The sequence below is a fragment of the Sparus aurata genome, chromosome 10, assembly GCF_900880675.1.
Source record: "Sparus aurata chromosome 10, fSpaAur1.1, whole genome shotgun sequence".
Taxonomy (NCBI): Eukaryota; Metazoa; Chordata; class Actinopteri; order Spariformes; family Sparidae; genus Sparus; species Sparus aurata.
The window spans coordinates 328,951-470,916 of record NC_044196.1 but is presented as its reverse complement, the minus strand read 5'-3'; the positions used below and the strand labels follow the sequence as shown (position 1 = coordinate 470,916).

At 44.1% G+C, this 141,966-nt stretch overlaps 9 protein-coding genes and 2 pseudogenes across 19 annotated transcripts in view; 4 read left to right on the top strand and 7 right to left on the bottom strand.

Annotated features, from left to right (window-relative positions):
• cyb5d1 (cytochrome b5 domain containing 1) overlaps positions 1–1,373 on the top strand; it is a 2,541-nt gene extending 1,168 nt beyond the window's left edge. Inside the window, exons 2-4 of the mRNA XM_030431319.1 lie at positions 102–178; positions 269–487; positions 1,015–1,373. Coding sequence (XP_030287179.1) covers positions 102–178; positions 269–487; positions 1,015–1,245 — 527 coding nt within the window. The 3' untranslated portion in view covers positions 1,246–1,373. The remainder of the gene's footprint in view (positions 1–101; positions 179–268; positions 488–1,014) is intronic.
• Positions 1–32,426, bottom strand: part of LOC115590052 (zinc finger protein 239-like) — a 285,383-nt gene extending 252,957 nt beyond the window's left edge. Inside the window, exons 1-5 of one of the 3 annotated variants that reach the window (XM_030431308.1) lie at positions 32,020–32,426; positions 31,791–31,924; positions 31,576–31,707; positions 31,184–31,398; positions 26,123–26,356 (exon numbers count right to left, since the gene is read on the bottom strand). In XM_030431308.1, the coding sequence (XP_030287168.1) occupies positions 31,295–31,398; positions 31,576–31,707; positions 31,791–31,924; positions 32,020–32,069 (420 nt within the window). In that variant the 5' untranslated portion in view covers positions 32,070–32,426 and the 3' untranslated portion in view covers positions 26,123–26,356; positions 31,184–31,294. Of the gene's footprint in view, positions 1–22,878; positions 23,911–26,100; positions 26,357–31,183; positions 31,399–31,575; positions 31,925–32,019 lie in introns of those variants that run through there. The other 2 variants (XM_030431310.1, XM_030431307.1) reach the window with 2 other exon arrangements.
• On the top strand, positions 1,633–4,661 carry LOC115590040 (asialoglycoprotein receptor 1-like). Its single transcript, XM_030431294.1, has 10 exons — positions 1,633–1,704; positions 2,167–2,274; positions 2,407–2,514; positions 2,937–3,035; positions 3,117–3,182; positions 3,345–3,437; positions 3,530–3,684; positions 3,847–3,956; positions 4,037–4,211; positions 4,311–4,661. The coding sequence occupies exons 2-9, from the start codon at positions 2,220–2,222 to the stop codon at positions 4,191–4,193; spliced, it is 843 nt and encodes a 280-aa protein (XP_030287154.1). The 5' UTR covers positions 1,633–1,704; positions 2,167–2,219; the 3' UTR covers positions 4,194–4,211; positions 4,311–4,661.
• On the top strand, positions 6,291–10,074 carry LOC115590045 (C-type lectin domain family 10 member A). Of its 2 annotated transcripts, XM_030431299.1 has the most exons (8): positions 6,291–6,437; positions 6,693–6,800; positions 8,295–8,384; positions 8,470–8,535; positions 8,639–8,731; positions 8,926–9,080; positions 9,278–9,387; positions 9,726–10,074. In XM_030431299.1, exons 1-8 carry the CDS (start codon positions 6,380–6,382, stop codon positions 9,880–9,882), a joined length of 837 nt encoding a protein of 278 aa, XP_030287159.1. In that variant the 5' UTR covers positions 6,291–6,379; the 3' UTR covers positions 9,883–10,074. The 2 variants fall into 2 exon arrangements, with proteins under 2 accessions (XP_030287159.1, XP_030287160.1); XM_030431300.1 differs by lacking the exon at positions 6,693–6,800 and having other exon boundaries at positions 6,338–6,437.
• On the bottom strand, positions 10,592–18,527 carry LOC115589957 (RPA-related protein RADX-like; annotated as a pseudogene).
• Positions 19,154–22,164, bottom strand: ift46 (intraflagellar transport 46 homolog (Chlamydomonas)). The gene is made up of 5 exons (XM_030431262.1): positions 21,672–22,164; positions 20,489–20,793; positions 20,221–20,314; positions 19,976–20,107; positions 19,154–19,727 (listed from the first exon to the last, which is right to left on the bottom strand). The coding sequence occupies exons 1-5, from the start codon at positions 21,798–21,800 to the stop codon at positions 19,374–19,376; spliced, it is 1,014 nt and encodes a 337-aa protein (XP_030287122.1). The 5' UTR covers positions 21,801–22,164; the 3' UTR covers positions 19,154–19,373.
• A 27,712-nt stretch (positions 32,427–60,138) lies between the features above and the next one.
• LOC115590002 (zinc finger protein 724-like) lies at positions 60,139–66,054 on the bottom strand. Its single transcript, XM_030431230.1, has 3 exons — positions 65,890–66,054; positions 64,680–64,775; positions 60,139–62,397 (listed from the first exon to the last, which is right to left on the bottom strand). Exons 2-3 carry the CDS (start codon positions 64,692–64,694, stop codon positions 61,195–61,197), a joined length of 1,218 nt encoding a protein of 405 aa, XP_030287090.1. The 5' UTR covers positions 64,695–64,775; positions 65,890–66,054; the 3' UTR covers positions 60,139–61,194.
• Positions 66,055–70,443: 4,389 nt separating this feature from the next.
• Positions 70,444–101,398, bottom strand: LOC115589951 (zinc finger protein 239-like). 5 transcript variants are annotated; one of them, XR_003985645.1, is made up of 4 exons: positions 101,236–101,398; positions 100,026–100,121; positions 95,375–97,743; positions 94,077–94,510 (listed from the first exon to the last, which is right to left on the bottom strand). XR_003985645.1 is itself a non-coding variant. In XM_030431142.1 (3 exons), the coding sequence occupies exons 2-3, from the start codon at positions 77,339–77,341 to the stop codon at positions 71,475–71,477; spliced, it is 882 nt and encodes a 293-aa protein (XP_030287002.1). In that variant the 5' UTR covers positions 77,342–77,422; positions 78,561–78,732; the 3' UTR covers positions 70,444–71,474. The 5 variants fall into 5 exon arrangements, 2 of the variants coding, with proteins under 2 accessions (XP_030287002.1, XP_030287001.1); XR_003985646.1 differs by having other exon boundaries at positions 95,389–97,743; XR_003985647.1 differs by lacking the exon at positions 94,077–94,510 and having other exon boundaries at positions 95,240–95,479; positions 95,587–97,743.
• A 7,005-nt stretch (positions 101,399–108,403) lies between these two features.
• LOC115590020 (zinc finger protein 239-like) lies at positions 108,404–114,627 on the bottom strand (annotated as a pseudogene).
• A 10,893-nt stretch (positions 114,628–125,520) lies between these two features.
• On the bottom strand, positions 125,521–134,834 carry LOC115590003 (zinc finger protein 239-like). Of its 2 annotated transcripts, XM_030431232.1 has the most exons (4): positions 134,540–134,834; positions 129,899–129,994; positions 126,721–127,792; positions 125,521–126,310 (listed from the first exon to the last, which is right to left on the bottom strand). In XM_030431232.1, the coding sequence occupies exons 2-4, from the start codon at positions 129,911–129,913 to the stop codon at positions 126,294–126,296; spliced, it is 1,104 nt and encodes a 367-aa protein (XP_030287092.1). In that variant the 5' UTR covers positions 129,914–129,994; positions 134,540–134,834; the 3' UTR covers positions 125,521–126,293. The 2 variants fall into 2 exon arrangements, with proteins under 2 accessions (XP_030287092.1, XP_030287091.1); XM_030431231.1 differs by having other exon boundaries at positions 125,521–127,792; positions 134,540–134,823.
• On the top strand, positions 134,237–138,606 carry trappc1 (trafficking protein particle complex subunit 1). Of its 3 annotated transcripts, none has more exons than XM_030431313.1 (5): positions 134,237–134,260; positions 135,480–135,578; positions 135,666–135,736; positions 137,861–137,999; positions 138,324–138,606. In XM_030431313.1, exons 2-5 carry the CDS (start codon positions 135,480–135,482, stop codon positions 138,450–138,452), a joined length of 438 nt encoding a protein of 145 aa, XP_030287173.1. In that variant the 5' UTR covers positions 134,237–134,260; the 3' UTR covers positions 138,453–138,606. The 3 variants fall into 3 exon arrangements, with proteins under 3 accessions (XP_030287173.1, XP_030287174.1, XP_030287175.1); XM_030431314.1 differs by lacking the exon at positions 134,237–134,260 and adding an exon at positions 134,897–134,966 and having other exon boundaries at positions 138,324–138,503; XM_030431315.1 differs by lacking the exon at positions 134,237–134,260 and adding an exon at positions 134,972–135,298 and having other exon boundaries at positions 138,324–138,503.
• The last annotated feature ends 3,360 nt before the right edge of the window (positions 138,607–141,966 follow it).

The following is a 141,966-nucleotide window of genomic DNA, read 5'->3' as shown; positions in this document are numbered from 1 at the left end:
CGCATGTTGTGGTTTAAACTCCTGTGGGCGGGGCTACAGGTGTGTTAAAGCAGCTGCAGGTAAATGAACGCAGTGCTTGACATGAACATGTCTGCGTGCAGGTGACGCTCTGCTGTTACCCATCATGGAGTGTGCAGGGCGGGACATCAGCTCCTGGTTCGACCCGGAAACCAAAGACGTGAGTACTCATCAATCAAACTGACCAATCGGTGAGCAGATCTCTGCTCGGCTCCTGGTTCAGCTGCATGTACCTGTCCTCTGTCCTCAGGTGTTGAAGTATGTGGATCCGCTGACCAACTGTGTGAGGTACTACACCCCCAGGGGGCGCTTCGTGCATGTCCCGCCCACCGGCCCTCGCTCTGACTGGGTCAGCGACATCGGCCATCCCTGGTGGAGGGACAAGCGCTACGAGGTGGGGCTGCTGACCGCCAAAACCAGGTGGATACGAGTCATCAACACGCTGACGTCACAGGAGCAGCGACTGCAGGTGACTGCCCACACACACCTGAACACTGTGCAGCAGCAGGTAGGATGTTCTCCTGGATCAACCAATCACAGCCCTCGGACAGCTCCCAAAACAATAACGCCACAGAGCTGTAGCTACATGAGCTACAGCCAGTTAGCCAGTTAGCTTGCAGAGTGGTGATGACCCTGCATCAACAGCGTCGTATCTACTGAAGTTAGCATGCTAACAAGTTAGCCTGACCCTCCCTGCACCCAAGCAGTTAGCATTTAGCCATTACCGCAATGATATCTGCTCCCTGATTATTTAAGTATGAGATCAACACAAGGCCATTTCTTACATATTGCACACATTTGAGCCAATCAGGAACTGTTTCATTGAGAATCAATAAAGTGTAAGCTAAAGCTAGCCAGCAGCTAAGCTCGCAGTGTTTAGCAGCAACAGAGACAAATTAAAGAACTGTAAACATACTGAGTTGACCTCGCCCTCAAAATAAAAGTCTGGATCACTGATGACTGGAAACTGATCCCCGACCTGCTGCTGCTCCTCAGGTGTGCTCTGAGGAGACTCTGGCTGAGATCCTGCAGCGTTACCTGCCCTACAACTCTCACGCCCGCAGCTACACCTGGAAATACAGCGGGGTGAGTCTGGACATGAGCAGGACGCTCGGCGAGAACGACGTCCTCGACGACGACCACGAGCTCCAACAGCTACGACTGGATCAGAACCTGTTCAGCCCCGCCCTCCTCCTGCACTTCAACGACGACCTCACCGAGGGCTGACCTCTGACCTCTGACCTCATCAACACCTGTACAGACTCACGGCAGCGTTACACCCACTGCAGTTAGTGTGAATAAAGGTGCACATGTTTTCTCTGCTGATCATTGTAATAAAATCTTCTCCTCCAGCAGCTCCAATGTTTCCTTCAGTTCTTTATAGATTATTTGTTGTAGATTTCTTCAGAACAAACTGAACAAGACAATAAAGTTCAGTCGGATCCAAACTAACATGGACGGACAGTCGGGAATCATTTGAGGAAGTTTCTGCAGAAATCTGTTAGAATAAAGGGAAGTGTTGGGCTGACTCACATATAAAATCTGCCTGTGCGGATGTGAACATCTGAGAAATGTTATGAAATCACACATGAATATCAGAGAAGTGATGAGTGGACAGTTCTCACTCAGCTCGGCTGGAGGAACCGGAGCGTTTAGAGAAAGCAGCTCTGCAGGGACGATAACGAGGTGGGTGATGATCCTGGTTCTGCTCAGCTGTGGCTGTGTGAGATGGTTGTCTTGTTGGGTTCTGGTGTTGGTCTGAGGCCCTGCAGGTGACAGACGAGCTGCTGCTGCACTCGTTGTCCTGATGTGACTTCAGAGAGTTGACGAGCAGCAGCACGTCTGTCCACAGTGACTCGGACCTGCTGAGCACTGTTCTCTCTTTTATCTTTGGATGAGTTTAAAATATGTAATAAATGTACAGTGATGGCCTCAGGGTCCATTTATCAGCTGTTCTGGAGCTCTGGATCAGAACCAGGATCTTCCAGAAGGTCATGCCATGTGACTGAAAGCTCCAGAACAGAGACTCTATGGACTTTGTGCTGAGATTGTCCATCGACCTGATGATGTCTCTGAAACCCAAGGCTGGTTTCCTGGCAGACTCATGCTAACATGCTAACATGCTGAATGTAGTCTGGTGTCTGTCAGGTGGACGCAGCGAGGACGCTCGTCTTAAAGGACAACAGAGGGACATCGCCGTCATGACAGACTATCGCTACGAGAACGATATGGACACCAGTGCACTGTGGACCAAAGGTGCTGTCTGCCTGCCTGTCTGTGGTTCTGATGCAGTTAATATAGTTCTGTCTGCTGCAGATGACATGTCCTGACTGTGATGACATAAAGTGATGACCTGTCTGTCTCTCCACCTGCCTGTCTGTCTGTCAGATCCTGTGCCTGCCTTCCTCTCAGGTGTCTCCAGGTTCAGGCGCTGGTTGTTTCCTGCTCTGACAGCTTTAGTCGTCCTGATCCTGATCATCGCACTGGGAGCCACCAGTGAGCACACACACACACACACACACACACACACACACACACACACACACACACACACACAAACACACACACACACACACACACACACACCTAACTTACTGAGTCTTTAGGTTCAGTTCAGCTGTGATGCTTCTGAACTCAGAGTGACGGGTCAGAACACTTTCACTTGGTACTCTGTGAACTGATGATTGATTTGGACCGAACCAGAGGCGACTGGAGACAAACCAGAACTGTTCTGGTGACTGTGACTCAGTTTGTGTCCAGCGTGCTGTTCAGGATGTTAGCTCTGTTTTAAACTCCATCTGTAGTCATATCATACAAACTGCTCCTTTATATTAATGATTAAAACATTCTGAGGGGGTCATCATTCGTGTGTGTGTGTGTGTGTGTGTGTGTGTGTGTGTGTGTGTGTGTGTGATCAGGCACCAAGACATCCAATCGTCTGTGGTCAATGGAACAACGTGTCTCCAACCTGAGCGACGTCATCCAATCACTGAACAGCTCCCTGCAGCTGGCTGAAGGTAACACAGCGTTCAGGACGTGACCACAGCCACATGCTAACATGCTAACATGCTAACTGAGTGTCCTGTGCTCTCTGGCAGAACGAGCTAAAGAAGCTCAGAAGCTGCAGTTTGCTGTGGAGAAGAACAAGGAGCAGCTGAACTCAGGTCAGTCTCACTGCTGCTTCGACTCTGGTTAATGAACCATATCACATGTGAATCTGTGTTTTAGTCAATTTTTAAAATGTATATTCACATGTTCAAACAGCTGATCACTGGTGTGTGTGTGTGTGTGTGTGTGTGTGTGTGTGTGTGTGTGTGTGTGCTCAGTGTCCGAGGCGTTGAAGCAGCTGTCGGTGGTTGATTCTCTCAGCAGGAGCGTCGCTGCGCTCAAATGTTCCCTCCAACGCATCATCAACAACAGTACGTCAACACTGTACCTGTCTGTCTGTCGGTCTGTCTGTCTGTGTGTCTCTTACTGTCTGCGTGTCTCTGACTGTCTGTCTGTCTCTCAGGCTCTGCAGGAGACGGGTGTTGTCCTATCGGCTGGGATCAGTTGGACTTCAACTGTTTCTTCTTCAGCCAGACGGTTCTGTCCTGGAACGAGTCCAGAGTGTGGTGTGAGAAAGAGGGAGCTCACCTGCTCATCCTCCACACCGACAAGGAGTGGGTGAGACAGCCTGTCTCTCTGTCTGTCTGTCTGTCTGTCTGTCCGTCCTCAGATGTCTCAGCTGGTTCTGGTCTCATGATTCAGTGTTTTGTTCCAGATGTTTGTACAGAACCAGTCCTGTGGTGACGGCTGGTGTGTTCTGTGTGTGTTCTGTGTGTTCAGGACTTTGTGACCCGTCATACAGTTCCTCAGTTATTCTGGGTCGGTCTGTCCGACTGGAGGACCGGGCGCTGGGAGTGGATCAACCGGACTCCGTACATGATGGAGCGCAGGTAGGTCACTGATGACGTCAGAAGTCCGTTTTAGGAAGCGGTCCAAGATGTTATAACTTTGTGGCCGGTGTTGTTTCCAGGCGCTGGGCGCCAGGGCAGCCCGACAGCTGGACCGGGCACGGCCTCGGTGGCGGGGACGAAGACTGTGCTCACCTGCACCACAACGGACGTCTGAACGACCTGCACTGCTCCACCAAATTGCGCTACATCTGCCAGAAACACAGCACGCGTGGCTGAGCGGACACGTCCTCACAGGCAAGCAGCCATGTTGGAAGTCCTAACGGGCCGGTAACGGGCTCCACGCGGGTCAAACATTGACCCAAAAGAAGGTTTATAACACTCTTTTCCCCACAGGTTCGACTTGTATGTCACATGTGCACAGTCTCACAACAGCACCTTCACATACGCCTCTGTCAGCTCCTCCCACCACAGCAGCAGAACAAGTTCTACATATTCATGTCTCCAGCTTCTTCAGAGTCCTCACACAGCTCATCCCTCTGCAGCCTGAACCAGAACACCACAGAATGACCCGGAACTCATCAGGGATACAGAACATCTGTGATGAGCTGCTGTCAGAACCTCACAGAACCTCAAAGGACAGTAACAACATCCTGAGAACTTGTTGTGTGTGTTGTGTACAAAGCTTCACTCAGTCTTTAAAATACATCTTCTGTCAGATTTTTGCATTAAAATGTGTAAAAACAACGTTGGTTCTTCGTGTTGTTGAGTCGGGTCTTTAGGTTCTGCTGCACGAACATGAATTCAACGGTTAACAGACACTTTATTGCCAACACTACTTTGTGTTGAGTTGAAGTTCTGTATGAAGTCAGCACTCAGCAGAGACTGTGGTTCTGGTTCTGGTTCTGGTTCTCTCTCTCCTCTCTGTAACATTATGTTCATGAAGTAAAGTCCAGTTACCCTCCAGCTCCAGTCAGCAGTCAGCAGAACAGAACCTGGAGTTTAGCTCCGGATCACTGCTGCAGTCAGGCTGATCAACAGAGTGAAGAGAAATCCCCTTTATCTCTGAGTGCTGCTCCCGTCAGTGAACGGCTCCAGATCAGAAGGTCTGGTTCTGTATTGACTCGGTCTAATATTTCATGTTGACTGAAACTTCCACTCCATCTCATTTCATGTCATTCACTCAACCTTCAGCTGACATTAGAAACGCCTCTCATCCTTTCAGACGTTATTCTAACACTTTACCTTCTCTGAGACGTTATTCTAACACTTCACCTCCTCTCGGACATTATTCTAACGCTTCACCTCCTCTGAGACGTTATTCTAACACTTCACCTCCTCTCGGACATTATTCTAACGCTTCACCTCCTCTGAGACGTTATTCTAACGCTTCACCGCCTCTCGGACGTTATTCTAACACTTCACCACCTCTGAGACGTTATACTAACGCTTCACCTCCTCTCGGACGTTATGCTAACACTTCACCTCCTCTGAGACCTTACTCTAACACTTCACTTCCTCTCGGACGTTATTTAACACTTCACCTCCTCTCAGAATTTATTCTAACACTTCAACTCCTCTGAGACGTTATTCTAACGCTTCACCTCCTCTCGGACGTTATTCTAACACTTCACCTCCTCTGAGACGTTATTCTAACACTTCACCTCCTCTGAGACGTTATTCTAACACTTCACCTCCTCTGAGACGTCATTCTAACACTTCACCTCCTCTGAGACCTTACTCTAACACTTCACCTCACTTCACCTCCTCCGAGACTTCATTCTAACACCTAACCTCCTCTCGGACGTTATTCTAACACTTCACCTCCTCTGAGACGTTATTCTAACACTTCACCTCCTCTCGGACGTTATTCTAACACTTCACCTCCTCTGAGACGTCATTCTAACACTTCACCTCCTCTGAGACCTTACTCTAACACTTCACCTCACTTCACCTCCTCCGAGACTTCATTCTAACACCTAACCTCCTCTCGGACGTTATTCTAACACTTCACCTCCTCTGAGACGTTATTCTAACACTTCACCTCCTCTGAGACGTCATTCTAACACTTCACCTCCTTTCGGACGTCATTCTAACACTTCACCTCCTCTCATGACGGGCTGAAGGTCGTTCACGAGTCTAGCTGATGACACACGTCTCTGGTGTAGTGTGTGTGTTGCGTTACATAGCGTTTTAAAGATGACTTGTCGCTCAGTTAGCTGTGCAGTTAGCGGTGCTGTTCATCAAGTAAAGGCTCATTCTGTAATGTTGACTGTTGAATGTTTGTTGCTTCGGCTTCACGTGTGTGTGTGTGTGTGTGTGTGTGTACTCTTGTTTGTGGAACACACACACACAGCTCAAAGTGCAGTGTGTGGGCATTGACCTCAGCTCAGTGTTTGGACAGTCGGTCAGTTTGTCAGTCGCCAGCGTGAAGAAGAGGACGGAGACGGACAGGGGACATCGCCATGACAACTGAGTACCATGACGAGACTGAAGACGACAGCAGCTCCTTCTGGAACAAAGGTACCTGTCTGTCTCTCCACCTGTCTCTCTCTCCACCCGTCTGTCTGTTCCTGTGGTGTGCTTTCTGAATGACGCTGGTATTTTTGTCACTCGCTGTCAAATGAAGAGGTCACCTTCTCTCTCTCTCCACCTGTTTGCTCGTCTGTCTCTCGACCGCTCTGTCTCTGCCTGTCTGTCTCTTCACCTGTCTGTCTCTGCCTGTCTCGGCCTGTCTGTCTCTTCACCTGTCTGTCTCGCTGCTTGTCTGTCTGTCAGAGCCTGCACCTGTCTACCTCTCAGGTGTCTCCAGGTTCAGACGCTGGTTGTTTCCTGCTCTGACAGCTGCAGTCATCCTGATCCTGATCATCTCACTGGGAGCAAGCAGTGAGCACACACACACACACACACACACACACACACACACACACACACACAGGGTTAAACACCTGGAACACTTCCCCTCTGCGTTAGTGTGTGTATATATATATATATAATTTCATTTCATTATTCACATCAGTTAAAATCATGTACAACATACTCTTTTAAATCTGTAATAATCTTATGTGAATTGGGACACCCTAGGAAGCTTAAAAAGCTTATTAACAGGGGCCCCGGCACAAAGTAGATACAAGTAATAAACAAAAATAAAAATAACATGGAATACATTTTCACATATATACACTTACATGTACATATAACACTCTCAACCATACACACCCAAACAAGAGATACCCTAACCTAAAGCTAACCCTAACATGGTCCAAGTGGTCACGTCACCAACAGTCCAAGAAGAATTATACTACAGTGTAGGAAAGAGAATTTACCATAACAGGATCATGACAGAGAATGAGAGAATGTATATGGGGACATTTGCATGTCTCTATCTAGATTGTTCCATACCTGCGGACCTTTGCAGACAATACTGAGGCTGCTACATTTGAGTTTCCGAGTTTTACCCTTAATAAGATGCTTCTTCCTAGTCTGATATGAATGCAGAGATAAGGAAATTTGAATCAGGTCACAAAATCTTTCATTGAGCTTATTAACAACACATGTAACATAGTACAAGCATTATGAAAAGTATTAAGTTCAGTAATTTTCAGGAGGCCATAGCCATGAAAAAGCGAGTCGGAAGGAGCGTCAAATTTAGCCCAAGACATAGCTCGAATGATCTTCTTTTGCAGAATTATCAAATTCCCCAAGTGGCTGGGGAATGTATTGCTCCAAATAATATTGCAGTTATTAAGATGTGGTTCAAATAATGACCGATATAATGTTACAAGTGCTTCACCAGGTAAAAAATGCCTTTACTTAAAAAATAGTCCGACATATTTTGATAATGTTTTGGTTAATTCATCAATATGCCCCCTGAAATTTACGAACTCGTCCATTTGACCTCCCAGGAATCTAGTGGTCTTCACTCTCTCAATGGGGCTGTCATTTATTTTAATATCAATAAGTTCAAGGTTGCTTCGATTTCTCTTTGAACGAAAAATAATAAAGTTTGTCTTATTTAAATTTAGTGACAATTTATTGCATTTTAACCATGTATCAACCTTGATCAATTCAACATTTAGATTCTTTTGCAGGTCGTGTATGTTCTTGTGCGATAAGAATAAATTAGTATCATCTGCGAACCGACTTTGTGTAGAATGTTAGAACAGTGTATAAAGTCATGTATATATAAAATAAAGAGGAGCGGTCCGAGGATAGATCCCTGGTGGACACCGTACTCTATGTTCTACATTCAGATTTGTGATTGAATATAGAGACGTATTGTTTCCTCCCAAACATGTAGTTACGGAACCAACTGAGAGCACATATTTGTGTGTGTGTGTGTGTGTGTGTGTGTGTGTGTGTGTGTGTGTGTGTGTGTAGACAGCAGCACGTGGAGCAGACTGTGGTCGGTGGAGAATAATGTCTCCAACCTGACGGAGACTCAGAGCGCCGGACAGCAGCTCACACAAGGTAATAACATGGTGAGTTCAGGTCAGGACGGACTTCCCTCTGATTGGTCCTTAACCTCCTGTCCTCCTGTCCTTCTGTCCTCCAGGTGCAGCCAAAGACATTCATCGTCTCAAGTTTGCCGTGGAGAGCAACAAGGACCAGCTGACCTCAGGTGAGTCCGACTTGCTCAGAAACACAGAACATTCTGGTTCTGACCTCAGCAGCCATCGACAGGCTGCGGTCAGTACTGACGACCAATCACGTCTTGTGTTCAGTGTCGGAGGCGCTGAAGCAGCTGTCGACTCTGGACTCCCTCAGCAGGACGGTCGCCACGCTCAAGTGTTCCCTCGAACGCATCATCAACAACGGTACACACACACACACACATTGTACTCTTTACATCCATGTCCTCACTGTGAGGTGGATAGTCTGATTTTAACTGCCTCATACACCCTCTGTCTGTCTGCCTGTCTGTCTCTCTGTCTGTCTCTCTCTCTCTCTGTCTCTCTCTCTGTCTGTCTGTCTGTCTGTCTCTCTCTCTCTCTGCCTGTCTGTCTCTCAGGTTCTGTTGGGGACGGCTGCTGTCCTCTTGATTGGACTCCTTTTGGCTCCAGCTGTTATTACTTCAGTAAGACGGCTCTGGGCTGGGACGATGCCAGAAACTGGTGCAACGGACACGAATCCCACCTGGTCATCATGAACACTGACGAGGAGTGGGTGAGACAGCCTGCCTGCCTGTCTGTCTGTCTGTCTGTCTGCCTGCCTGCCTGCCTGCCTGCCTGCCTGTCTGTCTGTCTGTCTGTCTGTCTGTCTGAGAAACATAAATAATCTCTTCATAAACAGCAGAGGACCCAGAGTTGATCTCTGTTGGACGCCTTCAGAAAGTTAAATCTGTCTCTGTCTGTCTGGTCCAGACCTTTGTGATCCATCACACCATGGGCACCTTCTACTGGGTGGGTCTGACCGACGAGAGGACGGGACACTGGGAGTGGGTCAACCAGACGCCGTACGTCATGAACCGCAGGTGGGATGTTCTTTCTTCCTTCTTACATTCAGACTCACAGCGGTCCGCTGTAGAAACACTGTGATGGGCTGTGTGTGTCTGACGCTGCTGGTGGTGCTGAGAGGATGAACTGTGGACACTGGTACTGGTACTAGTACTGGTCTAGGCTGGTCGGGTGTGTAGTGGGATTAGACAAACAAGCTAAAGCTAAAAAGCTTTCAGAAAGAGAATCTCCTCGTGTTTATTTGCCCGGAACAGTCAGACACAGTTCAGTGAGTCTGACTGCAGTCCGCACTCAGCACACACTGTCACTGTCAACTCACTGTCACTCTGTGTTTATCTGTGTCCGTGGCATCCAGACGGTGGCGACCCGGTCAGCCCGACAGCTGGACCGGTCACGGTTTCGGCCCCGGAGACGAGGACTGCGCTCACCTTCACAGCGACGGACGCCTCAACGACCTGCACTGCTCCACCAGGCTGCGCTACATCTGCCAGCGACACAGCCAGCGCAGCTGAGCAGCAGGCTCCGCCCACACACTGCTCACCTCACACAGGTGTTCATCTACTGCAGACTGTAAACACAAACACCATCAAGTCGTTGTCTTAGTTTTACTTCCTGTTCAGACTCAAACAGCCAACGAATCTCCAAATATGCATCGTGTGAGTCAGTCTGATATTTCTCCAATAAACACACATCGATGAGTCTCACTGTTGTTGTTTCATCGACACACACACACACACACACACACAGTGTGTAAACATCCTGATCATTCTATCGAGCTAACAAACACTGACAAGCTAATATTTAGCAGACAATAATTTGCAGGTTAATGACTTTGTTAGCATGCTAAGTGACTACTGAGGGGCTAAAAACACGCTATAAATTTTAATTAGTGTGCTAACATTGCAAAATGTGTCGCACTAACTAACAGAGGAGTCAGGTGATGATCTGATTTTGTTATTGTCACATGTTCTGAACTAAACAGCGACTAACAAGTGCCACAGATACTGACGGAGCACCAAACGTGGATTCATCCGCCGCTGAGAATAGTTCTATTAGTAGTATTAGTATTTTAAAGTTACTCAGTAGGAACCAATGAGCCACAGACAGGAAGTCAGACAGCATTCAGAGACGGACCAGCACGTTGTTAACAGCAAGACAAATCTAAAATCTGATGAGCTGGTGTTTGTTCAGCTGCCTGAAGCACCGATAGAAATGAAAACATGAGAGTGAGAGCAGGATTTATTAGAAACAGAAACACGTTGACGGACAGAAGGTCAAAGACAGCAAATACAAAAGCCTCACAGTCACAACATGTCGGGAAACGCTGGATGTTTGTCAGAACGCTGAGGGAACTCTGTGGCACCAGAACAATATTTTCCTTTCAGCTGTCAGAACAAACAGGGCCGAGGCTACGGTGGCCTTAGAGGTCAAAACACAACAACATACCGTACAAAGCTCACAGCTCTGTGAACAGAAGTCATTGGATTCTTATTTTATCCATAGTTTCCTCCTGATCATCTGTACATTGTATTATTGTGATTCTCCACACGCTCGGGGCTGTAAACCCTCACGTTCTCAGACTCGTGGACGAGTTAACTAATAACAAACATGAATAAATCTAATTAATCTGTTGGATCACATTTCATCAGCTCTTCTTTCCTTCAGACATCACAGTCAGCCATGTTTCATTTCATGTAGTCCAATTACACAGTTAAAAACTACAAGTCCCAATATCAGTAAAGTGCAAAAACATGTTTCGTGGAAAATGTAAAATACTTTCATAAATTATTTCAGTGGTCGAGTATAAAAATCTAAAACACAATAAATTACAAACTTTAAAACGTCAGGCAACAGTGTGTGTGTGTGTGTGTGTGTGTGTGTGTGTGTGTGTGTCAGTCGGTCAGGTGAAAGGCTCGGCTCAGGATGAGCTCAGTTCTGGCTCCGCCCAGGTGACATGCCTCCAGGACGCACACCAGCCTCTGATTGGCCAGCTGGGCTGCCATGGCGATGAGGTCAGCTGAGAGAGACAGAGTTGAATTAGTTAGTTTGATGTCAATAAACTAAACCAGGTGTGTGTGTGTGTGTGTGTGTGTGTGTGTGTGTGTGCATGTGTGTGTGTGTGTGTGTGTGCATGTGTGTGTGTGTGTGCGTGTGCATGTGTGTGTGTGTGTGGACTGACCTGGGGAAGGTGCAGGTGTGTGTGAGGAGAAGGCTCCGTGTGATAGGATGGAGGTCCAGGTGTTGGAGTGATGGAGGAGAGAGGTGGAGGAAGAGGAGGAGTGAGGGAGGAAGACGACGTCCACCATCACACCGTCTGACAGCGCTGCGGAGATCCAGCTGATTATTATTATTGTTAATAATGAGAAATACGTTCCTGAATAATAAATGAAACAGTTCATTGATCATAAATCACCTCTCAGTCTCAGAGTGTAGTAATCTTCAGGGACGAGGTCAAACTTCCCGGCGACAGATGCCTTTCCTCCCATCACCACGGCGGCCGCCTGCTCCTCCCTGTGGGCATGGTCGTAACGCATCGGCAGCGTCTCCACGGCAACAGTCGGAAAGGCAGGTAGGAGGGGGGCGGTGACGAAGGAGGAGGCGTCCTCATCGTCGTCATCTTCATCAGCGTTTGCATTTTCTAGAAACTCCATGGAGGCTTCAAACAGAATGACTGCAGACACACAGATTTATTATATGTTTCCTGTTGGGGACGCGTACACAGCAGCAACTAGTAATCATTTACATAATTCATCCACTAAATGCTTTTGTCTGTGAAATGCTCATCATAATGTCCCAGAGTCCAAAGAGACGTCTTCGAATGTCTTCATTTGTCCAACCAACAGTCCAAAACCCAAAGACTTCCCACACGACAGTAAAGAGAAACATTTACCCGTCTTATTGTTCTGCTCGGGCTGGAGTGTGACCGACGGACGTCTGCGGAGACAACAACAGGCAGGATGGATTACACAGGTGCTGTTGTGTTTCTGAACCAGTGACAGCAGCACCAGACTCCCTTAACAAATGTGTCAGTTTAGTGAGTTGTTGAGTTGGAGACACTTTATAAACTCTGTGAAACTCTGTCTCTGACTCATTCTGCATTATTTGGACCTTCTTGTTCATTCAGCAAATGTTCTACATGAACTTGTTTCTGTCTTTGAGTAGAAACATGGAGTCTGTGTGCCTCAGTGATGGACGAGCAGGAAGTGACATCACAGCTGGTCACTGACACATGTGGCTTTTTTATCATGTAACAAACTGGTTATATTGTTAATAATCACACATCATATACTTCATGACATCATGTGATTATATTTACAGTGCAGGTGATCTGGATGGATCAGCTGACTGGGTCAGAACAGGAACATGAGGTCAGTCTGCGCTCTGTGACGACGCTTAATAAAGTTTTGATAGAAAACAAGGCTGACCTCTTCTTGGGCGTTTCGGCCGGCAGCAGCTGCTTCCTCTTCCACGACTTCCTGCTGAAACACAGTTTGTCTGGTGACTCACTGAAAACAACAGAGCCAAGACGATTCAGATGAAATGGAGTCTCACCCGGCCGAGTGGTCCAGGGGGCGGGGCGTCAGCTGACTGACAGCTGAGGACGTCGGGGAGAAAGAGGAAGAGGAGGAGAGAGGAGGTCTGAAGGAGCGAGGGGTGGAGGGCAGAGGGAGGAGAGACGAGGAGGAGGAGGAGAGGGAGGGGGAGGGAGGCGGGCGAGGGGAGGACTTAGAGAGGAGAGAGGAGGGTGAGGAGGGTGAGGAGGGGGAGAGAGGTGAAGCTCGGTCCGTCCAGAACAAACAGCGGTCCTCCTGAGAGACGTGAGAGAGACGGCACATCACAGAGTGGACCGGGTCCACGTTGAGGGTCTGACCAATCACACGGCTCTGAAGAGTCTAAACTGTAAACAAACAAACAAACAAACAAACAAACAAGAGTCACCTCTCCTCTGTGGCTGTACGTCACCATGGTAACAGTACCCTGGATACAGAAGGTGCATCGCTCCCGGTAACAGAGCCGCTCCATCTCCCTCTGAAGCTCCGCCCCCCTCAGGAAGCCTGGCTCACCTGTGGGCACACACACACACACACACACACACACACACACACACACACACACACACACCACACACACCATTTAAGTGTCATAGTTCCAGTTAATTAATAATTATAATTAAATGAGAGATACAGATGGATGACCTCGCCTGTCCTTCATGTATGTTTCCAAGGAGACGGGGGGAGGCGGATGGATGAAGAATCCTCCAATCAGAGCCCTGCTCAGCACCTGTCCGTCCTCCTGGCTCCTCAGCCACTGGAGGAACTGTCGCACAGGGCGGAGCTTACGGTAACTCATCTCTGAGTGGTGGCCAAGTCCTGTCAGTCGACCAATCGGGAGAGAGGACAGAATTCAGCTGACCAATGAACAAGAAGACAAACTAATGATGTCATGACAGAGAAGATGACGTTAACAATCAGAGAATCCAGACGTGTCACAGTGAGGAGACTGTCCGGCCAAGTTACCTGTGCAGTACACCTGTGTGTATGTGGTGTTTGTCAGGTAGAAGCCGGCGTCGGTCCGATCTGCAGTTCTGATCAACTTCAGTCTGCTGCAGACCACCACCGACACTGAAGACAGACACAGAGACACTGTCAGCTTCGTGTGTGTGTGTGAGTGTGTGTGTGTGTGCGTGTGTGTGTGTGCGTGTGTGTGTGTGTGTGTGTGTGTCTCACGTGGGAGGAGCTTCTGGTGGGACTCAGGTTGAGACGTGGAGAAGAGCTTCACCATGATTGGCTGGTCGGTAGTCCCGTCCTCCAATCGCAGCCAACGATACTCCAGAAGCTCCGCCCCTCTGCCATCTGCCAATGAAAACACACAATGAACACACAATGTTCACACAAACACTGTGTGTTAGGGTGAACGGTACCAGAGCGGTCCTGCACCCTCACCCTTGCTCCTGATTCGCTCTGATCGTCCCGAGAACGTCAGCAGGCCGATGACATCACACACGACGCCATGAGGACGGTCCAGGAGCTCCTTACTGAGAGAGAGAGAGTCAGGGTGTGTGTGTGTGTGTGTGAGTGTGTGTGTGTGTGTGTGTGTGTGTGTACCTGGTGTGGAAGCTGTATGTGGGTTCAGCTGGAAGGCATTCAGGTGAAACAGAGGATTCTGGGAGAATGGCGATACGAGCAGCAGGATTTCTGCTGTTCACGCTGATCTCTGGACAGAACCACAGGAACAGAGTGACGAGTCCGTCCTCGTAGAACCATCTGTGTGTGTGTGTGTGTGTGCGTGTGTGTGTGTGTGTGTACGTGTGTGTGTGTGTACCTATGTCATCTGGCTCAGCCTGGTAGTGCTGTTTAACTCGATAACGTCGCAGGCTGATGATGTCACCAGGCTTCAAACGGCAATACCAGCTGACACACACGCTGTTCCACAGCACCACACACACACTTCCTGTGCGGTCACACACCTCCAGCACCACCTGCAAACACACACACACACACACACACACACACATACACACACACACACACACATACACACACACACACACAGAGTTAACACTCAGCTTGGCGCTGCTCGTCTGTTCACACGTTCCTCAGACGTCCTCTGACCTTATATGGACATTCACAGTTCCGGTCTGTTCTCCCATAATACATCAGGTGTGACTTGTTGATGATGCGTACGATCAGCTGATGCTGGACGGCGCCCCTGGTAACGCCCCGGCGACCAGACAGGAAGGAGTCCCGCAGCTCTGACACCGTCACCGCAGGACGGCGTGCTGTCAACACACACACTCATAATGTTTGTTTGTTGTTTAATGACTTTTTAAGAATCACAACACAAAGAAACGAAAAGCCGATCGTTTCTTCGTCTTAATGAGTTCATTTAGAAAGATTAATGTTCATGATATAAATCAGACGATGTGGTTCTTTAGTACCGTTACCTTCCTCCTCCTCCTCCTCCTCGTTATCCTCCTCCTCCTCAGGGGGCGGAGCCTCCCTCCACGCCGCCCCGCTGTAGTCCACATTGTTCCACAGCGGGAGGAACACGCTCCGATTGGCTCTCAGAGGAACCAGGGGACCTGTGGGATCAATCAGTCAACCGATCACAGTCATGATGGTCTGGATCACAGAGCAGTGAGGGGGGCCAGTGATCTCCTCTCACCTGCAGGTTCTGATCCGAACCAGGGCAGCGAGTCCCAGTCCACATCCACCCTCCGGACTCCACCCTCCTCCTCCTCCTCCTCCTCCTCCTCAGCTGGAGCTCCGTCTGTGACCTCCACACTCAGCAGTCTGTAACTGCAGGAGCAGGAACATTCATTCTGACTGGTGACATCACAGAGTGACATCACAGAGTGACATCACAGCGTGACAGTCCACCTGTCCTCACCTACCTGTCTCTGCCCTCAGAGGCCCCGGGGCATTCTGGGAGCTGAGCTGCCATGGAGGGGGTGAAGGTGGTGTTACGTAGCACGGATCCAGGCTGCAGGATGTTTCTCTCCACCAGCCGGTTCAGACCCGGATCCAGAGTGACACGAAGTCTGCAGTCCCCGTCTGTCAGGGTGATGTCATACAGGTCTTCACCTGGAGACACCAGACCAGAGGACCCCACACAAACCAGTCAGACCAGTCAGACCAGAGGACCCCACACAGACCAGTCAGACCAGAAGACCCCACACAGACCAGTCAGACCAGAGGACCCCACACAAACCAGTCAGACCAGTCAGACCAGAGGACCCCACACAGACCAGTCAGACCAGTCAGACCAGAGGACCCCACACAGACCAGTCAGACCAGTCAGACCAGAGGACCCCACACAAACCAGTCAGACCAGTCAGACCAGAGGACCCCACACAGACCAGTCAGACCAGTCAGACCAGAGGACCCCACACAGACCAGTCAGACCAGAGGACCCCACACAAACCAGTCAGACCAGAGGACCCCACACAGACCAGTCAGACCAGAGGACCCCACACAAACCAGTCAGACCAGAGGACCCCACACAAACCAGTCAGACCAGAGGACCCCACACAAACCAGTCAGACCAGAGGACCCCACACAAACCAGTCAGACCAGTCGGACCAGAGGACCCCACACAGACCAGTCAGACCAGAGGACCCCACACAAACCAGTCAGACCAGAGGACCCCACACAGACCAGTCAGACCAGAGGACCCCACACAAACCAGTCAGACCAGAGGACCCCACACAAACCAGTCAGACCAGAGGACCCCACACAGACCAGTCAGACCAGTCAGACCAGAGGACCCCACACAGACCAGTCAGACCAGTCAGACCAGAGGACCCCACACAGACCAGTCAGACCAGAGGACCCCACACAGACCAGTCAAACCAGTCAGACCAGAGGACCCCACACAGACCAGTCAGACCAGAGGACCCCACACAGACCAGTCAGACCAGAAGACCCCACACAGACCAGTCAAACCAGTCAGACCAGAGGACCCCACACAGACCAGTCAGACCAGGTTTTTAGAAACAGGTTTTGTTGACAGGTGAGTCAACAGATGATCCTGATATTAATATGAACTACTTGAATCATGCTGTTGTTTCTGTGCCCTCACCGCTGAGGACCGCCTGGGGGAAGTAGACGGAGGATCCCTGGTCTCTGCTGTAACGCTGCAGGTCCACCACAGACAGGAACTCCCTGCAGAGGACAGGCGAGGACGAGGACGCCTGAAAGACCACACACGGGACAAACCAGTTAGAACTAAAATACCTGGTGACTGTAGTTCTGTCCTGTGCAACAAGTCATCACAGACTGATGGACCAAAGTCCAGACCACAGGGAGTTTCACTGTCCCACAGAAAACACTGCAGCTCCTCCTGAAACACCTCGTCTGGGGTCAGGCCTTACCTCTCTTACTTATGTGTGTAGCAGACCTTGTGTAAATATATATAAATATTATAAAATATATTCACTCCAGTCCGTCTGCAGACACACAGCTGCTACTGCTCCGTTATTTTAGATCACACTACCTTGCTCAGTATGACCCGCCCTACTCTGCCTCTGATTGGCTACATCCTGCTCGTTAAATAATGTGCATGTGCAGCTCTCATGAATGATTGAACAGAGGTCAGATGTCTCACTCTGTAGCTAAAACTAAGCATTAAAGACACAGTGTGAAAATGAACCACACCAGACAAATAATGTGCATTTTGAAAATTAAAGTGTTTAAAGCTGTTCTATTATAACGCCCAAATAAAAGTATGACCCTGAACATCAGCCTGATAAGACCCCTTTAAAGACAGCCAGTCAATAATGTAATAAATGTAATGTAACTAAGGTATAAGTGAGCCAAAGGTGTGAATGTTTGGTGTACACGTTAACATGTTTCTAATGATTAGCAACACACAAGACGGAGAGCAACCACTGACACTGTCCTCCACACTGTCCAGTCTGCTGTTATAACAGTTTAATACAACAGATTAAAGATCAGTATTAAACAGGCTGAGATATCGGGAAGATTAGCTCTGACAGTGAGCTTACCGCCAAACTCCGTTTAAATATCAGGTGATTTAACTAAACTGGAGTTACCAGGTAAAAAGAAACGCATGTTCAGGACAGCTGAGCAGATTTATAATCTTGAAGGCAGAATAAATCATCCGTCAGATCCAGAGCACAATAAGCATAATTACGCACCAGATCCTTCACATAAAACCTCGTTTTTAAAGTGATTCACATCGCAGTAGATGGAGGAGAAAAACGATCCTTTCTTCAGAACCTGGAGTGTTATTGGCACACGGACCGCGCGCGTGCACGCCTCGTCTCATTGTTCAGAACACACGTTGAGTTCTGTTCGGTGGGATGGGCGGTTCGGGTCATGAGCAAAGCGACGTTAAATCGGTGGATATTTGAATGGAGTCTGGTTGACAGTGTCGAGCGCAAAGAGCGGGATGAGACGGACCGCGCGTTACTGTTTATCTGCCTCCACACGCACGCGCGCCAGCTAGATTACCGATCAATCGATAAGTATGAATGATAAGGAGGAGGGTGACGGTGAGGCGGGTCACACCTTGTTGGGACCGGGTCTGGACGGTCTGGACCGGGTCAGGATTCTGTGGAAGACGCAGCCAGTCGCCGCCATGATGGACGGTCAGCTCGAACAATAACAGTGCGGTGCATTGTGGGAGAAAGATGTTTTGTTCAATGAATATAATTAAATATTTATCGTAAAGTCGGTGCATTTATTCTTTATTCTTCATGTGACACCAAACAAATACAACTTTGGAAACCGGAAGTGAATAAATATCATAAAATGTCTTTCATCTGACACCAGACTCCCTTAACAAATGTGTCAGTTTAGTGAGTTGTTGAGTTGGAGACACTTTATAAACTCTGTGAAACTCTGTCTCTGACTCATTCTGCATTATTTGGACCTTCTTGTTAATTCAGCAAATGTTCTACATGAACTTCTTTCTGTCTTTGAGTAGAAACATGGAGTCTGTTTGTCCAGTGTGACTGGGAAATAAATCATACACAGTAAGAAATAACTGAGTGCTGAGATGTTATTAATGAGGTGTATTATTTAGTTCTTTACTCAACGACAGAAAAAAGTTCATGTAGAACATTTGCTGAATTAACAAGAAGATCCAAATAATGCAGAATGAGTCAGAGACAGAGTTTCACAGAGTTTATAAAGTGTCTCCAACTCAACAACTCACTAAACTGACACATTTGTTAAGGGAGTCTGGTGATGATTTGCTGCAGACAGAAATCACTGTGGAATGCATCAGAAACAGAAATGTGTTCAGTGCCAGGCGTGACACGGCTGCGTGGAGAAGGTCTGTCAGATGTTTCTGATCCGCCCTTAATTTTATTTGAGAGGATAAAGAAACAGAATCGAACCATTGAGACATTTTCCTGTGACAAATACAAACATGTTTATAACAGTCAAACTACACTTTAAATCTTCTCAGGTCCCGTTCTAATACCGGACGTCCTGTTGACTGAACCCAGGTGAGTGTGTGAGTGTGTGAGGTGTCTCTAGGCTCTGCGTGTGAAGTGCTGTGAGTCTCTGAACTCCAGGTAGAGGCTGAACAGCAGGTGCAGTGACTGGATCCGGCTGCCGTGGACGGGGATGTCCAGCAGGCTGCAGATGATGTCGGCGTACTGGGCGGGGCTGCAGTTCAGGCGGGCCGGAGGCAGCTGCAGGCGGCCCAGCTGCTCCTCCAGCTCGGCCGGCCACTCCTGCATCAGGCTGTCGATGTCGGGCATCGCTCGGCTGTACTGGACGCTGGCCGGAGGTTTGGACCGGTGCAGGGCGCTGATGCTGTCCACCCAGCTGTCCACCGCCCGAGGGTTGGACTGAGGGCTCGCCACGCTCGTCACCTTCTTCAGCTGGAGGACAGAGAAGGACAGCCAAGTGTCAGAGGAAGAGGTGCATTGAGGGATGACGGACAGCAGCCAGGAAGCGTAACATTAGCATCGAGCTAACAGATCAGTGGGCTGTCAGCGGCCCCTGATTGGCTCCTCAGAATGTAAACATGTCAGTTTGGACCAGGACCACATTAACTTCTGGGTCGGTCCAGATCTGATTTGAAAATGTGAAAGGACAGTGTGATGATGAAGTCGGTGATGAAGAGTACCTCGGCAGCTCCGTGCTGTTTGGTCTCCTCTGACAGCCACAGGGACAGCACCGTGGGGTCCGACTGCTTCACACTGGGCTCGTCCAGAACCAGCAGACCCAGACTATCCACTTTCCCGTCCGGCCTCGGCACCTGGACGCCACACAGGAAACACACCACGACTCAGAACCACCACTGTCTTCTATTTAAGAACAACTCTTGGACCAGAACCATGGATCAGATAATAACCACAGGTGTGTTTGTACCTTGAGGAAGGCGTCGATGTCTCCAACAGCCGGGATGAAGTCCGGGATGAACGGCTTCAGGCTGTGCTCCAGCTCCACGGACTGAGGGGTGTACCTGAGAGGAGACCCCAGAACCTCTGTTAGCGTCAGACGGACCAGGAGAACCAATGAAGAACCAGACCTGGTTCCTCCAACAGTAACCTCATCATGTCTACATGCTGAAACAAACATGGCGGCTCTGTGTGAGCGGACTGTTTATGAGCAGTAATGGAGGATGAAGGCTGGTCACCGTGTGATGTACTGGAACAGCTCTTTGATCTCGGTGCTGACAGGCAGGTTGGCGTAGTCGGCGGGGTCGTACGCCCCCTCCGGAGCCTTACTGGGCTCGTCGTCATCGTCGGAGTCGTCTTCATCGGAGTCCTCCTCCTCTTCGTCCTCCTCTTCTTCCTCCTCGTCCTCCTCGTGTGGACCGACCCCGGGCTGCCCGCCACTCACCTCGTTGGCCCTCAGAGGCGCGTGGTCGTCATCGAACTCGTCGCTGCCGCTGTTGGCCGACATCAGGCCACGCCCCCTCCTGCTCCTCCTGGACTCTGACTGGAAGAAAAACATCAGTGATGTCACAGCAGATGACACACACACACACACACAAACACACACACACCTGGAGTCATGTCTGGTTGTGGGTGTGTTCATGTTCATACCTTCAGTTCTTTGATCGAAAACGTTAAATAACTTAAGTACAGTCTCATTTAAATGCTCAATAATATACATTCAAAGTACATTTACTCACAGTACTGCAGTACTTAAACTACTGATACTTTACTGTAAATACTTTTACTGCATGAAGCTGATGATAAGTTTGTACTTTTACTGCTGGCTCTTAAACAATTTGAAGTACGTGTTGCACGTATTTCTGAGGAGTTTATCTGTCAGCCGTGGTTGTCAGTACACACGGGGCGGAGGGCTGAAGCTGGCCGGGTTCAGCGCCCCACGGCCAGGCAGAGGGCTGAAGCTGGCCGGGTTCAGCGCCCCACGGCCAGGCAGAGGGCTGAAGCTGGCCGGGTTCAGCGCTCCACGGCCGGGCGGAGGGCTGAAGCTGGCCGGGTTCAGCGCCCCACGGCCGGGCGGAGGGCTGAAGCTGGCCGGGTTCAGCGCCCCACGGCCGGGCGGAGGGCTGAAGCTGGCCGGGTTCAGCGCCCCACGGCCGGGCGGAGGGCTGAAGCTGGCCGGGTTCAGCGCCCCACGGCCGGGCGGAGGGCTGAAGCTGGCCGGGTTCAGCGCCCCACGGCCGGGCGGAGGGCTGAAGCTGGCCGGGTTCAGCGCCCCACGGCCGGGCGGAGGGCTGAAGCTGGCCGGGTTCAGCGCCCCACGGCCGGGCGGAGGGCTGAAGCTGGCCGGGTTCAGCGCTCCACGGCCGGGCGGACGGCTGACTCCGGCCGGGCAGTGCAGCGGTGGTGGCCGGAGGATGTTACCTGTCGCCGGCTGCGGGGTGTCGGGCTGTAGACGCTCGTCACCTCCTCGGAGTCGATCACCTCCAAGCTCTCGTCGTACGGCTGGTTCTTCAGCAGTCGGGTGTCTTTGCCCCGGTCAGGCCGCTCCATGGGACGCTCACGGGTCACCGGGGGAAACCAGCCGCGGGCGCTCACACTGATGTCCCGGGGAGAAGAGCTCCGGAGCCGCTCCGCCGTTTATCTGCCCCGCTACAGCCGTTAGCTCCTCAGGCTAACATTAGCCCAATGCTAACGACAAACCGAACTCCGGCAGGTTTAAACCGTCCGGACCAACCAACACACGATGTGTCTTTATAAAGACGACTATTAATCTATAAATTGATCAAATATATACCACATAAATGTGTTATGTTCAAAGTGTTCAAATGTGTCGCTTCAGTTCATCTGCGCAGACTCTTGTTAGCTTCCAGCTAGCAGCTACTAATTGAAGTTACTGTATCCTGGCAACGGGCAGCGCAGTGCATCATGGGATGTAGCAGTGTCATTCAGAGACAACAGTGCCTCCAGGCGGCGACACTGAGAACTGCAGCACGGAGGAGCGCAGACACTCAGGTTTAATGACTTTAATGATATCTATTTATTTATTTATTTATTTAAACGACGTCTCATTTAACAAGCTGAACCAGACAATGGGACATTTGATCAGGAATGACCGAAACAATAAATCAATCAAAAGATTTTCTTTTACTGTGGTGGATGAAAACAAACAATCATTTATATTTTTCTTTTGCCAATTTTTCTAGAAATGCTAAAAGCGGATCTGCTTCACATCTGGACAGAACCGCAGTCGACGTCTTCAAAACGATTCTGTTGTCCAAACAGATCCTCACATGTAAGAATGTGAACCAGACGATTATTCAATTATCAAAACAGTTGGAAATTATGATCTGCTTGACTTCTTAAGGAATGAAAATGGAGCTTTTTGGTCTTCAGGCTAGACGAAATGTTAGTGGGACACCAAACACACAGTGAAGCGTGGTGGTGGCAGCATCAGGCTGCAGGGATTTTTCTCAGCAGCAGGTCCCGAAGGCTCATAAAGGCAGAGGGGGAAATGAATGCAGCTAAATATAGTGAACTCCTGGAGGACATCCTGATTCAGTCAGTCAGTAGCCTGTAGCATACAGAGACGCTCCACAGTCTGATCCAAACAGCTGATGAGAACACGAAACACACATGACGGACACATTTGTTAACATAGCTGAAAATCCCACAATTTTATTGACAGAAACACTTCAAAGCTCAAACGTGTTTAAAGTGATAAAACGTTAATAACGGCACATTTGTGAAGTCGAGCAACTCAAGCTTAAGAAACCAAAACATCTCAAATCACATCGTTTGTCTTATGATTAACGAGTCGTTGGTCCAGATCCAACCAAACGTCTTCATCACATTCAGTTTTTGCAGCTGTCTTTGTGTCCAGGTTTGCCCAGAGTCTCTCTGCGGTGTGAAGGCCTCGTTGCTGATCCAGGGAAACTTCACCACATTAGTCAGAGCTCTTTGGTTTCTCCTTCGTGTGAATCAGGTTGTGACATTTGAGCAGTTTTAAAGATCTAAATGATTTCCCACACTGCTCACACCAGAATGGTGTTTCTCCTGTGTGAACACGCCGATGGATATTTAAGTCGCTCGCCCGATAAAAGGTTTTCTCACAGCAGTCACACTTGTACCTTTTCTCTCTGGTGTGAATGCGTTGATGACTGCTCAGTCCAGTTGGGTGACTGAAAGTTTTCCCACATTCTTCACACCAGTACGGTCTCTCCCCAGTGTGAATACGCCGGTGCTTCGTCAGGTAACATGAAGTAGAATAACTTTTCCCACATAGGTCGCAGGTATACGGTTTCTCTCCAGAGTGAATACGTTGGTGAACATTGAGATGATCTCGCTTAAAGAAACGTTTCCCACATTGGTCACAGCTGTACGGTTTCTCTCCAGTGTGACCACGCTGATGAGTCTTGAGGTGACCTGAATACATGAAGGTTTTCCCGCACTCGTCACAGCTGTATGGTTTCTCTCCAGTGTGAACACGTCTGTGTAATTTAAGGTTACCTGACGTGCTAAAAGTTGCGCCGCACTCATCACAGCTGTACGGTTTCTCTCCAGTGTGAAGTCTCTGATGCACCATTAACGATCCGGCCGTGGTGAAGGATTTGTCACAGAGCTGACAGGTGTGATGTTTACGCTCCTTTCTTCCTCTTGGTTTCTATAGCAACAGAGAGACAGAGAGATACAGAAAGACAGAGAGAGAGTGAGTGTGATGTCATCTGTCCGGGAGGAGCTGGATCAGCTCTCCATCTTAAAGGTCAGGTCACTAAACCCACACGATGTTGCTTTAATATGAATTTAACGAGGGACTGCCTAAGATAATAACGTCTCATCCAGCGTCTCACTGCCAACAGCTGGATGTCTACCTGCGTCCTCAAGTAGCACCTGAGTCAGATACAGTCATCAGCCGTGACCCGTAACAGCAGCTCTGCTCTCAATCAGTGGTGGTTCTAGGGGGGCAAACAGGGGCCAGTGCCCCCGTAACTGAGTCCACCCCCCTGAACAGAGAGTCTGCATCAGTGATAACATGGTAGATTTCTTGTGATGATTTTGTGCTGAAGGGAAAGACGGAAATAAAGGTTTCACAAGGTGCATTGCCTTGAGAGAGCCGATCGGACTACAGCGAGGATCCGCGGAGGAACAAATATCTGAAATGGAGCTGAGTGAAAGTATTTTATTTATTTAATTGAACAGAAGACAGGATTTTCATCAGGTCTGAAAATGTTGTCGCTGACTTTGTCTGATGTTGTAATTCACGTGTTTCCAATCTAAAAATGATTTCCCTCTCATACTGAGCTGTACGGACTGAAGGTTTACATGTTGCAAGAGTGAAAGGATTTTATTTTCTTCTTCTCCTAAAGTTTCCCAAAATGCACATAAATTAAAACATTTTAAAATGTTTTGTATAGATGCTACACATGTTTTTCCATTGAGGCTTTTCCAGTTTAAATTTGACTGATATTTATTAACATGTGTTTTAGTCAAATTAATAGTTTTAATAAGATGAAGACTGATGGCTCTGATGGTTTTACAATAAACCCCACAGTCCCATAAAGTTCTTGTCATTTTCACTTTAAATAGAATACATTTGAATAATTATTGCTGTGTCGTTATTTGTTTATATTCTTAAGTTTAGAGAGTTGTATTTTTAATTTAATCAACTGTTTTTATTTTCAGTTTTTCACAAGTTACAACTTATCATGTTGATGTTTGTTTGCCTTTATTAGTTTACTACACAATTAGAAATTATAAACCCTGTTCTTAGTCTTGTTTATCCCTCGTCTGCCCCTCAAATAAAAACCTGCCGCCCATTAGAACTGGTCCAGAACCGCTGCTGCTCTCATTGATCCGAGCACCTGGTTTGGTTCCAGGATGAGTTTAAGCGTCTTTTTGTGAACGCTGACAGTTTGTTTGATTTAGTTTAGACAAGATATTTTGCACACTTACAACCAAACTTAACAAAGATTTAAAATAACAAAGATTTAACGAGAACAAAGCAAACAGCTCAAATTCATCTCAGTTACTGTCAATCGTCAAGAACACCTGCTGATAAAACTCACAGTTCAGTAAATAATAAAGATTAATCTACAGGAGCTGAGGCCGGTTAAAATACTTATATGTAGCAGAGATTAAGTCTCTGTTGGAACTGACGACTCGTCTGAGGTCCTCAAGTTCCATCAAAGTTCAGACTTCATGTCAGCAGAGTGAACTGAAGAAATTGACTAATCTTAAAATGTTTAATCCTCCGTGTCGGTCCTGCGATGTATATCTGAGAAATAACATCGTCTCTTCTGTTTCTATGTAACACAATCACCTGTGTGTTCCTTCAGTCACATGGTCCATATAACTGCATCAGATATTTCTTCCTTATAAGGGCGCGCAGCTGCTTCCTGTAGCATCATGGCTCACTGATCAGCTGGTGTTCCTCTTCCTCTTCCTCTTCCTCTTCCTCTACTCTTGCTACATGTCAGCTTCTACCACACTCAGCTTCTTATTCTCATCCAGCGTCATTATAACTTCATTGTAATCATGTAAACAATCATTAATCAAAGATTTCTTTAAATATATAATATAATATAATCACTGTCAGGACTGAGGATAAAGTCCTTTCACCTGCAGAAGGCGGATCAGATGGTCTACAACTAAAAACTAAAACATGATCCTCGTCATATGACGGCTCAAAAAATAGTTTATTCTCTAAAGACAACATAAAAGAATTCAGAGTTATATTCTACCATAATTTATATTTGATTAACTCTGTTAACTCTGTGTTCTGTTCTCAAAGTTCCTCTCAGAGCAGAACAAAAGTTTATTTTTTCATTCAGAGAGAACATGGTCAAACACTCACCTGCTGAGAACTCATCCTCCTCTTCCTCACTCAGCCTTCGTCGTGGACACACTGACACAGAGCTGTGTCCCAGTTCAGGGTCTGCACACTTCAAGGACCCGCCCTTTCGGTCTCATCGAATGAGTGTACTTCTGTGGCCCTGCAGGCAGCGTCAGCCTGTTGTTAAATGGGATAGTCTACCCTTCACAGCATTTCCTGGTTGCATCACCAGATGTGTCCGCCTCTACCCGTATGTCACTGTTTCTGCAGCCCAGGTCTGTGAAAGTGACAAGAAGAGTAAAGTTTGACTGTCAGATCTGTTTGAGCTTCAGGAATTCCTGATTTCCTTTTTAATCCTCCTGCTTGTGGAGGAAGAGGAGAAGCGGCTCTGGTTTAGCCAATAAATCAGGTCATGCACTGACACACACAGACACACACCAAGACACAGAAGATGAGGAGGAAGAAGAAGTATGTTTTCTAGAAAGCACTAAAGTATTTTTAAGTAAGCACCAGAAACTACCACCAAAAGATAAATCATGTCTTTCTTAGGCATGACTAATTTTTGCAGAGTGGATTGCTAAATATGCTGAAAAAGCACAACAGCTCCAAACTGCTATATATGATCAACCTATAGCGGCTCAAGATAAAATAACATGGACTCAAGAAGCAGATGATGCCTTTGTTAGACTTAAACGTTCTAGTGAGCTCTTCAGTATTAGATTTCCCTGATTATACAAAGTCGTTTGTTCAGACCTGTGATGCAAGAAATGGTTTTATGACTAGCGTCCTAACACAACCATTTGGTGGAAAACAGAGACCTACTGCATATTATTCATCTAAACTAGATAACATCACAAAAGCTATGCCACCTTGTTAGCGGGCAGTACAGGCAGCTGCACTCAGTGTGCAGAGTTCTGCTTCTAGTGTTATTTCACTCATTGACACTTATGTTTTCACATGCGGTCTCAGCGCTTCTAATGCAGAACAAGATAGCTTTTATGTCACCAGCACGACATCTTAGTTGCACGACTATTTTATTGTCACAGCCACATCTCACTATAGAGAGATGCACAACAGTAAACCCATCAACCCTGCTGCCAAATGAAACAGATGGAATAGCACATGATTGTGTAGGAGAAACTACTGCTACTGTACTACCAGATAGACCAGATCTCACCGATGTACCACTTAATACTGCTGATATTATGATGTTTGTAGATGGCTCATGTAAAAGAATCAAGACAGAACAAATGTTTAATTGTAGTAACATCACAAGGTTTTAAAGTCAAGTTCTTTACCTTCGCATTTCTCTGCACAAGCAGCAGAACTTGTTACACTTATGGAGGTGTGCAAAATAGGAAAGAATAAAGATATTACTGTGTACACAGATAGCCAGTATGCATTCTCGACACTTCATGTGTTTGCACAACAGTGGAAAAAATAGAGGTATGGTAACGTCCACAGGAAAACCTATAGTACCAAAACATTTATTTAGATTTGCTGCAATATTGAGTCATGGGAATATCCATGTCTCAACAGGAAGGATGATATCAACAATAGAGAACATATTAACTACATATGGATTTCAAAACTACTAAAAAAAATGTTGTGCCACATGATTGATATGTTCTACGCATAATGCTCAAGGTAGACCACGTCCAAAGAAAGGTAAATTCCCAGAAGCAGCTTACCCATTTGAAATATTATATGGAAGGCCATTCAGGGTACCGCTAATAAATACGAAGGGAGATGATACTAAATTGACTGAAACAATTGTAAACTATTTGTCAAAAATGATTAAGAACAAGCGTGTTATGTCTACAGTATCTAATAGGTCCAGCACCAACAGGAGGGCCCTATCAATTACTGCTGTCAACACCTACAGCAGTCTGCATAGCTGAAAGACAGACGTAGATCCATCTCACACATTGCAAAAGAGCACAAATACCACTGTCAGATAAGTAGAAGCATTCACCATGCCAGAATTAAAACTATGTGTAATAACTGTTTTATGTGTGACCACAATTGCATTCCTTATCTTTGATATAGTGACACAAGGCCAGGTAAATGATAAAATGAGGGAAGGAGCTATAGGAACACAATCCAGATGGGACACTAGGAGAGGTGCAGTGATAATACAATGTACTGAAGGGATAAACTGCATTGCTCAGATCGACGCATGTCAGATTTTCCCTTGTTCAGGACAACACTCTGGCTGGCTGGGGTCAGAAAAATATATCTGTGTCACCACAGTTGCATGCACCACATATAGAAGTGTGTGGGGTAAAACTGTTAACAGGTATGGGCGTGGATGTGAGAAGTGGAATTGGGTAATAGCTAATATAGGAACACAGGATTGGGGATACAATCTGAGACCTGAATTAAAAAACCGATTGACAATTATCAAGATGATGCCTGACACTTGTAAAACAAACCACTGCAATCCTGTAATAATAACATTCAAGACTCCCAAGCACACTGATAACAAAACATATGTGTTGGGAGCATGGGTAAGTAGAAAACACCCAGTTGGGATATTTCATATAACAGTGTCCCCAAACCTGAGTAATCTGAGGTTACAACAGATTGTTCACACAGCCCGAAACAGCAAGTTTTCCCCCTCAAGCTGTCTAGCCTGTGCAGCAGCCAGGCCGGGGTTAGGCACAGTGCCTTTTCCCCTTAATCCAGATAATGATCCGAAAGGCTTTCGCTGCATGCTAGATTTATACAAATCAGATAGTTATACAAACTGCACCACTTTGAACCTTTTGTTCCCACCAGTGTCACCACAGATTAAACCACCTTGGTTTACTCCATACACTGGAAATTATACCTGCTTGACACGAAGCAAAGGTACCGTGTCAGTAGGGGTGTTGACAACCTGTAAAACCATCATTGATGTAAGTAAGGGCGAGAACAATGTCACTGATGGTGTAGTGAATGATCAAATCATGGCTAGAGCTGATGTATGGTGGTTCTGCGGAGGTAAGACACTCAGAGCAGAATTACCAACTGACTGGAAGGGAACTTGAGCCATGGTACAGTTATTGAATTTTACCATATGACACGAAGACTTTAGAGAAAGTGACGACACATAATACACCTATTACAAAGAGTAATGTACCAGCAGGATCGTTAGATAATAAAGTTGATATAGATGCTATTGGTGTTCCTCGAGGTGTTCCAGACGAATTTAAAGCCAGAAATCAGGTCGCTGCAGGGTTTTGAATCATTCCTGGCTTGGTGGGTAACTATTAATAAAAATGTGGATTGGATCAATTATGTGTATTATAATCAACAAAGATTTCTGAATTACACTAGGGAAGCAACTGGGGGCATACATCAACAGTTAGATAAGACTAGTTTAATGGCATGGCAGAATAGGATGGCGTTAGACATGTTGTTGGCTGAAAAGGAGGAGTATGTAGAATGTTTGGAGATATGTGTTGTACATTTATTCCTCATAATACAGCACCGGATGGCAGCACCCCTAAGGCACTGGATGGATTAACCTCCCTATCTGCAGAGTAAGTTTACAATTCTGGTTTCAATGATCCTCTGACAGGATGGCTTCAGGAGATTTTGGGAAAATGGTTTGAGAGAATTGTTACAGAGACTCATTGACACTGCTGTGACCAAAACAACGATGCTGTATGAAAAGGTCCCCGCCACCGATGACCACCGAGAGGACTATGAGAATGCAGCACAAGAAGATGTTACATTTGATATGACAGATGATTTATATGGTAACCTGTTTGATGAAGATAAGGACATCACAGTTTAAGGGATGATTGCTGTTTATGTGTTTATTCTACTACTGATTGAGATGATACTTCAGACAATCTAACGGTAGGTTGTAGTTGTCTGAATTGGCCGACTAGAGCCACTGAAGAGAAAATACTCACAGCATTTGTACATATTGAAAGTGACCCCTTTTCTTTTGTTCTTTTTATGTGTAAGGGATAGTTTAGTTAGGTAGGGATAGGTCTGTAGCCAGGCCCGATGGGTTGACTAGCTTGGTGAGGACGTTTATGTTTTGTTTTGGGGTAACAATGTATTCAAAATGCTTTTGAACTTATACTTTTTTCTATATAACTTCTGTGCCTTATTAAATGGAGTACGTGCGTGTGGTTGCTGGGGCAGCGGGACCGTGAGAGAGTTTCCCTATCTAGAAGGATAATGGATAATTAGAATGTTTTGAACTGCCTGATATGGTTTTCGCTCTCACCCTCTACAAAATTTGTTATAATTATGCTTGAAATCAGCATAAACAAGGAGGGATATGTGATGGAAATGTTGTACTTCAAAGAGAGATGTGAACTGAAGTCTTACACAGGAATGTTCAATGTAACTGTTTAACATGACCTGTAACCTGTGACCTTGTTTTAGGCCGTTTTATTACCTATGTCTGGTATTGAGTGACTACTGAAGCTTATCACTTCCTTCTCTGAGGAGTATTCCTTTAAGTGCAGGTCATAAATTGGAACTAATTGAGTGAAAACACACCCACAGAGAGGGATATATACCATGCCTTTCTCCTCAGACATTGAGTCTTCACTTTGTAACAGACCTGCGTGTTGCTCTGTGAATGCTCCTCTTGTACAAGATTAAAACCTTGTTTGAACCTTGAGCTGACTCCGATCTCCTTCCTCCAGTTCTAAATTATCGCAGAATTATTTTAACGTCTAACGTTTGAAAGTGAAGCTTTTAAGGTTTTACTTCCAAAGGCATCAAGCTGAGCATTACCAACGTATTTTACCTTGAAGTTTAACATATCTGGTGTTGGATGTTCAAAGGAGTAAAAACCGAGTATATACCCAATACTTACATTTAAATACGAGATCTGCAACACTTGAGGTTATTTATCTATTTCTTCTCTTCTGGCATGCAATGAATCTTGGGATATGTGAGACCACGAAGTGTAGTAGTGGTGCAGCCTCCAAAAACAGGTAAAAGGAGTGCGCATTTGTGGGGTGCATTATGAGAACACTTTGAATTGGGACACCCTTCGCTGCGGCATAGTGATGTAATCGCACTTTAAATTCGCACTCGAAGTGTGCAGACCCTGAATTGGGACACAGCCTATGTGTTAGGGTGAACGTACCAGAGCGGTCCTGCACCCTCTCCCTTGCTCCTGATTCGCTCTGATCATCCCGAGAACGTCAGCAGGCTGATGACATCACACACGACGCCATGAGGACGGTCCAGGAGCTCCTTACTGAGAGCGTACAATCAGCTGATGCCGGACGGCGCCCCTGGTAACGCCCCGGCGACCAGACAGGAAGGAGTCCCGCAGCTCTGACAATGCAGGACGGCGTGCTGTCAACACACACACATTTTGTTTGTTTGTTTGTTTGTTTAATGACTTTTTAAGAATCACAACACAAAGAAACAAAAAGCCGATCGTTTCTTCGTCTTAATGAGTTCATTTAGAAAGATTAATGTTCATGATATAAATCAGTTCTTCACAACGATGTGGTTCTTTAGTACCGTTACCTTCCTCCTCCTCCTCGTTATCCTCCTCCTCCTCAGGGGGCGGAGCCTCCCTCCACGCCGCCCCGCTGTAGTCCACATTGTTCCACAGCGCGAGGAACACGCTCCGATTGGCTCTCAGAGGAACCAGGGGACCTGTGGGATCAATCAGTCAACCAATCGCAGTCATGATGGTCTGGATCACAGAGCAGTGAGGGGGGCCAGTGATCTCCTCTCACCTGCAGGTTCTGATCCGAACCGGGGCAGCGAGTCCCAGTCCACATCCACCCTCCGGACTCCACCCTCCTCCTCCTCCTCCTCCTCCTCCTCAGCTGGAGCTCCGTCTGTGACCTCCACACTCAGCAGTCTGTAACTGCAGGAGCAGGAACATTCATTCTGACTGGTGACATCACAGAGTGACATCACAGCGTGACATCACAGCGTGACAGTCCACCTGTCCTCACCTACCTGTCTCTGCCCTCAGAGGCCCCGGGGCATTCTGGGAGCTGAGCTGCCATGGAGGGGGTGAAGGTGGTGTTACGTAGCACGGATCCAGGCTGCAGGATGTTTCTCTCCACCAGCCGGTTCAGACCCGGATCCAGAGTGACACGAAGTCTGCAGTCCCCGTCTGTCAGGGTGATGTCATACAGGTCTTCACCTGGAGACACCAGACCAGAGGACCCCACACAAACCAGTCAGACCAGTCAGACCAGAGGACCCCACACAGACCAGTCAGACCAGAGGACCCCACACAAACCAGTCAGACCAGAGACCCCACACAGACCAGTCAGACCAGAGGACCCCACACAGACCAGTCAGACCAGAGGACCCCACACAAACCAGTCAGACCAGAGGACCCCACACAGACCAGTCAGACCAGAGACCCCACACAGACCAGTCAGACCAGAGGACCCCACACAGACCAGTCAGACCAGAGGACCCCACACAGACCAGTCAGACCAGAGGACCCCACACAGACCAGTCAGACCAGAGACCCCACACAAACGGGATGGATCCGAGACTGGATCCGGCTGCCATGGACGGGGATGTCCAGCAGGCTGCAGATGGTGTCGGCATACTGGGCGGGGCTGCAGTTCAGGCGGGCCGGAGGCAGCTGCAGGCGGCCCAGCTGCTCCTCCAGCTCGGCCGGCCACTCCTGCATCAGGCTGTCGATGTCGGGCATCGCTCGGCCGTACTGGACGCTGGCTGGAGGTTTGGACCGGTGCAGGGCGCTGATGCTGTCCACCCAGCTGTCCACCGCCCGGGGGTTGGACTGAGGACTCGCCACGCTCGTCACCTTCTTCAGCTGGAGGACAGAGAAGGACAGCCAAGTGTCAGAGGAGGAGGTGCATTGTGGGATGACGGAGGGCAGCCAGGAAGCGTAACATTAGCATCGAGCTAACAGATCAGTGGGCTGTCAGTGCCCCCTGATTGGCTGCTCAGAATGTAAACATGTCAGTTTGGACCAGGACCACATTAACTTCAGGGTCGGTCCAGATCTGATTTGAAACGGCCAGGCGGAGGGATGAAGCTGCCCGCGTTCAGCGCCCCACGGCTGGGCGGAGGGCTGAAGCTGGCCGGGTTCAGCGCCCCGCCGTTTATCCGCCCCACTACAGCCGTTTGCTCCTCAGGCTAACATTAGCCCAATGCTAGCAACAAACCGAACCCTGGCAGGTTTAAACCGTCCGGAACAACCAACACACGATGTGACTTTATAAAGACGACTATTAATCTATTAATTAATAAAATATGTATAATACAACTATGTTTTATGTTTATAGTGTTCAAATGTGTCGCTTCAGTTCATCTGTGCAGACTCTATTTTTCAATTAATTTTTTATTTTTTATCTATTTATTTATTTTTAAATTCTTTATTGAAACCGTACGAAATAAACAATTCTGGCACGTTTTTCATAGAACATACATTGCGCAAGTATGTAGAAAATGCCAGGTGAATATCATCCAACATCAGTACAAGTTAACTCACAATAAGATCATACACATTAGTGCTTCAATATAATAGATAGATAGATAGATAGATAGATAGATAGATAGATAGATAGATAGATAGAATTACTTTAATGATCCCAGACTGGGAAATTATTTTTTTACAGCAGTAGTGGGTCCGCAAATAAAACACTTCGTACATAACATAAATAGAATCCAATATATACATAGTGTATATATACAGTGCACAGTGTGCTATAAACAATAAACAATAATAATATATACAACAAAACAAAATATGCAAAATATACTATAACAATAATAATATATACAACAGAACAGTAGAGAGACCAGAGTTCTCTGTCAAGCAGAGGTGAGAGAGTTGTTGTATAAAGTGATGGATTGTGGCAGGAAAAATTCCTGTATCTGTTGCTACGACAGCGAAGCTGAAGCAGCCTTCCGGAGAAGGTGCTCCGCTGTCTGACCAGTGTGAGTTGGCGAGGGTGGAGAGGATTATCCATGATGGATAACAGTTTTTTCAGTGTCCTCCTCTCCACCACAGCCTGCAGAGTGTCCTGTTTGCAGCCAATCACAGGGCCAGCCTTCCTGATCAGTTTGTTGAGTCTGTTGGTGTCGCTGGCTCCGATGCTGCTTCCCCAACAAACCACAGCAAAGAAAAGTACACTGGCCACCACAGACTGATAAAAGATCTCCAACATCTTGCTGCACACGTTGAAGGACCTCAGCTTCCTCAGGAAGTAAAGTCCGCTCATCCCCTTCTTGTAAATAGCTTCAGTGTTAGATCTCCAGTCCAGTCTGTGGTTGATGGTAACACCAAGGTACTTGTAATCCTCCACCGCCTCCACATCCTTCCCAGAATGCACAGAGGTTGGAAAGCCGTCTTCCTCTTCTTCCTGAAATCTATCACCATCTCTCTGGTCTTGCTGATGTTCAGCCGCAGGTGATTCTGTCCAGTCCACTCCACAAAGTTGTCTACCAGTGCCCTGTACTCCTCCTCCTGTCCCTCACTTATACACCCAACAACAGCTGAGTCGTCAGAAAACTTTTGCAAGTGACACGACCCGGTGTTGTACTGAAAGTCAGTGGTGTATAAGGTGAACAGGAAAGGAGACAGCACAGTCCCCTGTGGAGCTCCTGTATCACTAACCACCGCATCAGACAGAACACTGCCCATACGGACAAACTGTGGCCTGCCTGTCAGGTAGTCAGTAATCCAGGAGATCATTGTGTCGTCTACACCCATCACCCGCAGCTTCTCCCCCAGTAGCAGTGGCTGAATGGTGTTAAAAACACTAGAGAAATCAAAGAATGTGATTCTCACAGTGCCTCCTCCACCATCCAGGTGCGAATGGGCTCGTTGCAGCAGGTAGATGACAGCGTCATCAACTCCCAAGTGGGGCTGGTAAGCAAATTGCAGAGGGTCTAGCGGGGCTCTCACCTGCGGCCTCAGGTTGGCCAGAACCAGTCTCTCCAGCACCTTCATGACGTAAGATGTGAGGCCCACTGGTCGATAGTCATTGAGGTCTGATGGTGTCGACTTCTTTGGAACAGGAACCAGGCAGGAAGTCTTCCAAAGCACCAGTATTCTCTCCTGACCCAGGCTCAGGTTGTAGAGGTGTTGTAGGACAGGAGACAGCTGGCTGGCACATGTCTTCAGGATCCTGGGGCTGATACCATCAGGGCCTGCAGCCTTCTGCTGGTGGAGTCTCTCCAGCTGTCTCCTAACCTGGCCTGCAGTCACAGTCATGCGGGGGAGGCTGCTGGTGGAGGAGGACGAGGAGGTGGAGGAGGAAGAGGAGGAGGAGGAGGAGAGGTGCTGCACAGGAGAGCTCACAGCAGGGGAGTGAGGGGGGAGGGGAGGAAGCATTTGGGGCAGTGAGGGTGTGTGGGGGTCTGGAGGTGTCAGGGAGACGACAGAAGGCTGTGAGCTGAACCTATTGAAAAACCTGTTCAGCTCGTTTGCCCTCTCCAGGCTGCCCGATGACTGTCTGCCGCTCACCTTACACCCAGTGATCTGCTTCATACCAGTCCACACATCCCTCACATTGTTCTGCTGGAGTTTGGCCTCCAGCTTCCTCCTGTAGGCATCTTTACAGGCCCTCAGCATATCCCTGAGTTCATGCTGCACTCTCCTCAGTTCTTCCCTGTCTCCAGACCTGAACGCCCTCTTCTTCTTGTTAAGAAGAGCTTTCAGGTCATTGATGATCCATGGCTTATTATTAGGGAAGCAGCGTACAGTCCGGTTTGGCATGGTGGTGTGTTCACAGAACCTGATGTATTCTGTGATGCAGTCGGTCATGCTGTCAAGATCCTCTCCATGTGGCTCAACAAGTGCATCCCAGTCTGTCGACTCAAAGCAGTCCTGTAGTGCGTTAGCAGCCTCCTGAGTCCACCTCCTCACGCTCCTAGTGTGGACAGGCTGCCGCTGAACAAGAGGGACATACTTAGGGGTCAGCAGAACCAGGTTGTGGTCAGATCTTCCAAGAGGGGGGAGGGCTGTGGGACGGTATGCATCCTTAGAATTTGCATACAACAGATCCAGTGTGTTACAGTCTCTGGTGGGGCAGTCAACATACTGGTGAAATGTTGGGAGGGTTTTGTCGAGTGAGACGTGATTAAAATCCCCAGTGATGACAATACATGCGTTAGGATGCTGCGTCTGTATCTGGGCAACAGCGGAGTGGATGACGTCACAGGCCAGTGTAGGAACATGTCCTTTGTCTCATCTTTATATCACAGAGATCCGATCTTCATGTCCACACAGATTTCCCTCTGATCCACTTTCTCTGACACCCTAATGGCCTGACTCTCTCCCTCCCCCTCTCTCCATTCACACTCTGATGCTGAAAGACAACATGGGCTGGGCAATAAACATTGCCAGCGAGAAGAAACTGTCTCCTGAGTTCACAGGGGGGGTCCACCAGACACCAAGGGTTATCACGGAATGGGGAAGATGACCATTTGTCACCTTAAGTTCTCCACTTCACTGACTTATATAGACTCTGTGTTAACAAAACTCTGGACATCCAAGACTCAGAAAGGTCTCCTCTAACATTTGGTCTTTGTTCATTTGGACGGACTGTTTATAATTCAGTGCGCAGTGGTCACTGGGAAAAACAAGGTCCCAATCTATTACACCAGGCCTGTCATCAACAGATAGCCCCACATCTGGCATGAGCCATCAAAGTGCCACACGTGTGAATTACGACACTCAATCCAGCCACAGTGTCTCCGCACTCCCAGTAGGAGAAAGGAAGAGCCTTCATTCCTGTCTTAATGCTAAAATGTACTAAAATGTAATCTCATCCTTTGCAGGACAAAATATTCTTAATCAGCTTTTTAAGAACCCTAACATACTTTTTCCCTCTGTTTTCTGAGTTCAAGGAAACTATAGTTAGTAATTTCAGATTTAATCTTTGAAAGTGTGATGGAGCCACAGCTCCACCTAGTGGTAAGTCCGTGTATAGTTAAGAGGAGAGTTTCTGGAACAGTCGGACTTTATATTTGTGCTTATAAATATGATAACCTGCCTCCAACATATATTCTTCTACCAAAAATTAAGCTAACCCTTTTTCGAAATGTTTTTAAGCCGTCAATGCTACTAAAAACGTATGTACTTTTGTGTGTGACTTGTTATACAGGAACCAATGACTTCCCTTTTACTTTATTAGGCAATTCCTGTCATGTCCTTTTCATGTTTTCATATAACAAAGGTTGATGTAAAGACCATAGTGGATTTAGGTGAATAAGTCGATCGTGATCTTAAAACGTTAAATCGTTGTTATATTTCATCAAGTAATAAGTTCGTAATGTGAGCTGTAATATGAGCTGTGACGTCACCGGAGGAAGTGACGTGCCAGTCTGCCTCAATTCTGCCTTCAGCGTAAGTGTTAAAAGAGCAGACTTCACGTTGCTCGCTCTTCTCTTCTTTTCTTTTTCGTAACCCTACCTGTTTTTCTACAACGCGTGTATACTTATATTTTTCAAACTTAATCTCCGTACTTTGTTTTGTTTGCGCCTCCAGACTTTTTCTCCGGAGATTTGAATTGCTCCCAGAACTCTCACCAAGAAGCGCGCCGTTATTTTGAAAATAACTTCTTTTCGAAACCAAAGCGAGAACGAGATTAATCCTTTTTGTATTCTTTTATATCGTTCAGTATTGCATTCAGAAAAGCTATTTTTGTTTTTGTATTAAGTAATTAAGACGGACTCGCCAGGCCAGCGTTTCTCTTCCTGTTATTTTTATACAAAGACCTAATCGATATATGTCCGGAGCTCCGCAATATCAGCTCAAGAAAGAGACTCTGACCAGAACTCTTGATTATTACAAGTCGGTGCAGTTAACTGCTCAAGAAGCCGTGAAGAAATCCACAGCCTAGAGAAGAAGAAGCATCCGATCGTTCAGGTTGCCTCCCATGCACTCAAGCAAGAACACTGCTGGGCCAGGAGTTGTCCTCAGCTGAACCGAGACGACATCGCTCTACAGCGGCTCCGAAACCGCCGCCGCCTTCCTGCACGGAGACGAAGCTGCCCAGGCCGTCCAGAGTCCGGGACCCCGCTCTTCAACTAAAGTAGGCTAAAACATCCCACACGACAAGAGTCACACTCGAATGAGATCAGAGTTGGTGTTTGTGGAAGCTTCGAATATATATAGATATATCTCACAAATTCCAAGCCCTCGCCATATCGCCTCAATAGAATAAACATTAATTCGTAGTGATAAATTACCGGTTACTTACACTAAAACCCACCATCGTTTAGCATTCATCTTGTCCTCATTTTATTTCACAATTTCTGTTAACATTGTCACATATTTGAATTATTTTTTCACATCCTTTATTCTGCATTTATTTAGTAAATAAACATATTTAACCGTATGTCGTTGTCTGTGCTCTTTTAATTTGAGGTGGGAAACCGATGGTATAGTGGAAAGAATTCATGACTTCAGAATAGGAGAAAATTGAGATTCAACCGATCAATTTGAGACTGATCTTTTGTGATCAAGCCAAACTTGGACAGTTAATATTCTGACTAGTTCCCTCCGAGCTAGTCGCACAGAGAATCATCGGAGGTGGTGCCCCATCTAAAGTATAATTGATTACCAGTAATTAATTACCCCTTTTAATCAAAGTAGTGTCTCCTACACCAGCGCTGCATCAGCTGAAGGAGGAACATACACACCGATAATGATGGCGGACGTGAATTCCCGGGGCAAATAATAAGGCCTCATCCCCACAGTCAACAGTTCAATGTCCGGGGTACAGAGATGTTTCTTCACATGAACATGTCCTGGATTACACCACCTCTCACTCACGTACAGTGCAATCCCTCCTCCTTTCTTCTTTTCGCTGCTTGTCACGTCCCTGTCCGCCGAACAGTGCTGAAGCCGGGAATCGCCACGCTGTGGTCCGGGATGTTTGAGTGAAGCCATGTCTCCGTGAAACACAACACACTGCACTCACGATATTCACTCTGAGCCTTTATCAGCGCGGCGAGCTCGTCCGTCTTGTTCCCCAGAGACCTCACGTTTCCCATGACGATCACCGGTACAGCCGGTCTGTGTCTCCTCCTCTTCACCCTCCATTTCACTCCGGCTCTGCAGCCACGGCGTCTCTTCTGCAGCTCCTTCAGGACCTCAGGCCTGGCTCCGTGTAGCAGTGCAGGTTGACACAGCGCAATCAGCTGGTCGCGTGTGTAAACAATGCGCTCAATGATGCGATCCTGACCCTCCGTTGCTAGGGTTAGCAAAAACATTGCAAAAAAGTGCCGCAAAAGTGCCACAAAAGTTCAAAAAATGAAAGTGTCCATTCTCTCACGCTCACCGGAGAAGAGTTGTCATAACTCACAACAAAAATCTAAACAGAAATACAAAAAAACTATGAAAAGCTTGGAAACCCACAGGAGCTGCTGCAACAGGCTGCCACCTAGTACGGCGCCATGGCAACATAATACATTCAGAGCAATTGAAATAAAATTACAACAAACATCTCAAAATGAATAGTGAAAAATAAAATATATAAAATGGAATAAACATTGATTCTTTTTCCAAGGGGGATTCAAATCATTCTTAACTTTCTATTTCAGTGGGAAACATTTTTAAGTTATCATATAATTTTTGTGCCTTCATTTCTGTTTTAGAGATTTCATGTACAATTTAAATTCATTCATGAAGACAATACATTTGGGGGATGACTTCATAACTCTATTCTTTTGGATGAAAAATTTGGCTAGACAAAGTATTAAATTGCAAAAGAGTTCATAATTTTTGTTTTGCAAGATCAAACCGAAAGTGATATCATCTCTAGAGATAGCAGCTGGAAACAATACGATTTTTTGTTTGATCCAATTGTGAACGTTAAACCAGAATGTTTGTATTATATCCCATGAGAAGAAGATGTGGTCCGTGGTTTCAATGTCATTTTCACAGAATGTGCATAAATTGTCATCGATATTAAAAATTACTCTATGGAGCCAGAACAATGACTTTAAAATTTGACATCCAAAACAAAAATTGGCATTGAAAACAGAACCAGTACTGTAAAAGGAAACATTGTCATTGAAACATTTGTATTGAAAACAGTTGTATTGGCATTGAAGCAAGTATTGGCACCAAAAATTTTATCATTTTATTTTATTGGGATTTTTTTGTATTTTTCAATGACAATCTTCAGATTTTTCTACATGTCACTTTTTTTCAGTGACAGTTTTTTTTTTACAATGTCACTTTTTTTTCAGTGTCACTGATTTTCAGTTTCATCTTTCTGTCACTGTTTTGGCGTCGAGAGGGCGGGGCCTGAGGGGAGGGGCAAGTAGAGCGTGGTTTGCATATCATTTGAGAAGGTGATGGCAGCAGCCTGCGGGAAGGCGGGGCTGGACGGTCCAGCCATAACACCGTTGTAGCCAGCCGTCTTTGGGCAACACAGAGTCCAACTACCTCGCGGACTTTTCTTCAAGCTGTGCCCAAGTCTTTGTCTATCTGGTTCTGTCCCAGAGCTCCTGAGCTCCGGTCTCTATATGTGTGTGTAGTGTGGTAGTAGTACCGGGGCGCCGAGCACGGAGCATTAGCCACAGTTAGCACAACAATAGAACACCCTGTTGCTCCGAGCCGGGGCCGCAGCGCAGACAGCAGCGCTCTAGTCTGCTCTCTGAACTCTGTGCCACCATACCGCTACCGGAGACTGGAGCTCCCCTAAAATGTTGTAGCCCAAGCTCGGAGCAACACAACAAGCGAGAACAGCCTGCTGTTGTACTGTTGTGCAACCAAGTTACTCACATATAGCATTTTCCAATATAATAGAATTTGTTTATGAAACAGTGACACCTCGAATCTTATTGAATAGGGAATTTGGAACAGAGTACCAAAATGAATTGCTATGTCTGATCCAAGATTTCAGCCAATTAATTTTTAAAGTTCCACTGAGGCAATCAAAAGCAATAACTTGTAAACCACCATCTTTAATTTCTTTAACCATATTGCTTTTTTTCATATAGTGTGGCTTGTTTCTCCAAATAAAATTTGGATTAAATTGGTTAATAGATTTGATTAGTTTACTTGAAATGGCATTAGAGTAGGCCGGGTAAATGCACCTTGATTAACATTCCATCTTGGTTAGGTAAATTCGACCGAGTATTGAGAGGTCTCTTTGGAGCCATGAGTTAAATTTAGTTTTACTCTCTTTTATTTTTTTTTTACATTCAAGTATTGACTTTGTTTTTGGTCTTTTGTAAGGTGTATTCCGAGCAATTTAATTTCTGACTTGATAGGGATGTTACAGATGTCTTTTAGAGTTGTATCATGAATTGCAAATAAGACTCCTGTTAGCTTCCAGCTAGCAGCTAGTTACTGAAGTTACTGTATCCTGGCAACGGGCAGCGCAGTCCATCATGGGATGTAGCAGTGTCATTCAGAGACAACAGTGCCTCCAGGCGGCAACACTGAGAACATGGAGGAGGGCAGACATCCAGGTTTAATGACTTTAATGATATCTATTTGTTTATTTATTTAAATGAAGTCTCATTTTACAAGCTGAACCAGACAATGTGACATTTGATCAGGAATGACTGAAACAATAAATCAATCAAAAGCTTTTCTTTTACATTTACTTGATATTTTTCTTTTGCCAATTTTTTTAGAAATCCTGTTCAGATCCGCTCCACATCTGGACTGAACCGCAGCCAAAGTCTTCAAAACGATTCTGTTGTCCAAACAGATCCTCACATGTAAGAATGTGAACGAGACGATGATTAAGTTATCAAAACAGTTGGAAATTATGAATTCGCTTGACTTCTTAAAGAATGAAAATGGAGCTTTTTGGTCTTCAGGCTAGACGTTATGTTAGTGGGACACCAAACACACAATGAAGCGTGGTGGTGGCAGCATCAGGCTGCAGGGATTTTTCTCAGCAGCAGGTCCCGAAGGCTCGTAAAGGCAGAGGGGGAAATGAATGCAACTAAATATAGTGAACTCCTGGAGGACAACCTGATTCAGTCAGTTAATAGCCTGTAGCAAACAGAGACGCTCCACAGTCTGATCCAAACAGCTGATGAGAACACGAGACACACATGACGGAGACATTTGTAAAGGTAGCCGAAAATCCTATAATTTTATTGACAGAAACACTTGAAAGCTCAAACGCGTTTAAAGTGATAAAACGTTAAAAACGAGACACTTGTGAAGTTGAGCAACTTAAACTTAAGAAACCAAAACATCTCAAATCACATCGTTTGTCTTCACATGAAGGAGTCATTGGTCCAGATCAATCCAAACGTCTTCACATTCAGTTTTTGCAGCTGTCTTTGTGTCCAGGTTTGCCCAGAGTGGTCTCTCTGCAGTGTGAAGGCCTAAGTTCTGATCCAGAGAAACTTCACCACATTAGCCAGAGCTCTTTGGTTTCTCCTTCGTGTGAATGAGGTTGTGACGTTGTAACACTTTTAAAGATCTAAATGATGTCCTACACTGTTCACACCAGAATGGTGTCTTTCTGGTGTGAACACGCCGATGGATATTTATTTCGCTCACCCGATGGAACGATTTCTCACAGCAGTCACACTTGTACCTTTTCTCTGTGGTGTGAATGCGTTGATGATTGCTCAGTCCACTCGGGTTACTGAAAGTTTTCCCACATTCTTCACACCAGTACGGTCTCTCCCCAGTGTGAATACGCCGGTGCTTCGTCAGGTTACATGAAGTAGAGTAACTTTTCCCACATAGGGTGCAGGTATACGGTTTCTCTCCGGAGTGACTACGTTGGTGAACAGTGAGATGATTTCGCCCAACGAAACGTTTCCCACATTGGTCACAGCTGTACGGTTTTTCTCCAGTGTGACCACGCTGATGAGTTTTGAGGTGACTTGAATACATGAAGGTTTTCCCGCACTCGTCACAGCTGTATGGTTTCTCTCCAGTGTGAACACGTCCGTGTAAATTAAGGCTACTCAGCGAGCTAAAAGCTGCGCCGCACTGGTCACAGCTGTACGGTTTCTCTCCAGTGTGACTATGCTGATGAGTCTTGAGGTGACCTGAATACATGAAGGTTTTCCCGCACTCATCACAGCTGTATGGTTTCTCTCCAGTGTGAACACGTCTGTGTAATTTAAGGTTACTTGACATGCTAAAAGCTGCACCGCACTCTTCACAGTTGTATGGTTTCTCTCCAGTGTGCACACGTCTGTGTATTTTAAGGTAACTTGACGTGCTAAAAGCTGCACCGCACTCGTCACAGCTGTATGGTTTCTCTCCAGTGTGAACACGTCTGTGTACTTTAAGGTAACCTGACCTGCTAAAAGCTGCATCGCACTCGTCACAGCTGTATGGTTTCTCTCCAGTGTGAACACGTCCGTGTAATTTAAGGTAACTTGACGTGCTAAAAGCTGCACCGCACTCATCACAGCTGTATGGTTTCTCTCCAGTGTGAACACGTCCGTGCAATTTAAGGCTACTCAGCTTGCTAAAAGCTGCACCGCACTCGTCACAGCTGTACGGTTTCTCTCCAGTGTGAACACGTCCGTGTAATTTAAGGCTACTCAGCGCGCTGAAAGCTGCGCCACACTCGTCACAGCTGTATGGTTTCTCTCCAGTGTGACTACGCTGATGAGTCTTGAGGTGACCTGAATGCATGAAGGTTTTTCCGCACTCGTCACAGCTGTACGGTTTCTCTCCAGTGTGAACACGTCCGTGTACTTTAAGGTTACTTGACGTACTAAAAGCTGCACCACACTCGTCACAGCTGTATGGTTTCTCTCCAGTGTGAACACGTCTGTGTAATTTAAGGTTGCTTGACGTGCTAAAAGCTGCACCACACTCGTCACAGCTGTACGGTTTCTCACCAGTGTGACTACGCTGATGAGTCTTGAGGTGACCTAAATACATGAAGGTTTTCCCGCACTCATCACAGCTGAGCGGTTTCTCTCCAGTGTGACGTCTCTGATACGCCACTAAAGATCCAGCCCTGGTGAAGGATTTGTCAAGGAGCTGACAGGTGTGATGTTCACGCTCCTTTCTTCCTCTTGGTTTCTATAGCAACAGAAAGACAGAGAGAGAGAGTGTGATGTCATGCTGGAGCGAAATATCTGGACACATGAACAACATGTAGAGCACGTCACTGGGAAATAAACCACAATGTTCAGGTCAGACTAAACCCGGGAGGTCCACTGGTTTCAATTTGGAACTGCTCCGAAGTGGTTCTGCTCCGTTGTCCGTCAACCCACCTGCTGAGTTTGCAGTGCAGCACGGCCTGGCAGCTGGAGTTGGAGACCGAGGACTTCAATTACAGAATCACATACAACTGCAGTTAAAGGTATGTGTGATAAACACAACGACACAAAGTGTTCCCAAATAAAGGATTAGAAGAGCCTGTATTTATCTCTTCTTTAAGGTTTCTGTGCTGCGTGAACACAGAGTGCTTTATTCTGAAAATTAACTGGCAGTGGAGCCAGTGGAGGATCGGAGCGTCACACACCTGGAGGCAGGTAGTGCTGCGTCTGACACTTGTTAGATCCTGAGTTTATATCTGTCCGGGAGGAGCTGGATCAGCTCTCCATCTTAAAGGTCAGGTCACTAAACCTATACGATGTTGCTTTAACATGAATTTAACGAGGGACTGCCTAAGATAATAACGTCTCATCCAGCGTCTCACTGCCAACAGCAGCTCTGCTCTGAATCAGTGGTGGTTCTAGGGGGGCCAACAGGGGCCAGTGCCCCGTAACTGAGTCCACCCCCCTGAACAGAAAGGCTGCATCAATGGTAAAATGGCAGATTTCTTGTGATGATTTTGTGCTGAAGGGAAAGACGGAAATAAAGGTTTCAAAGATGTATTGCCTTGAGAGAGCCGATCGGACTACAGCGAGGATCCGCGGAGGAACAAATATCTGAAATGGAGCTGAGTGAAACTGTTTTATTTATGTAATTGAACAGAAGACAGGATTTTCATCAGGTCTGAAAATATTGTTGCTGACTTTGTCTGATGTTGTAATTCACGTGTTTCCAATCTAAAAATGATTTCCCTCTCATACTGAGCTGTACGGACTGAAGGTTTACATGTTGCAAGAGTGAAAGGATTGTATTTTCTTCTTCTCCTAAAGTCTCCCAAAATGCACATAAATTAAAACATTTTAAAATGTTTTGTATAGATGCTACACATCTTTTTCCATTGAGGCTTTTCCAATTTAAATTTGACTGATATTAACATGTGTTTTAGTCAAATTTATAGTTAAAAGTTTTAATAAGATGAAGACTGATGGCTATTGATGGTTTTACAATAAACCCCACAGTCCCATAAAGTTCTTGTCATTTTCACTTTAAATAGAATAAATTTGAATAATTATTGCTGTGCCGTTATTTGTTTATATTCTTTAGTTTAGAGACTTGTTTTTTTAATTTAATCAACTGTTTTTATTTTCAGTTTTTCACAAGTTACAACTTATCATGTTGATGTTTGTTTGTCTTGTGTTAGTTTACTACACAATTAAAAATGTTGAAATTATAAACCCTGTTCTTCGTCTCGTTTATCCCTCGTCTGCCCCTCGAACAAAAATCTGCCGCCCCTGATTAGATATCAGGGATATGCAACTGCCATTTCATTTGTGTCAACAAATTATTGTCAACATGAGTTGACACATCATCATAATACTGAGGTTAGGAAGACATGCAATTCAGCTGCAATTCTTAAAAAGCAATAAAACACTGGTCTATTATTAGGCTATTTATTGGAGGGCAAGTGCAAACTAGAAATACAGGCTACACATCTAAACATGTGACAAAACCAAGATATGACTACTGTGACTGTTATTAGGAACAGCAATGTTTAAAACAGTGTTCTGTTCTCCAAGTTCCTCTCAGAGCAGAACAACGGTTTATATCATCATCTCATTAATATTGTGAGTTTGAATTTCCCCTATAAAACTACAGACTGCTCCTTAAAGAGGCTTAAGTTGAATCATTCTTCATTTCAAACTCTGCAGAATTTAGAAGAAGGCTCCAGTGATTTAGAACTTATAATTGAAAAGTTTCTGAAAGTTTGTTAAGTTTGTTTTAACTCAACAAATCTTTAAATCACTGCATTTGTTAATGAAGTCTGGTGATGTTGTGGTTACTAGTTCACTCCAGGTTCTGATGAAATGCTGAATTTACAAGAAGGACACAATGATTCAGAACCTCAGTCGGTACCAGCTGCTCTCCAGAGCCGGGTCAGTGCGATTACCGTAACTGTAAGTGCATTTGCGCACTGAAAAAAAACATGCTGCTGATTTGATCAAGCAAATGCAAACTGAGAGACTGATGACATCATTCAGAGAGAACATGGTCAAACACTCACCTTCTGAGAACTCATCCTCCTCTTCCCCACTCAGCCTTCGTCCTGGACACGCCGACACAGGGTTGTGTGTGTGTGTGTGAGAGAGAGCTGTTCTGAAACACACAAAACGGCCAGCTGTCTTCACCACCAACAGAAGAACGAGGAAAGAAAGACCATATATGGTGTGTCGGCTGGTTGGCTGCAGAAGAGACAAAAACTACTCTTGATTCATGAACAAATACATGATCATGTTAAAATAAGTCTGCAATAATTTAGAACTGGAGTCAGCTCAAAGTTCAAACAAGGTTTTAATCTTGTACAAGACAAACATCTGCAGAGCAACACGCAGGTCTGTTAGAGTGAAGAGTGAGAAGAACAGCTTTTATCTGTCTCTGTGGGGGTGTTATCACTCCGCCCCCCTCATTCACAGAGAAGGAAGTCATAACCTTCAGTGGTCACTAAAAACCTTACATGGGCCATAAAACAACCTAAAACTGGTCACAGGTCAGTTTAAACAGTTATATTGTAAGACCTCAGTTCACGTCTCTCTTCATGAAGCACAACATTTCCATCACATATCTCCTGTTTATAAATTTTGTCTAATGTGAGAGTGAAAACGTGATCAGGCAGTTCAAAACATTCTAATTATCCATTATCCTTCTAAATAAAGGAAACTCTCTCACGCAGGAACTCAGAACTCAGGACACAGAAGTTATATAAAAATACACATAAGTTCAAAAGCATTTTGATTATATTGTTACCCCCAAAACAAAACATGAGCATCCTCACCAAGCTAGTCCACCCATCGGGCTGACCCTAACCCTTTATACCTGGCTAAACTATCCTTTAAACAATAAAAGAGATGGGGTCACTTTCCATGTGTACAAATGCTGTGAGTATAAACGGCTCCTCTGCAGTGTGAGCTGGATCCACGTCAGTCTTTAAGCTATGCAGACTGCTCCTCTCCTGTTGGTTCTGTTGGAAGAGATACTGTAGACATAACACGCTTGTTCTTTATCATGTAGTCAACGATTGTTTCAGTCAATCCTGTATCATGTCCCTTCGTGTCTGTTAGCCGTGCCTGAATGGCCTGAACTGTTGGGTTGGAATTGAGGAAGAAAAAAGCTCCTTGACCTGAAATGGTGATTCCTGTCTGTGTCCTTAATCAAAAGACATCGAGGGCCGATTTAATCACTATGTTAAATGTGATCAAACTGATGTGATCAGCTGTGATGAGCTAATCACACTCTCCACAGTGCCCCATCCCTTCCTTTTGAATTCCTATTGATTGAACCTGCCATTGTGTCTCCTTTGTTTTTACTGTATAAAATGCTGTCTGGGTCGACTCACTGGCTCAGATCTGCTCTGTGCCTGTCAGTTCACCAGTTTACCGGTATTCTTTGAATAAACACATCACCACAGCAAACTTCTCTACAGGACTTGAATGATTTCTTCAACAGATGTGTGAGCTTGATGCTACAGCTGGTACACATGTTACCCAACGTTTCCCTGTTTCTTCCATAGCCGTTCTTAGTTTTGCTTTAATAGTTCCATTGTTTGTTTCTTTCCACCAGTCCTACTGACTGTGGATGACAGCTGCAATGGAACCTGGGTTGGGTTGAATATATTTCAGATAATCTTTGTATTACTTGATTCCTAAAATGAGGACCATCATCACAATAAATCGTCTCTGGAAAACATTACCTCGCAGTTTTTAAGGTAGCTCAGATTTTGGCCACAGTTATTGCATCATTGTTCACTGTTGGTGTGATTTCTGCCTGTTAGGAGAACATATTTATTATTACTAAACAGTATTTCTTTCCTTCAGCTCTATTTCATTCAGTAAAATCCATACAGATCATTGAAATGGGTAAGTTGCTTCTGGGAATGTACCTGGTTTGGACGTAGTCTACCTTGAGAATTGTGCTTGGAGCATATTAATCATGGGGCACAAAAATGTTTAGCGTGGTTTTGGAATCCATATGTAGTAAATATGTTCCCTCCTGCCGAGACATGGACATTCCCATGACTCAATGTTGCAGCAAATCTGAATAAATGTCTTTTGGTAGAATAAGCTGCAGAATTCCTGTTTGTGTCATTTGAGATGTTTGTCGGCCACGTAAATGGACGACTGTATTTGCTTTATAGAGTGTATGTCGACCCTGATAATGATCATAGTACATTTTGCAGTGCAGCTCTTTTGGATCGCTTTTGCTCCAACGTTCCATTAAGTCTCTCCCTAACAGATTCACTGACACATGTTTGAGAGGACTGTTTTATTTCTCCTTGGATCGGTAGTTGACACGGGTAGACTGAGTGGCTCGGTGTCTATGTGTCCTGTTGCAGACTTCACCTTCATGCCTCTACCGTGTTGGAGTGGCAGTCTACTACTACCACCTTCATCTTCTCTGATTATTGTTCTGCACGCTTCTGTATCACAGAGAAAACAGAGTTTTATGATTATCAACCAACAGGGTGACTATCAGTGAGTGTGTATGTTTGTGTGCCCGTCTGTTCATGACCTGATTTATTGGCTAGTGAGGAAGAAAATACGCATTTGGAGTGATGGAGCCCTTTGACCTCCAGACCTGAAATGGTGGTTCCTTTCTGTCTCCTTAATCAAAAGACATCGAGGGCCGATTTGATCACTATGTTAAATGCGATCAAACTGATGTGATCAGCTGTGATCAGCTTCCTATTGTTTGAACCTGCCATTGTGTCTCCTTTGTTCGTACTGTATAAAATGCTGTAGTTTCATTCGCTCTGGGTCCACTCAGTCAGTCTACCTGTTTATTGGTATTCTTTGAATAAACACATCATCACAGCAAACTGCTCAACAGGACTTGGATGATTTCTTCAACACGAGCCATGCCAATGAATCCTCCTCTCGTCTGGGTCTCCCTCCTCCTCCTCTTCCCCACCACCTCCTTGACCTCTGACCTTTAGAGCTCTACATTCTCAAGCCCAATGTCCAAATTAGCCACACTTGTCGCAGCTGTCATCTCCTCCAGGTGTCCGTCCTCCTCCTCCTCCTCCTCCTCTCCCTCTCCGGCCTCAACAGTTGACATTACCTTGTAAATACACATCAGTAAATGTATTAGCAGGATTTTCATCATTATAATAATAATAATAATAATACATTTTATTTCATAGGCGCCTTTCTGTCACTCAAGGACACCTTACAGTAAACAAAGACAATTTAAGCCACAAAGTACACAAGAAAAGAAAACAGTAAAAATTGACAGAAAATTCATTTAACTAAGAAAGGTGATCTTAAACAGGTGTGTTTTGAGTTTGGACTTGAAATCAGATAGTGTAGTGATGTTCCTTATTTCGGGTGGCAGAGAGTTCCAGAGCCGGGGAGCAGAGCGGCTGAAAGCTCTGCTCCCCATGGTGGTGAGACGGGCAGGGGGGACAGTCAGCAGAATGGAGGAGGATGAACGGAGGGTGCGAGAGGGAGTGGCGATATGGAGAAGATTGGAAAGATATGGGGGGGCAAGATTGTGAATGGCCTTGAATGTTAGCAGAAGGATTTTGAAGTCAATGCGGGACTTGACCGGGAGCCAGTGGAGCTGCTGTAGGACGGGAGTGATGTGGTGGATGGAGGGGGTTCTGGTGATGACACGGGCAGCTGAATTCTGGACCAGTTGAAGTTTGTGCAGGGATTTGTGGGTGAGACCGGAGAGGAGGGAGTTGCAGTAATCCAGACGGGAAGTGATGAGACTATGGACGAGGATAGCAGTGGTATGGGGAGTAGGGGAGGGGCGGAGGCGGTTGATGTTGCGTAGGTGGAAGTAAGCAGACCGGGTGATGTTATTGATGTGAGATTGGAAGGAGAGTGTACTGTCGAGGATGACACCCAGACTCTTAACCTGTGGGGAGGGGGAAACGGAGCAGTTATCAATGATGAGGGGGAAACTGTCGGTTTTGGAAAGTGTTGACTGTGTGCCAATGAGAAGGATCTCAGTTTTGTCAGAGTTGAGTTTTAGTAGATTTGAAGTGAACCAGGATTTTATTTCAGTTAAGCAGTCGGTAAGGGAGGAGGGAGGGAGGTTGGAAGTGGGTTTGCTGGCAAGGTAGAGCTGGGTGTCATCTGCGTAACAGTGAAAAGTGATGTTATGTTTGCGGAAGATATTGCCAAGGGGAAGGAGATAAATGATAAAGAGGAGGGGCCCCAGGACAGAGCCTTGAGGCACACCAGAGGTGACAGGGGAAGGTTGGGATGTGAAGGTTTTGAGCTGGATGAACTGAGTACGGCAGGAGAGATATGATTTGAACCAGTTTAGAGGAGTATGAGTGATACCGAGGGAGGACAGTCTCTTGAGGAGGGTGGTGTGACAGATGGTGTCGAAGGCTGCACTGAGATCGAGGAGGATGAGAATGGAGAGTAAACCAGTATCAGCTGCCATGAGGAGGTCGTTGGTTATTTTTAAGAGTGCAGTTTCTGTGCTATGGAGAGGGCGGAAACCAGACTGGAACTGTTCGTACAGGTTGTTGTTGAATAAATGAGAATGGAGTTGAGTTGCTACTGTTTTTTCAAGAATCTTGGAAATGAAGGGGAGATTAGAGATTGGACGTAGGTTATTGAAGTTTGTGGGATCTGCACCGGGTTTTTTCAAAATTGGGGTAATTGCGGCAGTCTTGAATGGTGTAGGAACAGTTCCAGTGGAGAGAGAGGAGTGGATAATGGTTAGATGAGAGGGACCAGGGAAGGGAGGCAGGCTTTGACCAGAACCGTGGGGAGAGGGTCTAGCTGACAGGTGGATGGCTTGGACTTGCGGATAAGATCTGAAATTTCTGCGGAGGTGGGGAGCTGGAAGCAGGAGAAAAAGTGGGTAGGAGGAGGAAGTTCGGATATGACATTGAGGGTGGTTTGTGAGCTGAGATGTTGGTGGATCATCTGGATTTTCTGACTGAGGAATGACATGATGGAGTTACAGAAAGCAGTTGAACAGAGGTGAGATGGTAGAGATTCTGGGGCTTGGGTGATATTCTTGTACAGTGAGAATAGTGATTTAGTGTTACCTTTGTTGGAACAGATTATAGCAGTGTAATAATTGGATTTGGTTTGGGTAATGCAGTTTTTGTAATGTAACATATGATTTTTGTAAATGTCTTTGTGAATATGAAGTCCAGTTTTCCTGTATAGCCGCTCGAGTTGTCGTCCTTTAGCTTTCATAAGTCGAAGTTCGGGGGTAAACCAGGGAGCGGAAAGGGAGAAGGAGACTATAGATTATATTCGGCCATGGCAAATACTTCACTTGCCTTTTTTGTTCCACCTTTCTTGGCGTTCTTTTCTCTCAGTACATTCTCTGTGTGCACTGCATGGTGGGTCGTAGCTTGTATCCCGGCTGTTCCAACACCAATTAGCTTCCTTACAAACTGTTAAACAGTCTTTGAGATTGTTCTCTGAACGCTCCTGTGTTTTCCCTCGGATGCGGACCGCTGCATGCTGCTTCTTTCACGCCACCCTCTGTCCACACTCTTTACAATCTAACTGTCGCATCATGCCCAGCTCTCGGGTTAGGCATTTATCAGAGACATTTCTTCTTCTTCTATGTTAACATTCACTGACTTCTTATGAGGAGAGAGTATAGTCATGGCAGAAGCGTTATAAGTGTTATATTTTACCTGTCCTTTCCTTATCAGTCCCTGACTCTTAGACGTGGGTGAACGACATGAACCTATTCTTTAATAGGTTTGATCAGACACCCACCCCTCTCCCGACCCAGCCATTTCTGCTGCCCCCCACCACCTCTTCAATCCCCCCTGTTTCCTGCCCCATTCTCACCTCTACCTCTCTCTCCACAGCTTTCATGTCATAGACTCCCCCCGCTGCCCCCCCTGACATCCACTCTCCCCCCACATCCGACACTCAGCCCCCCTGCTCCACTCTGTCCCTCTCGTCTCTCCAGCTGAGAAATGAGTTGAGGAAGATGAAGGTGAAGAAGGCTACCGGTCCAGATGGGATCAGCTCCAGGCTCCTCAAGTCCTGTGCAGACCAGCTGTGCAGGATTGTGGAATATATCTTCAACATGAGCCTGAAGCTGGGAAAAGTGCCACTGCTGTGGAAAACCTCCTGCGTGGTACCTGCACCAAAGATCCCTCACCCAAAAGACTTCAACAGCTACAGACCAGCTGCTCTCACTTCACACCTGATGAAGACTCTGGAGCGGCTGGTCGTTGTCCATCTCCGCCGTCTCGTGGGTCCTTTTATGGACCCTCTCCAGTTTGCATACCAACCTGACATCGGAGTGGACGACGCCATCATCTTCCTCCTGGACAGATCACTGTCTCACCTGGAGAAGCCTGGAAGCACTGTGAGGATCATGTTCTTTGATTTCTCCAGTGCCGTTAACACCATTCAGCCTGCACTCCTGGGGGACAAGCTGGGGCTCGCAGGGGTGAGCCAACACCTTACATCCTGGATCCTGGATTACCTCACTAACCGGCCACAGTATGTGAGGACTTGGGACTACGTGTCTGACACAATAATCTGCAGTACAGGGGCCCCACAGGGAACAGTCCTGGCCCCTTTCCTGTACATCGCAGACTTCTACCAACAATCCCCTCACTGCCATCTACAGAAGTTCTCTGACGACTCTGCTATTGTCGGCCTCATCAGGGACGGAGACGACAGAGCCTAAAGAGAACTTATTCAGGACTTTGTGGACTGGTGCCGGCGGAACCACCTCCAGCTCAGCGCCGGGAAGACCAAAGAGCTGGTGGTGGATTTCCGCAGGCACAGACAACCCTGCATACAGGTGAGATTCTGGGAACAGACCTCGAGATGGTACGTGAACCTGGGAGTTCACCTGAACAATAAACTGGACTGGACTGATCACACTGCAGCTACATTTAAGAAAGGTCAGAGCAGACTGTATCTGCTGAGGAAGCTGACCTCTTTCTATTACTCTGTGGTGGCATCAGCCATTTTCTGTGGAGTAGTCTGCTGGAGCAGCAGCATCTCAGCAGCAGACAGTGTAGTGGCAAATATAAACTGGGTCATGATCATGCATATACATTTTATTTGAGAAATACACCTTCTTTATTTATTTATTTTTTTATTTATGTTGTTTGTTTCGGACATGTCAATTCATAAGCATCACATTTCATCATTGTTCAAATAATACAACACACATGGCCGAAAGGGAAAAGCGGGAGAAGCCAAAGCTTATCAAGTCCCGCCCCCATTACCCACAGTATAAAATCTTCATTCTGATCTTTTCTTGTCTTTTGCAAATTACTTTTTTCTTTTCTTCTCTTTTTTTCTTTTTTTCTTTTTTTTTTCTTTTTTTTTTTTCTAACAGTGAATATGAGCCTGATGTAAGACCAAGGTCAGATACTCCCTTTATAATAACAGGACTGGAGTGAGGAAGCAACAGGTGAGACACTTTGCAGCCATTAGAGAAGATATTAAAAAATATTAAGATGATAGTCTTGCGTGATCATGACGAAGGGGGTGGTCCAAGAGGGGCGTTGGTGACACTGACCCCAGGTATAAAAGGGGGTTATCCGGGGAGATTTCTCAGTTCTTCGGGGGTACCTCATGGATTTATAACTTCTCTTGGAATAAACACCTTTTTGACTGAAGACCTGCTGCCTCGCATCTGATTTGGACTTAGGCTCTGGAGCAAATTTTCGGACTTAGTCTCTGGAGCAGTTTTGGGACTTAGTCCCTGGAGTGATTTTGGGACTTAGGTTCTGAGTGGATTTCTCCTCTGAGTTGGATTTAAAATCTGGGCTGTTTCTCCTTTGATTTGGATCTTAACCTTTGAGCGGATTTACTGGGCCTGATTGTGGAATAATTTGACGGATAACGATGGTAGTCTCCCACTACAACAGGAGGCGACTGGATAAACTTATCAAGAAGGCCAGCTCCATCCTGGGATGCCCTCTTGACTCAGTGCAGGTGGTGGGTGTTACGACCCTAGAGGTCATGTTTCTATTTGTCTTTTTGTTCTATTTTTCTATTTTGTTTTTAATATCCCTCTTTTACGTGTGTGTGAGAGAGAGTGGTTGCAGGTGTGTCTGATTGTAGGTTGCCCTGTGGCGCTGATTGGCTGCTTCCCTGGAGCTATAAGTTTAAAGGCCAGCTCCTCCCAGTTCCTGCAGGCTCTCCTCTGCTGTCCCAGACTGCCAGCAATGTGTGACTGTGATAAAAATATCTGTTAATAAAACTATTGAAAAATGCTTTGCTGCTGGTGGTGCTTGGTAAGAGGGGAGTCTCACACTCTTGTTGCACCAGGGTTTCCCCTAGGCCCTGGTCGTAACAATTGGGGGCTCGTCCGGGATCTGAATGTCCATGAGGTGAGGTAGATGTAGTTTGTGTAATTGGCCTTTAGTTAAGTGTAGTGGTCATCTCTTTTGTTAAGTTGTTGCTGCATGTTGTGTGTCTGTCTGAGCACCCTGACCAGTAAGCTGCCGGGCATTTTCAAGAATTTGCCACCTTTTGTTATTTTGCCTTTCTTATTTTTGGTGGTAATCCTGAGTGGGGGTACGCTTCAGTGATTCGCAGTTGACTAGATTCCTGGTCTTCGGTGATTCAGTGAGTTCAGCGTTTAAAGACGCCTCGAGCTCGGCAAGCCACTGAAGACTAGCTAGGTGAGTTAGCCACCTTTTGTAGGCAGGTCAAGTTGGGGTGTCTCTACAGTTTTCCTTCGTTTATACTTTGCACAGCAACGTAGTTTTGTGTGAGATGGCTGCTTTTGTGTTGGTCACGTTGTGATGTGTGGCCCTAATTAATACTTGTGTGCAGTAACTTTTTGTGACCTTTTGGTTGTGGTAACTGGACTCCACTTTTGTTGGGTCACTTGTGGTTGCAGCTTAGGTGTAAGCTGGCAACATTTGTGTGTAGTGTTGACTATACAGTGATGCCTTTTGTGTGGTGGCTGTTGCAGTCCACTTTTGGTGTGGTCAAATAGGTGTTACTGATTTAGTGTATTAATTAGTATGATTGGCATGGTGTCACTCCCCAGATCAGTGGATCTTGAGTGGTGGATGTGGCTTCCCAGTTTGTCTGGTCACTTGTGTCTCTTTTTGTTACACTCCTTTTACAGTAACGTGTGGTTGGAGATCACAAGGTGTCCATTTTGGGTGTGGTAGTGGCAGTTCACTTTTGTCGGGTCACTTGTGGTTGCAGCTTAGGTGTAAGCTGGCAACATTTGTGTGTAGTGTTGACTATACAGTGATGCCTTTTGTGTGGTGGCTGTTTCACTCCACTGTGTTAGGCACCTGTTGCTGTTTTTGGTGTGCCTGTCTCCGTTACCACAGTTGGTGCATTTGCTTTTTGTGTTCTCTTCTCATGGTGGTGGCCATTTTGTTTGTGGGAGTGGCACCCACAGACTTGATTTTGGTCCTGTGCAGAAGTGTTTTCATGTAGAATGGTTTTAAAAGGGAACAGACTTGTGATTGCTCATCAATCGATTGCATGCCATGAACTTGAACATTACTTTAGGGAGAAATGTTCAGTTTTAAGGGAGGAGGTGTTACGACCCTAGAGGTCATGTTTCTATTTGTCTTTTTGTTCTATTTTTCTATTTTGTTTTTAATATCCCTCTTTTACGTGTGTGTGAGAGAGAGTGGTTGCAGGTGTGTCTGATTGTAGGTTGCCCTGTGGCGCTGATTGGCTGCTTCCCTGGAGCTATAAGTTTAAAGGCCAGCTCCTCCCAGTTCCTGCAGGCTCTCCTCTGCTGTCCCAGACTGCCAGCAATGTGTGACTGTGATAAAAATATCTGTTAATAAAACTATTGAAAAATGCTTTGCTGCTGGTGGTGCTTGGTAAGAGGGGAGTCTCACACTCTTGTTGCACCAGGGTTTCCCCTAGGCCCTGGTCGTAACAGTGGGAGAGAGCAGGATGATGGACAAGCTGTCATCACTGCTGATGCAGGGGTCCAACCTGTAGGTCACTGTCACAGCACCGGGCAGCTCCTTCAGCAACAGACTGATACACCCTCAGTGTGTGAAGGAGAGGTATCACAGGTCCTTCCTGCTGCTGTCAGACTGTACAACCAGCACTGCTCCGTATAGACCTCACCCTGTACTCTGCATTGTGCAATAAGTCTGTACAAACACCCATATTTATGATCTATACTTAAAATCTGTATATAAATATTTGTTGCTCATTTTTTGCACTATTCATGTAAATATGTACATACGTAGATTCTATTTTTCTTTCCTTTTTAATTATTTAGTCTACTTTGCTATTGCTCTGTTCTTGTAATATTCTGCTGTTGCGACAAACAAATTTCCCCGTCTGCAGGACATTAAAGGATTTCTGATTCTGATTCTGATTCTGATTCTGATTGATGATTTGAGTGCCTGACTCAGTGTTTGCCTAGATGGTCCGTCTCCCCTCTTTGGTTAGCCCTGTCACTGTCCCACTCTCCAGAGGACCTGGCCTCCCTGTCCAAACAAGGCTTTAGGAACCCCGCAGTGGAGGTTGAGGTGTCTGCACACCTACACATTCAGAGCTAAGCTTTAATAGTGATAGTTGTTTTCCTTTACTCTGAGGGAGTTAAAGTTCAGCTGGAGGACAGGCCCGTATGGAGCACTAAAACTAAATTTATCTCTCATTACAGTCGTTTAGAGCTGACTTAAGGTATACATTTCCATATAAGCATAAAGAGACGATCTGGCCCATTTTAGGCTGTAAGTTCCAAGAAGTGACCTCAGCGGAAGTTAGTTAATGTACAGAAAGAGGCAGGTTAACTTCTCTTTCTACTGTTGGATAGATGGACCCTCAATCCACCAAAGTGACCAATTGGAAGAAGTGGGACGATGCGAGTGAATAGACTTTAAAAAGGGCGGTCGGATGCAGACATGAGATTTGGTTTCAATAAAGATTGCTCTATCATTCCATCCAGCCTTGCCTCCGCAGAATTCTTTTATCAACATACTACATACCAACACCTTTGATGAAGAGAGCCTAGAAACTACAAGGTCTTTTCAGTAGTTTTTTTTTCCTCTGCCTTGCAAGGTCTTCAGGTCCGCTGATGTGGAGAAAAGTTTTTGTTAAAATAATTCTGTGATAACTGGAGGAAGCAGATCGGAGTCAGCTCAAAGCTCAAACAAGGTTGAATCTAGTTCAAGAGGAGCATTCACAGAGCAACACGCAAGTCTGTTACAGAGTGAAGACTGAGGAGAACAACATCTGTCTCTGTGGGTGTGTTGTCACTCTGATAGTTACTAGTTTATTCCCTCCTGCATTTAAGGAAATAGTTCCCAGAGAAGGACGTGATAACCTTCAATGATAATTCAATACCTTACACTGTTTATAAAACCTAAAACGAGGTCACAGGTCACGTTAAACAGTTACATTGAACATTTTTGTGTAAGACTTCAGTTCACCTCTCTCTTCATGAAGCACAACATTTACATCACAATGTCAGTTTGCCCTCATTATTTCTGCTTTATTGATGACATTATCATTTATAATAATAATAATAATAACAGCTGTATTTAAAGGAGCATCTCACCTTAAAAGCCCAACTCTGAACATGGCTAGTTGATTTGAAGGATGTTGTTGATGGTGCGATGATGTCATACCTCAGTCACGTTCAGTCAGAGTGTTGCAGCCAGGTGCTAACTGTTAGCAACAGCAGAGCTAATCAGCACTTTGTGTTATGACCTCATCGATAGTGTCAAGAGAGAAATTCTTTGGACTGCTCCTTTAAAGAGACGCTTAATTTCTTCCCTCTAAACTTGTTTTAAAGTTTGATGCAGCAGAATATAAACTCATTTAATCAGGTTTAAAGTACGTGGATGGATTCATTTTGCATTTTACAAGAAGTCTTTTTAAACTTACTGAACTTTGTAAAAATTCATGTTTTCATTGAAATATAAGGAACAAAATCAGCGACTGACAGCAGGCTGAACAACAATAAACCTAATGACTGTCATATCATAATTACACTGACATGCTGAAGAAGATCTGCAGGGTTACCTGTGATGTGATGTCACTTTCTGTTCGATACATAAAAAACATGTCAATGACTGAGACAAACAGACTCCATGTTTCTACTCAAAAACAGAAAGAGGTTCTTGTAGAACATTTGCTGAATTTCCAAGAATGACAAAATGAGATAGAGTCTGTACGAGACAGAGTTTCACAACATTATAAAGTTTATTTTAACTCAACAACTGTTAAAATCACTACATTTGTTAATGGAGCCTGGTGATATTGGATCAGTGTGTTCAAAAACATGTGCTGCTAAAATCAGCAGGTTAACAGACATTTGATCTACCTCCCAGTGAAGCACCTGGAGATCAGACACAGTGTTTTGTCTTCTTCCTGTTGTCTCACTGAGGACATTAGTTAAGAAGGTGTCCTTCAGTGTTGTCACCACCTAGGAAGTGGTCTGATCGGATCATTTAGGAGGGGCATCAAACAATAAAAACGGATTATAAAACAGCAAGATAAAGAGTCTTTATGAAAGAGGACAGACAAATAAGTTTACACTTACTGCCCGTCAGATTAGAGAGACTGCCTTCACCTAAAAGTGGGCGGGGCATGAGGCCAGGGCAAAGTACCCAGATGGGCTGCTGTCATTTCTGAACACCTCCGACAGGAACTGATGACGTACGAGGGTGTTAAAGTGTCGTCCTCTTTATTGTGTATCAGTCTGAACATAAAAGAAAAACAGCGAATAAAGATGTAAAATACAGGTTATTACCAGTGTTGGGTACAGTTACTTTGGAAAGTATTTAATTAGGTTACAATGTTACCATCAATTAAAAGTAATCAGTTACGTTACAGCGTTACCTATGAATAAAAGTAACGCGTTAGAGTACTCATGCGTTACTATGAACGTAATAGCCGTTTGCAGCGCCTCGCACATGCTGCAACTGAACTGACACACACACAGCCTCCTTTAAATGCACAGAGAAGTCGTGACAATGATGAATAACGTCAGTCATTTAGCCTTTTTTATTTGAAGTGGAATTTTTAGTGGTCGACAGAAGTTTTTCACTGAGTGTGCAATTTATCGTTATGTTGTTCTTGTCCTTTTCACTGGCGAATTGAAAATAATGTGCGTACTTCCACGATGCAAAAGCTGTCCTCTCTGCCATCTTGCCGGTGGTTCAAAAACACTCACACACACACACACCTACACACAGGTAACGTAGGTCAGCGGCAGGGCACAGACGCATCACAGCACTGCGCCTCCGCTGACACATCCGCAGGTGGCACAGTACTGTCTGACAGAAAGCAGGCTGCAGTCAGGATTTTCCTTTCCTTATCCAGAGAAATTCTTAAAATAAGGATTACTTTTTTAAAAAAAATAACGAAGTTACTGATTGCTTGACGCACAAAATTAACACGTTACGTTACACATCACACACAAAAAAAAGTAATTAGAGTACTCTAACGCGTTACTTTGTAACGCTTCACCCACAACACTGGTTATTACATAAAGTCCACACAGGAGGAGAATTTGTTTCAATGCACATCAGTAATACAAAGAGAAAACACTTGAATCTGTTCACAGGCCGGCTGTAATGAACCTGTTCTGTCTGCATCCAAACCTCCTTCCATTGGACGTCAGCCTGAGCCCTCGCAGACATCAGCTGTCCCGGGACTCTGCAAGCCCTGAAACTACAATAATAAAATACATTCTAATGACCTCTACAGGCCATTTTACAAATTAAAAATCAGTTCTAAGATGTCACATCGGTATTGCAATGAATTGCGGGTAACTAAACCAGTGAAGTCTGCAGAAAGTCCACTTGAGGGGTCCTCGGATAGGTGAAATGGACTTCCTGTGGACCGCTGCTGCGACGCTTCACTTCCCCTTTATCAAAACAACCGCGCACAAGAAAACGTCTCTTACGGTGTTAAAGTGATGTCCTCTTTATTGTGTGTAAGTCTCAACAGAAAATAAAAACAGCTAGTAAAGATGTAAAATACAGGTTATTACATAAAGTTCACACAGAAGGAGAAGATATTTCACTACACATCAGTTGTACAAAGAGAAAACACATGAAACACTTCTGTCAGCTCATCAACACAGGGTCACTGCAGTAAGACCAGAAGAAGTTAAAACAAAAGAAAATAAAGGACTCGGCCTCACAGGCTGGATGTACTGAACCCGTTGTGTCTGAATCTAAACCTCCCCTCCTCAACCTGAGCCCTCGCAGACATCAGCTCTCCCAGGACTCTGCAAGCCCTGAAACTACAATGATAAAATACATTCTGATGATGACGATGCCATTTTACAGATTCATAATCAATTCTATGATGGCATATACATATTGCAATGAATTGTGGGTTACTGAACCAGTGAAGTCAGCAGAAAGTCCACTTGAGGGGTCCTTGGATGGATTAAAATGGACTTCCTGTGGATCGCTGCTGCAACACTTTGCTTTCTCTTTATCAAACAGACCGCGTATAAGAAAACGTCTCTTCTACTTTGAGGTCTTGATCACCATATCAGCTTCTGAGTGACCGCTGGCAGTTGCTTAGTAAATTAGCACTTTAGTCTGTAGATGTTAACAGTCTCAATTCACACAAACTTGTGTAAAAATTGGAAGTTTCACAGCACTGTGCTGGGTCCAAGACCTGAAGAAACAATCCTTGAGTCCTCGCTGTATATCAACTCCTGCAACTGTATGTAAACGATGCGTATTAAATGTGATCAGAGATTTAGAGTAAAAATATCCTCAAAAGAGGTTTTAGGCTGCATGATGTAAAAGATAGTTCATTACATTTAGAATTGATCAAATGTGCCCAAAAATCACAATCACATTGTATATAAAACACAATAGTAGTAATACACTAAATATAATAGTTTTTTGTTACTAGATGGGTGACATTCTTGATGGATAAAGAATCATCAGTGCAGATTTAATCGTTAGAATGAGTTCGCTTGTCTCTGAAAATTGTTCATATGGATGCAGTGTGAGAGCATCTGTGTTTTTGAATGGAACGAGGATGAGAAAAAGCTTTCCCACACTGGCCACAGCTGTATGGTTTCTCTCCAGTATGAACACGTTTGTGTTTTGTTAGGTCACCAGAAAAGGTAAAAGCTTTCCCACACTTGCCACAGCTGTATGGTTTCTCTCCTGTGTGAACTAGTTGATGGGATTTCAACTCTGATATTGTCCTAAAAGCTTTTCCACACTGGTCACAGCTGTATGGTTTCTCTCCAGTATGAACACGTCTGTGATTTTTCAGGTTGCCAGAAGAGATAAAAGCTTTCCCACACTGGTCACAGCTGTATGGTTTCTCTCCTGTATGAACTAGTTGATGGCATTTCAAATTTGAAGTTCTCTTGAAAGCTTTCCCACACTGGTCACAGCTGAACGGTTTCACTCTAGTGTGAGTGAGTTGATGGACTTTTACTTCACTTCGGGATTTAAAAGGCTTCCCACATTGTTGACACCAGTATGGTTTCTCTCCAGTATGAACACGTCTGTGTATTGTTAGTTTACTAGAAGAGCTAAAACCTTTCCCACACTGGTCACAACTGTATGGTTTCTCTCCAGTGTGAATGCGTTGATGGACTGTCAACCCTGATCTTGACTTAAAACTAATCCCACACTGGTCACAGCTGTATGGTGTCTCTCCAGTATGAATACGTCTGTGGATTGTTAGGTGACTAGAAGAGTTAAAAGCTTTCCCACACTGGTCACAGCTGTATGGTGTCTCTCCAGTATGAATACGTCTGTGTATTGTTAGGTGACTAGAAGAGTTAAAAGCTTTCCCACACTGGTCACAGCTGTATGGTTTCTCTCCAGTATGAAACCGTTTGTGTATTGTTAGTTTACTAGAAGTGGTAAGAGCTTTCCCACACTGGTCACAGCTGTATGGTTTCAATCCAGTGTGAATGCGTTGATGGGATTTCAACGCTGATGTTGTCCTGAAAGCTTTCCCACACTGGTCACAGCTGTATGGTTTCAATCCAGTGTGAATGCGTTGATGGGATTTCAACTCTGATGTTGTCCTGAAAGCTTTCCCACACTGGTCACAGCTGAATTTGAACACAGCGTGAGTTCTCCGATGGCTCTTCAAAGAGTTTGATGTTTTAAAGGATTTATCACAGTGCTGACAGCTGTGACATTCCAGTCCTTCTCCTCTCCTCTGTTTCTATAGCAACAAACAGACAAACAGAGAGAGAAAGTAAGTGAAACATCATGATGGAGCAAGCTACAAATGACAAACAACATTTAGAAGTGTTGGACATAACATTTACCCAGAGCAGGGCAGCAGGACCAGAGTCCAGTTCTGATATTTGGAAATATGATGACCCTTGAATTTAGCATCAGGCTGAATGGGATGGCTGGGGCTCCCAGATGTCAAACCAACTAATCTACCAACGATTGAGAACAGTGACCTGTCAAAATGCAACACCTGCATTCAGGTCACCAGCTTCACTTATGTTTCTTGTTGTCATACTTCTGTATTTCAAATGTTGGAAGGAGCCAGATGCCCCAGAGTTGGTGGGCGGGGCCCTCACTGTCAGCTGATCAGTCACTGATCTTCACCTCTCAGCTTTGTTGGTGCGGTTGGTGAATATCAAATGCAGATATTGGACACATATGATTTCTTGTGAGCATTCATGCGAGTTAAAAATACTGAACTCAAGCGTTTTGCGTAATGCTGTGTGACGAAAGCCTATTGGCATTCATGTCCATACTCACATCATGATGTTAATGTCGCTTATCAGAATCAGAAACAAAATTATCACCAAGAAGGATTTTACACCAACGAGGAATTTGTCCTGGTGAATATGGTGCATACATTAAAGACCAATGTAAACAGAGACATAAGTATGGGATGACTGATAATTAAAGATAGAAGAGCTGTACAGGAATGACAATAGAATAAAAAATGAAAGATCGTTAAAAATGATCAATATTGTCTAAATTCTGCATTATTGCAATGCAAAGATTTAAGGGCGGTAGTGGGTATGAGTGCCAGAGTACAAGAGTCAGTGTCAGTGGGGGTCTCAGGACTTGTTAAGGATCTTAACTGCAGTAGGGAATAAACTGTTCATGTAGTGGGAGGTTCCCATTTTAGGACCTGGTTGATGACGTTGCCCAGGAAGCGGCAGGACTCCACAGAGTCAACTGGAAAGCCACACAGGATGACAGGGACGGGTGGGGCTGGGTTCTTCCTGAAGTCCACGACTATCTCCACTGTCCTTAAAGTGTTAAGCTCCAGGTTGATCTGTTCCTGGGGAGTCCAGACACTGCCATGTTAACTGCATCATTTACAGATGAGTGGGTTAGTTAGGGATTTGAGGTGGGGCAGCACAAGGCGCTCCACAGAGTCAACTGGGAAGCCACCCAGGATGACGGGGACGGGTGGGGCAGAGGTGTGAAGTGGAGAGGCCCAGGGTCCTGCTGAGCTGGGGGTGGTGGGGTTGGTGAGATCAGTGAAGGTGTCGCGTGGGATGGTGTCACGACTGTGTCTTTGTCTCTCAAAGCGGCAGTAGAACTCGCTAAGTTCATTTGCAAGTCGCAGGTCGTTGATGGAGTGGGGGGATTTAGGTTTGTAATTTGTTATCTGTCTGAGCCCCTTCCAGAGAGAACCAGAGTCGTTATCTAAGAACTGGTGTTGTTGTTTCTCATAGTACTTTTCATTTTATGACATGAAATTCATTAAAAAAAATGTAGGAGAGGATAATTATAGCAAATTTTACAGCTGTACACCAGCGGTTCTACTCAGACTGAGACGGGACAAAAAAAGGAGCTGCCATGGAGGGACATGAGTGGAAAAGTCGGACTACCTGGTAAGTTTTGAAAATACATCTCAGCACAGCATAACTCTGATCGATGCATTCAGGGACCAAGCATTTAAAAAAGATTGTGCTTGTCATCTGATTTACAGACTGTACTGTAAGATTTCTGTAACATGTTGCTTTTGTTGCTTCACCCCCAACACTGCTCATCCTGAAGAGGGTTTGTGAAGCCTCTTCTGTGGATATGTGCTCTGAAGATGTGTTAATGTACAAAGCACAACAATGGTTGACGTCTATAAGAAGTCTTATGTGTGTCATGGGGCGATGTGTTGGTAAACCAGAGTTGTGAGTATTGATTTCTGTTATCATAAAAGGATGAGGAGAGACGGCCTCTCTTCACTCATCATCCATGTGCTGCTGATGTGTGACGCTTGTTTGCCGGCAATAAAGAAATTGAAGAAAATAAATATTGCGTCAGTCTCTCATCTGCACCAGACACGCGACTGATCATCGGTTGCCACAACAACAGATCACAGTCACTGTTTGTTTGACCTCACTGTTCAAAGACACCATCATCACACTGTGGTTATTAAAGCCTGAACTCATTGTCACAATGTGAACGTCCTCAGGTGTAAAGACTGAATGAATCATGTAGAGTCACTTTAAACACACTTCAAACACTCACCTGCTGAGAACTCATCTTCTTCTTCCTCACTCGGCCTTCGTCGTGGAGAATTTGTCTTCCAGAGATTCTGCAGCTCGTCAGCTCGAAGGAGTTTATCTGCAGACAAACAAACAAAGTTGTGTGAACATCAGTCGCTTGTCTAGTGCAGATCAGAGTCTCATGATGCTATATACTCTGATAAAGTGGATGGTGATGTGGTTTTAAGTCCCCCTGTAAAACAAACACAGACCAGAGGGAGGACTATTTAACACAGTTGGCTGGATGGTAACGACTGGCCTAATCAGCGACCTCAGGCCCCGACCAAGAGCGCCAGGCCTTGAAGCCAGTTTGTGTGACCAAGTTGTGTAATTACATCGTAGTGTGACGCACTGGAGACTGTTTCCTAAAAGCTAACACTGTCAAAGACAATCTAAAGGTAAATGTAACGAACTCCTTTACTGACTTCCTTCTCATGTCTGAAGCCGAGAGACGAGTTTTCACCCTGCACACATATTAATGTGTGTTTGTTAGGTTTCATACAGAAGAACAACATCAATATAATCAACAGCTATTAGAGAATTCTCCCCACAAGGTCCATGAGGGGGACCGGAAGGGGGCGGGGCTTCAGCTCTCTACAGCTGCAGCGGAAACGTAAGTTCGAACCATATATGGAAGTTTTCAGACAAAAGTTGAACTTTCATGTGTGTCAGCTGATTGTCTCACAAAAGAGACAAATACTACATTTAATGTTGATAAGTTTGGTAGTGGAGGGTTTTGAACATAGACACACAGACGCCTCACTGAGCGGGTTGGCACGTTGCTACGATACGTCGCCGCCATCTTGGACGTGGCAGCTCCGCCCCGTGAACTGATACAAGTGAATGTAGTGAACTTTATAAAGCTCCTTCTACAAAGTGCTATAAGTTAATGTCTCATTTACACATTCACACACAGACGGATATATTCAGGGAACAGATATTTATATGTACACATGTCTGTGTTCTTTAGATACCAAATAATAAGAGCAGCGTGTTCATGTTGTACCTTTCACAATTAAAGCCCTAAACATGCGGCTGTTCAGCTGATCGCGGGGAAGCTTGATATCACTTTTACAAACTGATCAAAATCTTTCAGTCTCCACATTTCTGTATATATTCTAACAGTTCGGCTCACAGGTCGCAGTTTGTCATCATGATTGAAACATGCTGGTCGCTGAAACACTTTAAAATACCTGTTCGGTGTCTTTGTCCCGATCGTTTGTCTCGTGTTCGGCGAGTGAAGTCCGAATCTTTGTTCCGTACAGCAGTTTCAGGTGAACAGTTCAGGTGAGAGTGTTGCCCGCACACAGCTCCGAACAGCCACGAGGACACAGAGTTTGTGTTGACTCGGTTACAACCCGCTGATTTATTTTGTCTGGTTAACCGGAAACACGGCGCTTCAAGTAGTGTTGGTGAATACCGCCCGTCCGTTATTGTGGGGTTAATTTACAAAGTTAATGTTTTATGAACGTGGATGTATGTTTATGTGTTACTGCATTCATCTAGTATAAAAGTATAAAGTTATCTACTTATAACCTTTAACACAGTAACAGTTTTGTTGCGGGCATGTGAGCGGACACCTCTGTCTCGGGGTCCTGAACTCCACAGGAACCAGGATGTGAGGGTAAACACCGGTTTATTCAAATGCTTTATTTAAAGCAACAACATTACATGAACGATGACAAACTCACACAAAAACATCCTCATTTTCCATTTAAAGTAAATTCACACCTCCTTTGAGAATCCAACCTGAAAGATTAATACGGTGGTTTATGTCACATTTCACAAGCAAATATACAACAGATAAAAAGAAGAAAAGAAAGTATGAGAGGAGCATAAAATAAACAACAAACAAATTAAAAGTAAAATCATATAAACAAGTTAAGTCACACCAATTGAATACAAGATGTTTAGGAAAGGTTCAGTTCTGCTATAAATGTGTAAAGTTTCTCTGCACAGAGAATAATTATTTGTTTCAGACATTTTTGTAACAAGGAGAGTTCATTCTCAAGAGCTATGAGGGGGAATTTGCCATACGGACACTTGTGTATGTAATATTTTGTAATCATAATGAGATTATTCACTAAAAACTCTGTCTCACATTCATAAAACAGGTGCTCTGTTGTTTCCAGATTCGTTTTACAAATACAACAGTTTTTTAACACAAATATAAATCTTCTTTCATAAATTCATTTGAAGGATAAATGTTGTTTAAAGTTTTGAAATAAACTTCTTTGGGGGAATTTTAAGTATTTTGTTGGAATAGTTGATGTTTCAGATTTGTTATAATCTTTAAGAGTGAGCTTTTTGTTAATTTAATTAAATTTAGTTTATAGGGACAATGCAGGTTAACACAGTAAAACTTCCACTCGTTACAAACAAGTCAATGTGACTGATGTTCTGCATCTAGAGATTATAGCTAATGCTAGTTTCCAACTCCCGTCCCTAGTTAGGCTTTTAATAGAAGAAAGAAGGTAAGAAGAACGACATCAAAGTTACATTACAACACAATAAAATGTACAATACATCTAAAATCATACCAAGTCATGACTCATTAAAAATGCATACAGCTCTGATTTTGTTTCAGCCAGACGTTAACATTTGTATTAAAAATCTTAATGTCTCGGATTAGTTTTATTTCAGTCGGTAGTGAATTCCACATCTGGGAACCCTTTATAGAAAAGGCTGATTTGGTCTTACAGCGTGAGATTTTACAGTTACCACTTGCCGTACCCCTGGTGATCCTATCTCTATTTTGTCTGCTAAAAAGACTGCACAGCACATCTGGTGCCAGGTTCTGCAAACACTTAAAAACCAGTTTGACAGACGAAGATTTTGGGAAATTATCAAAACTAAGCAAATTATACTGCTTCAAAATGTGACAACGATGCCACTTTATTGGTTTCTTGGCCATTATTTTTAAGGTTTGATTATACAATGATGCAGTTAACTTAGTTGTAGTTGAAGAGGCCTGATTCCACACTGTAACACAATACGACATACGAGAACAAATTATGGCATGCATGTAAAGCTGTGCTGCTTTCATTGGTATATCATTTCAAATTAGTTTTAAGCAATTTAAATTGTTTTGTTTTTTTATTGTTTTTGATATCTGTTTGACATGTTTGTCAAATTTGAGTCTGGAATCCAGAACTACACCCAAATATTTAAAATCCTTTACCATCTCAATTTCCTCTCCCTGCAGTGTTATGCAAAAATCGTGTGATTGTGGTGTGTTTTTGATTTAGAAACACATTTTTTTAATGACCTTCAATCACAAATGTTTTTCATATCAAATGAACGACCTTTCATTCATTTTTGAGATGTTCTTCTGGTGCACTGATTATAAAGTAACGCAAGAGAAAAAGATATAATAAAATAAATAAAAATGCAGAAAATGACCAGCAGATGTCACACTCTGTGCATTGGTCAGTTCGTCCTTCAGAAAACTTACTATAGTTCTTTCATTTTCAATACAGACATGTTGTGTTTTAGTCTATCAGCTGCATATTAACAGTCAATACAATATGCTGCTGCATTACTTACTGCATTACATAAGCTGAAGACCGTCAATATAAGTTTTTTTTCTGTGATCGTAACGTATTCTCGTCTGTCTGTCGCAATATATCTGTGTTAACATTGCGCTGTCCAAAGGCCGAGACGTACGCAGGAACCTTTATTTTGAAGAGCACAGCACAAATATAATTGATAGAGCACACGAGCCAAAGAAGGAGCCTATATTGTTCCTGTTTAGTGTCTTTGTAACATGTGACATGTTTAGATCAATAACATGTTTCTTCTTTCATAAATGGAGTGTAAATGGTGACATCAGTGTAAACAGTGTGTTCAAACAGCTGATCAATGTTTGCAGGTAAGACTTTAGCACTTTAGACACAGAAGCAGACAGGCTGGTACAGACATGCTGCCACAAACTGACACTTTTTACAAGGAGACAAACAACTTCAGCTGAAAGATTTAATGCTGAATTTACAACAAGGACACAATGAGTTACAATCTGTCACAGACAGTTTTACTACGTTATAAAGTTTAGTTTAGGGAGTCTGGTGATGTAGGATCAGTGTGTTCACAAACAGGTGCTACGAACATCAGTCAGGTTAATTTGACCTACATCACGGTGAAGCACCTGGAGATCAGACAGTGTTGTGTCTTCTTCCTGTTGTCTCACTGAGGACGTTGGTTAAGAAGGCGTCCTTCAGTGTGGTCACCACCTCTGGAAGTGGTCTGATCGGAGCATTTAGGATGGAGTTGCTGTGTTGCGTTTTTCACATCAAACAATAAAAACGATATTAGTTACTTCTCCAAAGAATGGAGGGAAGCTGTAGCTTCATATCGTCCACAGAGGACGAGCATTGGTTACCACAGGTGAGTTCATGATGTCACTGAGTGAATGACTTGTGAGCCGATTGTGTCTGTAGATGAAGGTGAATCTAAAAAGAGTCTTTGTAAAGTTGTAATGACAGTTTTAACAGTATAAACCTATGGACTGACCTTAAAACAGCTGCTTTTAGAGTTTAGAGTTTGGTTGAGCAGAGTGTCAATTGGACAGAGCTGCTAATGTTTCCACCTCCTCTCAGCTCACAGAGATGTAATCAGATTAAAATAAAGTCACATTGGATGGATTAAAAAACAGCAACATAAACAGTCTTAATGACAGAAAAGATAATAGAGGACAGAAAAATGAGTTTACTTTTACTGCCCGTTAGATTAGAGAGGCTGCCTTCAGCTAAAAGTGGGCGGGGCATGAGGCCAGGGCGAAAAACCCAGATGGGCTGCTGTCATTTCTAAATGCCTCCAACGAGAACTGATGACGTACAAGGGTGTTAAAGTGTCGTCCTCTTTATTATGCATCAGTCTGAACAGAAAATAAAAACAGCTAGTAAAGATGTAAAATACAGGTTATTCCATAAAGTTCACAAAGAAGGAGAAGATATTTCACTACACATCAGTTATACAAAGAGAAAACACATGAAACACGTCACAGGCCGGCTGTACTGAACCCGTTCTGTCTGCATCCAAACCTCCTTCCATCGGCCTGAGCCTGAGCCCTCACAGACATTAGCTGTCCCAGGACTCTGCAAGCCCTGAAACTACAATGATAAAATAAATTCTGATGACCTCTAGAGGCCATTTTACAAATTCATAATCAGTTCTAAGACGTCACAACCATATTGCAATGAATTGTGGGTAACTAAACCAGTGAAGTCTGCAGAAAGTCCACTTGAGGGGTCCTCGGATGGATGAAATATAATTCCTATGGACCTCTGCTGCGACACGTCACTTCCTCTTTAACAAACGAACCGCGTAAGAAAACGTCTCTTCTCCTTTGAGGTCTTGATCACCATGTCAGCTTCTGACTGACAGCTGGCATGTAACTAGTAACTTTATGTTGTTCACTTCATTCTGTAGATGTTAACTGTCTCCATTCACACAAACTTGTGTAAAAGCACTCTGCTGGGTTCAAAAGCTGAAGACACAATCCTTGAGTCCTCACTGTACATCAGCTCCTACAACTGTCTGTGAACAATTAAATGTGATCAGAGATTTAGAGTAAAAATATCCTCAAAACAGCCCAAATGTCACATTCACCTAGTATATAAAATATAACAGTAGTAATACACCAAATATGACATTCTTGATGAATGAAGAATCATCAGCGCAGATTTACTTGTTAGAATCACTTCACTTGTCTCTGAAAATTGTTCATATGGATGCAGTGCAAGAGCATCTGTGTTTATGAATGTAACGATATTGAGTAAAAGTTTTCCCACACAGGCCACCGTTGTATGGTTTCTCTCCAGTATGAACACGTTTGTGTTTTGTTAGGTCACCAGAAAAGGTGAAAGCTTTCCCACACTGGTCACAGCTGAACGGTTTCACTCCAGTTGGGTGTGAGTTGATGTGCTTTTACTTTATCTTTGAATTTAAAAGTTTTCCCACATTGTTCACAGCTGTATGGTTTCTCTTCAGTATGAACACGTCTATGTGTTTTTAGGTGACTAGAAGAGATAAAAGTCTTTCCACACTGGTCACAGCTGTATGGTTTCTCTCTAGTATGAATGCGTCTATGGACTGTCATCTCTGATCTTCCCTTAAAACTATTCCCACACTGGTCACAGCTGTATGGTTTCTCTTTAGTATGAACATGTCTGTGTCTTGTTAGGTCACCAGAAGAGGTAAAAGCTTTCCACCCAGGTGAAATGGACTTCCTGTGGACCGCTGCTGCGACGCTTCACTTCCCCTTTATCAAAACAAAAGCGGCAAGAAAACGTCTCTTACACTTATCACCATGTCAGCTTCTGACTAACAGCTGGCAGTTGCTTAGTAACTTTATGTTGCTCACTTTAGTCTGTAGATGTTAACTTTCTCAATTCACACAAACTTGTGTAAAAGTTGGAAGATCCACAGCACTGTGCTGGGTTCAAAAGCTGAAGACACATCCTTGAGTCATCGCTGTAAGTCAGCTGCTACAACTGTCTGTGATCGATTAAATGTGATCAGAGATTTAGACTAAAAATATCCCTAAAAGAGATGTTAGGCTGCACAATGTAAAAGACGGTTCATTACGTTTAGGATTTATCCAATTTAATTGCCAAGATGTGCCCAAAAATCACAATCACATTGTGTATAAAATATAATAGTGGTAATACACTAAATATACTAGTTTTTAGTTTCTAGATGGGAGAAATTCTTGATAGATAAAGAATCATCAGTGCGGATTTATTCGTTAGAACCAGTTCGCTTGTCTCTGAAAAATTGTTTATGTGGATGCAGTGTGAGAGCGTCTGTGTTTTTTAAGGGAACCAGAAGAGATAAAAGTTTTCTCACACTGGTCACACCAGTATGGTTTCTCTCCAGTGTGAACACGTCTGTGTGTTGCTAGGTGAGTAGAAGAGGTAAAAGCTTTCCCACACTGGTCACACCAGTATGGTTTCTCTCCAGTGTGAACACGTCTGTGTTTTGTTAGTTCACCAGAACTAGTAAAAGTTTTCCCACACTGGCCACAGCTGTATGGTTTCTCTCCAGTATGAACACGTTTATGTATCGTGAGTTGACCAGAGGTGTTAAAAGCTTTCCCACACTGGCCACAGCTGTATGGTTTCTCTCCAGTATGAACACGTTTGTGTTTTATTAGGTCACCAGAAAAGGTAAAAGCTTTCCAACACTGGTCACAGCTGTATGGTTTTTCTCCAGTGTGAACTCGTTGATGGGCTTTCAATTCTGATGTTGTCCTAATAGCTTTTCCACACTGGTCACAGCTGTATGGTTTCTCTCCAGTATGAACACGTCTGTGTGTTGTTAGGTTACCAGAAGAAGTAAAAGCTTTCCCACACTGGTCACAGCTGTATGGTTTTTCTCCAGTATGAACACGTTGGTGTATTGTTAGGTGACCAGAAGTGGTAAAAGCTTTCCCACACTGTTCACAGCTGTATGGTTTCAATCCAGTGTGAATGTGTTGATGGGATTTCAACTCTGATGTTGTCCTGAAAGGTTTCCCACACTGGTCACAGCTGAATTTGAACACAGCATGAGCTCTCTGATGTCTCTTCAAAGAGCTTGATGTCTTGAAGGATTTGTCGCAGTGCTGACAGCGGTGACATTCCAGACCTTCCCCTTTCCTCTGTTTCTATAGCAACAAAAATAGAGAGAAAGTAAGTGAGACATCATGATGGAGCGAGCTACCACGACAAACAACATTTAGAAGTGTGTGGAACATAAAATTTACCCAGGGCAGGGCACCAGGACCAGGAGTCCAGTTCTGATACTTGGGAACATGACAACCCTTAAATTAAGCATCAGGCTGAAGGGGGTTGTCGGAGTTCCCAGATGTCAAACCAAACTACCAATGTTTGAACAGTGACCAGTCAAAAGGCCACAGCTGCATTCAGGTCACCAGCTCCGCTTCTGTTTCTTATTGTCATAGTTTTATATTTCAAATGTTGGAAGGAGCCAGAGGCCCCAGACTTGGTGGGCGGGGCCCTCACTGTCAGCTGATCAGTCACTGATCTTCACCTCTCGACTTTGTTGGTGCTGTTGGCGAATATCAAACGCAGATTTTGGACACATATGATTTCTAATGAGCATTCACGTGAGTTTTAAATATTGAACTCAAACTTAAAATGATTTGTATTGGGTGTCAACATGATTAATATGTGAACTTGGTTTATGTGTGAATTATCAGTGAAACTACAGGCAAGCATTTTGTATTTCTTCTGTTTATTCTGTAGTTTTCACGGTGTTCTATGATGATGGAGAAGAAGGAGAGGGAATTAAAAAGACACCCGTTTGAAACTCTCTGCGTCTTAATCCATGAATGCGAGGGGTCAAAACAGATATGGAGGTACCAAGCGTGGGCTGCGTCTCACACACTTCAGCTGGCTGTACACGAGGATCTGCTGTCACAGTGCAGCGTCACACACACACACCTGCTAACACAAGGAAGGTAGAGGCCAGTGTTGTAATAGCATGCAGAATAAGAAAGAGACATATTAAAGTATTTACATTGTTTCAACAAAATAAAAAACTAGGAATGCAGGTACTTCTTTTGTTAATGCAGCTGTATTATCCAGGAAAATATCAGTTGAGGCTAAGAATCGGTTTGGGACTCGGTATCGGCAGATAACAAATATGAAAGGACTCGGATCGGATCAGATCGGGGTAAAACAAAAACCTGATTGGGACGCATGGAGCAGACCTGAACTTCCTCTCCCACATCCTGAAGGACCTGGCCCACGTATGGAAGCTCATCATAGCTCACAATCACAAACTTGCCACTCAAGTCTTATAGACTGGCTTGTTCCTGTGGTGGCTCAGGACTGTGTGTTGCAGCTTCAGAGTGGCACATGGTTTCTCCCAGGTTGACTTCTACTGGCTGGTAACAGAGGCATGTCTTCATTTCTGCAGGCTTGCAGAAGCATGACTCCTCCTTGTGACTGATTTTGGCAGCATGTGAAGACAAAACCTGGCGTATCTTCAAGGTTCCTCTCACAGCAGTCACATTTTCTGGAATCAGTTCTGTTAGATCTCGAGCTTTACCCCTGTCCAGGAGGTACTTGACCAGCTCTCCGTTTTAAAGGGTTAGATCCCTTTAACCTATAAAAGGTTGCTAAAAAGTGGGAATTTTAAATAGGGATTTTAAGCTGGTAATGAGGAGACTCGCCTAGCTTCTAACTGCCTGAATCCGAACGCCTTCCCTGCTTCCTCTGGTTGGGCACCTGACATGAATAGCCCTTGAGTCAGATACAGCCACCAGCCACGCCCGTTAATGGCAGCTCTCCTCTGAACGATCTGGGCTCTTGGTATGGTGCTAGGTTTGATTTTAAGGGCTTTTGGTAAACCCTAAGGGCCTGTTTCAATTTGGTAGGCTAGAGTAACCTTTAAGAACCTTTAAGATATTATGCACACTTAACACCTGACTTTTACTTCCAATCAAAGAGACATAAAATCAATGTCGACAACTTTAACTTTAACTATATTATGTAGGTTTTATTGCATAGATTTTGGCAAGGGCAAAGCATACATCGCTATACTTATTTCAGTTACTATCACTCATTATCAAAAATACTTCTTGATAAATCACAATACTTTAAATAACAAATTAATCTAAACGAGCTGAGGCCTGGTTAGAAATACTTAAATTTAGGTGAGATGGAGAGGGTCAGGTCTATCCAATGGCTTGCCTTTCCCTTCCTGCTGAAAGTCCAGGTCCTTTTGGCAAATCACCCCCCCGGCCAAGGTCTCGTAACTTCCTCAAAGTCCAAACTTCACGCCAGCAGCGTGAACAAAAGTACTCCAATATCCAAATTGTAATCCTCAGCATGTTGGCAAAAATGGTTAATCCATTGTGCTCTTAATTCCTTCGTCTGTTTCTGCTGAAGATTTCTTGAAGTCCTTTCTGCGATGTTTAGTCTGCTCACATTCTCCGTCTCAGGTGTTTCTTCAAGGCTTGAGCGAGTGGAAGAACGAACTTTAGTCCGTGCTCCTCAGGTTATATACACTCTTACTTTGGACACTGGCTTGGTTTTTGTGTCCTTATTAGGACATGTTTTCAGCATCTCTCCATTCACTGGTTGATAACCCCTTGATTAACATTTCATAACGCTTCTCTCTTGCTTTGGACGGTGGCACGGTTTTATGTCCTTATTAGGACATTTTCCCACCATCTCTCCATTCAATGACTAATAGTCCCTTGATGACGGCCGACGATTTCATAATGATCCAACATGCCTAGGTCACGGTCTGTGCCCGTGCCCAAAGCGTGATCACATTTCGACACATCCTTTTGGCCTCACGTTGACCTGACCAGTTCTTTAACACTTTCTCATGACCTCAGCTCAACACTGTTTCTTTACTGATTTTCATTAGATCTCTAAACTTCAATACATCATGGGTACACCTTACACCTCCTTTAACTTTGCAAAGTTAATACTAAGTCAAAAATGATCATCAGAGACAGAATGACAGACAGAGCCTTGAGTGTAACACTTCCTCTTTTTCACAGACACCCCGTGTTGCCCTTTCCTCTTCACTTCCTATTTCAACACACCTTTAATGTAATGGTTTAACACTTTCCAATGAACTTATGGCAAACACAATGCAGCAAGCAAAGTTTTGATATATTGCAGAATCATTTCAGGACTAAGTATAATGTCCCTTTCTTGTATTTGTGTCAGGTAGGAGTGTATGACTCAACTTTCTTGACACTGTCTCCGTGTGTGTGTACATACTGGTATTTATATTAGACAGGAGTAAATGGATCTCAACTATTTTGACAGTTCGTTATATTTCTGGATGCTCTCTTGGTTTATCCAATGGTGAGTAATAGTTGACCCTGATTTTTTGGCCAGCACCTTATACAAGTCCAGTGGCGTCTGCAGCTCACCTCCTCGTCGAACACAGAGATCAGCATCCCTCTTTACAGCACCATCAATACCATCCGGGGCACCCTTTCCATTGGACTTTTCTGAATATTCCCATGTCACATGGTTGAACCCAGAAAGGAAATGCACAGTACTAAGGAGGTAAAAGTTTGAAAGGAAAAAGATGGCAAATGCTGTTTTAGATCTGACACCACTATCTATGGAGGACATTCCGCCAGTCCTGGTTGATGTAAATAAAGCACAAGAGGAGCCTGGAAATGCAGGCCAAGCTGTTGTAGACCGCAGACTTAATAATCATGATTATAATCCACCAGTGTCCTCCACACCAGACCAGACATGGAATACAGCAGAAAAATTTTGCAAAAGACTAGGGATCGACCGATATGGATTTTTTAGGGCCGATGCACATACCGATTTTTTTTCCATCAGCCTTAGCTGATAACCGATACGGACTACTGATTTTCTTGAGCCAATATTTGGAGCCAATACTACTTTTGCTCAACACTTGCTCCCTCTATTTACATCATAAAAATTACACAATGATGATAACAAATGTTATGAGTCTCAATTAAAAACAAAAAAAAAGGAACATTTATTAAAATTGAAAAAGGTGAGGTCGAACAAGAACAAGTAAACAATATTTAACAAATATTAAAAACAGGTGAGTTACAACAGTGCTCTGTGAAATGCTGCCACACTGGATTGGGTTTCTGGTCTGCCATTTCTTGTAGCGTCTCCAGCAACAAGGAGCTGCCTGTGGACGCCTGTCTGTAAATAATGCCGGATCGGCGAACGCAGCAGCCCACATCGGTATCGAACAGAGGTAGAACAGCATCTCTCCGTATCCTACAGATAGTTTGCAAGAAAACGGCCTTTTTATATCACCGAGCCATAGACCAGGGATAGAGATACTAGTGCTCGTGTAGAACATGAGAATATCCGGTCCTGATATCCGGAATATCAGCACTGCTGAAGACAACCAGCACATCAGAGTTAGTGAGAATGATCGTGTGTGGCCCGAAATACAAACCATCATGGATCTTGTATGTCTGAAGTGCTGCTTTGATGAAATTGAATTTCCTGACACAGACTGCACTAAGATTTCTTGGGAACAATGGCAGCCTGTAACATCAACGAATGGTGAGAAAACCTTTTCAAACGTTTTAAAACAAACCTACACAGGGACCACAGCACCAAATCATATAACACGGTGTCAAACAGCCTCTGCCATGATGAGCGGTCAGTGTGGGCACAACTGGAACCCACATTAAAAGAGCTGTGGGAAACCAGCACACAGATTACAGTTCTCCATGTAATCAGTGACGGACCTGTTACACAGAACAGGAACAAATCTCTGTAAGCACGAGATGCAGCCTTCCATTTCTCTCCATCTGTGGCAGATCATCTGACTTCACATATGGAATCTTTCCCTGTGGTTTTCTTATCCGATAGCTTTATTTTCTTTTAGATAGGTACTCCTGTCTTGCCACAGGGTCAGCATTAACACGCTGCCTGTGTCATGGGGCGATGTGGTGGTAAACCAGAGTTGTGAGTATTGTTTTATGTTATTATAAAGGTTGCAGTCACTGTTTGTTTGACCTCACTGTTCAAAGACACCATGATCACACTGTGGTTATTAAAGCCTGAACTCATTGTCACAATGTGAACATCCTCAGGTGTAAAGACTGAATGAATCATGTAGAGTCACTTTACACACACTTCAAACACTCACCTGCTGAGAACTCATCTTCTTCTTCCTCACTCGGCCTTCGTTGTGGAGAATTTGTCTTCCAGAGATTCTGCAGCTCGTCAGCTCGAAGGAGTTTATCTGCAGAGAAACAGAAACAAAGTTATGCGAACATCAGTCGCTTGTCTAGTGCAGATCAGAGTCTCATGACAGCAGCCATCAGTGAGCAGCAGGATGTTATATACTCTGATAAAGTGGATGGCAATGTGGTTTTTAGTCCCCCTGTAAAACCAACACAGACCAGAGGGAGGACTATTTAACACAGTTGGCTGGATGGTAACGACTGGCCTAATCAGCGAGCTCAGGCCCCGACAAAGAGCACCGGGCCTTGAAGCCAGTTTGTCGTGGCCAAGCTGTGTAATTACATCGTAGTGTGACGCACTGGAGACTTTTTCCTAAAAGCTAACACTGTCAAAGACAATCTAAAGGTAAATCTAACGAACTCCTTCACTGACTTCCTTCTCATGTCTGAAGCCAACAGACACAAGTTTTCACCCTGCACACATATTAATGTGTGTTTGTTAGGTTTCATACAGACGGACAACATCAATAACAGATATTAGAGAATTCTCCTCACAAGGTCCATGAGGGGGACCGGAAGGGGGCGGAGCTTCAGCTCTCTAAAGCTGCAGCGGAAACGTAAGTTCGAACCATATATGGAAGTTTTCAGACAGAAGTTGAACTTTCATGTGTGTCAGCTGTTTGTCTCACAGAAGAGACAAATACTACATCTAATGTTGATAAGTTTGGTAGTGGAGGGTTTTGAACATAGACACACAGACGCCTCACTGAGCGGGTTGGCACGTTGCTACGATACGTCGCCGCCATCTTGGACGTGGCAGCTCCGCCCCGTGAACTGATACAAGTGAATGTAGTGAACTTTATAAAGCTCCTTCTACAAAGTGCTACAAGTTAATGTCTCATTTACACATTCACACACGTACGGATATATTCAGGGAACAGATATTTATATGTACACATGTCTGTGTTCTTTAGATACCAAATAATAAGAGCAGCGTGTTCATGTTGTACCTTTCACAATAAAAGCCCTTAACATGCGGCTGTTCAGCTGATCGCGCTGAGGCTTGATATCACTTTTACAAACCGATCAAAATCTTTTAGTCTCCACATTTCTTTATATATTCTAACAGTTCGGCTCACAGGTCGCAGTTTGTCCTCATGATTAAAACATGTTGGTCACTGAAACACTTTAAAATACCTGTTAGGTGTCTTTGTCCCGATCGTTTGTCTCGTGTTCGGCGAGTGAAGTCCGAATCTTTGTTCCGTCCAGCTGTTTCAGGTGAACAGTTCAGGTGAGAGTGTTGCCCGCACACAGCTCCGAACAGCCACGAGGACACAGAGTTTTTGTTGACTCTTCTTCTTCTTCTTCTTCTTCTTCTTCTTCTACTTCTTCTTCTTCTTCTTCTTCTTCTTCTTCTTCTTCTTGATGTTTTATGGCTGTTTACAAACAACTTTTTGGTGCATTACCGCCACTTACTGGTGTGGAGTGCGGGTTGGAACTTTATGCATTCTATTAATGATAAAAAAAAAATAAAAAAATGAAAAGGACAAGGGAGTAGGTTTGATTTTGATATTGGTGGGGACACACAAGTGCTCCAAGGCAGCATTCCTGAAAGTTGACGGTTCTTTTTACATTAACAATTATAATTTCACGTCATGCAGATGTTTTAGGTTAAAGCAACTGATGAAAGACAAGGAGGCAACTTCAAAGAGTTCTCATCTTTACTCTTTAGTGCAGGGCTGTAGGGCTGTAGTACAACTGTGCATCATACTGTCAATTAACATAGCCTACTGTCCATCAACAACATCGGAAATACATAAATGCAGTACAACATTGTAAATAAACAGAAATGAAATGTTATTCCTTAGGATATAAATTTGACAACTGTATAGCATCTACTGTAAACACATACACACTAGTAATACATGATGAGGCCTCTCATGAACACCAGACTTGATATAAAGCTCTGATTTTAAAGCCACATGGGTGAAGCATTGCTAGTCAGATCATCATTATCACACTGACATTTGTCACAATGCTGAATCTCATGACTAACATATCCATCATGCGTTTTAACCTCACCTGTGAATTTCCAGCCTCTCCTCCAGCTTCTCCTCCACTACCTCCTCCTGCCTCTTTCCCTTCATCTCCTCCTGCATCTCCTCCTCCATCTCCTCCAGCCTCTCTTCCTCTACCTCCTCCTGCCTCTCCTCCTCCATCTCCTCCAGCCTCTCTTCCTCTACCTCCTCCTGCCTCTCCTCCCCCATCTCCTCCAGCCTCTCTTCCTCTACCTCCTCCTGCCTCTCTTCCTCCATCTCCTCCAGCCTCTCTTCCTCTACCTCCTCCTGCCTCTCCTTCTCCATCTCCTCCAGCTTCTCCTCCACTACCTCCTCCTGCCTCTTTCCCTTCATCTCCTCCAGCCTCTCTTCCTCTACCTCCTCCTGCCTCTCCTCCTCCATCTCCTCCAGCCTATCTTCCTCTACCTCCTCCTGCCTCTCCTTCTCCATCTCCTCCAGCTTCTCCTCCACTACCTCCTCCTGCCTCTTTCCCTTCATCTCCTCCAGCCTCTCTTCCTCTACCTCCTCCTGCCTCTCCTCCTCCATCTCCTCCAGCCTATCTTCCTCTACCTCCTCCTGCCTCTCCTTCTCCATCTCCTCCAGCTTCTCCTCCACTACCTCCTCCTGCCTCTTTCCCTTCATCTCCTCCAGCCTCTCTTCCTCTACCTCCTCCTGCCTCTCCTCCTCCATCTCCTCCAGCCTCTCTTCCTCTACCTCCTCCTGCCTCTCCTCCTCCATCTCCTCCAGCCTATCTTCCTCTACCTCCTCCTGCCTCTCCTTCTCCATCTCCTCCAGCCTCTCTTCCTCTACCTCCTCCTGCCTCTCCTTCTCCATCTCCTCCAGCCTCTCTTCCTCTACCTCCTCCTGCCTCTTCTCCTCCATCTCTTCCAGCCTCTCCTCCTCCATCTCCTCCAGCCTCTCTGCTGTCTGTCACCTTACAAAAATATGTTGATGCATGACATATGAACAGATACATCAGGGATACAATCATAGAGCTTGATGGTACAGTTATTGCCTGAGCAAAAAGGCTTTTACTAAATATTAATATGACTTAATATTAAATACATTTTATAATGATGAAATCACATGTTCATCTAGAATGTGAGGTTTTATTGTATTTCCACCACAAAGTTTGTTCATTTGTGTTTTTAAACCCTTGCTCACTTCTACACAAATACATGAAAATAAGAATTAAAAATAACTTTGGAATTAAATATTTTCTTTTATTCAACATCTGTATTGTTGAGCCTCTACCTATACACCCTTGAAGTAACTTACACTTTGACGCACACACGTACACGCACGCACGCAAATAGACACAAATGTAAATGACACCACTGATATTAAAATCTGTCTAGCTGATGTGAGGAAGAACAAATGCCGAACATGTTGACCACTTACACTCGCAGTTCCAGATAACATGCACTGCCTCTCGTCCGGTCCAGCTAGCAGGTTGCACGTAGCTTTTACAAGCAGAAGGAGTGACAGCGGGGACAGCCAATCTGTAAGTTAGCGAGAAACCGGCAGCCGATCAGGGAGCGATATTTAGGTTAGAGGTGGGACTTCTAGCAGAGACCCGCATTTAACTAAACTAAAACTAAAGTCATGCTGTTCTCTAACACAAAATCAAAACCACAAAATCTGCCCTCCATCCTCTCTTCTCAGGGTCTAAAGATTGAGTGTGTTTCCAACTACAGATATCTTGGTATATTAATTGACGAATCCCTCTCTTTCGCAAATCATATCCAGCAGCTGGTGAAAAGACTGAAGCTGAAACTGAGTTTTTATTTTAGGATTAAATCCTGCCTTTGCTTTAACTGGTTTAGACTGGTTATGGCTACTTTTATGTCTGTTCTGGACTACGGTGATGTTTTATATATGCATGCCTCATCTCAAAGCTAACATGCTCTTGACACTGTGTATCATGGAGCTCTGAGGTTCATCACTGGTTTTAAAGCACTGACTCATCACTGTACGCTGTATGATCAGGTTTGATGGTCTTCCTTAACAACACGCAGACTGAGACACCTGCATATTCTCATCTATAAGGCAATTTTAGGTTTTCTTCCTTCTTACCTTTTGTCCTACATTAACCGAGGTAACGCTGGGACTTACAATCTTCGGTCTCAGGATTTGCCCCTTCTGTCTGTCCCAAAAGTCAGGACTGAACTGGGAAAGAAAGCATTTAGGTTTGCTGCTCCCTCTGCCTGGAACATGTTGCAAAAAACTTTGAAACATGATGAATTGGTGTTGTTGAACTCTTTTAAGGTGAAATTGGATGACCTGGAGGCAAAAACATCTGGTTGTAGATGTTTTGCCTGAGGCTGTTATTACTGTAGCTGACATTCAAATGTTGCTGTTTTGGATGCTGAGTGTGTTTAATGTCTTTGTCTACCAAAATTAACCCTTTGTGTGCCATAATCATTGACTAAACACTACGGACAGCGGTTGTATTGATAGTGACTACACAGTAGTGGCTGAATATTGGTAGGAACGTGTCCCTAGAGTCCCTACCTGATTCTACGCCCTTGGTCTCATTTAACAAGCTGAACCAGACGATGTGACATTTGATCAGGAATGACAGAAACTATAAATCAATCAAAAGGTTTTCTTTTACTGTGGTGGATGAAAACAAACAATCATTGATATTTTTCTTTTGCCAATTTTTCTAGAAATCCTGTTCAGATCCGCTCCACATCTGGACTGAACCGCAGTCGATGTCTTCAAAATGATTCTGTTGTCCAAACAGATCCTCACATGTAAGAATGTGAATCAGACGATTATTCAATTATCGAAACAGTTGGAAATTATGAATTCGCTTGACTTCTTAAGGAATGAAAATGGAGCTTCTTGGTCTTCAGGCTAGACGTAATGTTAGTGGGACACCAAACACACAGTGAATCGTGGTGGTGGCAGCATCAGGCTGCAGGGATGTTTCTCAGCAGCAGGTCCCGAAGGCTCGTAAAGGCAGAGGGGGAAATGAATGCAGCTAAATATAGTGAACTCCTGGAGGACATCCTGATTCAGTCAGTCAATAGCCTGCAGCAAACAGAGACGCTCCACAGTCTGATCCAAACAGCTGATGAGAACACGAAACACACATGAGGGACACATTTGTTAAAGTAGCTGAAAAACCTATATTTTTATTGACAGAAACACTTCGAAGCTCAAACGTGTCAAAAGTGATAAATCATTTATAACGGCACATTTGTGAAGCCGAGCAACTTAAGTTCAAGAAACCAAAACATCTTAAATCACATTGTTTGTTTTCACATGAATGAGTAGTTGGCCCAACCAAACGTCTTCACATTCAGTTTTTGCAGCTGTCTTTGTGTCCAGGTTTGCCCAGTGTGGTCTCTCTGCAGTGTGAAGGCCTCGGTGCTGATCCAGAGAAACTTCACCACATTAGTCAGAGCTCTTTGGTTTCTTTTTGGTGTGAATGAGGTTGTGACGTTGTAACACTTTTAAAGATCTAAATGATTTCCCACACTGCTCACACCTGAATGGTGTCTCTCCGGTGTGAACACGCCGATGGATATTTATGTCGATTACCCGATGGAACGTTTTCTCACAGCAGTCACACTTGTACCTTTTCTCTGTGGTGTGAATGTGTTGATGACTGCTCAGTCCACTCTGGTTACTGAAAGTTTTCCCACATTCTTCACACCAGTACGGTCTCTCCCCAGTGTGACAACGCCGGTGCTTCGTCAGGTTACATGAAGTAGAGTAACTTTTCCCACATAGGTCGCAGGTATGTGGTTTCTCTCCGGAGTGACTACGTTGGTGAACAGTGAGATGATTTCGCCTGAAGAAACGTTTCCCACATTGGTCACAGCTGTACGGTTTCTCTCCAGTGTGACCACGCTGATGAGTCTTGAGGTGATCTGAATACTTGAAGGTTTTCCCGCACTCATCACAGCTGTATGGTTTCTCTCCAGTGTGAACACGTCCGTGTAATTTAAGGTTACCTGACGTGCCAAAAGCTGCGCCGCACTCGTCACAGCTGTACGGTTTCTCTCCAGTGTGAACACGTCTGTGTATTTTAAGGTTACCCAACGTGCTAAAAGCTGCGCCACACTCGTCACAGCTGTACGGTTTCTCTCCAGTGTGACTACGCTGATGAGTCTTGAGGTGACCTGAATACATGAAGGTTTTCCCGCACTCGTCACAGCTGTATGGTTTCTCTCCAGTGTGAACACGTCTGTGTAATTTAAGGTTACTTGACATGCTAAAAGCTGCGCCGCACTCGTCACAGCTGTACAGTTTCTCTCCAGTGTGACTACGCTGATGAACCTTGAGGTGACCTGAATACATAAAGGTTTTCCCGCACTCGTCACAGCTGTACGGTTTCTCTCCAGTGTGACGTCTCTGATGCGCCACTAAAGATCCAGCTCTGGTGAAGGATTTCTCGCGGAGCTGACAGGTGTGATGTTCACACTCCTTTCTTCCTCTTGGTTTCTATAGCAACAGAGAGACAGAGAGAGAGAGTGAGACAGAGAGAGAGTGAGTGTGATGTCAGAGTGGAGCAAAATATCTAGACACATGAACAACATGTAGAGCACGTCACTGGGAAATAAACCACAATGTTCAGGTCAGACTAAACCCGGGAGGTCCACTGGTTTCATTGTGGAACTGCTCCGAAGTGGTTCTGCTCCGTTGTCCGTCAACCCACCTGCTGAGTTTGCAGTGCAGCACGGCCTGGCAGCTGGAGTTGGAGACCGAGGACTTCGCAAGATAATTACAGAATCACATGCAACTCCAGTTAAAGGTAAGTGTGATAAACACAACAACACAAAGTGTTCCCAAATAAAGGATTAGAAGAGCTTGTATTTGACTCTTCTTTTAGGTTCCTGTGCTGCGTGAACACAGAGTGTTTTATTCTGAAAATTAACTGGCAGTGGAGCCAGTGGAGGATCGGAGCGTCACACACCTGGAGGCAGGTAGTGCTGCGTCTGACACTTGTTAGATCCTGAGTTTATATCTGTCCGGGAGGAGCTGGATCAGCTCTCCATCTTAAAAGTCAGGTCACTAGACCTACACGATGTTGCTTTAATATGAATTTAACGAGGGACTGCCTAAGATAATAACGTCTCATCCAGCGTCTCACTGCCTACAGCCGGATGTCTTCCTGCGTCCTCTTCTAGCGCCTGAGTCAGATACAGTCATCAGCCGTGACCCGTAACAGCAGCTCTGCTCTGAATCAGTGGTGGTTCTAGGGGGGCCAACAGGGGCCAGTGCCTTCGTAACTGAGTCAGAACCCCCTGAACAGACAGTCTGCATCTATGATAAAATGGCAGATTTCTTGTGATGATTTTGTGCTGAAGGGAAAGACGGAAATAAAGGTTTCACAAGATGCATTGCCTTGAGAGAGCCGACCGGAGGGTGATCCGAGCGAGGTTCCGCAGAGGAACAAATATCTGAACTGGAGCTGAGTGAAAGTATTTTATTTGTTTAATTGAACAGAAGACAGGATTTTCATCGGGTCTGAAAATGTTGTTGCTGACTTTTTCTGATGTTGTAATTCATGTGTTTCCAATCTAAAAATGATTTCCCTCTCATACTGAGCTGTACGGACTGAAGGTTTACATGTTCCAAGGGTGAAAGGATTTTATTTTCTTCTTCTCCTAAAGTTTCCCAAAATGCACATAAATTAAAACATTTTTAAATGTTTTGTATAGATGCTACACATGATTTTCCATTGAGGCTTTTCCAATTTAAATTTGACTGATATTTATTAACATGTCTTTTAGTTAAATTTATAGTTTTAATAAGATGAAGACTGATGGCTCTGATGGTTTTACAATAAACCCCACAGTCCCATAAAGTTCTTGTCATTTTCACTTTAAATAGAATACATTTAAATGATTATTGCTGTGTTGTTATTTGTTTATATTCTTTAGTTTAGAGAGTTGTATTTTTAATTTAATCAACTGTTTTTATTTTCAGTTTTTCACAAGTTACAACTTATCATGTTGATGTTTGTTTGTCTTGTATTAGTTTACTACACAATTAGAAATTATAAACCCTGTTCTTAGTCTTGTTTATCCCTCGTCTGCCCCTCGAAAAATCAAAAATCTGCCGCCCCTGATTAGATATCAGGGATATGCAACTGCCATTTCATTTGTGTCAACAAATTATTGTCAACATGAGTTGACACATCATCATAATACTGAGGTTAGGAAGACATGCAATTCAGACGCAATTCTTCAAAGCAATAAAACACTGGTCTATTATTAGGCTATTTATTGGAGGGCAAGTGCAAACTAGAAATACAGGCTACACATCTAAAAATGTGACAAAACCAAGATATGACTACTGTGACTGTTAGTAGGAACAGCAATGTTTACAACAGTGTTCTGTTCTCCAAGTTCCTCTCAGAGCAGAACAAAGTTTTATATCATCACCTCATTAATATTGTGAGTTTGAATTTCCCTTATAAAACTACAGACTGCTCCTTAAAGAGGCTTAAGTTGAATCATTCTTCATTTCAAACTCTGCAGAATTTAGAAGAAGGTTCCAGTGATTTAGAACTTATAATCGCAAAGTTTCTGAAAGTTTGTGAAGTTTGTTTTTACTCAACAAATCTTTAAATCACTGCATTTGTTAATGGAGTCTGGTGATGTTGTGGTTACTAGTTCACTTCAGGTTCTGATGAAATGCTGAATTTACAAGAAGGACACAATGATTCAGAACCTCAGTCGGTACCAGCTGCTCTCCAGAGCCGGGTCAGTGCGATTACCGTAACTGTAAGTGCATTTGCGCACTGAAAAAAAACATGCTGCTGATTTGATCAAGCAAACGCGAAGCTGAGAGACTGATGACATCATTCAGAGAGAACATGGTCAAACATTCACCTTCTGAGAACTCATCCTCCTCTTCCCCACTCAGCCTTCGTCCTGGACACGCCGACACAGAGTTGTGTGTATGTGTGTGAGAGAGAGCTGTTCTGAAACACACAAAATGGCCAGCTGTCTTCACCACCAACAGAAGAACGAGAAAAGAAAGACCATATATGGTGTGTCGGCTGGTTGGCTGCAGAAGAGACAAAAACTACTCTTGATTCATGAACAAATACACGATCATGTTAAAATAAGTCTGCAATAATTTAGAACTGGAGTCAGCTCAAAGTTCAAACAAGGTTTTTATCTTGTACAAGACGAACATCCGCAGAGCAACACGCAGGTCAGTTAGAGTGAAGAGTGAGGAGAACAGCTTTTATCTGTCTCTGTGGGGGTGTTATCACTCCGCCCCCCTCATTCACAGAGAAGGAAGTCATAACCTCAGTGGTCACTAAAAACCTTACATGGGCCATAAAACAACCTAAAACTGGTCACAGGTCAGTTTAAACAGTTATATTGTAAGACTTCAGTTCACGTCTCTCTTCATGAAGCACAACATTTCCATCACATATCTCCTGTTTATACATTTTGTGTAATGTGAGAGTGAAAACGTGATCAGGCAGTTCAAAACATTCTAATCATCCATTATCCTTCTAAATAAAAGAAAATCTCTCACGCAGGAACTCCATCTGTCAGGACACAGAAGTTACATAAAAATACACATAAGTTCAAAAGCATTTTTATTACATTGTTACCCCCAAAACAAAACATGAGCGTACTCACCAAGCTAGTCCACCCATCGGGCTGACCCTAACCCTTTATACCTGGCTAAACTATCCTTTAAACAATAAAAGAGATGGGGTCACTTTCCATGTGTACAAATGCTGTGAGTATAAACGGCTCCTCTGCAGTGTGAGCTGGATCCACGTCAGTCTTTAAGCTATGCAGACTGCTCCTCTCCTGTTGGTTCTGTTGGAAGAGATACTGTAGACATAACACGCTTGTTCTTTATCATGTAGTCAACAATTGTTTCAGTCAATCCTGTATCATGTCCCTTCGTGTCTGTTAGCGGTGCCTGAATGGCCTGAACTGTTGGGTTGGATGTGAGGAAGAAAATACACATTTGGAATGACGGAGCTCCTTGACCTCCAGACCTGAAATGGTGATTCCTGTCTGTGTCCTTAATCAAAAGACATCGAGGGCCGATTTAATCACAATGTTAAATGTGATCAAACTGATCAGCTGTGATGAGCTAATCACACTCTCCACAGTGCCCCCCCCCCCCCTCCTTTCTTTTGAATTCCTATTGATTGAACCTGCCATTGTGTCTCCTTTGTTCTTACTGTATAAAATGCTGTCTGGGTCGACTCACTGGCTCAGATCTGCTCTGTGCCTGTCAGTTCACCAGTTTACCGGTATTCTTTGAATAAACACATCACCACAGCAAACTTCTCTACAGGACTTGAATGATTTCTTCAACAGATGTGTGAGCTTGATGCTACAGCTGGTACACATGTTACCCAACTGTTTCTTCCATAGCCGTTCTTAGTTTTGCTCTAATACTTCCATTGTTTGTTTCTTTCCACCAGTCCTACTGACTGTGGATGACAGCTGCAATGGAACCTGGGTTGGGTTGAATATATTTCAGATAATCTTTGTATTACTTGATTCCTAAAATGAGGACCATCATCACAATAAATCGTCTCTGGAAAACATTACCTCGCAGTTTTTAAGGTAGCTCAGATTTTGGCCACAGTTATTGCATCATTGTTCACTGTTGGTGTGATTTCTGCCTGTTAGGAGAACATATCTATTATTACTAAACAGTATTTCTTTCCTTCAGCTCTATTTCATTCAGTAAAATCCATACAAATACATTGAAATGGGTAAGTTGCTTCTGGGAATGTACCTGTTTGGACGTAGTCTACCTTGAGAATTGTGCTTGGAGCAAATTAATCATGGGGCACAAAAATGTTTAGCGTGGTTTTGGAATCCATATGTAGTAAATATGTTCCCTCCTGCCGAGACATGGACATTCCCATGACTCAATGTTGCAGCAAATCGTAAATGGACGACTGTATTTGCTTTATAGAGTGTATCTCGACCTGATAATGATCATAGTACATTGTGCAGTGCAGCTCTTTTGGATCGCTTTTGCTCCAACGTTCCATTAAGTCTCTCCCTAACAGATTCACTGACACATGTTTGAGAGGACTGTTTTATTTCTCCTTGGATCGGTAGTTGACACGGGTCGACTGAGTGGCTCGGTGTCTATGTGTCCTGTTGCAGACTTCACCTTCATGCCTTTACCGTGTTGGAGTGGCAGTCTACTACTACCACCTTCATCTTCTCTGATTATTGTTCTGCACGCTTCTGTATCACAGAGAAAACAGAGTTTTATGATTATCAACCAACAGGGTACCATCAGTGAGTGTGTATGTTTGTGTGCCCGTCTGTTCATGACCTGATTTATTGGCTAGTGAGGAAGAAAATACGCATTTGGAGTGATGGAGCCCTTTGACCTCCAGACCTGAAATGGTGGTTCCTTTCTGTCTCCTTAATAAAAAGACATCGAGGGCCGATTTGATCACTATGTTAAATGCGATCAAACTGATGTGATCAGCTGTGATCAGCTTCCTATTGTTTGAACCTGCCATTGTGTCTCCTTTGTTCGTACTGTATAAAATACTGTAGTTTCATTCGCTCTGGGTCCACTCAGTCAGTCTACCTGTTTATTGGTATTCTTTGAATAAACACACATCACAGCAAACTGCTCAACAGGACTTGGATGATTTCTTCAACACGAGCCATGCCAATGAATCCTCCTCTCGTCTGGGTCTCCCTCCTCCTCCGCTTCCCCACCACCTCCTTGACCTCTGACCTTTAGAGCTCTACATTCTCAAGCCCAATGTCCAAATTAGCCACACTTGTCGCAGCTGTCATCTCCTCCAGGTGTCCGTCCTCCTCCTCCTCCTCCTCCTCTCCCTCTCCGGCCTCAACAGTTGACATTACCTTGTAAATACACATCAGTAAATGTATTAGCAGGATTTTCATCATTATATTCGGCCATGGCAAATACTTCACTTGCCTTTTTTGTTCCACCTTTCTTGGCGTTCTTTTCTCTCAGTACATTCTCTGTGTGCACTGCATGGTGGGTCGTAGCTTGTATCCCGGCTGTTCCAACACCAATTAGCTTCCTTACAAACTGTTAAACAGTCTTTGAGATTGTTTTCTCTGAACGCTCCTGTGTTTTCCCTCAGATGCGGACCGCTGCATGCTGCGTCTTTCATGGCACTCTCTGTCCACACTCTTTACACTCTAACTGTCGCATCATGCCCAGCTCTCGGGTTAGGCATTTATCAGAGACATTTCTTCTTCTTCTATGTTAACATTCACTGACTTCTTAGGAGGAGAGAGTATAGTCATGGCAGAAGCATTATAAGTGTTATATTTTACCTGTCCTTTCCTTATCAGTCCCTGACTCTTAGACGTGGGTGAACGACATGAACCTATTCTTTAATAGGTTTGATCAGACACCCACCCCTCTCCCGACCCAGCCATTTCTGCTGCCCCCCACCACCTCTTCAATCCCCCCTGTTTCCTGCCCCATTCTCACCTCTACATCCCTCTCCAGAGCTTTCATGTCATAGACTCCCCCCGCTGCCCCCCCTGACATCCACTCTCCCCCCACATCCGACACTCAGCCCCCCTGCTCCACTCTGTCCCTCTCGTCTCTCCAGCTGAGAAATGAGTTGAGGAAGATGAAGGTGAAGAAGGCTACGGGTCCAGATGGGATCAGCTCCAGGCTCCTCAAGTCCTGTGCAGACCAGCTGTGCAGGATTGTGGAATATATCTTCAACATGAGCCTGAAGCTGACAAAAGTGCCACTGCTGTGGAAAACCTCCTGCGTGGTACCTGCACCAAAGATCCCTCACCCAAAAGACTTCAACAGCTACAGACCAGCTGCTCTCACTTCACACCTGATGAAGACTCTGGAGCGGCTGGTCATCGTCCATCTCCGCCCTCTCGTGGGTCCTTTTATGGACCCTCTCAAGTTTGCATACCAACCTGACATCGGAGTGGACGACGCCATCATCTTCCTCCTGGACAGATCACTCTCTCACCTGGAGAAGCCTGGAAGCACTGTGAGGATCATGTTCTTTGATTTCTCCAGTGCCGTTAACACCATTCAGCCTGCACTCCTGGGGGACAAGCTGGGGCTCGCAGGGGTGAGCCAACACCTTACATCCTGGATCTTGGATTACCTCACTAACCGGCCACAGTATGTGAGGACTTGGGACTACGTGTCTGACACAATAATCTGCAGTACAGGGGCCCCACAGGGAACAGTCCTGGCCCCTTTCCTGTACATCGCAGACTTCTACCAACAATCCCCTCACTGCCATCTACAGAAGTTCTCTGACGACTCTGCTATCGTCGGCCTCATCAGGGACGGAGACGACAGAGCCTAAAGAGAACTTATTCAGGACTTTGTGGACTGGAGCCAGCGGAACCACCTCCAGCTCAACGCCGGGAAGACCAAAGAGCTGGTGGTGGATTTCCGGAGGCACAGACAACCCTGCATACAGGTGAGATTCTGGGAACAGACCTCGAGATGGTACGTGAACCTGGGAGTTCACCTGAACAATAAACTGGACCGGACTGATCACACTGCAGCTACATTTAAGAAAGGTCAGAGCAGACTGTATCTGCTGAGGAAGCTGACCTCTTTCCATTACTCTGTGGTGGCATCAGCCATTTTCTATGGAGTAGTATGCTGGAGCAGCAGCATCTCAGCAGCAGACAGTGTAGTGGCAAATATAAACTGGGTCATGATCATGCATATACATTTTATTTGAGAAATACACCTTCTAACAGTGAATATGAGCCTGATGTAAGACCAAGGTCAGATACTCCCTTTATAATAACAGGGCTGGAGTGAGGAAGCAACAGGTGAGACACTTTGCAGCCATTAGGGAAGATATTAAAAAATATTAAGATGATAGTCTTGCGTGATCATGACGAGGGGGGTCGTCCAAGAGGGGCGTTGGTGACACTGACCCCAGGTATAAAAGGGGGTTATCCGGGGAGATTTCTCAGTTCTTCGGGGGTACCTCATGGATTTATAACTTCTCTTGGAATAAACACCTTTTTGACTGAAGACCTGCTGCCTCGCATCTGATTTGGACTTAGGCTCTGGAGCAAATTTTCGGACTTAGTCTCTGGAGCAGTTTTGGGACTTAGTCCCTGGAGTGATTTTGGGACTTAGGTTCTGAGTGGATTTCTCCTCTGGGTTGGATTTAAAATCTGGGCTGTTTCTCCTTTGATTTGGATCTTAACCTTTGAGCGGATTTACTGGGCCTGATTGTGGAATAATTTGACGGATAACGATGGTAGTCTCCCACTACAACAGGAGGAGACTGGATAAACTTATCAAGAAGGCCAGCTCCATCCTGGGATGCCCTCTTGACTCAGTGCAGGTGGTGGGAGAGAGCAGGATGATGGACAAGATGTCATCACTGCTGATGCAGGAGTCCAACCTGTAGGTCACTGTCACAGCACTTGGCAGCTCCTTCAGCAACAGACTGATCCACCCTCAGTGTGTGAAGGAGAGGTATCACAGGTCCTTCCTGCTGCTGTCAGACTGTACAACCAGCACTGCTCTGTATAGACCTCACCCTGTACTCTGCACTGTGCAATAAGTCTGTACAAACACCCATATTTATGATCTATACTTAAAATCTGTATATAAATATTTGTTGCTCATTTTTTGCACTATTCATGTAAATATGTACATACGTAGATTCTATTTTTCTTTCCTTTTAAATTATTTAGTCTACTTTGCTATTGCTCTGTTCTTGTAATATTCTGCTGTTGCGACAAACAAATTTCCCTGTCTGCAGGACATCAAAGGATTTCTGATTCTGATTCTGATTCTGATTGATGATTTGAGTGCCTGACTCAGTGTTTGCCTAGATGGTCCGTCTCCCCTCTTTGGTTAGCCCTGTCACTGTCCCACTCTCCAGAGGACCTGGCCTCCCTGTCCAAACAAGGCTTTAGGAACCCCACAGTGGAGGTTGAGGTGTCTGCACACCTACACATTCAGAGCTAAGCTTTAATAGTGATAGTTGTTTTCCTTTACTCTGAGGGAGTTAAAGTTCAGCTGGAGGACAGGCCCGTATGGAGCACTAAAACTAAATTTATCTCTCATTACAGTCGTTTAGAGCTGACTTAAGGTATACATTTCCATATAAGCATAAAGAGACGATCTGGTCCATTTTAGGCTGTAAGTTCCAAGAAGTGACCTCAGCGGAAGTAAGTTAATGTACAGAAAGAGGCAGGTTAACTTCTATTTCTACTGTTGGATAGATGGACCCTCAATCCACCAAAGTGACCAATTGGAAGAAGTGGGACGATGCGAGTGAATAGACTTTAAAAAGGGCGGTCGGATGCAGACATGAGATTTGGTTTCAATAAAGATTGCTCTATCATTCCATCCAGCCTTGCCTCCGCAGAATTCTTTTATCAACATACTACACACCAACACCTTTGATGAAGAGAGCCTAGAAACTACAAGGTCTTTTCAGTAGTTTTTTTTCCTCTGCCTTGCAAGGTCTTCAGGTCCGCTGATGTGGAGAAAAGTTTTTGTTAAAATAATTCTGTGATAACTGGAGGAAGCAGATCGGAGTCAGCTCAAAGCTCAAACAAGGTTGAATCTAGTTCAAGAGGAGCATTCACAGAGCAACACGCAAGTCTGTTACAGAGTGAAGACTGAGGAGAACAACATCTGTCTCTGTGGGTGTGTTGTCACTTTGATAGTTACTAGTTTATTCCCTCCTGCATTTAAGGAAATAGTTCCCAGAGAAGGACGTGATAACCTTCAGTGATTATTCAATACCTTACACTGTTTATAAAACCTAAAACGAGGTCACAAGTCACGTTAAACAGTTACATTGAACATTTTTGTGTAAGACTTCAGTTCACCTCTCTCTTCATGAAGCACAACATTTACATCACAATGTCAGTTTGCCCTCATTATTTCTGCTTTATTGATGACATTATTATCATTTATAATAATAATAATAATAACAGCTGTATTTAAAGGAGCATCTCACCTTAAAAACCAAACTCTGAACATGGCTAGTTGATTTGAAGGATGTTGTTAATGGTGCGATGACGTCATACCTCAGTCACGTTCAGTCAGAGTGTTGCAGCCAGGTGCTAACTGTTAGCAACAGCAGAGCTAATGAGCACTTTGTGTTATTACCTCATCGATAGTGTCAAGAGAAAAATTCTTTGGACTGCTCCTTTAAAGAGACGCTTAATTTCTTCCCTCTAAACTTGTTTTAAAGTTTGATGCAGCAGAATATAAACTCATTTAATCAGGTTTAAAGTACGTGGATGGATTTATTTTGCATTTTACAAGAAGTCTTTTTAAACTTACTGAACTTTGTAAGAATTCATGTTTTCATTGAAATATAAGGAACAAAATCAGCGACTGACAGCAGGCTGAACAACAATAAACCTAATGACTGTCATATCATAATTACACTGACATGCTGAAGAAGATCTGCAAGGTTACCTATGATGTGATGTCACTTTCTGTTCGATACATAAAAAACATGTCAATGACTGAGACAAACAGACTCCATGTTTCTACTCAAAAACAGAAAGAGGTTCTTGTAGAACATTTGCTGAATTTCCAAGAATGACAAAATGAGATAGAGTCTGTCAGAGACTGAGTTTCACAACATTATAAAGTTTATTTTAACTCAACAACTGTTAAAATCACTACATTTGTTAATGGAGCCTGGTGATATTGGATCAGTGTGTTCAAAAACATGTGCTGCTAAAATCAGCAGGTTAACAGACATTTGATCTACCTCCCAGTGAAGCACCTGGAGATCAGACACAGTGTTTTGTCTTCTTCCTGTTGTCTCACTTAGGACATTAGTTAAGAAGGTGTCCTTCAGTGTTGTCACCACCTCTGATCGGATCATTTAGGAGGGGCATCAAACAATAAAAACGGATTATAAAACAGCAAGATAAAGAGTCTTTATGACAGAGGACAGACAAATAAGTTTCGGCTTACTGCCCGTCAGATTAGAGAGACTGCCTTCACCTAAAAGTGGGCGGGGCATGAGGCCAGGGCAAAGTACCCAGATGGGCTGCTGTCATTTCTGAACACCTCCGACAGGAACTGATGACGTATGAGGGTGTTAAAGTGTCGTCCTCTTTATTGTGTATCAGTCTGAACAGAAAAGAAAAACAGCGAATAAAGATGTAAAATACAGGTTATTACCAGTGTTGGGTACAGTTACTTTGGAAAGTATTTAATTAGGTTACAATGTTACCATCAATTAAAAGTAATCAGTTACGTTACAGCGTTACCTATGAATAAAAGTAACGCGTTAGAGTACTCATGCGTTACTAAGAACGTAATAGCCGTTTGCAGCGCCTCGCACATGCTGCAACTGAACTGACACACACACAGCCTCCTTTAAATGCACAGAGAAGTCGTGACAATGATGAACGTCAGTCATTTAGCCTTTTTTATTTGAAGTGGAATTTTTAGTGGTCGACAGAAGTTTTTCACTGACTGTGCAATTTGTCGTTATGTTGTTCTTGTCCTTTTCACTGGCGAATTGAAAATAATGTGCGTACTTCCACGATGCAAAAGCTGTCCTCTCTGCCATCTTGCCGGTGGTTCGAAAACACTCACACACACACACACACCTACACACAGGTAACGTAGGTCAGCGGCAGGGCACAGACGCATCACAGCGCTGCGCCTCTGCTGACACATCCGCAGGTGGCACAGTACTGTCTGACAAAAAGCAGGCTGCAGTCAGGATTTTCCTTTCCTTATCCAGAGAAATTCTTAAAATAAGGATTATTTTTTTAAAAAAATAACGAAGTTACTGATTGCTTGACGCACGAAATAAACACGTTACGTTACACATCACACAAAAAAAGTAATTAGAGTACTCTAACGCGTTACTTTGTAACGCTTTACCCACAACACTGGTTATTACATAAAGTCCACACAGGAGGAGAATTTGTTTCAATGCACATCAGTAATACAAAGAGAAAACACTTGAATCTTTTCACAGACCGGCTGTAATGAACCTGTTCTGTCTGCATCCAAACCTCCTTCCATTGGACGTCAGCCTGAGCCCTCGCAGACATCAGCTGTCCCGGGACTCTGCAAGCCCTGAAACTACAATAATAAAATACATTCTGATGACCTCTACAGGCCATTTTACAAATTAAAAATCAGTTCTAAGATGTCACATCGGCATTGCAATGAATTGCGGGTAACTAAACCAGTGAAGTCTGCAGAAAGTCCACTTGAGGGGTCCTCGGATAGGTGAAATGGACTTCCTGTGGATCGCTGCTGCAACACTTTGCTTTCTCTTTATCAAACAGAACGCGTACAAGAAAACGTCTCTTCTACTTTGAGGTCTTGATCACCATATCAGCTTCTGAGTGACCGCTGGCAGTTGCTTAGTAAATTAGCACTTTAGTCTGTAGATGTTAACAGTCTCAATTCACACAAACTTGTGTAAAAATTGGAAGTTTCACAGCACTGTGCTGGGTCCAAGACCTGAAGAAACAATCCTTGAGTCCTCGCTGTACATCAACTCCTGCAACTGTATGTAAACGATGCGTATTAAATGTGATCAGAGATTTAGAGTAAAAATATCCTCAAAAGAGGTTTTAGGCTGCATGATGTAAAAGATAGTTCATTACATTTAGAATTGATCAAATGTAATTGCCCAAATGTGCCCAAAAATCACAATCACATTGTATATAAAACACAATAGTAGTAATACACTAAATATAATAGTTTTTTGTTACTAGATGGGTGACATTCTTGATGGATAAAGAATCATCAGTGCAGATTTAATCGTTAGAATGAGTTCGCTTGTCTCTGAAAATTGTTCATATGGATGCAGTGTGAGAGCATCTGTGTTTTTGAATGTAACGAGGATGAGAAAAAGCTTTCCCACACTGGCCACAGCTGTATGGTTTCTCTCCAGTATGAACACGTTTGTGTTTTGTTAGGTCACCAGAAAAGGTAAAAGCTTTCCCACACTTGCCACAGCTGTATGGTTTCTCTCCTGTGTGAACTAGTTGATGGGATTTCAACTCTGATATTGTCCTAAAAGCTTTTCCACACTGGTCACAGCTGTATGGTTTCTCTCCAGTATGAACACGTCTGTGATTTTTCAGGTTGCCAGAAGAGATAAAAGCTTTCCCACACTGGTCACAGCTGTATGGTTTCTCTCCTGTGTGAACTAGTTGATGGCATTTCAAATTTGAAGTTCTCTTGAAAGCTTTCCCACACTGGTCACAGCTGAACGGTTTCACTCTAGTGTGCGTGAGTTGATGGACTTTTACTTCACTTCGGGATTTAAAAGGCTTCCCACATTGTTGACACCAGTATGGTTTCTCTCCAGTATGAACACGTCTGTGTATTGTTAGTTTACTAGAAGAGTTAAAAGCTTTCCCACACTGGTCACAACTGTATGGTTTCTCTCCAGTGTGAATGCGTTGATGGACTGTCAACCCTGATCTTGACTTAAAACTAATCCCACACTGGTCACAGCTGTATGGTGTCTCTCCAGTATGAATACGTCTGTGTATTGTTAGGTGACTAGAAGAGTTAAAAGCTTTCCCACACTGGTCACAGCTGTATGGTTTCTCTCCAGTATGAAACCGTTTGTGTATTGTTAGTTTACTAGAAGAGGTAAAAGCTTTCCCACACTGGTCACAGCTGTATGGTTTCTCTCCAGTATGACCCCGTTTGTGTATTGTTAGTTTACTAGAAGAGGTAAAAGCTTTCCCACACTGGTCACAACTGTATGGTTTCTCTCCAGTATGAGCAAGTCTGTGTTCTGTTAGGTTACTAGAAGTGGTAAAAGCTTTCCCACACTGGTCACAGCTGTATGGTTTCAATCCAGTGTGAATGCGTTGATGGGATTTCAACGCTGATGTTGTCCTGAAAGCTTTCCCACACTGGTCACAGCTGTATGGTTTCAATCCAGTGTGAATGCGTTGATGGGATTTCAACTCTGATGTTGTCCTGCAAGCTTTCCCACACTGGTCACAGCTGTATGGTTTCAATCCAGTGTGAATGCGTTGATGGGATTTCAACGCTGATGTTGTCCTGAAAGCTTTCCCACACTGGTCACAGCTGTATGGTTTCAATCCAGTGTGAATGCGTTGATGGGATTTCAACTCTGACGTTGTCCTGAAAGCTTTCCCACACTGGTCACAGCTGTATGGTTTCAATCCAGTGTGAATGCGTTGATGGGATTTCAACTCTGATGTTGTCCTGAAAGCTTTCTCACACTGGTCACAGCTGAATTTGAACACAGTGTGAGTTCTCCGATGGCTCTTCAAAGAGTTTGATGTTTTAAAGGATTTATCACAGTGCTGACAGCTGTGACATTCCAGTCCTTCTCCTCTCCTCTGTTTCTATAGCAACAAACAGACAAACAGAGAGAGAAAGTAAGTGAAACATCATGATGGAGCGAGCTACAAATGACAAACAACATTTAGAAGTGTTGGGCATAACATTTACCCAGAGCAGGGCAGCAGGACCAGAGTCCAGTTCTGATATTTGGAAATATGATGACCCTTGAATTTAGCATCAGGCTGAATGGGATGGCTGGGGCTCCCAGATGTCAAACCAACTAATCTACCAACGATTGAGAACAGTGACCTGTCAAAATGCAACACCTGCATTCAGGTCACCAGCTTCACTTATGTTTCTTGTTGTCATACTTCTGTATTTCAAATGTTGGGAGGAGCCAGATGCCCCAGAGTTGGTGGGCGGGGCCCTCACTGTCAGCTGATCAGTCACTGATCTTCACCTCTCAGCTTTGTTGGTGCTGTTGGTGAATATCAAATGCAGATATTGGACACATATGATTTCTTGTGAGCATTCATGCGAGTTAAAAATACTGAACTCAAGCGTTTTGCGTAATGCTGTGTGACAAAAGCCTGTTGGCGTTTATGTCCACACGCACATCATGATGTTAATGTCGCTTATCAGAATCAGAAACAAAATTATCACCAAGAAGGATTTTACACCAACGAGGAATTTGTCCTGGTGAATATGGTGCATACATTAAAGACCAATGTAAACAGAGACATAAGTATGGGATGACTGATAATTAAAGACAGAAGAGCTGTACAGGAATGACAACAGACTAAAAAATGAAAGATCGTTAAAAATGATCAATATTGTCTAAATTCTGCATTATTGCAATGCAAAGATTTAAGGGCGGTAGTGGGTATGAGTGCCAGAGTACAAGAGTCAGTGTCAGTGGGGGTCTCAGGACTTGTTAAGGATCTTAACTGCAGTAGGGAATAAACTGTTCATGTAGTGGGAGGTTCCCATTTTAGGACCTGGTTGATGACGTTGCCCAGGAAGCGGCAGGACTCCACAGAGTCAACTGGAAAGCCACACAGGATGACAGGAACGGGTGGGGCTGGGTTCTTCCTGAAGTCCACGACTATCTCCACTGTCCTTAAAGTGTTAAGCTCCAGGTTGATCTGTTCCTGGGTAGTCCAGACACTGCCATGTTAACTGCATCGTTTACAGATGAGTGGGTTAGTTAGGGATTTGAGGTGGGGCAGCACAAGGCGCTCCACAGAGTCAACTGGGAAGCCACCCAGGATGACGGGGACGGGTGGGGCAGAGGTGTGAAGTGGAGAGGCCCAGGGTCCTGCTGAGCTGGGGGTGGTGGGGTTGGTGAGATCAGTGAAGGTGTCGCGTGGGATGGTGTCACGACTGTGTCTTTGTCTCTCAAAGCGGCAGTAGAACTCGCTAAGTTCATTTGCAAGTCGCAGGTCGTTGATGGAGTGGGGGGATTTAGGTTTGTAATTTGTTATCTGTCTGAGCCCCTTCCAGAGAGAACCAGAGTCGTTATCTAAGAACTGGTGTTGTTGTTTCTCATAGTACTTTTCATTTTATGACATGAAATTCATAAAAAACAATGTAGGAGAGGATAATTATAGCAAATTTTACAGCTGTACACCAGCAGTTCTACTCAGACTGAGACGGGACAAAAAAAGGAGCTGCCATGGAGGGACATGAGTGGAAAAGTCAGACTACCTGGTAAGTTTTGAAAATACATCTCAGCACAGCGTAACTCTGATCGATGCATTCAGGGACCAAGCATTTAAAAAAGATTGTGCTTGTCGTCTGATTTACAGACTGTACTGTAAGATTTCTGTAACATGTTGCTTTTGTTGCTTCACCCCCAACACTGCTCATCCTGAAGAGGGTTTGTGAAGCCTCTTCTGTGGATATGTGCTCTGAAGATGTGTTAATGTACAAAGCACAACAATGGTTGACGTCTATAAGAAGTCTTATGTGTGTCATGGGGCGATGTGTTGGTAAACCAGAGTTGTGAGTATTGATTTCTGTTATCATAGAAGGATGAGGAGAGACGGCCTCTCTTCACTCATCATCCATGTGCTGCTGATGTGTGACGCTTGTTTGCCGGCAATAAAGAAATTGAAGAAAATAAATATTGCGTCAGTCTCTCATCTGCACCAGACACACGACTGATCTTCGGTTGCCACAACAACAGATCACAGTCACTGTTTGTTTGACCTCACTGTTCAAAGACACCACCATCACACTGTGGTTATTAAAGCCTGAACTCATTGTCACAATGTGAACGTCCTCAGGTGTAAAGACTGAATGAATCATGTAGAGTCACTTTACACACACTTCAAACACTCACCTGCTGAGAACTCATCTTCTTCTTCCTCACTCGGCCTTCGTCGTGGAGAATTTGTCTTCCAGAGAATCTGCAGCTCGTCAGCTCGAAGGAGTTTATCTGCAGACAAACAAACAAAGTTGTGTGAACATCAGTCGCTTGTCTGGTGCAGATCAGAGTCTCATCATGTTATACACTCTGATAAAGTGGATGGTGATGTGGTTTTTAGTCCCCCTGTAAAACCAACACAGACCAGAGGAGGACTATTTAACACAGTTGGCTTGATGGTAACGACTGGCCTAATCAGCGAGCTCAGGCCCCGACAAAGAGCGCCAGGCCTTGAGGCCAGTTTGTGTGACCAAGCTGTGTAATTACATCGTAGTGTGACGCACTGGAGACTGTTTCCTAAAAGCTAGCACTGTCAAAGACAATCTAAAGGTAAATGTAATGAACTCCTTCACTGACTTCCTTCTCATGTCTGAAGCCGAGAGACGAGTTTTCACCCTGCACACATATTAATGTGTGTTTATTAGGTTTCATACAGAAGAACAACATCAATATAATCAACAGCTATTAGAGAATTCTTCTCACAAGGTCCATGAGGGGGACCGGAAGGGGGCGGGGCTTCAGCTCTCTACAGCTGCAGCGGAAACGTGCGTTCGAACCATATATGGAAGTTTTCAGACAGAAGTTGAACTTTCATGTGTGTCAGCTGATTGTCTCACAGAAGAGACAAATACTACATTTAATGTTGATAAGTTTGGTAGTGGAGGGTTTTGAACATAGACACACAGACGCCTCACTGAGCGGGTTGGCACGTTGCTACGATACGTCGCCGCCATCTTGGACGTGGCAGCTCCGCCCCGTGAACTGATACAAGTGAATGTAGTGAACTTTATAAAGCTCCTTCTACAAAGTGCTATAAGTTAATGTCTCATTTACACATTCACACACAGACGGATATATTCAGGGAACAGATATTTATATGTACACATGTCTGTGTTCTTTAGATACCAAATAATAAGAGGAGCGTGTTCATGTTGTACCTTTCACAATAAAAGCCCTAAACATGCGGCTGTAACAGCTGATCGCTGGGAAGCTTGATATCAATTTTACAAACTGATCAAAATCTTTCAGTCTCCACATTTCTGTATATATTCTAACAGTTCGGCTCACAGGTCGCAGTTTGTCCCCATGATTAAAACATGCTGGTCGCTGAAACACTTTAAAATACCTGTTCGGTGTCTTTGTCCCGATCGTTTGTCTCGTGTTCGGCGAGTGAAGTCAGAATCTTTGTTCCGTACAGCAGTTTCAGGTGAACAGTTCAGGTGAGAGTGTTGCCCGCACACAGCTCCGAACAGCCACGAGGACATAGAGTTTGTGTTGACTCGGTTACAACCCGCTGATTTATTTTGTCTGGTTAACCGGAAACACGGCGCTTCAAGTAGTGTTGGTGAATACCGCCCGTCCGTTATTGTGGGGTTAATTTACAAAGTTAATGTTTTATGAACGTGGATGTATGTTTATGTGTTACTGCATTCATCTAGTATAAAAGTATAAAGTTATCTACTTATAACCTTTAACACAGTAACAGTTTTGTTGCGGGCATGTGAGCGGACACCTCTGTCTCGGGGTCCTGAACTCCACAGGAACCAGGATGTGATGGTAAACACCGGTTTATTCAAATGCCTTATTTAAAGCAACAACATTACATGAATGATGACAAACTCACACAAAAACATCCTCATTTTCCATTTAAAGTAAATTCACACCTCCTTTGAGAATCCAACCTGAAAGATTAATACGGTGGTTTATGTCACATTTCACAAGCAAATATACAACAGATAAAAAGAAGAAAAGAAAGTATGAGAGGAGCATAAAATAAACAACAAACAAATTAAAAGTAAAATCATATAAACAAGTTAAGTCACACCAATTGAATACAAGATGTTTAGGAAAGGTTCAGTTCTGCTATAAATGTGTAAAGTTTCTCTGCACAGAGAATAATTATTTGTTTCAGACATTTTTGTAACAAGGAGAGTTCATTCTCAAGAGCTATGAGGGGGAATTTGCCATACGGACACTTGTGTATGTAATATCTTGTAATCATAATGAGATTATTCACTAAAAACTCTGTCTCACATTCATAAAACAGGTGCTCTGTTGTTTCCAGATTCGTTTTACAAATTCAACAGTTTTTTAACACAAATATAAATCTTCTTTCATAAATTCATTTGAAGGATAAATGTTGTTTAAAGTTTTGAAATAAACTTCTTTGGGGGAATTTTAAGTATTTTGTTGGAATAGTTGATGTTTCAGATTTGTTATAATCTTTAAGAGTGAGCTTTTTGTTAATTTAATTAAATTTAGTTTATAGGGACAATGCAGGTTAACACAGTAAAACTTCCACTCGTTACAAACAAGTCAATGTGACTGATGTTCTGCATCTAGAGATTATAGCTAATGCTAGTTTCCAACTCCCGTCCCTAGTTAGGATTTTAATAGAAGAAAGAAGGTAAGAAGAACGACATCAAAGTTACATTTCAACATAATGAAATGTACAATACATCTAAAATCATACCAAGTCCTGACTCATTAAAAATGCATACAGCTCTGATTTTGTTTCAGCCAGACTTTAACATTTGTATTAAAAATCTTAATGTCTCTATATTTTTTATTTATGTATCAATTATTTTTCTTTTCACTTTCATGATTATACAATGATGCAGTTAACTTAGTTGTAGTTGAATAGGCCTGATTCCACACTGTAACACAATATGACATACGAGAACAAATCATGGCATGCATGTAAAGCTGTGCTGCTTTCATTGGTATATGATTTCAAATTAGTTTTAAGCAATTTGAATTGTTTTGTTTTTTATTGTTTTTGATATCTGTTTGACATGTTTGTCAAATTTGAGTCTGGAATCCAGAACTACACCCAAATATTTTAAATCCTTTACCATCTCACATTTTTTCAAGACCTTCAATCACAAATGTTTTTCATATCAAATGAACGACCTTTCATTCATTTTTGAGATGTTCTTCTGGTGCACTGATTATAAAGTAACGCAAGAGAAAAAGATATAATAAATAAATGAAAATGCAGAAAATGACCAGCAGATGTCACACTCTGTGCATTGGTCAGTTCGTCCTTCAGAAAACTTACTATAGTTCTTTCATTTTCAATACAGACATGTTGCGTTTTAGTCTATCAGCTGCATATTAACAGTCAATACAATATGCTGCTGCATTACTTTATTTCATTTATTTATCCAAGCTATCTTTTTCTCTTGCATTACTTTATAATCCATGCAGCAGCAGAACATCTGAAAAGTGAATGAAAGTCGTTCATTTGATATGAAAAACATTCTTAATGTCATTGAGGGTCATAAAATAAAATCATGTGCTCAGTAAGAGCATAATGAAGCTGAAGGCCATCAATATAAGTTTTTTTCTGTGATCGTAACGTAGTCTCGTCTGTCTGTCGCAATATATCTGTGTTAACATTGCGCTGTCTAAAGGCCGAGACGTACGCAGGAACCTTTATTTTGAAGAGCACAGCACAAATATAATTGATAGAGCACACGAGCCAAAAAAGTAGCCTATATTGTTCCTGTTTAGTGTCTTTGTAACATGTGACATGTTTAGATCAATAACATGTTTCTTCTTTCATAAATGGAGTGTAAATGGTGAAATCAGTGTAAACAGTGTGTTCAAACAGCTGATCAATGTTGGCAGGTAAGACTTTAGCACTTTAGACACAGAAGCAGACAGGCTGGTACAGACATGCTGCCACAAACTGACACTTTTTACAAGGAGACAAACAACTTCAGCTGAAAGATTTAATGCTGAATTTACAACAAGGACACAATGAGTTACAATCTGTCACAGACACAGTTTCACTACGTTATAAAGTTTGTTTTAACTCAACAACTCTTAAAATCACCATTTTGCTAATGGAGTCTGGTGATTGATTTGATTGATTCATTTATTTCTGGATCAAAAACACATAAAACGGTAATCCAAAAGGATGACATGCAAAAGTGTAAAACTTATTTCCAGCATGGTCCTTGGTGTTATACATAAAACAACTAAACAAGAGGTAGACACAACACAGAACACAAAGAAATAAGAAAAGCAAAACAGAGTTAAAAACTATCTAAAATATCTTATTCCATAAAATCTGCTTAACCTGTCTTTTAAAAATTCTGCTTGATGATATGAGTTGAGTAGCAGTAGGTAAGCCATTCCATGCTATGATCCCAGTATTAGGGATAAGAATGTTTACCTGCATTATTTACTTTAGGTACTACGCAGGAACGAATGCTAGCCCTGGTGTTATGCCTATGCTGTGTGTGGACCATGTTTATGTTGGCATTTAAGTATTTGGGGCCTTACCATTAACACTGTTAAACATATGGTTCAACTTAAGTTGCTCAACTCTAAGATGAACAGATAGTAGGCCAGCTTTATTAAACTCCTCCCTACCAATATGTGTACAAGGGGGTGCATTTAACAGGTACTGTCAGGCGTGTTCATTTGTTTGAGAGGTGAAAGTAGACAGACCAACAGAGAAGACAGACTACAACGTACTGTTAACTATTTAATAAGAAGAATTGAATCATTAAGCAAAAAGCTTGATCAAGGACTTTCTCTGTTTAAAAAATGGCAGGCAGCAGAGCCCTAAGCAGCAACGCTGTTAACTGCAACCAGTCGCCCAGAAAAAGATGCAGAATTTAAGCATGTAATACATTATATATTGCTGTCACAATGTATGTTTTGAATTGTCATTGGTCAATCATATAGATAGGATGAATACTATTATTGGACAGTCAAGTAAAAAAGGTGGGGAGAAACCATGGTTTAGACTTTAGCCCTCCCATCGGTGGTGCACAAATTGGTCCCAGTTTCTCGGCACACGAACCATGATTCCTGAAGACGTCACCCTGTTGAAGAAAACAAATAGTTCCTGGCCTCAACTGCCTGTTCCCCGCTATCTGCCTTTGTTTATGGTGCCTTCACTGTCGGATACGCACAAAGGATTTGGGAGGTGATATCGCTGGCCTTGGAGGCCTCCTCATGTGTGAAAGTGTTAGGGAAAGTGTTCTGTTCTCTTCTGACCATCTCATTAGTCAGCAGGATATGTGCAACTCTTAATAATGTGAGATAACAGGAAAAGATGGGAAAAGACAATCTATATGTGTCACAGTGTGGCAGACGTCATAATTTAATTAGCAATAAATGATGTGTGTGTAGTTTCATGAGTAGTGTGTTTGTTAAGGGGAGTCACACCAATATTTAGTAGGCCGGGGTCATTGGGGTCATAGGGGTCATAGTTGTCGGTGGTGCATAATGAAAATGTATAAATCCTAACAGTACCTAACAATCAACAACATCAATGTCATAGCCAATAATTTCTTCACAGTTAAATCTAAAAACCTTGTCTTAAAATATAAAAACATCAATTTACAGGCACATTTGTCCAAAGTTTTGGCTGCAATGGATTCACCCAACTGATTGATTCAAAGTAAGACCCAGATATGTGACATTTGATCTTGACACAATTTCAGACTTTTAGTACCAAACAAAATTGATTCAGTCTTGCCCAGATGCATAGAGAGCTTATTGTCTATGAGCCACTGGATGACAGATTCAAGCTCAGCACCAAGAGTATTTTATATGTCCCTAACATTACACCCTGGGACAAGTAAAGTAGAATCATCAGCATACAACAACAATTTGCAATGAACCACAGCTGACATGTCATTAATGTACAGTAAAAATAACAGGGCCCAAAACACCCTGACTTATGGACAGATTAATGACATGAGTGAGGATACTAGATGAAACCTCAGCACTATCCCTGAGAAACCTGGAAGGGATAAGGTTCAAGCCAGTGGTCTTATTTACTGACAAGGTGGAGAGGCACTCACTCACTTTATCCTCTGAGACAAGACTAATTTCTTTTTTTTTATTTAGCTTTTTATTGGCAGCCATAGTGTACAACAGACAGCAAAACCTGTACTTTTATGCCTGTTTCCAGTCTCTAAAGAAAGAAGCAGGTATCTAATCACTCAAGAGACTGATGAAATCAAATAAAGTTCAACTTCAACATAAACATTAGTGATACTCAAACTCAAAGTTGCACTCTGACTCATTGAGTCATTAACACATTTTAAAAGTAAAATGGTAGCAGTCCTTTCACCATGGTCCCAATTCACAGGCGTTCTTACTGGTACCAAACTATGGACACTGAACTAAAAAAAAATAAAACAATATAAACAATGAAATACATTAAATTAAAATGAATAAAAAATAATAATAAATGGATGAACAATACAATTACATCAACTGGGAGGAAAGGTTATACTCAAGCCACATCACACATATATGTCTCATGTAAAATCTTGTCTTTGAAGTCTAATAAAGTCAGTCCACCTTGACCATATATTGGTAAACTTATCATGTTGTGCCCTGAGGGAGTATGTCAGTTTTTCCATGGCATATATTTGATGGACTATGTCTATCCAGTCCTCGTTTGAGGGAGATTTGGGCTTCAACCACATGCAAGTTATAGCCTTTTTGCCCGCAGCCAGCTCAGTTATCATAAGGGATCTGTCCTTCGAGTTTATCCCTTGTGGAATATTACATAGATCCAAGACATCAAATCTAAAGGGAACAGCACACTTAAACACTTCCTTTAAAGTTCGATGAATATTCTTCCAAAAAGCACCCAGCACTGGACAGGACCAAAAAATATGATAGTGATTTGCGTTGTTGGCCTGACATTGCCTCTAACAGCCTAAATTAGAAGTTCTATGTTGTTCCTGCTTTGGAGTGGCAAAGAAACGAACCAGACCCTTCCAACACAATTCCCTCCAAATGAGGGAACTTGTGGTTTTCGACTGTATCTGACAGATCCCATGCCACTCCTCCCCAGAGAGAACCCTATTACTCTCCCCGTCCCATTTCTCTTTAATATATTCTATTCTAATAATATTTCTATTTGAGAAACATTTGTATACCCTAGAAATAATTTTAGTATTGCAGTCAGAGTCATAGGCAGATTTAAAAATGTTCATTATTCCATCCTCCAAGTTTGCCAGGTTCACACCTCTCATGACTGTTCCTAAACAGTGTCGCATTTGGAGGAATCTGTAAAAATCTTCTGCTCTTTAATGCCCCTTTTTGTGTCCGGGTGAAGTAAGTTGTGATCCCTTTCTAAACCCAGACACTGAATCTTTTGTCACCCACATTTGGAGGAAAATCGCTACCAAAAACGCACCATCTTAACACTTTTGATATTCTCTGTATATTACACAGTTTTTAAGTTACCTTACAAATTTTCAGGGGCAAAATGATAAATAGGTTCTCTCTGTCCAAAAGGTATTTGATTAATGTTTCATCAGAAATAATAGCTTGGAGTGGGATCTTATCAGTCATTGCCAGCTCTAGCTCCTTCCACCTAGCCGAGTAGCTCGGGTCACACCAACATATAAGAGGCCTCAGCTGTGCTGCATAATAATACTCCAACAAGCATGGGAGCCCCATACCTCCATATTCTTTCTTGAGTTGTAGAGATTTATATTTAACTCTTGGCTTCCTGCCATTCCATATATATCTTGATACAAGTCTATCCCACTCCACAAACTGTTGAGTTGTTATTTCCACAGGTAAAGTTTTGAAGAGGTATAGCAATCGTGGCAGAATATTCATTTTGACTGATTCTACCCTTGAGCCCAAAGTTACAGATGGAACAAGATTCCATCTTCTTATATCCAGAGATGGACAGAGTATTCGACCCCAGTACTTGAGTAAGAGTACAAATACTACTGGTCAAAAAGAAGGCGTCCTTCAGTGTGGGTACCACCTCTGGAAGTGGTCTGATCGGATCATTTAGGATGAAGCTGCTGTGTTGCATTTTTTACGTCAAACAATAAAAACGAATGACATGTGAGCCGATTCTGTCTGTAGATGAAAGTGAATCTGAAGAGTTTTTGTAAGGTTGTAACAACAGTTTTAACATAGAAAAAATATGGACTGACCATAAAACAGCTGCCTTTATAGTTTAGAGTTTGGTTAAGCAGAGTGTCAATTGGACAGAGCTGCTAATGTTTCCACCTCCTCTCAGCTCACAGAGATGTAATCAGATTACAATAAAGTCATATTGGATGGATTTTAAAACAGCAAAAAGAAGAGTCTTAATGATGAATGAAAAAATGATAGAAGACGAAGAAGAAAAGAAGAAGAAGAAAAATGAGTTTACTTTTACTGCCCGTCAGATTAGTGAGGCTGCTTTCAGCTAAAAGTGGGCGGGGCATGAGGGCAGAGCAAAGAACCCAGATGGGCTGCTGTCATTTCTAAACGCCTCCAACAAGGACTGATAACGTAGAAGGGTGTTAAAGAGTTGTCAGCTTTATTGTGTATCCGCCCGAACAAAAAATAGAAACAGCAAATAAAGATATAAAATACAGGTTATTACATAAAGTCCACACAGAAGGAGAATTTTTTTCACTACACATCAGTAATACAAAGAGAAAACGCATGAAAAACTTCACAGGCCGGCTGTACTAAACCTGTTCTGTCTGCAACCAAACCTCCTCCCATCGGACCTCAACCTGAGCCCTAGCAGACATCAGCTGACGTACGACGTGTACGTGTTGTCCTATTTATTGTGAGTAAGTCTAAACAAAATAAAAACGGCTAATAAAGATGTAAAATACAGGTTATTACATAAAGTTCACACAGAAGGAGAAGATATTTCACTACACATCAGATATACAAAGAGAAAACACATTAAACACTTCTGTCAGCTCATTAACACAGGGTCACTGCAGGAGGACCAGAAGGAGTTAAAACAAAAGAACATAAAGGACTCGGCCTCACAGGCTGGATGTTCTGAACCCGTTGTGTCTGAATCTAAACCACCTCCCATTGGACCTCAACCTGAGCCCTCGCAGACATCCGCTGTCCCGAGACTCTGCAAGCCCTGAAACTACAATGATAAAATACATTCTGATGACCTCTACCGGCTATTTAACAGATTCATTATCAGTTCTATGATGGCATATCCATATTGCAATGAATTGTGGGTAACTGAACCACTGAAGTCGGCAGAAAGTCCACTTGAGGGGTCCTCGGATGGATTAAAATGGACTTCCTGTGGACCGCTGCTGCAACACTTTGCTTCCTCTTTATCAAACAGACCGCATACAAGAAAACATCTCTTCTACTTTGAGGTCTTGATCACCATGTCAGCTTCTGACTGACCGCTGGCAGTTGCTTAGTAACTTTTGTTGCTCACTTTAGTCTGTAGATGTTAACTGTCTCAATTCACACAAACTTGCGTAAAAGTTAGAAGTTTCACTGCACTGTGCTGGGTCCAAAAACTGAAGACACAATCCTTGAGTCTTTGCTGTACATCAGCTCCAACAACTGTCTGAAAATGATTGGATGTGATCAGAAATTTAGAGTAAAAATATCCTCAAAAGAGATTCTGGGCTGCATCATGTTAAAGATGGCTCATTACCTTTAGAATTGATCAAATTTGATTGCCAAAATGTGCCCAAAGTGTAGGGTTAGGGTTAGTAGTATAGTAGTAGTAGTAGTAGTAAAAGACTAAATATAATAGTTTTTAGTTTCTAAATGGGTGAAGTTCTTGATGTATGAAGAATCATCAAAGCAGATTGAATCGTTAGAATCAGTTTGCTTGTCTCTGAAAATTGTTCATATGGATGCAGCGTGAGAGCATCTGTGTTTATGAATGTAACAAGGATGAGTAAAAGCTTTCCCACACTGGCCACAGCTGTATGGTTTCTCTCCAGTGTGAATGCGTTGATGGACTGTCAACTCTGATCTTGTCTTCAAGCTATTCCCACACTGGTCACAGCTGTATGGTCTCTCTCCAGTATGAAAACGTCTGTGTTTATTCAGGTTGCTAGAAGAGCATTTCCCACACTGGTCACAGCTGAACGGTTTCACTTTCATGTGAGTGAGTTGATGGGCTTTTACTTCACTTTGGGATTTAAAAGTTTTCCCACATTGTTCACACCAGTATGGTTTCTCTCCAGTATGAACACGTCATACCAGAAGAGGTAAAAGCTTTCCCACACTGGTTACACCAGTATGGTTTTTCTCCAATGTAAATGCGTTGATGGACTGTCAACTCTGATCTCGACTTAAAACTATTCCCACACTGGTCACAGCTGTATGGTTTCTCTCCAGTATGAATACGTCTGTGTATTGTTAAGTTACCAGAAGAGTTAAAAGCTTTCCCACACTGGTCACAACTGTATGGTTTCTCTCCAGTATGTACCAGTTTGTGTTTTGTAAAGTTACCAGAAGAGTTAATAGCTTTCCCACACTTGTCACAACTGTATGGTTTCTCTCCAGTATGTACCAGTTTGTGTTTTGTTAAGTTACCAGAAGTGGTAAAAGCTTTTCCACACTGGTCACAACTGTATGGTTTCTCTCCAGTGTGAATGCGGCTGTGTATTGTTAGTTTACTAGAAGTGGTAAAAGCTTTCCCACACTGGTCGCAGCTGTATGGTTTTTCTCCAATGTGATTGCGTTGATGGACTGTCAAGTCTGATCTCGTCTTAAAACTATTCCCACACTGGTCACAACTGTATGGTTTCTCTCCAGTGTGAATGCGGCTGTGTATTGTTAGTTTACTAGAAGTGGTAAAAGCTTTCCCACACTGGTCACAGCTCTATGGTTTCTGTCCAGTGTGAACTCGTTGATGGGCTTTCAACTCTGATGTTGTCTTAAAACTATTCCCACACTGGTCACAGCTGAATGGTTTCTCTCCAGTATGAACACGTCTGTGTATTGTTAGGTTACCTGAAGACATAAAAGCTTTCCCACACTGGTCACAGCTGTATGGTTTCTCTCCAGTATGAACACGTCTGTGTATTGTGAGGTTATAAGAAGTGGTAAAAGCTTTCCCACACTGGTCACAGCTGTATGGTTTCTCTCCAGTATGAACACGTCTGTGTATTGTTAATCTACTAGAAGAGGTAAAAGCTTTCCCACACTGGTCACAGCTGTATGGTTTCTCTCCAGTATGAACACGTCTGTGTATTGTGAGGCTATAAGAAGAGGTAAAAGCTTTCCCACACTGGTCACAGCTGAATTTGAACACCGCGTGAGTTCTCTGATGGCTCTTCAAAGAGCTTGATGTTTTGAAGGATTTATCGTTGTTCTGACAGCGGTGACTTTCCAGTCCTTCTCCTCTCCTCTGTTTCTATAGCAACAAACAGACAGAGAGAGAAAGTAAGTGAGACATCATGATTGAGTGAGCTACAATGATAAACAACATTTTCAACTCAAGCGATTAGCATAATGCTGTGTGACAAAAGCCTGTTGGCGTTTATGTCCACACGCACATCATGATGTTAATGTTGGTTATCAGAATCAGAAACAAAATTATTACCAAGAAGGATTTTACACGAATGAGGAATTTGTCTTGGTGAATATGGTGCATACTTTAAAGAACAATGTAAACACAGACATAAGTATGGGATGACTTATGAACAAAGAAGGAAGAGCTGTACAGGAATGACAATAGATTGAAAAATAAAAGATTATTAAAAATAATCAAAATTGTCCAAATCCTGCATTATTGCAATGCAAAGATTCAAGAGCAGCGGTGGGTATGAGTGCTAGAGTGCAAGAGTCAGTGTCAGTGGGGGGTCCCAGGACTTGTTAAGGATCTTAACTGCAGCAGGGAAGAAACTGTTGATGTGGCGGAAAGTTTTGGTGCTGACAGATCACAGCCTTCTCCCGGAGGGGCGAATGATTGGGATGGAAGGGGTCTGCCTCAACACTACCTGCACGCCTCAGAGCCCTGGAGCTGTGCAGGTCCTGAAGGGATGGAAGGTTGCAGCCAATCACTGTCTCAGCAGAGCGTATGATACATTGCAGTCTGCTCTTGTGCAGAACAGTGGCAGCAGCGTACCAGATGGTGATGGAGGAGGTGAGGATGGACTCGATGATTGCGGTGTGGAAGTGCACCATCATTGTCTTTGGCAGGTTGAACGTCTTCAGCTGCCGCAGGAAGAACATCCTCTGTTGTGCTTTCTTGGTGAGGGTGGTGTCTAATGTTCAGCTCCCATTTTATGTGCTGGTTGATGATGGTGCCCAGGAAGCGACAAGACTCCACAGAGTCAACTGGGAAGCCACACAGGATGACGAGGACGGGTGGGGCAGAGGTGTGAAGTGGAGAGGCCCAGGGTCCTGCTGAGCTGGGGGTGGTGGGGTTGCGGAGATCAGCGAAGGTGTCGCGTGGGACGGTGTTACGACTGTCCCTTTGTCTCTCAAAGCGACAGTAGAACTAGTTCAGATCATTTGCAAGTCGCAGGTCGTTGATGGAGTGGGGGGATTTAGGTTTGTAATTTGTAATCTGTCTGAGCCCCTTCCAGAGAGAACCAGGGTCGTTAGCTAAGAACTGGTGTTTCTCAGAGTACTGTTCATTTGATGACATGAAATTCATAAAACTACAATGGATGAGAGGATAATTATTGCACAGCTATAATACAGCTGTACACCTGCAAATCTACTCAGACTGAGACAGGACAAAAAAAGGAGCTGCCATGGAGGGACGTGAATGGGAAAGTCAGACTACCTGGTAAGTTTTGAAAATACATCTCAGCACAGCGTAGCTCTGATCGATGCATTCAGGTCCCAAGCATTTAAAAAAGATTGTGCTTGTCATCTGATTTACAGACTGTACTGTTAGATTACTGTAACATGCTGCTTTTGTTGCTTCACCCCCAACGCAGCACTGAGTGATCTGTGGGAAGTCACCACACAGGATGTGTTCAGAGAGGAGACGCAGCAGAAACCACATCCTGTATTGCTGATTACACTTCGTTCATCCTGAAGGGGGTCCATGAAGCCTCTTCTGTGGATATGTGCTCTGAAGATGTGTTAATGTGTGACACACAACAATGGTTGACGTGTATGAGAAGTCTCTTGTGTGTCATGGGGCGATGTGGTGGTAAACCAGAGTTGTGAGTATTGTTTTCTGTTATTATAAAGGATGAGGAGAAACGGCCTCTCTTCACTCATCATCCATGTGCAGCTGAGCTGTGACGCTTGTGTGCCAGCAATAAAGAACTTAAAGAAAATAAATATTGTGTCAGACTCTGTGTTTAGACCGACTTTCATCTGCAGTAGACATACGACTGATCTTCAGTTGCCACAACAACAGATCACAGTCACTGTTTGTTTGACCTCACTGTTCAAAGACACCATCATCACACTGTGGTTATTAAAGCCTGAACTCATTGTCACACTGTGAACGTCCTCAGGTGAAAAGACTGAATGAATCATGTAGAGTCACTTTACACACACTTCAAACACTCACCTGCTGAGAACTCATCTTCTTCTTCCTCACTCGGCCTTCATCGTGCAGAATTTGTCTTCCAGAGATTCTGCAGCTCGTCAGCTCGAAGGAGTTTATCTGCAGAAAAACAGAAACAAAGTTGTGTGAACATCAGTCGCTTGTCTAGTGCAGATCAGAGTCTCATCATGTTATACACTCTGATAAAGTGGATGGTGATGTGGTTTTCAGTCTGCCTGTAAAACCAACACAGACCAGAGGGAGGACTATTTAACACAGTTAGCTTGATGGTAACGACTGGCCAAATCAGCAACCTCAGGCCCCGACAAAGAGCGCCAGGCCTTGAAGCCAGTTTGTCGTTTCCGAGCTGTGTAATTACATCATAGTGTGACGCACAGGAGACTTTTTCCTAAAAGCTAACACTGTCAAAGACAATCTAAAGGTAAATGTAATGAACTCCTTCACTGACTTCCTTCTCATGTCTGAAGCCGACAGACACAAATTTTCAAGCTACACACATATTAATGTGTGTTTGTTTAATACAGAAGAACAACATCAATATAATCAACAGCTATTAGAGAATTCTCCTCACAAGGTCCATGAGGGGGACCAAAAGGGGGCGGGGCTTCAGCTTTCTACAGCTGCAGCGTAAACGTACGTTCGAACCATATATGGAAGTTTTCAGACAGAAGTTGAACTTTCATGTGTGTCAGCTGATTGTCTCACAGAAGAGACAAATACTACATTTAATGTTGATAAGTTTGGTAGTGGAGGGTTTTGAACATAGACACACAGACGCCTCACTGAGCTGGTTGGCATTTTGCGAAGATACGTCGCCGCCATCTTGGACGTGGCAGCTCCGCCCCGTGAACTGATACAAGTGAATGTAGTGAACTTTATAATGCTCCTTCTAGTGCTATAAGTTAATGTCTCATTTACACATTCACACACGTACGGATATATTCAGGGAACAGATATTTATATGTACACATGTCTGTGTTCTTTAGATGCCAAATAATAAGAGGAGCGTGTTCATGTTGTACCTTTCACAATAAAAGCCCTTAACATGCGGCTGTAACAGCTGATCGCGGGGAAGCTTGATATCACTTTTACAAACTGATCAAAATCTTTCAGTCTCCACATTTCTGTATATATTCTAACAGTTCGGCTCACAGGTCGCAGTTTGTCCTCATGATTAAAACATGTTAGATGCTGAAACACTTTAAAATACCTGTTAGGTGTCTTTGTCCCGATCGTTTGTCTCGTGTTCGGCAGTTGAAGTCCGAATCTTTGTTCCGTCCAGCAGTTTCAGGTGAACAGTTCAGGTGAGAGTGTTGCTCGCACGCAGCTCCGAAGAGCTACAAGGACACAGAGTTTGTGTCGACTCTTCTTTTCCTCTTCTTCCTCTTCTTCTTCTTCTTCTTCTTCGTCTTCTTCTACGTTTTCTTCTTCTTCTTCTTCTGGATTTGTTTGGCTTATAGGTGCATTGCCGCCACCTACCGGACTGGAGTGTGGAACATTAGATGACAGAGAAAATAAAATAAAACCAAACCAAAACCTTAAACCCTATCCATTAAGCCTGTTTCCCTCAAGTTCTTATTTACATACCTCCTAATGCTTTCTGATCTTTGCAACATGTTCTCTACCGTGAAGCTCACTTTTCCCCTTTGCAGTGCTGATTTTAGATCTCTCCTCTCTCTCTCTCATATCCTTTGCATTCCATAAGAACATGCTGCACAGTTTCAGGATGATCACACAGTCTACATTTACCAGTAGGATGTTTACCAATTCTGTGTAGCGTGCTGTTAGCCCTGTGTGTCCTAATCTGAGGCGGGTAATGACCGCCTCCTCCTTCCTGCTCCCGCCCACCACTCCTCCTTTTCCCACCTGTTTTTGTATACGGTAAAACTGTCTTCCTGTCTCATTCATATCCCAATATTCCTGCCAAACCCTTTGCATTTGTGTTTTAATGATTGTCTTTCCTTCTGCTTTCCCTAGTGGGATATTGTTTACTGTTTGTGATCTGAGTGCTTGTTTTGCCAGTATGTTTGCATCCTCATTGCCCTCAACTCCTGCATGAGCAGGAACCCACAGAGACAGACAGTCCTCCCCCTGTTTTGAAGGTCATATAGCATTTGATGGATCTCCATGATTAGATCTTGCCTACATGACTTCATGGTCCTAATACTTCTGAGGGCTGCCCAGCTATCTGATGCAATGAGTGCACTGGCCCTGTTGTCTCCCCCTAACCATCTCAGTGCGAGTTTGATAGCAGGAGTTCAACTGTGTATACTGATGCATGATCTGTTGCTCTCTCCTTAACTGCCGCTTTGAACTCTGGAATGTACACCGCAGCCCCAGTGCACCCATTTTCTGGCTCTTTTGATCCATCTGTAAATATTGACACTCTATTTGGATAATTCTGTTCAATGTATTTTTGCACTATTACTCCAATATCTCCCTGCCTTGTCTTCTTGTTGAGCTTCTGCTGAATATTAAAATCTACAGAAGGCATCTGGAACAACCAGGGCGGAATCTCTGGTAGAGGAACATTGGAGATATGCTGCACGTCACATAAACCAATGCTTTCAGTCTTTACATTTCCAACCCAGCCTAAGCTCCTGAAGTTTGATTTGTCATGCTCTGAGCAGTCCTCTAGTATGGCCTTTGCTGGATGAAACATTTTATGACCCTGCAGATAGACCCAGTATGCCAGCGTGAGCTTGGTTCTTCTTATTCTCAGTGGTTTTTCCCCCATCTCAACTTGCAGAGCTGCAACTGGAGAGGTCTTAAATGCCCCACTACATATCCTGAGTCCTTTAGCCTGCTCCACATCCAGCTTCTTAAGGCAGTGGTTCTCAATTATTTTTTGTCATGCCCCCCCTAGAGGACAGAATTCTTTTCGCGCCCCTCCCCCGAATTGAAATACTATTAAGAACCTGATAATATTTATTTATTTATCTGTAGAAACCACTGTATGAGTTGCAGCATTCTGCATACAATCACCTGATTATCAAAATGGTTTCATGCTGTCCGCTGCCAGAATTTCTTGCATAAAACACAAACAGGTCTCATGGTGACGGGTCAGACTAAGATCGGTTCACTCGCCCCCAATGATAGAAAGAACAACAAGGACGTGCACGTCGCCTGGATCGGCGTCACCGGGGCCCCACCCTAGAGCCAGGCCTGGGGTTGGGGCTCGCAGGCGAGCGCCTGGTGGCCGGGTCTGTGCCCACAGGACCCGGCCGGGCGCAGCCCGAACGAGCAACGTGGGCCCGCCCTCCCGTGGGCTCACCACTCGCGGGAGGGTTCAGAAGGGGCCGGTGCAGTGGGATATGGGTGGCAGTCGTGGGCGGGGGCCCCGGCGGCTCAATCCCCGGATGGTGACTCTAGCCATGGGGACATGGAATGTCACCTCGCTGGGGGGGAAAGAGCCTGAGCTGGTGCGGGAGGTTGAGCGGTACCGGCTAGAAATAGTCGGGCTCACCTCCACGCACAGTCTGGGCTCTGGAACCCAACTCCTTGAGAGAGGCTGGACTCTCTTCTACTCTGGAGTTGCCCGCGGTGAGAGGCGGCGAGCTGGTGTGGGCTTGCTTATAGCCCCCCAGCTCAGCCGCCATTTGTTGGAGTTCTCCCCGGTGAACGAGAGGGTCGTTTCCCTGCGCCTTCAGGTCAGGGATAGGACTGTCACCGTTGTCTCGGGCCAAACAGCGGTGCAGAGTACCCGGCCTTCTTGGAGTCCCTGGGAGGGGTACTGGAGAGTGCTCCAACCGGGGACTCCGTCGTTCTCCTGGGGGACTTCAACGCCCACGTGGGCAGCGACAGTGTTACCTGGAGGGGTGTGATTGGGAGGAACGGCCTCCCCGATCTGAACCCAAGTGGTGTTTTGTTACTGGACTTCTGTGCTAGTCACAGTTTGTCCATAACGAACACCATGTTCAAGCATAAGGGTGTCCATATGTGCACGTGGCACCAGGACACCCTAGGCCGGAGATCAATGATGGACTTTGTGTGTCATCTGACCTCTGGCCGTATGTCTTGGACACTCGGGTGAAGAGAGGGGCTGAGCTGTCAACTGATCACCACCTGGTGGTGAGTTGGATCCGCTGGCAGGGGAGGAAGCCGGACGGACCTGGCAGACCCAAACGTATCGTGAGGGTCTGCTGGGAACGTCTGGCAGAACCCTCTGCCAGGGAGATCTTTAACTCCCACCTCTGGGAGAGCTTTGACCAGATCCCGAGGGAGGCTGGGGACATTGAGTCCGAATGGACCATGTTCTCCACTTCCATTGTTGACGCGGCTGTCCGGAGCTGTGGCCGTAAAGTCTCCGGTGCCTGTCGCGGCGGCAATCCCCGAACCCGGTGGTGGACCCCGGAAGTAAGGGTTGCTGTCAAGCTGAAGAAGGAGTCCTACCAAGCCTGGCTGGCCCGGGGGACTCCTGAGGCAGCTGACGGGTACCGGCAGGCCAAGCGTGCGGCAGCACGGGCAGTCTCGGAAGCAAAAACTCGGGTCTGGGAAGAGTTCGGGGAGGCCATGGAGGAGGACTACCGGTCGGCCTCGAAGAAATTCTGGCAAACCATCCGGCGCCTCAGGAGGGGGAAGCAGTCCTCCACCAACACTGTTTACAGTGGAGGTGGGGAGCTGTTGACCTCGACTGGGGATATCGTCAGGCGGTGGAAGGAATACTTCGAGGATCTCCTCAATCCCACTGACACGCCTTCCATAGAGGAAGCAGAGGCTGGGGACTCAGAGGTTGACCCATCCATCACCCAAGCCGAAGTCACTGAGGTAGAAGTAGAAGCTCCTCAGTGGCAAAGCACCGGGGGTGGATGAGATCCGCCCTGAGTACCTCAAGTCTCTGGATGTTGTGGGGCTGTCTTGGCTGACACGTCTCTGCAGCGTCGCGTGGCAGTCGGGGACAGTGCCTCTGGACTGGCAGACAGGGGTGGTGGTCCCCCTATTTAAAAAGGGGGACCGGAGGGTGTGCTCCAACTATCGGGGGATCACACTCCTCAGCCTCCCTGGGAAAGTCTATTCCAGGGTACTGGAGAGGAGAATTCGGCCGATAGTCGAACCTCGGATTCAGGAGAAACAATGCGGTTTTCGTCCTGGCCGTGGAACACTGGACCAGCTTTATACCCTCCGCAGGGTGCTTGAGGGTTCATGGGAGTTTGCCCAACCAGTCCACATGTGTTTTGTGGACTTGGAGAAGGCATTCGACCGTGTCCCTCGTGGCATCCTGTGGGAGGTGCTCCGGGAGTACCGGGTTGGAGGCCCTCTTTTAAGGGCTGTACGGTCCCTGTACGACCGGAGCAGGAGCTTGGTTCGCATTGCCAGCAGTAAGTCAGACCTGTTCCCAGTGCATGTTGGAATCCTGCAGGGCTGCCCTTTGTCACCGGTTCTGTTCATTATTTTTATGGACAGAATTTCTAGGCGCAGCCACGGGCCGGAGGGGATCTGGTTCGGGAGCCACTGGATCTCATCTCTGCTTTTCGCAGATGATGTGGTCTTGTTGGCTCCTTCGAGCCAGGACCTCCAGCATGTTCTGGGGTTTGAGTGTGAAGTGGCTGGGGTGAGAATCAGCATCTCCAAATCCGAGGCCATGGTTCTCGACCGGTAAAAGGTGGCTTGCTCCCTCCAGGTGGGAGGAGAGTTCCTGCCTCAAGTGGAGGAGTTCAAGTATCTTGGGGTCTTGTTCACGAGTGAGGGAAGGATGGAGATTGACAGGCGGATCGGTGCAGCGGCCACAGTAATGCGGTCGTTGTATCGGTCTGTCGTGGTGAGGAGAGAGCTGAGCCGAAAGGCGAAGCTCTCGATTTACCAGTCAATCTACGTTCTGACCCTCACCTATGGCCATGAACTTTGGGTCATGACCGAAAGAACAAGATCCCGGATACAAGCGGCCGAAATGAGTTTCCTCCGCAGGGTGGCAGGGCGCTCCCTTAGAGATAGGGTGAGGAGCTCTGTCACCCGGGAGGAGCTCGGAGTAGAGCCGCTGCTCCTCCACATCGAGAGGAGCCAGCTGAGGTGGCTCGGGCATCTGTTTCGGATGCCCCCAGGACGCCTCCCTCGGGAGGTGTTCCTGGCATGTCCCGCCGGGAGGAGACCCCGAGGAAGACCCAGGACACGCTGGTGTTACTATGTCACTCAGCTGGCCTGGGAACGCCTTGGGATCCTCCCGGAAGAGCTGGAGGCAGTGTCCGGGGAGAGGGAAGTCTGGGTGTCCCTGCTCAGGCAGCTGCCCCCGCGACCCGGCCCCGGATAAGCAGACGATAATGGATGGATGGATGGACAAACAGGTCTTTCCTCATTGTTCATGGTAAACCCAACGTCTATGTAAGTATCGTCATATTTCCTGCTGCATAGTTCCCGACTGAGGGATTAGCAGAAGAGCTTGTTTTTGTCTTTTCTTAGGGGTGTCAACACGCAGTGTTTTATTTTGAAAAGCAACCGGATGTTATATTGTTATTTCGTCACTTGACTTCCTGTCTACTCGGTGCAAAATTCAGCTGACTTGCTGCGTCGCGCTCCGGCATTCGCCAGATATATAGAAGTCCTGCGTAGCTGTTCTGGAGGGCTCCGGACTGCCGGGGCTGAACGGAGCAGACACGCAGCACACCGGACCTGTTGGAAGTTAACGCCTAGACTAAAGTGAATGTGAAACCTATCAGCTCCGCTGGCGTGACGGAGACGTAATGCAGCGGACAAGTATCCAGTGAAAATAGACCTTCGTGTCCTGCCCTGCCTCTCACGCCCCCCCTGACACCTCACTGCGCCCCCCCCAGGGGGGCGTGCCCCACCATTTGAGAACCGCTGTCTTAAGGTGACTTTCTGCTGCTGACATATATACAACACTCCTATAATCTATTCTGGCTCACATAATGGTTTTATATATATTCAATAGCGACTTCCTGGATTCACCCCAATCACGACCTGATAAGCATCTCAAATGGTTATTAACACTTTTACATTTATCTTTTGTTCTCTCAGTATGCTGCCTCCAGGTAAGCTTTTCATCAAACAGCACTCCCAAGAAACGAATGACTTTAACTTGCTCCAGCGTTTCACCATAAAGCTTTACTGATATTTCTTTATTGCGCTTTTGTTTTTGCAACTGATAGTTTAACCCCCACCTATTTGCCCACTGCTCCACTGTATCAACTGCTGCGTGTCGACTCGGTTACAACCCGAAGATTTATTTTGTCTGGTTAACCGGAAACACGGCGCGTCAAGTAAGTGTTCATGAATACTGCCCGTCCGTTATTGTGAGGTTAATTTACAGCGTTAATGTCTTATAACCGTGTCTGTATGTTTTTGTGTTACTGCTCTCATCAAGAATAAACGTATCAAGTTATCTATCTATCTATCTATCTATCTATCTATCTATAAACTTTCACGTAGTAACAGTTTTCTTGCGGGCATGTGAGCGGACACCTGTGTCACGGGGTCCTGAACTCCACAGGAAACCGGAAGTGAAGGTAAACAGCGGTTTATTTAAATGCTTTATTTAAAGCAACAACATTACACGAATGATGACAAACTCACACAAAAACATTATTATTTTACATTTTAAAGTAAATTCACACCTCCTTTGAAAATCCAACGTGAAAGATTATTACGTGCTTTATGTCATGTTTCACAAGCTTACATACAACAGATATAAAGAAGAAAGAAAGTATGAGAGGAGCATAAAATAAATCATAAAACAATTAAAAGTAAAATCATACAAACAAGTTAATTTCACATAATTAAATACAAGATGTTTAGGAGAGTTAAAGTTCTGCTATAAATGTGTAAAGTTTTTTGCACAGAGTTTATTTATTTGTTTCAGACATTTTTGTAACAAGTTCATTCTTAAAAGCCACAAGGGGGGATTTGCCATACGAACACTTGTGTATGTAATATTTTGCAATAATAATGAGATTATTCACTAAAAACTCCTATTTGAATATTTTGAAAGGGCCAGATGTGAATGTTTCTGGAGGCAGATGTCTTACGTTCATGAAACAGGTGCTCTGTTGTTTATAGTTTTAAAATGAACTTCTTTACACTTTGGTGGAGTTGGGAATTGTATGTATTTTGTTGGAATATTTGATATTTCACATTTGTTATAATCTTTTAGAGTGAGTGAGCTTTTTGTTCTACCTGGATATGAAGTGTTTACTTTGTACTCTTTTGTTTACGCGGTCCAGATCATCGATCTTCACTTTGTGTATATTTGGAGTTGGTACGTTCAAAATATTATTCTTTATCGGTTGGATAAAGACTTTTGGGACATTCTGTGAGACTTTCTTATAGATTTCAGTGGAACAACTTGTGTTATATTTACCATTAAAATCATTCAGTTCAAGTATGTTTCCATGTGCCACACATTATTATTTTTTATGACCTTCAATCAAAAATGTTTTTCATATTAAATGAACAACCTTTCATTCATTTTTTAGATGTTCTGCTGGTGCATTGATTATAAAATGATGCAGAGAAAAAGATAGCCTAAATGAATAAATAAAATTCAGAAAATGACCAGCAGCTGTCGCACTATGTGCATTGGTCATTTTCTGCAACTACCTTTGGTGTGTTTCCCATTGCCACGTGCCACATGCCAGTGATATTTCTAATTATTGAGGGCAGACATCACTGTTCACAGCTCGTCCATCAGAAAACCTACTATAGTTCTTTCATTTTCAGTACATACATGTTGCGTTTTAGTCAGCTCTAAAGTCAGCTCCATATTAACAGTCAATACAATATGCTGCTGCAGAACTTTATTTCATTTATTTATTCAGGCTATCTTTTTCTCTAGCATTACTCTATAATCCATGAAGCAGCAGAACATCTCAAAAATCAATGAAAGTCATTAATTTGATATGAAAAACATTTTTATTGTCATTGAGGGTCATAAAACAAAATCATGTGCTCAGTAAGAGCATAATGAAGCTGAAGGCCGTCAATATAAGTTTAGTCTGTGATCATAACTTAGTCTCGTCTGTCTGTTGCAGTATATCTGTGTTAACATTGCGCTGTCTAAAGGCCGAGACGTACTCGAGAACCTTTATTTTAAGAGCACAGCACAAATATAATTGAAAGAGCACACGAGCCAATCAGAGGCAATGGGGTGCCTTCGTCTGCAGCCCTGCCTGATGCCTTTCAACCCTGAACCTGGAACATTATGAGAGGGAAACACAACTATTATTATCAGTGTGTAACACATCAATCATGTTAAGAAATGTGTTACCAAACCCAAAGTGTTTAAGTGTGTTAATAATAAAAGCATGTTCGATGGAATCGAATGCTTTATAGAAGTCCAGAAGCAACATAAAACCATCATCCTTAATTAGGTGATTATAATCATAGCCAAGCGGATATTATCATGGATCAACCTTCCTTTAAGTAGTCCTGCATGTGTTGGGCTAATTATCTCAGAGATGCTTGTTTTTAATCTTGTTGCCAGGACTTTTGTGAAAATCTTGTAGTCTGTGTTTAAAAGTGCAATAGGTCTTAGGTTGCTTAGAATTTTCTTATCTTTTCTGGGTTTTGGAATCAATTTTATTGTTAACCCTTATTGCAATGTTTCCATGAGCTCTTTTGGATTTATACATTCAATTAATGCTTGGAATAAAAGGAGTTTTATATCTTCCCTAACATGTTTATAGAAATGCGTTGTTAATCCATCTGGCCCTGGTGAGCGGTCAGATGCCATGTTTTTAATAGCAAAATCAAATTCCTCCAGTGTTAAGTCTTAATCACAAATGTCTTTAAAGTTATCATCAATAACCACAATCAGATTATTAATTATGTGAAAGAAGGATGTGACATCTTGTTCTGAGTATGAGGATTTGTAAAGGTTACTGTGAAAACTAAAGACTTCCTTTGAAATGTGTTTAGGATCTGTTCATTCCTCTCTGTTGATTATCAGACTCCAAACTGAGTTGGATCAGGGTTCGTACAGGTGCTTGAAATCCTTGAAAGAACTTGAATTTCAATGTTGTGTTTTCAAGGTCTGAAAAGTGCTTGGATTTTAGTTTAAGTGCTTGAAAGTGCTTGACATTATAACTCTGTGTCTTTCAGAAATTGGGATCAGACTGGATAATTAATTTCTGAAGTTTTTGCTATTATGAAACATAATTTTAGATGTTTACAGCATAATACAGTGTACATAATTGTGATAAAAAGTGAAGAAAAAATAATGAGTTTATATATTTCTGTAGATACATATTTTACCCTAGCAATAAGGTGCTGGAAAATCTTAAAAATGTCCCTTAAAAGTGCTTGAAAAGTGCTTGAATTTGACCTTGAAAAATGAGTACGAACCCTGTTGGATGGACTATGTCTATCCAGTCCTCGTTTGAGGGAGATTTGGGCTTCAACCACATGCGAGTTATAGCCTTTTTGCCCGCAGCCAGCAGGGTTATCATAAGGGACCTGTCCTTCGAGTTTATCCCTTGTGGAATATTACATATATCCAAGACATCAAATCTAAAGGGGACAGCACACTTGAACACTTCCTTTAAAGTTCGATGAATATTCTTCCAAAAAGCACCCAGCACTGGACAGGGCCAAAAAATATGATAGTGATTTGCGTTGTTGGCCTGACATTGCCTCTAACAGCCTAAATTAGAAGTTCTATGTTGTTCCTGCTTTGGAGTGGCAAAGAAACGAACCAGACCCTTCCAACACAATTCCCTCCAAATGAGGGAACTTGTGGTTTTCGACTGTATCTGACAGATCCCATGCCACTCCTCCCCAGAGAGAACCCTATTACTCTCCCCGTCCCATTTCTCTTTAATATGTAGAGCCCCTTCTGACTTTCTACTCGAGAAACATTTGTATATCCTAGAAATAATTTTAGTATTGCAGTCAGAGTCATAGGCAGATTTAAAAATGTTCATTATTCCATCCTCCAAGTTTGCCAGGTTCACACCTCTCATGACTGTTCCTAAATAGTGTCGCATTTGGAGGAATCTGTAAAATCTTGTTGCTCCAAATTATACTTTTCCCTCAAGATCTGAAAGCTCTTTAATGCCCGCTTTTGTGTCAGGGTGAAGTAAGTTGTGATCCCTTTCTAAACCCAGACACTGAATCTTTTGTCACCCACATTTGGAGGAAAATCGCTACCAAAAACGCACCATCTTAACACTTTTGATATTCTCTGTATATTACACAGTTTTTGAGTTACCTTCCAAATTTTCAGGGGCAAAATGATAAATGGGTTCTCTCTGTCCAAAAGGTATTCGATTAATGTTTCATCAGAAATAATAGCTTGGAGTGGGATCTTATCAGTCATTGCCAGCTCTAGCTCCTTCCACCTAGCCGAGTAGCTCGGGTCACACCAACATATAAGAGGCCTCAGCTGTGCTGCATAATAATACTCCAACAAGCATGGGAGCCCCATACCTCCATATTCTTTCTTGAGTTGTAGAGATTTATATTTAACTCTTGGCTTCCTGCCATTCCATATATATCTTGATACAAGTCTATCCCACTCCACAAACTGTTGAGTTGTTATTTCCACGGGTAAAGTTTTGAAGAGGTATAGCAGTCGTGGCAGAATATTCATTTTGACTGATTCTACCCTTGAGCCCAAAGTTAGAAATGGAACAAGATTCCATCTTCTTATATCCAGAGAAGGACAGAGTACTCGACCCCAGTACTTGAGTAAGAGTACAAATACTACTGGTCAAAAAGAAGGCGTCCTTCAGTGTGGGTACCACCTCTGGAAGTGGTCTGATTGCATCATTTAGGATGAAGCTGCTGTGTTGCATTTTTTACGTCAAACAATAAAAACGAATGACATGTGAGCCGATTCTGTCTGTAGATGAAAGTGAATCTGAAGAGTTTTTGTAAGGTTGTAAAAACAGTTTTAACTGTGAAAAAATATGGCCTGACCATAAAAGAGCTGCCTTTATAGTTTAGAGTTTGGTTAAGCAGAGTGTCAATTGGACTCACAGAGATGTAATCAGATTACAAGAAAGTCATATTGGATGGATTTTAAAACAGCAAAAAGAAGAGTCTTAATGATGAATGAAAAATGAGTTTACTTTTACTGCCCGTCAGATTAGTGAGACTGCCTTCAGCTAAAAGTGGGTGGGGCATGAGGGCAGAGCAAAGAACCCAGATGGGCTGCTGTCATTTCTTAACGCCTCCAACCAGAACTGATGATGTACAAGGGTGTTAAAGAGTCCTCTACTTTATTGTGTATCCGCCCGAACAAAAAATAAAAACAGCGAATAAAGATGTAAAATACAGGTTATTACATAAAGTCCACACAGAAGGAGAATATATTTCACTACACATCAGTTATACAAAGAGAAAACACATGAAACACTTCTGTCAGCTCATTAACACAGGGTCACTGCAGGAAGACCAGAAGGAGTTAAAACAACGGAGCATAAAGGACTCGGGCCTCACAGGCTGGATGTTCTGAACCCGTTGTGTCTGAATCTAAACCTCCTCCCATTGGACCTCAACCTGAGGCCTCACAGATATCAGCTGTCACGAGACTCTGCAAGCCCTGAAACTACAATGATAAAATACATTCTGATGACCTCTATCGGCTATTTTACATATTCATAATCAGTTCTATGATGGCATATCCATATTGCAATGAATTGTGGGTAACTGAACCAGTGAAGTCGGCAGAAAGTCCACTTGAGGGGTCCTCGGATAGATGACATGGACTTCCTGTGGACTGCTGCTGCAACATGTCACTTCCTCTTTATCAAACAAACCGCGTACAAGAAAATGTCTCTTCCACTTTGAGATCTTGATCACCATGTCAGCTTCGGACTGACCGCTGGCAGTTGCTTAGTAACTTTATGTTGCACACTTTAGTCTGTAGATGTTAACTGTCTCAATTCACACAAAGTTGTGTAAAAGTTGGAAGTTTCACAGCACTGTGCTGGGTTTAAAAGCTGAAGACACAATCCTTGAGTCCTCGCTGTACATCAGCTGCTACAACCATCTGTGAACGATTAAATATGATCAGAGATTTGGACTAAAAATATCCTCAAAAGGGATTTTAGGCAGCATGATGTAAAAGATGGTTAATTACGTTGAGGATTTATCAAATTTAATTGCCCAAATGTGCTCAAAAGTCACAATCACATTGTATATAAAATATAATAGTAGTAATACACTAAATACAGTAGTTTTTAGCTTCTAAATTGGTGAGAATCTTGATGGATAAAGAATCATTAGCGCAGATTTAGTCATTAGAATCAGTTTGCTTCTCTTTGAAAATTGTTCATATGGATGCAGTGTGAGAGCATCTGTGTTTTTGAATGTAACAAGGATGAGTAAAAGCTTTCCCACACTGGCCACAGCTGTATGGTTTCTCTCCAGTATGAACACGTTTGTGTTTTGTTAGCTCACCAGAAAAGTTAAAAGCTTTCCCACACTGGCCACAGCTGTATGGTTTCTCTCCAGAATGAACCCGCTTGTGTTTTGTTAGTTTATCAGAAGAGGTAAAAGCTTTCTCACACTGGTCACAGCTAAACGGTTTCACTCCAGTGTGAGTGAGTTGATGGGCTTTTACTTCATCTTTGGATTTAAAAGCTTTCCCACACTGGCCACAGCTGTATGGTTTCTCTCCAGTATGAATGCGTCTGTGTTTCGTTAGTTGACTAGAAGAGCTAAAAGCTTTCCCACACTGGTCACAGCTGTATGGTTTCTCTCCAGTATGAATGCGTCTATGGACTGTCAACTCTGATCTTGCCCTAAAACTATTCCCACACTGGTCACAGCTGTATGGTTTCTCTCCAGTATGAACACGTCTGTGTGTTGTTAGTTGACTAGAAGAGGTAAAAGCTTTCCCACACTGGTTACAGCTATATGGTTTCTCTCCAGTATGAACCCGTTTGTGTTTTGTTAGGTCACCAGAAGAGTGAAAAGCTTTCCCACACTGGTCACAGCTGTATGGTTTCTCTCCAGTATGAACCCGTTTGTGTTTTGTTAGGTCACCAGAAGAGTTAAAAGCTTTCCCACACTGGTCACAGCTGTATGGTTTCTCTCCATTATGGACACGTCTGTGTGTTGTTAGTTGACTAGAAGAGGTAAAAGCTTTCCCACACTGGTCACAGCTGTATGGTTTCTCTCCAGTATGAACACGTCTGTGTATTGTTAGTTGACTAGAATAGGTAAAAGCTTTCCCACACTGGTCACAGCCGTATGGTTTTTCTCCAGTATGAACACGTTTGTGTGTTCTTAGGTTACCAGCACTGGTAAAAGCTTTCCCACACTGGTTACAGCTGTATGGTTTTTCTCCAGTGTGAACTAGTTGATGGGCTTTCAACTCTGATGTTGTTGAAGGTTTCTCACACTGGTCACAGCTGAATTTAAACACAGCGCGAGTTCTCTGATGGCTCTTCAAAGAGCTTGATGTTTTGAAGGATTTGTCGCAGTGCTGACAGTGGTGACATTCCAGTCCTTCTCCTCCCCTATGTTTCTATAGCAACAAACAGACAGAGAGAGAAAGTTAGTGAGACATCATGATGGAGCGAGCTTCAACGACATAAAACATTAAGAAGTGTGTGGAACATAAAATTTACCCAGGGCAGGGCACCAGGACCAGAGTCCAGTTCAGATACTTCGAAAAATGATGACCCTTAAATTTAGCATCAGGCTGAGTGTTGATGTCAGACTACACGACCCATGCGTCAGGACAGTGACCAGGCCACACCTGCACCCAGGTCACTTATGTTTCTTGTTGTCATACTTCTGTATTTCAAATGTTGGAAGGAGCCAGAGGCCCCGGAGTTGGTGGGCAGGGCCCTCACTGTCAGCTGATCAGTCACTGATCTTCACCTCTCAGCTTTGTTGGTGCTGTTGGTGAATATCAAATGCAGATATTGGGCACATATGATTTCTTGTGAGCATGCGCATGAGTTTATAATATTGAACTCAAGCATTTTGCGTAATGCTGTGTGACAAAAGCCTATTGGCATTTATGTCCACACTCACATCATGATGTTAATGTCGCTTATCAGAATCAGAAACAAAATTATTACCAAGAAGGATTTTACACCAACAAGGAATTTGTCTTGGTGTATATGGTGCATACATTAAAGAACAATATAAACAGGGACATAAGTATGGGATGACTGATAAATAAAGACAGAAGAGCTGTACAGGAATGACAATAGATTAAAAAGAAGAAAAGATTGTTAAAAATGATAAAAATTATCTAAATTCTGCATTACTGTAATGCAAAGATTCAAGAGTGGTAGTGGGTATGAGTGCCAGAGTGCAAGAGTCAGTGTCAGTGGGGGTCTCAGGAGTTGTTAAAGATCCAAACTGCAGCAGGGAAGAAAGTGTTCATGTGGCGGGAGTTTTGGTCCTGATAGACTGCCGCCTCCTGCCAGAGGGGAGAATGACCGGGATGGAAGGGGTCGGTCACAACCCTACCTGCACGCCTCAGAGCCCTGGAGCTGTGCAGGTCCTAAAGCGATGGAAAGTTGCAGCCAATCACCGTCTCAGCAGAGCGTATGATGCGTGGAAGTGCACTATCATCGTCTTTGGCAGGTTGACCTTCTTCAGCTGCCGCAGGAAGTACATTCTCTGTTGTGCTTTCTTGGTGAGGGAGCTGATGTTCAGTGGCAAGACTCCAGAGTCAACTGGGAAGCCACACAGGATGACGGGGACGGGTGGGGCAGAGGTGTGAAGTGGAGAGGCCCAGGGTCCTGCTGAGCTGGGGGTGGTGGGGTTGGTGAGATCAGCGAAGGTGTCGCGGGGGATGGTGTAACGACTGTCCCTTTGTGTCTCAAAGCGACAGTAGAACTCGTTCAGTTCATTTGCAAGTCGCAGGTCGTTGATGGAGTGGGGGGATTTAGGTTTGTAATTTGTAATCTGTCTGAGCCCCTTCCAGACACAACCAGAGTGGTTATCTAAGAACTGGTGTTTCTCAGAGTACTCTTCATTTGATGACATGAAATTCATAAAAACAACAACAAACAACAATCCTATCCAACGAGGAGAGGATAATTATAGCAGATCTGTGAGAAGTCACCACACAGGATGTGTTCAGAGAGGAGACGAAGCAGAAACCACATCCTGTATTGCTGATTACACTTCGTTCATCCTGAAGAGGGTTTGTGAAGCCTCTTCTGTGGATATGTGCTCTGAAGAAGTGTTAATGTGTGACACACAACAATGGTTGACGTGTATGAGAAGTCTCATGTGTGTCATGGGGCGATGTGGTGGTAAACCAGAGTTGTGAGTATTGATTTCTGTTATCATAAAAGGATGAGGAGAGACGGCCTCTCTTCACTCATCATCCATGTGCTGCTGATGTGTGAAGCTTGTTTGCCGGCAATAAAGAAATTAAAGAAAATAAATATTGCGTCAGTCTCTCATCTGCAGTGGTCACGCGACTGATCTTTAGTTGCCACGACAACAGATCACAGTCACTGTTTGTTTGACCTCACTGTTCAAAGACACCATCATCACACTGTGGTTATTAAAGCCTGAACTCATTGTCACATTGTGAACGTCCTCAGGTGTAAAGACTGAATGAATCATGTAGAGTCACTTTAAACACACTTCAAACACTCACCTGCTGAGAACTCATCTTCTTCTTCCTCACTCGGCCTTCGTCGTGGAGAATTTGTCTTCCAGAGATTCTGCAGCTCGTCAGCTCGAAGGAGTTTATCTGCAGAGAAACAGAAACAAAGTTGTGTGAACATCAGTCGCTTGTCTAGTGCAGATCAGAGTCTCATCATGTTATACACTCTGACAAAGTGGATGGTGATGTGGTTTTGAGTCCTCCTGTAAAACCAACACAGACCAGAGGGAGGACTATTTAACACAGTTGGCTTGATGGTAACGACTGGCCTAATCAGCGAGCTCAGGCCCCGACAAAGAGCGCCAGGCCTTGAAGCCAGTTTGCCATGGCCAAGCTGTGTAATTACATCGTAGTGTGACGCACAGGAGACTTTTTCCTAAAAGTTAACATTGTGAATGACCCGTCTGTAAAACGATAATTAAGACCCACAACCCCCCGAAATGGCTCGTTTTACTGTCAGAATTTGGGCAATATGTCAGCTGTCACAGCACATTATAGCGTATGCGAACCATGAGTTAGAAAATTCTCCTCACAAGGCCATGAGCGGGACCGGAGGGGGCGGGGCTTCAGCTCTCTACAGCTGCAGTGTAATCGTACGTTCGAAGCTTTCAGAAAGAAGTTGAACTTTCATATAGTCGCTCCTTTCGCGACTGTGACCAGACCTGTGGAAAGCCTCACAAATGAAGTGAACTCAGTTCTTGTTATGTTCCTTGATTTTGTGGCACCGGTCTGTTTTGGCAAAGAGTCAGAAAATTGTTGGCCACTTCAGACTAGAGGTGGCTCGATATCATACTCAGGATCAGTATCGGCCCGATAATGGTCAAAATTTCAGGACCGACCATCGAAAAAACAACACTAGCCCATCCGATCCGATACCTAAGATCAAATGTCAGCTCAGTGTCTCAAAGGGCAGCAACACCACAAACTTGATAAAACATTTATAAAAGCATCACAGAAAGGGGTCTGAAGTCTTTTTGCAGTTCGACAAGTGCGAAGAAGAAAAGTGAAAAAACAGAAGCATGAGAAACTCCCCACAAAAGCAACAAAGCAAAGGTGATAACGGAGAAGGTCATCGAATTTACTTTGTTAGATGACCAGCCACTTTCCGTGGTTGAAAATGTGGGTTTTCGACATTTGGTTGAACATTTAGAGCTGCATTTCATTTCTTATATGGCTGTGCCACTTAAGTACAAAGAAATGTGTGAGTTCATTTAAAAATGTTTGGAAAACACTGACATGGTTAGTTTAACAACTGACATCTGGAGCTCAAACGTGTGTCCGATGTCCCTACTAAGCCTGACAGCACAACTGGTAGACTCGAGTTCTACTCTGCTTAAAGCAGTGCTGCAGGCTGAGCAGTTCCATGACACAGGAGAGTCCATCGCCACAACGACTGATGGGATGATTGATGCATGGAAAATTAAGAGCAAAGTCCATGTTATTTTAAGAGACAAAGTCAGTAGTGTGATAAAAGCAATGGACCGTCTTGGAGTTGCCAGTTTAGGATACTTTGCTTATAAACTACAACTTATTGTGATGAGGGACTGCTGTACGGTTGTGGGTCACTTCAAACACTCGCTGCTTGCATATTCACGCTTAGAGGACATTCAAGAGGAGCTGAATATGCCACCCAGTTGTCTGCAGCAAGATGTACGAACAAGGTGCAACAGTACATATTACATGATCCAGAGCCTCGCTGCACAGAAAAGGGCCCTGTGTGCGTACACAGCAGAGTACGACCTGTCAGCCACACTGGCCACAACCCAGTGGGGGCTACTGGGAAGGATTGTTGCAGCTCTCGCTCCTTTTGAGGAGTTCATAAGGGAGGTGAGCGCTTCATCAGCATCTGTACCCGACGTCATCCCTATCGTGAGTGTCCTTACATGCATTCTCAGTCGAGAAAATGAGGCTGATGACGGAATCAAGACCATGAACAGGACCCTCCTTGAGGCTGTAAACCGACGTTTCAGAGACCTGGAATCCAAGCCAGTGTACTCAGTTGCGACACTACTGGATCCACGATACACAAACAGGTGTGTGAGGTTTCCTAACTATAGAACTATTTGTGTCTGTGTCAATCTTGTATGTTTATTTTTGTCGTTAAGGGACTTCACAAATGCAGAAAAGGGGGGGAACAGCCCCTGAGCCAGCAGAGAAGTCCTCATGGGTAGAGGCTACAAGCAAGAGCAAACTTGAAAGCATTTTTGATTAAATCCTGGAGGAAAGTGCACCTGGTCCAGAGTCAACCACCACAAATGTACGTGTTGATGTGCAGACCTACTTCAGCGAGCCAACGTTCGGACAATCCACTGCTGTACTGGAAGATCACCCAACCTGGACTGCCCTCCTTGGTAGTTACAGCAACTAAATATCTCTGTGCACCTTCAACAGGTGTGGAGAGCGAGAGGCTCTTCAGCACAGCCTCCTTTATTATCGATGAAACGGCTGAAATGTTAATATTTCTGAAGAAGAATTTGCCCCTCATGTTGAAGTAGGGTTGTCACAATACTAAAATTTTCAACTTGATACCGATACTCAGGAAAATATTCGATACTCAATACCATTTTCGATACCACAACGATAAAAAAAGACCCCAAAATTTAAAAGAAACAAGAAATATGCAAAAATAACCTCTGTCACAACATGTAACAATTAACAGAACCACACGTTAAATATTTATAATAAAAAACTGTTGTGCAAAAAGAAACTGCAACTACGATAACAAGTTTCAGGTCTGAGGTAGTGCAAAAAATAAATAAAATAAACAATAACAATTAGAACAATATTTTGAGGTTGTATGCTGTGCACATCTAAATATTAGGTAAGCCTGATAAAAACTAAATTAACGTAAGCGTTCCTTTCTTGGCATCGATACTTTTGAAAATGAGTATTGTATCCGGATACAACATTTTAGTTTCGATACTTTTGACAACCCTATGTTGAAGTGACCAAATGAGTGTCAGAAAGGACTGTAAAAGTGTGTTTGTGACAGTTATCTAAAGTAGTAATATGTCCTATAGCCTTTGATGGACCATTGGAACTGAGTCCATTCTGTATCTAGTTTGATATGGATGCTTCACAGTTCAACCACAGAGGTTACATGTGAAAGAAGAAACATTCAACTTTGTAGTTTGCACTGATTTTAAGTTTAAATAAAGAAATTATAGCTTTAGGCAAATCATTTTATTTTATTTCTCCTTTCGCAGAGCAGAATATTTGTTGCACAGTTTAAACATGGTGTTTTTAGATGTCCATATTAAGCAAAGTTCAATATACAATTTTTTATATTATAACAACTTAACAGAGGAGAAAAGAAGGTATCGGATCGATATTGATATCGGCAGATACTCTAAGTTGCAATATCGTATCAGTATGTGACATGAAAAGTTGTATCGAGCCATCCTCACCTCAGACAGCCCGGCAAACGCCTCAGAGCTGCAAGCACGGCAAGCGGCCCTGCGACAGCAGCACTGACCCGAACGTTTCAACACGTTGGAACTCAACACTGGAAATGGTGAAGCGTCTAAACCGCAATCAAGCAGCAATAAAAGCTACCGTGGACCAACAACACAACAAACTCTGACGCCACCAGAATGAGTCAAACTGCAGAGACTTCTAGAGCCCTGAAGGTAAGAAATACATACATAATGTGACTGTTAGTGTCAGTTAGAAATGTTAATGAACTGATTAAATTCAAATTAAATGTTAATTTATTTGTAAACGTACCACCTTGTGTTCTAATAACTTACTGTATCCAGGGTTCTCCCCAGAAATTCTTAGTATAGCGGCGCACCGTCTGTCCGGGGGGGGGGGGGGGGGGCGCGACCGCTCGTCAACGTCAGTCCGGGGGGGGGGCGACCGCTCGTCAACGTCAGTTCGGGGGGGGGGGGGACACGGACGTACGGACAGCCGGTCATCAACTCCGTTAGCCGGGGGACGGACGGACGCTCATCGCCGTCAGCCGGGAGCTCCTAGCCGTCAACCGGGGGACGAGGGACGGACGGACGGACGCTCGACACTGTCACGCGCGGAGTATAGCGGCGCTGACCGAGCGGTATAGCGGCGCAGCGCCGCTGTTCCACCGTCTGGGGAGAACCCTGGTATCTATCTACGTAACGGAGGTCTCCAATGAAGACTTTGCATGTGTGGGGAGATTTGAGACGACATTCAAGGAAGACCAAGAAGAGACCAACAATGCATGGCTCAAGCTTCAAAGACTTAAAGAACCTGCCCAGGAGTGAAAGAGCAGAGGTGTGGAGCTCACCTGGAGGCACGCTGCATGAACAATCACCCAGAAGGTCCCTGCAGATCTCCCAACATGGGCCCTCCAGAGAGAGATCTGCACATCTGATAGTCCGTCAAATAATTATCTATCTATAGATATATATGTATATGTATATATGTGTGTGGGTTTGAAGATACCGAATAATATGAGGAGGATGTTCATGTTGTACCTTTCACAATAAAAGCCCTTAGCATTGCGGCTTCAGCTTATCGCGGGGAAGCTTGATATCTCTTTTACAAACTGACCAAAATCTTTCAGTCTCCACATTTCTGTTTACAGTTCGGCTCACAGGTCGCAGTTTGTCATCATGATTGAAACATGCTGGTCGCTGAAACACTTTAAAATACCTGTTAGGTGTCTTTGTCCCGATCTTTTGTCTCGTGTTCGGCGAGTGAAGTCCGAATCTTTGTTCCGTACAGCAGTTTCAGGTGAACAGTTCAGGTGAGAGTGTTGCCCGCACGCAGCTCCGAACAGCCACGAGGACACAGAGTTTGTGTTGACTCGGTTACAACCCGCTGATTTATTTTGTCTGGTTAACCGGAAACACGTCGCTTCAAGTAGGTGTTGGTGAATACCGCCCGTCCGTTATTGTGGGGTTAATTTACAAAGTTAATGTTTTGTAAGTGTGTCTGTATGATTACGTTTTACTGCAATCATCAAGTATAAACGTATGATCTATCTATAAACATTCACACAATAACAGTTTTGTTACGGGCATGTGAACGGACACCTCTGTCACGGGGTCCTGAACTCCGCAGGAACCCGGAAGTGAAGGTAAACACCGCGGCTGCTCCCTAAAATGTCTCATAAAACTCCTTTTAGAAACAGAATTCGCGATCTTTGAACGCAGTATGAAGTATTTTAACAGTAATTAAACTTGTGCTCGGTTTAAATGAGGCTTTAACGGAGTAACGGACAATTTGTTGACCGTTTTTCAGCCGTCTGAGTCGACCAGAGAACCAGACTCCATTCGAGAAAACCGACATTTTTAACACCGAATTCAACACTTGACACATAAATAACCTGACATCAAGTGGAGAATACTGTCGAACCTTTTAGATCCAGGAGGAAATACTCTGCAGTTCGGCACACAGCTGAATCACCCGGTGCTTACTGATAGTTATTGATTTATTCATTTAAGACAGATTGTTGATGAAAGAGGAAGTGTAAACGGTGTTTTGTTGATGATCCTGCGGGTAAAATGATGATAACCACTGTGTGTGTGTGTGTGTGTGTGTGTGTGTGTGTCTGTGTGTGTGTGTGTGTGTGTGTGTGTGTGTGTGTCAGATGACGGTCCATAACCTGTACATCTTCGACCGTAATGGCAGCTGTCTGTACTACAGCGAGTGGAACCGCAGGAAGCAGGCGGGGATCTCTAAGGACGAGGTGAGAGGACAGCAGCTCTGAGCGGGAACACGACGAGGACAAACGTCCCTCAGTCTGTAGACCGACTCTGTCTCTGTGTCTCTGCAGGAGTTCAAGCTGATGTTCGGGATGCTCTTCTCCATCCGGTCGTTCGTCAGCAAGATGTCTCCTCTGGACATGTATCCTTCTCACCTATCTGTACACCTGTCTGTCTGTCTGAAGTGTTCAGATCCTTCACTACAATAAAAGACATCATATTTTACAGGGATGGGCGATGTGGATCTAAAATCCATATAGCGATATACATTGCAGTAGGGTTGTCACGATACTAACATTTTCAACTCGATACCGATACTCAGGACAATATTCGATACTCGATACCATTTTCGATACCACAAGGATAAAAAAAAAAGACCCCAAAATGTAAAAGAAATATCTGTAATTAACAAGAAAAATGCAAAAATAACCTCTGTAACAATTAACAGAACAGAACACGTTAAATATTTATTATAAAAACAGTTGTGCAAAAAGAAACTGCAACTACGATAACAAGTTTCAGGTCTGAGGTAGTGCAAAAAATAATTAAATAAAATAAACAATAACAATAAGAAGAATATTTTGAGGTTGTATGCTGTGCACATCTAAATATTAGGTAAGCCTGATAAAAACTAAATTAACGTAAGTGTTCCTTTCTTGGCTACATTATAGTATCGATACTTTTTTGAGTTTCGATACTTCTGACAACCCTACATTGCAGTCTCTTGCGATAACGATATGTAAATTGTAATAGAACCATTTCAGAACAGGTTACATAGAAAATCCAGACTGCTGAATGTATTTTTTAAAAAAGAAAGACAGAAACGTAGCATGTAGTTTTGAGAACATTTATTGTGCAACACTGTAATTATACAACATAATGTTGCAGAACAATAAAATTCAAGTACACTAGCTGCAGAGACTTTAACAGAGAAAAAGTGCAAACCATTCTAAAAGGCACTACATTTAGTTTAAGTCCTTGGTTTTTAAATGCCACCAAAGATTTTTTAGTTAAGGAACAGACAGTGTGCTGAAAATACTTTCAGTATTAGGCAAAGAGGAAAGAAGGCAAATTCTTTTGTGTAATGCACAGTCTCAATCACAGCACACACCACTCAAACAAAGGCGCACACCTGTCTAATCACTGAGAACAACAACTTACGTCACCATCACAATTAAATTAGACCTTAATTCTAAGTGTTCAAATCTTAACTAATATTATGCAAACTTCAAAAACAACATTTTCACCTGATTTGGCTCTTACATTTTGAAACATTTTGTTCTCTTGATGAAATGAAAACTGGTGTCTTGTTAATCAAGGAACAGATACTGAGACTAATCATCCGTTGTGTAGTGAAAGGTCAGGCTGGTGAAGGCTCCATGGTACGGCTCGACCACAGGTCCGTTATTTCAAATCACACAGCTCCTTTTCAACCTTTTCACAGAGCTCAGCATCTCTGTTCCTGTAAAGTATTTGTGGCTCGGCACCTCGTGTCATGGATCAATATCTCTGATCGTGGCTGTAAAGCCGCGTCTCTCTCTACCGTTTGAAAAGGGACCGTCTCCTTACACAAGTAAACAGTTATGGCCCCGGTCATTTCAATCCATCGCGGGCTCTTCCTGCTGTAAGGAGTACCTTTTGAAAATGACTGTTGGATGGAGATCTGGATCACTTCCTGTTTCTTCTGTCCTGCGTTCTGCAGACTGGATCTTGGTGTTGGCTGCGTTGCCTGGCAGTAGGGCTGGTGTTCAGTGACATGTTTGGTTTTGAGGTGGTAGAACAGATTAGTTGTGTTACCTCGAGCAGGAACTGTTGTCCCACAAACTCCACAGAGTTCAGTTTACTGCTGCTCGTTGGACAGCTTAAATCCGAACCACGTCCAAATAATGGATGTTGCACCGGTCTTTTTCACCACCTCCTCTGTTTTGCTTTCAGCCATGTTTACTCAAGGTGAGGTAAAGTGACCACCTGTGATGTGATGTCACTTCCTGCTCGTCCTTCACTGAGACAAACAGACTCCATGTTTCTACACAAAGACAGAAAGAAGTTCATGTAGAACACCTGCTGAATTTATAAAGAAGGTCCAAATAATGCAAAATGAGTCAGAGACTGTCTGTCTGTCTGTCTCACTGTCATCTGTCTGTCTCACTGTCACCTGTCTGTCTCACTGTCACCTGTCTGTTTCACTGTCACCTGTCTGTTTCATTGTCACCTGTCTGTCTCACTGTCACCTGTCTGTGGTCCTTAGCAGCCTGTGTGTCCTCAGGAAGGACGGCTTCTTGTCCTTTCAGACCAGCAAGTACCGTCTTCATTACTACGAGACGCCCAGTGGACTGAAGTTTGTCATGAACACAGACCTGTCTGTGCCCAACGCCAGAGAGACACTGCAGCACATCTACAGCAACGTAAGACACACACACACACACACACACACACACACACACACACACACACACACACACACACACACAGCAGCAGTTTTGTGATTATAAGCTCAGGATCAAAACAGTTTTTATTGAGTAGCTCCTCCCTCTTCTGTCATTTAGCATCAGTTGTCAGACAGCATTTGATTCAGGAGAAGCTGAAGTTTCCCTCCGACTCGTTTAAAGTCCAGGCAGTCAAAATGTGGTGTGTTTTGTATTTTGTTTTTTTTACTGTGAACTCAGAACCTGAGGAAATCTGTTCTGATGATCAGCTCATTAAACTGCCTGTCTGTCTGTCTCTCTCAGCTGTATGTGGAGTACATCGTGAAGAACCCGCTGTGTGTCCCTGCTCACAGTTTGGACAGTGAACTGTTCAGCAGCCGACTGGACGCCTTCATCAGAGCTCTGCCCTACTTCAGCCCGCGAGCTGCTTAACACACACACACACACACACACACACACACACACACACACACACACACACACACAGTTTTTTTGTATTTATTGTAAACACAAAGACGTCTTTGTGTTTTGTGTTTGGCTCTGTAAAATGCTTCCTGTGTTGAATTAAACGGCTCTGAACATGAAACATTTGGTGTCTGGATGGATTTAGTGTCATCAGTATATAAATATAACCATCATGGTGTCAGAAGAGGATTAATGGACTCACAGTCGACCTCTCAGAGGTTCTGGAGTTCTGTTCTGTTTGATAACGGCTTCATGAACACACACCTGCCAACACAAACACACACCTGTGACTGAACATCTTCAGTTCTCCGTCTGAGACTCAAAGTGATGAACATCAGTAACTTGAAGAAGACGTTCATCTGAAGCTCGTTGGTTGAAGAAACACAGCAGAAGATTTCTCACACTCGGCTGAGGCCATTAATCATGCACACACACACACACATACACACACACACACTCTGGTGTGACGTCAATGCTGATTGGCTGAAACAGTTTGGGGGGAGAATCTGTTGCCTGGAGACGAGCGGCAGCCGTGAGAAGTTAAACTGAAGCTGGACGTCAAAATACAACCAGAGAAATGAACCAACGTTTATCTTCATCAGACGAGTCTTCAGCCTCCGTCAGCTGCCAGCTCTCAGTTCCCAGAGTGCACTGGGGCACAGCACCAGGTGGAGCAGGTGGAGCAGGTGGAGCAGGTGGAGCGACCCCTCAGGTTCACTATAATGATAAACCACCAAAACACCAGCAGAGTCAGGTAAACAAACTCTAGAAACTACAGTACCCATGAGCCTCAGCGGTCACAGCCAGAGATACTCAGAACAAAACATGAAACACAGCTGCTGAACCGATCCAGAACTGGTCCAAATCCAGTCCAATGTGGTCTCAAGTTGTTCTGAAACTGGCCCTTGCAGTTGCATTGATCCAAGTCTGATCTGGAACTGGTTCAAAACTGGATCATAACAATTCAAAGCTGCTCCAGAAGTGTTTCTTAAACGATCCGACATGGATCCAAACTACAGACCGAGCAGCACCAAGATTTACTTTACTGGTTTGTGCAGAACTGGTTCCTTCTCAGGGTCCATAGAACCCTCGTAGACTCCACAGAACCTCACCAGGGACCTTTAGAACCCCTCAAGGACACCTGGAAACTCTTCAAGGCCCTACAGAACTTTCAAGAACTCCCACATGAACGGATCCAGGATCCTTCTCATGGTCCGTTTGACTCCTGGTGTCACTCAAGGAGTCCCGGAACTGAAGGTTCTGGTTCAGCCTGGTTTGTGAGGTCTCATGTGTGAGTGTGTGTCGCTGTGGGGGGGCAAGAATGTTGTGTGCGTCACAACTCACACACACACACACACACACACACACACACACAGGACAACAACCTGTGTTTTTGTGATCAGTGACCTCTTTCTCTCTAATAAGGTGATTGATGAGCCATTCTTCCTGTGTGTGTGTGTGTGTGTGTGTGTGTGTGTGTGTGTTTAATGTGCGTGGTTGATGACGTCAGAGGCTGAATGGGGGGCGTGGTTTTGTCTGACTTGGGACAAAGACAGCGGGGGGTCATTAAACACACACACACACACACACACACACACACACACACACCTATCCCTCGGATGATGTGAACTTCTGTAGCCCCGCCCCCTTCCACAGGAAATAGTTTGTAACAGGGACCCAGTCACCACGGTGACAGTTTACGAGGGGGCGGGATGACCGAGGTCAGAGGTCATGAGGGTCTGAGAGAGACAGAGAGAGAGAGACAGAGAGAGAGAGAGAGAGACAGAGAGAGAGAGAGACAGAGAGAGAGACAGAGAGAGAGAGAGAGTCCTGGAACCAGACATCAGTTAGCATGTTAGCATGTTAGCACGTCCTGTCCCCTCGTCTCAGAGTATGCTGATGTGTTTTCAGTTTAATGTGTGTAATAAGCTGTGAGGTATCAGGCTGAACATGTTCACACGTTTCATTCATCATTAATGTCCCACAGTTTAATCCTGAAGCTCTTCATGTGTTAAAAACAGTTAGCGGTTGCTAACGAGTGTCTGAATGAGACTACAGAGGTTGTCGGGGACATTAAACGTCCTCACAGCGAACACGGAGACTCATCTACTCAGTAGTCGGTCTTTACAGGCCACTTTAGTTACACACTGTTCTAACTCTGACTTTACAACTTGTACATTGATCAGTTTATAGAAAACCTGGATAGTAATTGTGCAGTAAGACTCTTAGTGGTGGAGACGTTTCAGTCATGTGACCGTGATGTCGTCTGTTTGTAGCCTAGCATTAGTTTCTTATTGCTACACAGTTAATTTATCTTCAAATGTGGAGATTTTCTGGATCAACAGAACCTGGACGGGTCAGAACCTAGAGATGATTTTCTGTAATGATCCAGAATACAGTTAATAATCTCACAGAGGGAAACGTGCTAACTTCGGTTAGCTACGAAAATCATCACTACATCACTGAAGACCTCAAGCAGCTGCAGGTGGAGCAAACCTCAGGTGCATAGCAGGTGGAGCAAACCTCAGGTGTTCAGCAGGTGGAGCAAACCTCAGGTGCATAGCAGGTGGAGCAAACCTCAGGCGCTCAGCAGGTGGAGCAAACCTCAGGTGCTCAGCAGGTGGAGCAAACCTCAGGCGCTCAGCAGGTGGAGCAAACCTCAGGCGCTCAGCAGGTGGAGCAAACCTCAGGCGCTCAGCAGGTGGAGCAAACCTCAGGCGCTCAGCAGGTGGAACAAACCTCAGGTGTTCAGCAGGTGGAGCAAACCTCAGGTGTTCAGCAGGTGGAGCAAACCTCAGGTGTTCAGCAGGTGGAGCAAACCTCAGGCGCTCAGCAGGTGGAACAAACCTCAGGTGCTCAGCAGGTGGAGCAAACCTCAGGTGTTCAGCAGGTGGAGCAAACCTCAGGTGCTCAGGTGGAGCAAACCTCAGGCGCTCAGCAGGTGGAGAACACAGAACCTTGCGGGTCAAACACGCGTAGCGCTGATCTGTGACAGAGGATTAATAAATGTTATAATCTTACAACCTGATCACACTTTCTCCTGGTCGATACGAACCAATCACATCGTTCTATCAGTCAGATCCAAACTGAAATCTCTGTCTCTGACTCCAAGATCATACTTAAGGACTCCTGGAACATCTTCAGAAAATAACTCAAGGACCTCCGACTCAACGACTTGTACTGAACCCTGGCAGTTCTTAGTTGAACCTGAGAACCCCTCGAGGACCCCTGGAACTCCTAGACCACTGACCCTTCTCTATGGTGCTCTTCAATGATCCTTGGAGCCTTGCTGAGAATTCCAGGAACTGCTTCATGTTCCTCTGGTACCCTTTAAGAACTCCAGGATCCCCCCTCAAGGACCCCGTCAGCAGACCTTCTTAAACCTCCTCTGTTACTTCCAGTACCTTCTCGAGAACCCTCTGAACATCACCAAGGACTATTTCAGCATCATCAGCACTCTTCAGAAGCACTGTGGGACTCC

Excerpts from the sequence above, each read along its gene's own strand:
- LOC115590045 (XM_030431299.1), top strand. The coding sequence starts at position 6,380 with ATGACAACTGAGTACCATGACGAGACTGAAGACGACAGCAGCTCCTTC. Across the intron at positions 6,801-8,294 it reads CATCTCACTGGGAGCAAGCA|ACAGCAGCACGTGGAGCAGA; the intron begins GTGAGCACACAC and ends GTGTGTGTGTAG. Across the intron at positions 9,388-9,725 it reads CCGTACGTCATGAACCGCAG|ACGGTGGCGACCCGGTCAGC; the intron begins GTGGGATGTTCT and ends CGTGGCATCCAG.
- trappc1 (XM_030431313.1), top strand. The coding sequence starts at position 135,480 with ATGACGGTCCATAACCTGTACATCTTCGACCGTAATGGCAGCTGTCTG. Across the intron at positions 135,579-135,665 it reads CGGGGATCTCTAAGGACGAG|GAGTTCAAGCTGATGTTCGG; the intron begins GTGAGAGGACAG and ends GTGTCTCTGCAG. Across the intron at positions 135,737-137,860 it reads AAGATGTCTCCTCTGGACAT|GAAGGACGGCTTCTTGTCCT; the intron begins GTATCCTTCTCA and ends GTGTGTCCTCAG.
- LOC115590040 (XM_030431294.1), top strand. The coding sequence starts at position 2,220 with ATGACAGACTATCGCTACGAGAACGATATGGACACCAGTGCACTGTGG. Across the intron at positions 2,275-2,406 it reads CAGTGCACTGTGGACCAAAG|ATCCTGTGCCTGCCTTCCTC; the intron begins GTGCTGTCTGCC and ends TCTGTCTGTCAG. Across the intron at positions 3,957-4,036 it reads CCGTACATGATGGAGCGCAG|GCGCTGGGCGCCAGGGCAGC; the intron begins GTAGGTCACTGA and ends TGTTGTTTCCAG.
- ift46 (XM_030431262.1), bottom strand. The coding sequence starts at position 21,800 with ATGGAGCGGCCTGACCGGGGCAAAGACACCCGACTGCTGAAGAACCAG. Across the intron at positions 20,315-20,488 it reads CTGTTCCAGTACATCACACG|GTACACCCCTCAGTCCGTGG; the intron begins GTGACCAGCCTT and ends GTCTCCTCTCAG. Across the intron at positions 19,728-19,975 it reads AACAGCACGGAGCTGCCGAG|CTGAAGAAGGTGACGAGCGT; the intron begins GTACTCTTCATC and ends TCTGTCCTCCAG.